Raw genomic sequence first — 144,179 nt, 5'->3', positions numbered from 1 at the left:
TCAGCAGTGGATTGCGGGTGCGCGATATATAGTTAGTGCAACTAACTATATATGGAATTTCAATGGTTTTGTGTGAGTAAAATAAGGTTTTCTAAATGCTAATTCCTAACTATATATGGTCTATAACCTATGGTTTTTTCAGTGAATATATATATATATACTTTTTAATTATTATTGTTGTGGTATAGGTTTTAGATTTAGAGTATGATGGTGTATTGCATAAATGAATGGAAACTGTTTAATTTTGGAAATGTTGTCTTTTATGATGAAAAATCGCAATAAAGACTTAATGAATGAATGTCATACAAAAGCTATTTAAAGTGCAAAATGCAGAATAGCAGCAGTTCCTAAATAAGGTGGATGATATTTGAGCTCTATTGTAATTGCCTTGCTCCTCTACTACCTCAAGCGTAATACTAACATAGACAATCTGTCTGACCTTATTTGATTAAGGGAAAGTTGGAGAGTCTGAAATACCTTGCCTTTATGACCTTTCTCCTTCCCTCTCAGCCTGCTCGCAGTACTCATGCCAAATAGCTCTAAATCTTTTGGTTGCTCCTACCCGTCTTGGTTAGGCCTCCTCAAACTTAAAAGTTCTGTTCATTTTATTAAGCCAGTGGTCAATCTTGGGTTGCTTATCTGTTTTCCAATTTTGTAGGACTAGTGATCTTGCCACAGCTATGGCAATTAATATAAAGTACTGCAGATGTTTAGTTAACCCTTTCACCTCCCCCGAAGTACCAAACAAGACCAGCATAACCAAAGATGAATTCTCAAAGACAGAGATGAGGAGATCTTAACAAAAACCTGATCCCAAAAGAGTCATAGCTTATTGCATTCATAGAAAATATGTACCCATCCACCATCATCATGGGTATTACATCTAAACCAACGATTTGGGTTTGTTGGAAACATCTAATGCAATTTCTGGGTGGTATAGTAGGCAAGCCATCTAAATAAAAAATGCATCCTCTTGTAATTAGCCCTTCTAAGTGCTTTTTTTGTTAACTCAATGAGTTGTTGCTATTCACTGATATTAAACTTACAACCGGTCTCTGAATAGATTTTTTGAAGTTCTATTGTCAGAATCTCTTCTGAATGGGCCTTTTGATGCAATAGCCGGTACCAGCCTCCTACCCCCAGCATTTTATTCACCATTTGCCTGGCGATTTGCTTGGTTGTCTTATTCAATGTTACATAATTGGTTTTAAGAAAGTTAACTAACTGATAAAAGCTCAAAGGGAGGGCAGTTGTTAAAGAATTAGCTTGTAATTGGACCGTTTCCCAAGTTATTAAAGTTTCATGGTTAAACAAATGTCCAAGTCGACTAAAGCCTAATTCATGCCACTGTTGATAAAGGCATCCAAATAATCTAAGACCACCTACTGCACAGTCCTCCCTGAAATACTGGAATGTCTCATCATTTTTTAAAAAGCTGCATTGTTTCTACTAATGTTAAGATCACTTTGTATCTGGTCTTTTTGGGCAGTTTTGCCAACTGTAAAACATTCGGGAGCTTAATTGCACTCTCTTTCAGCATCTGCACCAAAATTATCAAATACTGAGTTTTCCCCACCTAATTGTGAAAACAAATTTACTAATGATGCCTGGTAATATGTTGGAAAATGTGGAAAAGCTAAGGCTCCTGAAGCTACATCCAATTGTAGTGTGGCAAATTTCACTCAGGGAGGTTTGTTATTCCAGGCAATTTTCCGAATTATTTAATCTAATTCCTTTAAATAGGAATGTGGAATTTTCAGAGGAAGATTGCTAAAAAGAAACAGAAACAGTGGGAGTATCAACATCTTAATCATCAAGATCCATCCTATTAATGATAGATTAAGCAGAGTCCATTTATCCAATACATTTTTCACTTTTGTGAGCATTCTGTTATAGTTCAAGGGGAGCAAATGACTACAATCCTGTGTAACGTATATCCCCAAATATCTAATTGGATGTGGTGTGGTGGTCTTATGGCGATGGATGCAGGAATATCCGCTGGAGTGGAGTTAAATAAAAGGATTTCGTTTTTTGCTTGATTTACTTTATACCCCCAACCTACATACATTTCTGAAAAGCAGACCGTTCTTAAGTGAAAGGCAAAAACAGAGTCTTGCAAAAATAAAGCCATGTAGTAAAGTGCACAAAAGCAGCATAGTGACAGCAAAGCTCATGCTAACTGAGCAATGTCGACAATGTCCCTAAGGGCCATATCACATTCCCTATGGAAACAGTCCAGCTCAAACTGCCAAGCCAGGTCCTCCCTGGACCGGAAACAAGCATCCTGAGACTGGTTTCAGGGCATCACCCTTCATCATCCAGACTAACTTGAATTCAGTGGTGTAGTAAGCACGGCACCCACTTCTGGGCATACTCTTCCCACTTAGCGCGACATATGCAAAAGAAACATCTAATGGACAGAATGCTGGACAATGCAAACATTCACCCCCAGTCACAAGTATCCAGGTTTAATCAATCATTCTTTTGCTCATCACATGGCCCCAGTTTGAATCCAGCCATATGCAAATCAGTCTTTTCCCTGTTGCCTGTGGGAACAGTCCAGGCCGAACTGCCAAGCCAGGTCCTCCCTGGAACGTAAAAATTAATTATGGGACCGGTATCAGGGCATCGCCCTTCATCAGCCAGGCTAGCTTGAATCCAGTGGTGTAGTGAGCACAGGACCCACATCTGGCCATGCCCTTCCCATTTAGGGTGACATATGCAAAAGAAACAATTGATGGACGGAATGCTGAACAATGCAAACATTCACCCCAGTCACAAGGATCTGGGTTTAACCCATCAATCTTTTGCTCACTACACCACCCCAGTTTGGACCCATTCATATGCAAATCAGTCTTGGCAATATTCCCTAAGGGAACAGTCCAGCTGGAACTGCCAAGGCAGGTCCTCCCTGGACCAGAAACAAGGATCCTGGGACCAGTTTCAGGGCATCACCCTTCATCAGCCATGCTAGCTTGAATCCAGTGGTGTAGTGAGCACAGGACCCACATCTGGGCATTTCCCTCCCACTTAGGGCGACACATGAAAAAGAAACAATTGATGGACAGAATGCTGGACAATTCAAACATTCACCCCCAGTCAAAAGGATGTGGGTTGAATCCATCATTCTTTTGCTCACCACACCACCCCAGTTTCGACTCAGCCATATCTAAATCGGTCTTGACCCTGTTCTCTATGGGAACAGTCAGCCCGAACTGCCAAGCCAGGTCCTCCATGAGCCAAAAAAATCAATCATGGGACTGGTTTCAGGGCATCACCCTTCATCAGTTAGGCTAGCTTGCATCCAGTGGTGCAGTGAGCATGGGACCCACATCTGGCCATACTTTCCCACATAGGGTGACATATGCAACATAACCAATCGATGGATGGAATGCTGGACAATGCAAACGTTCACCTCCAGTCAAAAGGATCTGGGTTTAACCAATCTTTCTTTTGCTCACCACACCACTCCAGTTTGGACCCATCGATATGCAAATCAGTCTTGACCCTATTCCCTATGGGAACAGTTCAGCCGGAACTGCCAAACCAGGTCCTCCCTGGACCAGAAAAAAGCCTCCTGGGATCAGTTTCAAAGCATCACCCTTCATCAGCCAGGCTAGCTCAAATCCAGTGGTCTAGTGAGCACGGGACCCACGTCTAGGCATGCAATTGCCACCAAGGGTGACATATGCAAAAGAAACAATTGATGGACGTAATGCTGGCCAATGCAAATATTCACCCCCAGTCACAAGGATCTGAGTTTAAACCATCATTCTTTTGCTCAGCACACCACCCCAGTTTGGACCTAGCCATATGCAAATCAGTCTTGACCCTGTTACCCACTGGAACAGTCCAGCCTGAACTAACGAGCCATTGCACTCACAGTAAAGACTGATTTGTATATGGCTGGGTTCAAACTGGAATGGCATGGTGAGCGATGGATTGATGCCCAGTTCTCCGTAGTGGTGTGAATGTATGACATTGTTCTGCAAAAACAACAGTTGATAACCAGAATGCAGAAAAATGTCATACATTCACCCCGGTACAGAGATTTGGGTCTAAATCCATAGTTTATTTGCTCGCCATGCCATTTCAGTTTGAACCCAGTCATACGCAAATCAGTCTTGAACCTGTACCCCATGGGAACAGTCCAGCCGGAACTGCCAAGACAGGTCTTCCCTGGACTGGAAAGAAGCATCCTAGGACCGGTTTCGGGCTTTCAGCCCTCATTAGCCAGGATAGCTTGACTCCAGTGGCATGGAGAGCACGGGACTCAAGTCTGAGCATACCCGTCCCACTCGGGGTGACAAATGCAAAAACAACAGTTGATGGACAGAATGCATAAAAATGTCATACATTCACCCCAGTCCAGGGATCTGGGCCTGAATCCATCGTTTTTTTGCTCCCCATGCCATTCCGATTCAGAATAGGGGGTGGCGATGAACAGAGTGTCTGAATTAAGCAGACCACTCTTACCCAGTCCAAAGATCAGGGCTTGATCCATCACCGTTATTTAGCTCACTGCCCCATCCCAGCTCAGAACCTGGCTATATGCAAATTAGTCTGTCCCTGGCCCAGTGCATCATGGGAACAGGGCAGACCAAACTACCAAGCCAATTCTTCACCAGAAAGGATACAAGCTACCGGGGACCGGTTTCTGCCATTCCAGTTTGAACCCAGCCATATGCAAATCAGTCTTAAACCTGTGCCCCACGGGAACAGTCCAGCCTGAACGGCCAAGCCAGGTCCTACCTGGACTGGAAACAAGCATCGTAGGACCGGTTTCGGGCTTTCAGCCCTCATCAGCCAGGAAAGCTTGACTCCAGTGGCATGGAGAGCACGGGACTCAAGTCTGAGCATACCCGTCCCACTTGGGGTGACAAATGCAAAAGCAACAGTTGATGGACAGAATGAAGAACAATGTCATACATTAACCCCAGTACAGTTCTGTGTTCTGTCCATCAATTGTTCTTTTTGCAGTACTGTGCTGGAAACACACTTAGAATACAGTGAAAACACCTACATGCACTAGGGTACAATATGGGTTGGGGTAGCCTTAAGATTTGCATGACCTCCCCCAGGATGCCCTAGTACATAGTAGGGCAGGAGCATTTCAACCTCATTTATGTCTATAGCATGTAAAAGGGCATAGCAGTTTAGAGGCCAGCACCCTTTACTGTGCTTGCATCTGTGCACTGCTGAGGTCGAAGTTCAGTTTATAAGCAGCCTTGTGTTGTGGGACTGCTTTTAACATGTGACTTTGGTGTTTAGGTTACTTAAAACATTAATAAACTAAAATGTTTCTGCATATTAGGCACCCCAGGACACTCTACTAGGAGTCCCAGTGGTGGCGGGGACAGTTATTTGGAAGGAGGACCCACATAAAATAGGTTTTATATGCCTAGTGATATTGTACATTTCACGCCCCACGTTGCAGCAACGTGCTTCTCAAAGTCAGCTTTTGTGCTAGGAGCACTGTGGGGTGAGGATCTGCAATATTTGTGCATATTCAGAACCCCTAAAGTCTCCCCTGGGTGTTCCGTGGGGTGCGGGGTCCTGTACCTATAGACAGGGTACTTTTTTTATTATCGGCCCATATGTTCACATCCAAAGAAGTTACTAATTAATCATTCTCTCCAGGAGATTCAGAAAATATCATTCAATGACTTACTAGAATGGTATTATTAATTCCAGCAATATATACTGATTGTCTGACATAATATCGACAGACAGAATATCTACATACAAAAATATCGACACAAAAATATCGAAATCAAAAATATCGAAGTTATATCTACATAATGGTAAGTACAAAATTATCGAAAAAATAATATCGTAGTACAAAAGTATCGAAATTAAAAATATCGTTTTTTTAAATGTAATAATAATGTAAAAATAATTTTAAAATACATATAATTTAACAAATATTAAATAAAAACATTAAAACATAATTAAAAAATTAAAAGTAATACATATACATTTAAAATAAATTAAAAACTTAATAATTTAATGTAATTTTATTTTTTTTAATTTCATTTAATTGATTTAAAATAAATTTAAATTTATTTTATTTTTACGCCTGTACCCCAAAAACCCAAAACTGACCCTGAACCCTAAAAATACCCCTGTACCCCAAAAACCCAAAACTGACCCTGAACCCTAAAAATACCCCTGTACCCCAAAAACCCAAAACTGACCCTGAACCCTAAAAATACCCCTTTACCCAAAAACTGAAAACTGACCCTGAACCCTAAAAATACCCCTTTACCCAAGAACTGAAAACTGACCCTGAACCCTAAAAATACCCCTTTACCCAAAAACTGAAAACTGACCCTGAACCCTAAAAATACCCCTTTACCCAAAAACTGAAAACTGACCCTGTACCCTAAAAATACCCCTTTACCCAAAAACGGAAAACTGACCCTGAACCCAAAAAATACCCCTTTACCCAAGAACTGAAAACTGACCCTGAACCCTAAAAATACTCCTTTACCCAAAATTAATTAACATTATTTAATTTCCAATTAATTATTAATTAACAATAACAATAAAGTAAATATATTAGCACATTAGCTATAATTAATTTAATTTACTAATTAATATTAATTTTCCCCAAATAATTAATTAACAATAAAAAAAATTATATATATTAAAAAATTACTCTAATTAATGTAATTAACTAATTAATATTAATTAATTACCAATTAAATATTAATTAAAAATATGCACACAATTATATTAATTAATTAACTAATTAATATTAATTAATTACCAATTAATTATTAATTAAAAATATGTACAAAATTATATTAATTAATTAACTAATTAATATGAATTACCAATTAATTATTATTTAAAATATTTACAAACATATATTAATTAATTAACTAATTAATATTAATTAATTACCAATTAATTATTAATTTAAAATATTTACAAACATATATTAATTAATTATTATTAAATTACTTCCCACCCTATTCCCCTATAAACCCACAACCCGCTCTAATACTAAAACGCAAAATGTTAACAAAATTACTAATTTTCAAACATACATTTCTAAACATATTTAGCAAACATATAAACAACAAAATAAAATACATAACACTAAACAACAAAATTTCGATATTACTAACATACATACCTTAATCTCGATATTCTGTCTGTCGATATTATGGCACATCGATATACTATACCATCGATATTAAAACATCGATATTATTGTATATCGATATTTTAATTTCGATATTTTGTCTGCCTACCATATATACTATTTCTAAATTCATCCTAAAATGTACAGACAAGAAGTTATAAGACGTTCTTGTCTGTAAGACAACATTCTGCCTTCCAGTGCTCTGTCCTGATTGGTCAGAGTTAAATGGATTAGCCAGGCTGCTTTGGTGAGGTGATAAGGAGGGTGAAAGAGGCATTCTGGGAGGAGAGGGTCTGTTACATGGTTCAGCAACTAAATATGGATGGACATAATATAGAATGCCCAAAATATTGACTCCAAAATATCGAAGTACAGAATATAGAATCCCTGTCTACAAACAGGGAAGTACTAAAATATTGAATCCAAAATATAGATTGTTAAAATAAAGTTAACTAAAATATCGAATGTTTTAAATGTATTAAAAATAATATAAAAGTAATCAAATATTGAAAACAATTAGTTAAAACATACTTAAAATAATGTAAAAAAAGCTTAAAGGTAAAAATAATGAATGTAATGTAAAAAAAAGTAGATATTTTGTTGGATAGTGAGAGGGTAAAAATGACTATTCCCACTCCAGAGAGTGCAACAGTAGGAAAAGAGTTGGATAGCGTAGGGGTAAAAATTACTATTCCCACTCTAGTGAGTGCAACAGTAGGGAAAACGCTGGATAGAGTAGGGGTAAAAATTACTATTCCCACTCCAGAGGGTGCAACAGTAGGGAAAGGGTTGGATAGTGGGAGGGTAAACCATACTATTCCCACTCCAGAGAGTGCAACAGTTGGGAAAGTGTAGGATAGCATAGGGGTAAAAATTACTATTCCCACTCCTGAGAGTGCAACAGTTGTAGTGTAGTTCCTATATTCCCAAAAGGCTCTGGGCATTGGAATAGTATATCATATAGATTAGACGTAGGACTGAGGTCGACTAGGTCTCTATCGAATATACTAGACATAATTGTGTGTGCCAGCTAGCTCAGAGGTCACTACAAACTTTCTCGAATTCACAAGAAGGGATTAGTCTCTGACAACCGCATAAACATGACAACTTTGTTTCCCCAAGATAAAACATATCTTCAGAGTCGTGGAAACAATAGATAGATATCTCACTCAGTCAATCATGCATGCTTCCACCCATATTCCACACCAGTTTAGAAAAATAAAGCTTCATTTAATAAATTTAAGACCAAAATGACAAAAATCCACTTAGTAGACCAAGAGATATTGAATTTCATTTTTGTTACTTAAAATATTGCTAAAAAGTGTAAAATGGCAACTGTGGAAATGTGTTTGCATCAGACTGGGACAAACCCAAAACTTCTGGCCAACTGCAATAGAGTGCAGCCCAGCTAGAAGGGTTTCAGTTATGTTGACTGAAGCAAAGTACTTTAAGTCTCAGGGTGTGGAGTGTTGTGTGGATCAGTGTAGAAGATATGTCGTGCAGCTGAGGTGATGTGTCGGTTCTGAGATGCGATGAAGCTGCGATGAGAGGTCCTGTTCCATTGGCATCGAATATCCTGTCAACGGAGCTTGCAATGTGAAATCCAGTGCACAAGATGCTATTAGCAATGCATCTATTCTGATGAGAGGTAAAGCTGCAATTTGGAGGTTCGGTGTCATTGTTCAGGCTGCCTTTGATGAAGGATGCGTGGGTCAGCACAGCAAAGGATCAAAAAGTAATGATTCAGTTGTGTGATGAGGCATTGCAAGGAAACAACTCAAGACCTGGCTGTTCGAGCAGTAGCGACTCCCCCTCCCCCCAGCACCTTGAGACCCTAGCGGGTGAGTAGCGCGCTCTACAAATGTGCTGATTGATTGATTGATGCGCAACAGAAGATGTATCAATTTTGATAGATCCACAGAAGGCAATGGCCTGCTTCCAAGGGTTCAAGACGAGGGTGGCACCATTTGTCAGGGAAGACTCACAGATGACAGAGTCTATGTGTAGAAGCAGGGTTATTGGAAGTCTGTATTGTACCTGGGACATCAGATCAGTGGGCCAGCCTAAAAGCCTTTGAAGTAATTAATGCCTGATAATCCATCTGTGGGCGTGGGAGTAGGGACGACCGTGACACCAGGTAGTGAGGATAAAGAGGGTTTTATTTTTATAGTTCTTTTGTACATAAACGTCTTTCGCCTCCGCTGGGTCAATCTATCTCGGGAGAATGCGGCTGGGTCCGTGGCGGTGGTCTTCTCCGTCTGTTGGTGGGGCTTCGGTGTGTCGCCTCTTTGGATAACGCCGGCTCCGTGACATGCAAGAGACCAACAAAGAGCGAGGCCGTTAGTTCAAGTCCTCTAGAGGAGGTGCACCTAGAGGGACCGGGTAATGTGAGGGCAGACCCAGTGAAACGTGCTCAATCCTTGTACAGTGCACGGTGAACGAGGGGGGGTTTGGAGGTGAGGTACGGGGGAGGAAAAGGGAAATGGAAGGGAAGGGAAAAACTACAGAGGTGAGGGACGAACCGGGACTTTATACACTATTTACACTCGAGCACTCCGGCTCCCCACCCAGGCTGCCCAACGCCGCCGTACCTGTGACAGCCACACTCCTCCCTCGGGAGTGTGGCACGGCGGTTCACGGGGTCGTTGGCCTCCTGGCTTTCCTCCTTTCTCCGCCTCTCCGTCTTCTCCGCGATGTTCCTTCAGGATATCTCTGTCTTCGTCTCCTCCGATTCCTCTGCTCTGCTCCGTGGTTGCTTCCGCCTTCCACTCCTCCGGGGTGATCACACACCCCACATACATCACTTCCCGACTTTTGACCAATCTGGTCTCGCTGACGTCCTTCGGGGGCGGTTCCTCCTCCTCCGATACGAACGCCCAGTTAAAGGAGCCGCTATGTTCTTCCTCGTCGTCATGGCCGATCAGACCGTCCTTCCACTGGTCAGTCTGTAAAGAGGGAGGCGATGTATGGTCAGCAGGGCAAGGACTCCACCATTCCCGTGGGGTACTTCTTCCTACCTTGTTACACTCCTCCCCCCCTGTATTCGCCCGATCGGGGAGAATAGGCATCCTGGAAAGGAAATCAGCATTCCCGTTGTCGCTTCCTTTCCTGTGTATCACCGTGAAGGCAAAAGGTTGTAGGAACAGAAACCATCGTAGGATTCTAGCATTCTGGGATCGGTTTCTATGCATCCATTGAAGAAGTGCATGATCAGAGAAGAAGACGAAGGCCTTTCCCTCCAAGTAGTACCGCAATTTATCGACAGCCCAGCGGATTGCCAGGCACTCTTTCTCCACCGTGGAATACTTACGTTCCCTTGGGTGGAGTTTCCTACTCACATAGAGTATAGGGTGTTCGGCTCCGTCATCCCCTTCCTGGGATAGTACTGCCCCGATGCCAGTGTTAGAGGCATCCGTAGCTAGGGAAAAGGGTTTCTCAAAGTCTGGAGGAATCAGGACTGGGCTTGTAGTGATAGCACTCTTTAGGTCTTGGAAGGCTGTACAGGCCTCCTCGGAGGGTGGTCTCGGAAGGGTGTTTCTGATGTTTTTCCGTAGTAGGTCTCTCAGGGGATTAGAGAGGTCAGCAAAATTCCTAATAAAGCGTCTATAATAACCAATGAGGCCCAGTAATGCCCTCAGTTCCCTCTTGGTCAAAGGGAATGGAGTCTCGGTTATGGCTCTGATCTTCTCCTCCTGAGGGGCTATAACACCTTCCCCTAGCATAAACCCCAGGTACTTTACTTTGGGAAAAGCCGCTCTTGATTTCCTCGCATTGACATGCAGTCCTGCTGCCTGTAGGGCGGTTAGGACTCTGGTTATGTGTCCCAACTGTTCTTCCCATGATGTACTAAAGACGACTATATCATCCAGATACACTGAGCTGTATTGGGAGTGGGGAGCTAACACCGAGTTCATTAATCGCTGAAATGTAGCCGGGGCTCCATGTAGCCCGAAAGGGAGAACGTTAAACTCAAAGAGCCCATCCTCCGTTGCGAAGGCTGTTTTGTGTCGGTCCACCTCCCTTAGGGGCACCTGCCAATACCCTTTGGTCAGGTCCAATGTAGTGATATATCGAGCTTCCCCTATCCGTTCTATTAACTCATCCACCCGTGGTATGGGAAATGCGTCAAAGGACGAGATAGCATTCAGGGCCCGGAAGTCCATACAAAAACGGGTCGACCCGTCGGGTTTTGGAACCATGACTATGGGTGATGCCCAGTTACTCTTCTACGGTCTTATTACTCCTAGCCTGAGCATGTCCTGTACCTCCTTCCTCCCATCTGCCCTTTTGGCTGCTGGAATGCGATAGGCCCTCTGTTTAACTACCTGTCCTTCTTTTGTATTTATTTGGTGCTCCGCCATATGTGTACACCCCGGGGTGTCCGAAAATAACGGGGAGAAAGGGTGTAGTGTCTGCAACAGTTCCTGTCTTTCTGTCTCAGTCAGCTCTGTGTTCACAGGAAGGTGTTCCAAGGTCGACCGGGTGTTACAGGATGGAAGCGCTAGATTGGCTGGTCTAGGGGGTTGTCCTATCCACTGTTTGAGGAGATTAATCTGGAAGGTTTGTCTCCTGGTAGGGGACATTTGTATCTGATAAGTCGTCCGCCCAAAGGTTTCTATGACCTTGTAGGGCCCCTTCCACTCACTCCTGAACTTTTGGGCGGAAGATGGTATGAGCACCAGTGCCCAATCCCCTTTCTCTAGTGACCTCCACTTCTTGCCTTTATCGTACTGCCGTCTTTGGTTATTTTGGGTTTTTTCTAAGTTCGAGTATGCCAAGTCACGTAGTTTACCCAGTCGGGATCTTAACTGCTGGGTATATTCCAGTAGGGTTCTCTGTTCGACTGCCTCCTCTCTCTCCCAGGCTTCCTTGGTAATCTCTAGAAGAGACCTTGGTTGGCGGACGTACAGGAGCTCAAACGGTGAAAACCCCAAACTGCTCTGTACTTGACTTGGGCTCTTACCACATACAGGGCCAGGGGTAGCATCCTGTCCCAGTCCTTAGTTTCAGCATTCAACAGTTTCTTTAGGGTTGTCTTTAACGTCCTGTTGTACCTCTCTACGAGGCCATCCGTTTGGGGATGATAGGCGGACGTTCGGATGTGGCGGAGGTCCAGCAACTTACATACCTCTACCATAATCCGGGAAACAAAGGGAGTCCCCTGATCCGTTAGGATCTCCCGCGGAAACCCCACCCGTGAGAACAGCTCCACCGGTTTGTCAGCTACGTTCTTTGTAGTCGGGGCGCTGAGGGCGAAGGCTTCCGGGAACCTTGTGTTATAATCAACCACTACCAAGGGGTAGGTATGTCCTCGTGAGGTGCGGGGTAGGGGACCGATTAGATCCATCCCTACCCTTTGCCATGGGTTGCCTATTATGGGTAGCGGTTGCAAGGGTACGGCTGGAGGTCTGGTTAGGTTTTTCTTTTGGCACACCTCGCATTGTCTGCAGTATGCCTCTGCCTCCTTGTAGATGCCTGGCCAATAAAAGAGGCGCAATATATTCTGAGTCGTTTTCTCGGTCCCACTATGCCCAGCCGTTAGGTGGGTGTGGGCGTGGAATAGTATCTGCTCCCTGCATTCTTTTGGCACCACTAGTTGGATAGGATCCCCTGCTTTCCCTTCCCTGTACAGTAGGTCTTTTTCTATTCTGAATCTGGGGTACCCCTGGGCCGGGGTGGTCTGTGCAATGTGAGCCGCCTCCCACGCATTCATAAGGGAAGAGTCATTGGCCTGAGCGAATTTGAAACCCCTATCCAAAGCCCAGGGTTCTATGGACAGGTAAGCCCCGGCAGGGAGGTCTTTTAGTTCCCTTTTAAACAAGGATAAGAAATCGGGGTTATCTACTCCTATTATTAACTCCTCAGGTAAGGATCCCACCACTCCCACTTTCACTGAGCAAGGCTCCCTACCTATCGGGTGAAGGGTTATGCGAGCCATGGGGTAGGGTTTTACGTCACCGTGCACACACCTAATGTGTACGGTGCCATCGTGTCCTATCTGGGAGGGGTGCAACAGTCTTTCCTGGATGACGGATTGCCGACAACCGGAATCTAACAGGGCTTTCACATGTTCACGATTTACCAGGACCCTTACGTAGAACGATGGGCCCATTTCTGCGGTGTACATCACTGCTTTGGGTATGTAGCCAACCTCCATTGGTTCTTCGGTGGGTCTTCGGTGGGGGCACATCCTGGCTATGTGACCCCAGTCCCCACACTCAAAGCATTGGGGCCCCTTCATTGTGGGTGCTTCCGTTCTGTAGGGTCGTGGTTTGAGTGGCTCGGGGACCGTCTTCTTTCTTTCCGTTTTGAAACGTGTTGCGTTGGTCTTGCCACTCCTGTCGGTATCCCAAGGAAAAGTTCGGGGAGCTCCCCTGGTATAGTTAGCCGCCATCTCGATGGCCTGAGATGCTGTCAGTCCGGGATGCTGTCTTAACCACCTCTGGGTGCCATATGGCAAGGCTTCCATAAACTGTTCTAGAATGATACTGGTCATTACTTCTTCTTTACTTCTGCTTCCAGGTCTCAGCCATTTTTCTGCGGCCATCTTGACTCTTAGGTACAATGTTTTGGGATTCTCTCCCGCGATTCCCTTCTCCTTCCTGAAGTGGAGCCTGTAGGCCTCCGCATCCATCCCTAGGTGGTCCAGAATCACCTCTTTAACTTCGTAGTAGGAGGAAGTCCCGGAATGGTTGGCAACCTGATATGCCGTCTGGGCCTCTCCTGTCAGTAACGGGGCCAAGAAGAAGGGCCATTTATCCTCGGGCCATCCACATGCCCTTGCTGCTCGTTCATAGTTAATAAGAAATGCGTCTGGGTCTTCCCCGGCCACGTATTTCTGCAGAGACACTCCTGAGGGGTGTGGTCCCAATTGTCTCCTGTTCAGCTGGGTTGCGGTGCTTGGGGCCTGTACCACCTTTTGTAGATTGTCCATCTGCTGTGTCATGGTGGTTCGGAACAGTTCCCGGTCGGCATACGCGGTGTTGATCTGTTGGCCGATTGCCCATTCCAGCTTTTGTTGCCCATCTATGAGAGTCTGAATCACCTGGTCCATCGCCATGGTCGGTTCTGAAGGGGTAGATCCCACTTCTGACACCAGTGTGGGCGTGGGAGTAGGGACGACCGTGACACCAGGTAGTGAGGATAAAGAGGGTTTTATTTTTATAGTTCTTTTGTACATAAACGTCTTTCGCCTCCGCTGGGTCAATCTATCTCGGGAGAATGCGGCTGGGTCCGTGGCAGTGGTCTTCTCCGTCTGTTGGTGGGGCTTCGGTGTGTCGCCTCTTTGGATAACGCCGGCTCCGTGACATGCAAGAGACCAACAAAGAGGGAGGCCGTTAGTGTGAGAAGTTGGCCTGATATGCAGTGCTCACTATTCTAGTGATCACTATGTATCAGTCCAAACAACCCTTATTGATGATTGGTTGTAAGTCAACCTTATAGACCAGCTATCCTAGTAGCATGGATACGAGCAGTCTAAGGCTAAGACTCTAGAGGGCGTGTTGAGCCAGCTGTTTTACCATCACATTACCCCTTGAACACCAAGTGAAAGGACACCACACACGTTGTTATAAAAAATAAACGTGTATTTATTTCTAACAAGACTACCCTGGCTCTTTATGAGACAGGGAGCTAAGCACACAACAAAACTCTTATAAAAATACTTAAAGTCGCACAATTTACACAAATGCCCGAGGGGCACGAAAAACCATATACTATACAAGTGGAATGCGAAATTACTAGCAGGTAAGTAACACTTTTCTAGACTGTAGAAACGCTAGGCCTACAATGCTGAACCCTTGGATTAGAAGCAGGAGGCCTAGGGAAGCCGTGTGCAGAGTGGGAACTCTCACGCGTAATGCGGGAACAAGTCTATGGGTACTAGAAATTGCAAAGTTACTGTTCTTGGGCGAACCCGACTAGGTGGGTCGAAAACAAGGGTGGATCCAAACACTTAGAGTGTTGGACTATGCTGGAGCACCGGAGTACTCAGTTTACCTAGCCCAGGGGCTGCGGCTGCATAGGGTTCAAGTTGCGTCAGAAACCCTCGTTGAAGAACCAGGAGCCTGAAGAAAGAAGTTGCTGGCAGGCGGCCAGTGAAGAAGTTCGTGGTGATCCAAGCCTGGATCAGGGAAGAAGAAGACCTGAAAGCAGAGGGGACCAAGTTCTGAATCACTAGCCAGTGATTTAGGTGGGCACCAGGATGGCACCGGACGAAGTCACCTCGACCAGGTGAGTGGGCGCTGCTGGGCTCTGCAGTCTCTCGGACCAGGAGGCGTTGTCGGCGACCAGGATGGAGGTGCGAGCTGTCCCACGAAGGTACTTGCTGTCGACGTTGCTGGACCCAGGATTGGGGCAACAAGTCTTGGCAAATTCAAGCCCACGCGGTGGACCTAAAATGGAGTCTGGAGTGGACCAGGAGGGTCCGGGGTGCTCCTCTGTTGGAGGGGAGCAAGGGCCAGTCTGGAGCAACCAGACCAGCAGTGTTTGTCGTCGTGAAGCGTCGTAAAAGGGCCACTAGCCAACGGGCAAGTGACCTGGACAACGCGGTGAGCAGCAAAGAGCAGAAGGGCCCCACGCAGATCTCGTGGATGCAAGGGGGCTGTACTTCGGTGCTGGAGCTGCTCAGGGTAGGGGCTTCTCTTACCCCAAAGCACACGGTCGAGGGTCACTCGGTGGTCGTGCTGGACAAGCGTCGTGCAGTTCTGAAGATGGCCGGTCCCTCGAGGTCTCGTCGCACCCACGGATCACAGCTGGGCTGATGATGTAGGTTGAGGTCAGAGGTGCCAGGGAAGCCGGTTCTCGTCGTGCTGGAGCAGTCTTGATCCGAAGGAGAGACTGGCAACAAACAGCGATGCTTGGTTGGTGCCTGCTGCTGCAGGGTGACTACTCCTTAGTCACAAGGGAGAAAATCTTGAGAAGAGTCTTGAGTTCTTCATGTAGAAGGTCAGTTCAGGATTCAAAGATTGATCTAATTTGGAAGGGGGCCTGCTCCTACCTTTATCCTGAAAAAGGGGGCTGGCACGCGACTAAGTCCTGCCCTATGGGTGGGACTAGGAGGGGGGTGGTTACACCCCTCTCCTTTGGCGGGCTTTCCCCAGCTCAGGGTCTGGTGTGCCCCTGGAACTGGTTCAAGCCGGCCTATGCACAGTGAGCACCGGGGTGCCACTTGCAGTCACCTTCCTCTAAAGCCCTGCCTACCTAGGATACACAAAATCCTGTCTGGGACGGTGCTGGCACCGCCCCTGACAGGAAACCCTTTGTCCTTGCCTCCTGCGCTGGGAGGACTCCCAGCAACAGGAGGGCAAACTTGTGTCTCGGTGGCAGCATCCATTTTGTGGAGCTAAGGCTCTGTCTGACTTTAACCGGGGTTACAGGTTACCAACATGTTGTGTCCCTCTAGAAGGGTGGAATGCTAACCCCGTCGCCAGAATTGGCGAGGGGTTAGTATTCCAATTCTTATGACACCTTACTCGACATGTTTTGATAAAGCGATACCAGAGTTGGCATATAACCGCAAGGATTATAATGCACTTAAGAGTATATGGTATGCGATATCATGGAAACGGCTAAGGGATAGATCCCGAAAGCCGCAGATAGGCTCAGCTCCTGCCAGAGCACCATCTCACACGATTCCAAGCACTCTGCCTTCAGGATTGTCAAGGCCTGCCATAGGAGTGACTGGTAGGAGATCTGTGTGCCCATTTAGGTTTAGATATAGGTATACTATATCTAAAGCAAAGGGTGAGTACACCACTTTGCCCCAGCTGTCAAGCAGCCAGTTGTGTCTGTTTAGTTAGTCAGCCCAGGGGTGGCATAATACATGCTGCAGCCCCTGGGAGACTTCTGGGTGCACCTCAGCCCTGGGTACAGGGACTTAGAGAGGGCCCAGTGCCAATTCAGTACCTGGGTACAATTTGGAATAGAGAGAACAGCTAGGCTGTGGGTCTGATTAGCAGGCCCACAGCCAGGGAAAGTCGTAAACCAGTGAAACAAAAAGCAAAAATCTGGGTGATCATAGGATTGCAGACCCTACTCTCCTACATGACCCCCCCCCCCAAACTTTGGGACAATAAACTAACCTTGACCAGGTGAGTCTTCTTGCTCTAAGTGGAAATACCTGGAGAGCCCATCTGCATTGCCATGATCGGTGCCAGGTCTATGCTCCACTGTAAAATCCATCCCCTGTAGGGAAATGGACCACCTAAGCAGTTTGGGGTTTTCACCCTTCATCTGATTTAGCCACAAGAGGGGCTTATGGTCGGTCTGAATTTTGAAGTGAGTGCCAAACAACTATGGCCTCAGCTTCTCCAGGGCCCAAACCACAGCAAAGGCCTTCCTCTCAATAGCTGACCAATTTTTCTCTCTGGGGCTCAGCCTTCTGCTAATAAAAGCAATGGGCTGGTCATTACCATCAAAATTCAGTTGAGATAGAACAGCTCCCACACCCAACTCAGAAGCATCTGTTTGGACAATGAATGGCTTGGAGTAGTCTGGACTCTTTAGGATAGGTGCTGTGCACATGGCCTGCTTTAGGTCATTGAATGCCTTTTGACAGCCTGCTGTCCACTGAACTTTCTTTGGCATCTTTTTACTTGTCAGGTCATTAAGGGGGGTCACAATGGACCCATAATTTCTGACAAATTTCCTATAGTAACCAGTCAGGCCCAAGAAAGCTCGAATCTGAGTCTGGGTGGTTGGAGGAGCCCAGTCCTTGATGGCCTGTATCTTGCTCTCCAATGGCTGAACCTGGCCTCCACCTACAAGGTGGCCCAGGTATACAACCTGTGTCTGCCCTATCTGGCACTTAGTGGCCTTGATAGTGAGGCCTGCCTTTTGCAGTGCCTCTAACACTTTCCTCAGGTGGACCAGGTGATCCTCCCAGGTGGAGCTAAAGACAGCAATATCGTCAAGATAAGCTGCACAGAAGTCATCCAGCCCAGTGAGGACTTGATTCACCAACCTTTGGAAGGTGGCAGGTGCATTCTTCAAACCAAAGGGCATTACCACAAACTGATAATGCCCACCAGGGGTAGAAAATGCTGTCTTGGGTTTGGCCTCCTCAGCTAACCTGATGTGCCAATACCCAGCTGTCAGGTCAAATGTACTTAAGTAGTTGGCAGAAGCCAATCTATCAATAAGTTCATCTGCTCTTGGTATTGGGTGGGCATCAGTCTTAGTGACTGCATTGAGACCTCTGTAGTCTACGCAAAACCTCATCTCTTTCTTACCACCCTGGGTGTGAAGCTTTGGCACTAGAACTACTGGGCTAGCCCAAGGGCTATCTGAGGGCTCAATGACTCCCAGCTCCAACATTTTCTGCACTTCAGTTTTGATGCAGTCTCTGACATGATCCGGCTGTCTGTAGATTTTACTCTTGACAGGCAGACTGTCTCCAGTGTCAACTTCATGGGTACACCAATCAGTTTGGCTGGGTGTCAGAGAGAACATATGTCTAAAGGATTGCAGAACTTGTCTAAAATCCTGTTGCTGATGTTCAGAGAGGCCGGACATTGAGGGCTTTGTTTTTGGTGGGTATAAACCCAGATTGGTCACTATGTATTTGGGTTGCCATGTGTCTAAGCAGACAAGTTGCCAATACTCGACTCAGGATTCTGTAGTCTAGGTTAAGCATAGAGAGCAGGCGATATGCTGCTCTATCCCAGGGTGGCTTCCCCGGTTTAAGCAGTAGTATTATGATTGCCTCTCTGATCGAGACAGGGAGGTGCATGGGCCTACTAATGATGGCCCGGAGTCTGTCAAGATTCACGTCAGACGTTTTAACATTGGATAATGTACTTCTGATTATTGGTGGTGATTTTGATCTTATATCTGATCCCTTACTGGATAGAATATCTCAAGCCAAATTTCGCTCTCTGAAAGCATTTTTGTCTCTCAAATCATTTTTTAATACTACTAAACTGGTAGCCATTTGACTTTTGCATAATCCTACCGATAAACAGTTTACTTTATTTTTTAATCCTCATGACTCTTATTCTAGGCTGGATTTTTTTTATATCTAGTAATCTAATTTCCTCAATTACTAATCCAGATATTCATAATATCGATAGTTCTGACCATGCCTTAATCTAGTGCATTTTATCTTGTGATTTGTGTCAGAATAATCATAATCGCTGGTGTATGAATACCAAATATTGTTCCCAATGACGAAAATAAACCTAGACTTTTATCTGGTATTCAGGAATTTCTTTCATTCAACACTGAAAACTCTACTCTACATCTATTATTAACAAATGGGACTCATTTAAACATATATTAGAGGTGTAGCTATATCCATTATGGAACATGAAAATAATTAATTTCATGTTAAAATTGATGAATTGGAGAAACAGATAGCCAAATTTGAACGTCTAGTTATCACCTCTAACAACCTCCAATATAGGAAAAAGTTACAGAAAATTGGTTATGAACGGAATTCTATTTTAAGCAATCGAGCTGGATTGCAAATCTCTTATAATATAGCTAGATTTTGTTTTAGTGCAAATAGGTCTGGTACGCTTTTAGCTAATTATATCTGCATTAAAAATGACAAAAATCAAATTAATGCTATTTATTTGCCAAATGGATCAATTGCTTTGTCCCATGATGATATAATTAAGGAATTTGTGAATTATTATTGTTATGTTATGTTATGTTATGTTATGTTATAAAAAGTTTTGTATAGCGTGCGGCTACTCAGAAGAGTGTCCCGACGCTTTGAATTGCACACTAACACAACAGGGAGATAACAAAAGAAGAAACCAGAGAGGAAGAAAAAACCTAACTAGGGGCCAGAACTAAGAGATAAAAAGCCAGGTTTTGAGTCCTTTCCTAAAGGCCAACAGATTGGGAATGCTACGCAGGGGCAAAGGCAGTTTATTCCAAAGCTGAGGCGCTAATAGTTTAAAAGAGCGGCCACCGATGCGGGCTCTCTTCACGCGAGGAACCACCGCAAGGGACAGGGCTTCAGACCTAAGCGACCTGGCAGGACGGTAAAAGGTCAGCCTTTTCTGAAGATATTTTGCTCCGGAGGCGTGCAAGGCTTTGTGTGCCAGAGTGAGAGTCTTAAAAATTATCCGCTTCCGGACAGGGAGCCAGTGCAGGGCCTCCAAGAGGCCTGAGGCTCTAGCACGGCGAGATAGTCCAAAGATGGCACGTGCTGCCGAATTCTGGACAACCTGTAACCGTTGGAGCAGGTATTCTGGCAGGCCGAGATAAAGGACGTTGGAATAGTCAATTCTCGAACCTATAATCGCCTGCACCGTGATCTTCCTATGTTCCTCCGATAGCAGGGGAAGGAACTTGCGTAGCATCCGGAGTAACCCGAAGCAGGTCCCAGTGAGACCGATTACCTGTGAGCGTAGTGTGAGGCCATTGTCGATCTTGATCCCAAGGTTTTTAGCTACCAGGGACGAACATGCTGGTGGAAACATGTTCTCAGGCCACCACACTTTCCAGTCCGGATCCGTACTGCACCCGAAAAAGAGGACCTCGGATTTATCCGAGTTGCACTTGAGGCTGTTGTGATGGAACCATTGAAATACAGCCTCAAGGCAACCCTGGATCCTACCTCCATCGAAGTCCGCACCCCTCTCGCAGGTGAAGAGGAGCTGGGTGTCATCGGCGTAAGAAACGATCTGGGCCCCGAAAGACTCCGCCAGTGCTGCCAGAGGGGTCATGAAGATGTTAAATAAAGTTGGGCTCAGGACAGAGCCCTGAGGAACTCCGACACCCAATGGCAACATCTCGGCGGAGCAAGCCGAAGCCCAGACCGTTTGTCGACGGCCTGCCAGGAAAGATCGAAACCACTGGAGCACCGTCCCTTGGAGACCAATCTCAGAGAGTCTTGCAAGAAGACCCTCATGAGGGACGGTGTCGAAGGCCGCCGACAGATCTAACATCACCAGCATCGCTCTCCCGCCCGAATCCAGCACCTCCTTTATCGCCTCCGAGACTTCCAGGAGAGCCGTCTCGGTGCTAAGATTGGTGCGGAAACCCGACTGGGTGGGGTGCAGTAGGTCGTGGGACTCCAGGTAATCGGCAAGCACCTTATGGACATGCTTTTCAGTGACCTTCGCAAAAGCCGGCAGAAGCGATATAGGTCGATAATTCGCCAACACCTCCGCATCCAAGCCAGGCTTTTTCAGCAGGGGAATAATCATAGCCTGCTTCCAGGACTGGGGAACCACACCCTGTGCAAGAGAACAGTTCAGCAGGGGGTTCACGAGTGGATTAATGACAGCTGCCATTCTAGCCAAAAATTTTGCGGGGCAGGCGTCCCGAGGGGAGCCTGATTTAAGCCCGGCCAACAGGTCAAATGAAGCGGTCAACGAGATAGGAGGGAAAGCTGCCAGGGCCACACCTGCGTTAGGTCGAGTAACAGTGGCATTCTCCACCCGACCTGGCATCTCAGGCTCCAGCACCTGGAAGGAGTCCTGGATCCGCTGGATCTTGGAGGTGAAAAAGTCCGCAATCGCCCTGACCCAAGGCTCAGGGGGGGGGGTCTGGGTTGGTGCAGCGCGAGATGTTGTAAACTCCCGCACAATGGCAAAAAGCTCCTTACAGGAATTGGAAGCCGCTTCAATTTTTCTCGCGAAATAGGCCTTCTTCTCCGCGAGGATGTTCCGATGGTAAGCTTTCGCCATAGACCTGTAGGCGAGTTTCGCCCTCGCGTCGTAATTCACGCGCCATGCTCTTTCCGCCACCTTGCATTGCCGCCGTGAAGCAGCTAATGCTTCCGTAAACCAAGGGGCAGATGCGCCTTTTCCAGGTTTGCGGAGGGGTCTCAGGGGAGCAAGATCATTAAGTCTCTCTGAGAGCCAAACCTGCAATCGCTCCACATCCTCCTCCAAGTTCCCAGTTAACACACAGGGATGGTCTGCACAAGCCTGCGCCAGCAGTTCCGGAGTAATCCGGTGGAGTGCCCTAAATCCTACGGAAGTCTGCCGGGGGGCAGCGGGAGGCTTCCTAACTTCTGGGAAATAAAATTTCACCAACCTGTGGTCAGACCAGAGCACCTGGATAGGAGCCAGCATCTCTATAGGGGATGAAGAGAAGGTCAAGTCAAGGGTATGTCCCTTCTCATGGGTCGGTCCAACATGATAGGGAACCAGTCCCAGCGGGGCTGTGACCTCCAGCAGTTTAATTGCATCGGCATCCGTGTCCAATCAGTTTTATATAATAATCCACCTTCTTCGGATACAGCTCCTATTGATAATTTTGGAAGGCTGTGGGTTACTTAAAATTTCACAAACCATTAGAACTAAATTGGAATTCCTTGTTACGGTTGACGACATACATTCTGCTATTAAATCACTAAAATGAAAGAAATCTCTGAGTCCGGATGGTATTCCAGCAGAATTTTAAAAAGAAATTTCACCTAACCACTCATCATACCTGCCTGTTTTGTTTTCACAGTTTAGCAATACAGAGTCTATTTCTGGATCATTCACTGAACTCTGAATATTGTCCTCCTGAAACCAGACCAAGAGCCAGATGTAGGTGTCCCAATACCGGTCGGAAACGGCCGAAATTACCAAATTTCGGCCGTTACCGACTGGTATTGGGCTTTTGGGATGTAGGGGACCCAAAAACATCCGAATAGGTAAATTTATCGATTCGGTAAAGTTTCCGAATCGGAAACTTTACCGAATTGGAAAATGTACCGAATCGGTAATATTTCAGATTCGGTAAAGTTTCCGATTCGGAAACTTTACTGAATCGGTAAATTTACCGAATCGGTAAATTTTCCGAATCGGAAACGTTACCGATACGGTAAATTTACAGATTCGGAAATTAAGAAATGGAAAAAATGAATTTCGAGATGTAGGTACCCTTTCAAATACTGATTTTGCATGAAGTTCGGTATTTAAGAGTCGGTATTTACCATGGATTGAAATCAGGTGGTAACCAGGAGCAGGCTATAAAAAAAGTCCCCAAAATACACCAGTTTCACCAGAATGGCGGCATTCTATTTCATTGCGAGGCGGCTACGGCTACAGGCAGAAGGAGAGGGGGCCTGGAGGAGGGAGGAGCAGGTGTACAGGCAGAGGATCACTCTATTCCAGCTAACTGAGCCTGAGATCCTACAAAGGTCCAGGCTGGTCCCCCAAACTATCCTGGACCTTATCAGGGACCTCCACCCACTGTTGGACCATCTAACCCCAAGGGCGTACGCCATCCCACCCCATGTGCAGGTGCTGTGCAGCCTACACCTCCTTGCATCTGGGAGTTACCAGAGTGTGGTTGCTGTGGTAGGTGGGGTGTCCCAGAGCTGTCTGTCGCGTTTCTTCAAAAAATTCCTTGACGCCATGTTGCAGAGAATGCATAACTACATTAGCTTCCCTGCAACGCATGCAGAACTGCTCAGGACAAAGACAGACTTTTATCAGATGGCGCGTTTCCCAAACATCATTGGTTGTATTGATGGTACCCACATACCAATATGCCCACCTGCTGCCACAGAGTACATTTATCGGAACAGGAAGTCCACCCACACCATAAATGTACAGGTGATCTGAGATTCCAAGTACATGATCACTGACATAGTAGCCAAATTTCCCGGGAGTACCCACGACTCTTACATCTTCCAAAACAGTGGGATCTACGCACGTATGACAGCGGGGAAATTTGGCGAAGGATACTTGCTAGGTAACACACTGTGTGATACTCCCGTGATACGTATAGCAGATGTATGTGTGTGTGGATGTGAGTAATGTTTTTTCATCTTGCAATTAGGGGACAGTGCATATGCCCTCCGGTCCTTCATCCTCACACCCTACCTCAACCTTACAACACCAAGCCAGAGGAGATACAACAGGGAACACAAAACAACCCGAAACATTGTGGAGCGCACCTTTGGTATGTGGAAGAGCAGGTTTCGCTGCTTACATAAGAGTGGAGGGGCCCGCCAGTACACACCGATCACCTGCTGCAAGATGATTGCAGCCTGTGCAATGCTGCACAACCTTGCGGTTAAGAAGGGCACCGAAGTGATATCTCTGATTATGAAGACCATGATGACGAGCAAGCACTGCCTGAACCACATACATCTGGAGTTGCAACACCAACTGATGGCAGACAAAGACGGCAAGAGATCACACGCAACTTCTTTTAAGTAAGTAAAGAGACACAGACAGGTGGAGTATGCACCCAATGTAGTTTTTTTGTGTCATGACGTAGGTTTCTAAAGCACAAATGTGCAACACACATTTTTTTACTTAAAATATGTAATTCCTGGTTCACTTCACCCTGAACTGTCATACTCATTTTCGTCCTCGCTTCCCAGGGCCACTTGTAAGGTGCTCACTGTACTCACTTTCTTGCTGGCCTGTGGCCTCAGCGTGACACCTGCTGCTCCTCCTTGTCTCTGGGACAAGGGAGCTTGCCATGCTGCTCCTGCTTGTGCTCTCCTCACTCACAGGCACATCCAGAGCAGCTGTTTGTGCAGTTTGGGCATTTAACAGTGCCTCAAGAGCACTGGTAATCCTGCTCATGCCTCTAGTGACCTCATTGCGGTTTTGGGTCATAGCCTCCTGCATGTTACTGCTTCTCCTGCATAGCAGGGATGTGGCAGTGGCCAGGCGGTTGATTGCTTTATTTTGGCCATGAGCACGCTGCCTTTCCTTGCGCCTTGACACAAAATCAGTGTCGTTTGGTGCATAGCAACTGCACCGATTGGCTCATTTCGCACACCCTAATCAATCACTCCCTTTCAACTGGCACTGTCCCCCATGCTCACAAATCGGCAGTCATCATTCCGATTTTGAAAAAGGCTGGCTCCGATCCCTCCCTGCCTGCCAACTACCGTCCCATTTCCCTCCTCCCTTACCTGGCGAAGGTCTCAGAGGCTTATGTCACCAGGACTCTGAGCTCCTTCGTGGAATCGACGTGCCGCCTTTCTTCCCGCCAGGCGGGCTTTCGCCCGTTGCACTCTACCGAGAAGGTAGTTGTGTCGGTGATGGACAGACTGAGGGAAGGCATTGACACCGGCCTCCCCCAGGCCCTGGTCCTGCTAGATCTGTCTGCCGCATTCGACACGGTGGACCATGACATCCTGTTGACCCGTGTTGAGGCGGCGGGCATTGGGGGCATGGCCCTGACCTGGCTCCGATCCTTCTTAATGGACAGGGAGCAGGCCGTCCATCTGGCCGACTTTGCTGCTCCAGTGACCTGTGGCGTCCCCCAGGGTTCTTCCCTGTCTCCCTTGTTGTTTAATTTATACATTTCACCCCTCATTTTTTCTTTACAGCAGATGGAGGTCTCGGTGTTCAACTACGCCGACGACCTCCAACTTATCTTCAACCTTTCCTGCCCCCTCACTTCTGCCCTGAATTTCCAGAGGGTTATGCTCTTCATCCAAGGGTGGATGAACTGCAACCACCTCAAACTAAACCCCGACAAAACCGAGCTGGTTTTGACGGGTGGTGGTTGCAGCCCCTGGTCCCCCGCCTTTTGGCCCCACTCCCTTGGCCCCCCTCCCCTCCCAGTCCCCAAGGTTAAAACCCTGGGCACCTTCATCAATCCCCTGCTCACTCTTCATACACAGATTAACTCAGTGGTGTCGGCTTGTTTTTTTTCCCTCCGCACCATCCGCAAGGTCTCCCGGTTCTTCTCTGTCGCGGCACTCAAGCTCATCCTCATGGCCATGGTGCTATCGCGCCTTGACTATGGGAATGTGATTTACAATGGCGCCCCAGCCTACCTGATCCGCCGGCTCCAACTGATACAAAATCAGGCGGCTCGCCTGATTTATGGTCTCTCTAAATCCAACTATGCGACCCCTTTGTTGCAGTCTCTGCACTGGTTACCGGTAAGGGAGAGGGCCCTCTTTAAACTGGGCTGCATCACGTATCAGGCTAGAGCCGGGACTGCCCCCACTTTCCTTTGTGAAGCCATCTTGCCCTATCTTCCGACTAGAGAGCTCCGATCCACTCCCCAGGCTCTCTTATCAGTCCCCCGTTTTAGGAAGCAGAAGTCCGGGGGGGCCAGATTCGCGGTGCAAGCTCCATTGTTCTGGAACTCGCTCCCTCTTGCACTTAGGACCTCAACCTCCTACCCGGAATTCCGCAAACTACTTAAGACTGTCCTGTTTTCCAGATCCGTAGCAACCTAGCTTCCTTCCTGGCCTCCACTGATACACTGCTGTCCAGTGCCATGAAACCGTTCCGGTATAAGCGCGCTTAAGAAATATTTTAAAATTCAAATTCAAATTCATCCCTGCTGCCATCTCTTTGTTCACTTCTACAAGCTCCCTGATGCCCTTTCCTATGACTCCTATATTATTGTTCAGGGACCTCATTTGGCGTTGGCATGCCTGGATGGCTCTTCCCTGCATCCTCTGGATTCTCACCATGGACCCCTCCAGGCCACGGAACACACTTTGCCCCTCAACAGGTACATCTGGACGCCTTTCTAGGACTCTGCGGCGTCTTCCACCAGTATGGCCCACCTCTGCACTGGAGTGGAGTGTGCCAGGGCTATCATCCACAGGCAAGTTGTGCGTTACTTCCCCCGCCATGTCAGCTGCTGCTGACTCCATTTCTCGAAGTGGGGCCACAACATGCCTCCTGCTTGGTTGTGATGCAGGTGTTGTGTCATGCTGTGATGCTGGCATTTCTGGGGATGACAGCAACAGAGGGGATTGAGATCTTAGAGGGGACGCCTGCAACTCTGGAGCCATTTCTGAGTCTTGTGCAGGAGGATGGCTACTTGGTGCACCTGTGTCCTGTGATACGTTCTGGGTAGTTGGACCTGGCTCCTGACTCTCCTCCGTCTCTGGTGGTGTGCCTTCAGTCTCCTGCGAACGCCTATGAGACGTTTCACCTGTGGACATATGAGGGTACATTAGCTAAGCGCTACTGTCTCACAGTCACTACAATTAAATATTTCACACTTTAGCTTTATTCTCTGTGCAATCATTTCCCTAACTTGGTGGTTGCTGTGCTGTATGACATGTTCTTACATTTCCTGACTACATGTACCATGATGCATTGCTCCTGTATAGTGCTAGCAGTACTGGACTGGGGTTCACTTGGCCACAAAGGGTACAGGTAAGGATGATGGTAGGGGGGGAATGCTGTGCATGTGTCTGACCTTTTCTGCTTGCAGCTCTGGCAGAGCTGTCTACTTCTCCCAGTCCGCAGACGCTGTCTGGTTCAATGGTTGAGGCCACCATCTCCTCCAGGTCAGTAAGTGGGGGTGCTGGGTTCTTGCCTTTGCCAGTTTTTGTTGCCTGCTTGTGGTGTTCAGCCAATTTTTTCTTAGTTTGGCTCCTGAGGTCGTAGAATCGCTTTTTCAGGTCCTCTGCGTCTCTGGTAGTCACCCCAACTGCATTAACTTTGTCCAGTATGTCCAGCCAGAGTTTCCTTTTGGCAGATTCAGCCATAGTGAGGGACTGCCTGCCAAACAGTTTTTGGTGCACCTTCACCACCTCCTCAACAAGGACCTGCAGCTCCATGCTGCTGAATTGGAGTTTCCTCCTCCTCTGTCTGCTCTTTTTCTTTGCTGCTTACCATTTTGCAGTTTTAAAAGTGCTCAAAACTTTTTCTGCTGCTCAGGGACTCAGCTCAGCTCCAACTGCCTTTCCAGAAGCTTCTAATTAGTTGCAGCTGCCTGTGTAGCCACTTCCTGGTAGGGAGGGGGAGGGTGGTAGCACCTGATTGGCTGCCTACTTATGTTTCACTTTTGTTTGTTTTCCGATTCGGAAATTACTGAATCGGTACTTACCGATTCGGTATTTACCGAATCGGTATTCCCCATTCATTCCTATGGGCCAAAAGTCCCATAGGAATGAATGGGGAATACCGATTCGGTACATACCGATTCGGTAAATACCGATTCGGTAATTACCGAATGTCTGATTCCGAATTTTACCGATTCGGTATTTTTTACCGATTTTTTTTCTACGTACCATATACCGATTCTAAAATACCAATTCGGTAACATTTGGTATTTTAGAATCGGTAAAATCGGATTACCTACATCTGGCCCCAAGACCCTTCATGAATCACCAATTACTTTCCTATTTCTTTAATAAATCTAGACTGTAAACTGAACACTAAAATTCTTGCAACTAGGTTAGCTGCATACTTTATGATATTATTCATGTGGATCAGTCAGGATTTATGAAAAAAAGACATTCGGCAAACAATATTAGAATATAGTTCACGCAATTGATACTGGAGCATTACTGCCTATTTCCTGCTGGAATTTTAGCATTAGATGCTGAAAAGGCGTTTGATAAAGTTAATTGGCAATACTCTTTTCGCACCCTGTCTGCTTTCAATTTTGGTCCCCTGTTTATTCACATTATTTCAGCACTCTACTCAAATCCCGCATCTAAACTTTTTATTAAAGGTAGACTCTCACAAAAGTTTTGCCTTTTTAGAGGGACCAAGAAAGGCTGCTCATTATCTCTAGTACTCTTTCTTATTGTAATTGAACCCCTATTAATTGCTATCAGAAAGTGCACAGAAATTAAACGCCTTCAAATTAATAATGCTCCTATTAAAACTCCAGCTTATGCTTATGATATTCTTTTATATATTTCTAACCTGAATCTTCCATTCCTTCACTGTTGAATTTAATTGCTGTCTACTCTACTATTTCAGTTTATAAACTTAACAATAAAAAGACAGATTTCTTTCAGTTAAAAACTAATAAGGAGATTGTTTGGCAAAAAGATAAACTTAAATACTTGGGTATTCTCTTTGCCAATAACATAAAACAACTTTGACTTAGAATTTGGAATCTACATTGTCATATTTTAAGGTTAAAATTTGAAGCTGGTCCTCCTTGTGTTTATCTTGGTGGGGAAGAGTGGATACAGTTGAAATGATTTTCATTCCTAAAATGTTTTATATTTTTTTAATGATACCAATTCAATTCCCTCTTGAATGTTATAAAACTAGAGACAAATCTTTATCTAAATTTATTTGGAATAATCAATCGCCACAGATAAGTTACAAAAAATTTAAATTGCCTAAACTTAACTGGAGGATTTGGCCTACAGATTTTCTAAAATATCATAAAGCATTTATTTTAAGACAACGTATTCTATGGTTTCAGCTTTCAGATCTTAATAATTCACCTGCATTGCTATGCATTGAACAGAATTTAGTATCACCTTTTCCTCTAACCGCTTTACTTACAATGTCCAGTTCTTCTGTTTTTTCAAAGAAATCAGTAATGTTGAAATCTACTAGATTGATTTTACCGGATTTAGATTCTATTTTTCAATGTTCAATTTCTAATACCTGGAGTTTAACACTATGGTATAACCCATTAGTAAAATGTATTTGTCATACACATTTTTGGAATTCATGGATAAAAGTGGGCATTTTGTATTTAAAAAAAAAATATTATATTAATACTTTTTTAAGTTTTCAGTATTTAAACATAGAGTTAATTTGCTACTATCAGATACTGTTAAATATGTATTGCTTTGTAACTCTATTCTTGACTCCTTCCCTAAAGGCTTTCTTTTCATTGCTTCTTCTGATTTAGAAGTGTATCTCCAAACAATTGTGCCTTCTTCTCATACAGTGTCATTATTGTACAGCAAGTTAAATATTTCTGAGGCAGAATTAGAGTGAGTTGTCCTTACCTTTGAACACATGGAGGATGATTTGGGTGAATTCTGTATCCAGTTGGTTGCCTGTAGCATGATACCAAACTAATTCCTATATACTTTTTAATTATTTTGGACCCCTTTAAAATTATATAAAGCCAAACGTTCAACTTCTTCCATTCGTTGGAATTTTACTTCAGGAGTAGGATCATCAAAACATATATTATATGATTGCCATATTTTTAAGAAGTTTTGGGATCAAGTTTGGCAAAGAATTAGACGCATATTAAATGTATAAGATATTTTATCATATGAATTAGTAATTTGCAAACGCCTCTTCTCTCACCACTAAGTTGCCCCTGTTGAATAACAAGCTTTTTGAGTTTTTAATGTCAGCAGCTGTAAGGACAATCACTGCTAATAGGAAAGATTCACCTTCTTTATCTATTTATGCGTGGTGAGCTTGGATTATGTTCACAAGAAAACGTGCTAATTTGACTATATCTGGTAATATTCATAATAATTCAAACTATTTAACATTTTGGAAACCAAATGATTATTTAATGTTAAATCCCTAGTTGATAGAAGGTTAAGTATATCAATTTATGAATTAACTGTTAGCTTAGTAGCTATGTAATCTATTATTATGATTGTATACCTTTTTATTTTGAATGCGGAGATATCATTTAGTTTTGCAGGTACTTTATAATATTTTATTTAAATTTCTTTTTTATAAATTAAAATGTTCATCTTTTTTTTTTTTTTTTTTTTTTTTTTTAGACCTTTATCAATCAATCAATCAATCAAGACATTTATAGAGCGCACTACTCACCCGTGGGGTCTCAAGGCGCTAGGGGGGGGGGGGTGCCGTTACTGCTCGAACAGCCAGGTCTTGAGCTTCTTCCTGAAGGAGAGGTGGTCTTGGGTCAGGCGCAGGTCGGTCGGGAGGGAGTTCCAGGTCTTGGCGGCCAGGTAGGAGAAGGACCTTCCTCCTGTTGTCGCTCTTCGGATGCGGGGGACGGCGGCGAGGGCGTGGTTGGTCGATCTGAGGTGGCGTTTGGGAGCGTAGAAGTTGATTCGGTTGTTGAGGTAGCTCGGGCCTTGATCGTGTAGGGCTTTGTGTGCGTGGGTGAGGAGACGGAAGGTGATTCTTTTGTTGACGGGGAGCCAGTGCAGATTTCTCAGGTGTCCGGAGATGTGGCTGTTTCGTGGGATGTCGAGGATGAGTCTGGCTGAGGCGTTCTGGATCCGCTGGAGTCTCTTCTGGAGCTTGGCGGTGGTTCCGGCGTAGAGGGCGTTGCCGTAGTCCAGTCGGCTGGTGATGAGGGCCTGAGTGACAGTCTTCCTGGTCTCGGTGGGGATCCACCAGAAGATCTTCCGTAGCATGCGTAGGATGTAGAAGCACGACGAGGAGACGGCGTTGACTTGTCTGGTCATGGAGAGGGAGGAGTCCAGGATGAAGCCCAGGTTGCGTGCGTGGTCCGTCGGTTTGGGTGCGGTGCCCAGGGCGGGGGGCCACCAGGAGTCGTCCCAGGCGGAGAGCGAGGAGCCCAGGATGAGGACCTCCGTCTTGTCTGAGTTCAGTTTCAGGCGGCTGGTCGTCATCCACTCGGCTACATCTCTCATCCCTTCGTGCAGGTTGGCTCTGGCGGCGGCAGGGTCGTTGGTCAGGGAGAGGATCAGCTGGGTGTCGTCGGCGTAGGAGATTATGTTGAGGTTGTGTTGGCGTGCGATGGCCGCGAGGGGGCTCATGTAGACGTTGAAGAGGGTGGGGCTCAGCGAGGATCCTTGAGGGACGCCGCAGATGACTTCGGTGGCCTCTGACTTGTACGGTGGTAGGCGGACTCTCTGTGTTCTTCCGTCGAGGAAGGATGTGATCCATTCCAGTGCCTTCTCCTGGATTCCGATGTTGCCGAGGCGCTGCACTAGGGTGCGGTGGCAGACGGTGTCGAATGCCGCGGAGAGGTCCAGGAGGATGAGGGCCGCTGTGTCTCCGTTGTCCATCAGGGCTCGGATTTTTTTTTTTTTTTTTTTTTAGACCTTTATCAATCAATCAATCAATCAAGACATTTATAGAGCGCACTACTCACCCGTGGGGTCTCAAGGCGCTAGGGGGGGGGGTGCCGTTACTGCTCGAACAGCCAGGTCTTGAGCTTCTTCCTGAAGGAGAGGTGGTCTTGGGTCAGGCGCAGGTTGGTCGGGAGGGAGTTCCAGGTCTTGGCGGCCAGGTAGGAGAAGGACCTTCCTCCTGTTGTCGCTCTTCGGATGCGGGGGACGGCGGCGAGGGCGTGGTTGGTCGATCTGAGGTGGCGTTTGGGAGCGTAGAAGTTGATTCGGTTGTTGAGGTAGCTCGGGCCTTGATCGTGTAGGGCTTTGTGTGCATGGGTGAGGAGACGGAAGGTGATTCTTTTGTTGACGGGGAGCCAGTGCAGATTTCTCAGGTGTCCGGAGATGTGGCTGTTTCGTGGGATGTCGAGGATGAGTCTGGCTGAGGCGTTCTGGATCCGCTGGAGTCTCTTCTGGAGCTTGGCGGTGGTTCCGGCGTAGAGGGCGTTGCCGTAGTCCAGTCGGCTGGTGATGAGGGCCTGAGTGACAGTCTTCCTGGTCTCGGTGGGGATCCACCAGAAGATCTTCCGTAGCATGCGTAGGATGTAGAAGCACGACGAGGAGACGGCGTTGACTTGTCTGGTCATGGAGAGGGAGGAGTCCAGGATGAAGCCCAGGTTGCGTGCGTGGTCCGTCGGTTTGGGTGCGGTGCCCAGGGCGGGGGGCCACCAAGAGTCGTCCCAGGCGGAGGGCGAGGAGCCCAGGATGAGGACCTCCGTCTTGTCTGAGTTCAGTTTCAGGCGGCTGGTCGTCATCCACTCGGCTACATCTCTCATCCCTTCGTGCAGGTTGGCTCTGGCGGCGGCAGGGTCGTTGGTCAGGGAGAGGATCAGCTGGGTGTCGTCGGCGTAGGAGATTATGTTGAGGTTGTGTTGGCGTGCGATGGCCGCGAGGGGGCTCATGTAGACGTTGAAGAGGGTGGGGCTCAGCGAGGATCCTTGAGGGACGCCGCAGATGACTTCGGTGGCCTCTGACTTGTACGGTGGTAGGCGGACTCTCTGTGTTCTTCCGTCGAGGAAGGATGTGATCCATTCCAGTGCCTTCTCCTGGATTCCGATGTTGCCGAGGCGCTGCACTAGGGTGCGGTGGCAGACGGTGTCGAATGCCGCGGAGAGGTCCAGGAGGATGAGGGCCGCTGTGTCTCCGTTGTCCATCAGGGCTCGGATGTCATCGGTGGCAGCGATGAGGGCGGTCTCGGTGCTGTGGTTAGCTCGGAAGCCAGACTGTGAGGGGTCGAGGGATCCATTCGTCTCGAGGAAGGCGGCCAGCTGTTTGTTGACGGTCTTTTCGATGACTTGGAACGGGAGGAGCGAGATGGGACGGTAGTTCTTGAGTTCGGTGGGGTCCGCTGTAGGTTTCTTGAGTAGAGCGCTGAGTTCGGCGTGCTTCCAGCTCTCAGGGAAGGTGGTGGTGTCGAAGGAGGTGTTGATAATGTCCCGTAGGTGGGGTGCGATGATTTATTTGCATCATTAGGATAAACATGTGTGGGCCTACAACCAATCCGGCCGGCCACAAGTCAAAGACGATCAAGAATCAAAATAAGCGACACAAGGCCAGTTGGCAGGCAAGCAAACATAATTAAACAATGCTAGAAATGGGACAAGCGGCAATAACGGCCCAATCTCAGGATCAATAAGGGTCCATTTTATGATAAGGGGACAAGGCTCATGACTGACTCACAAATACGGGATAACTCAGAAACAGGAATACACCCGTACTGAAACGAGAGGAGGGGGGGGGTGGGGGGGGGAAGGAGGATGTAAGGGCACGAGTCGATCGCAGCACAGAATAAACGTAAAATATAGCGGAGAAGCATCCAAGTGCTACCAAGATCTTATGCCCCCCACCCAATAACAGTTAACAGAGGCAAGGGGAACGGATAAAATGTACAAACCGAACCCACTCCTAACAACACGAGCCTGGGAAAAAGGGGGAGGGGGGGAGAAAAAAAAAGGGGGGGGGGAAAGGGATAGGGAAGGGGAAGGGGGAAAAATAGGAGGGGAAACAAAGGGGAGGAAACCAAAAAGGGGGGATAGGAAGGGGGGGAAAGGAGGAAAAAGAGCAAAATAAGAAATATAAAAGGAGAAACACAGTCGTGCAAGATGGGCGCCACCCCGGGCCAGGCAACCCGCGGCTAATAGTACAGAAGAAGTGGAGAGCTGGCGAAAAGAAGGGTATGGCAGTCGCGACGAAACATCGAAACCGATAAAAGTGGCATAGCAACAGACCCCAACCCACTCATGCCTGAGAAGCGAGGACAGAAGCGGCACCGCTATAAAGGGATAGAAAAGGGCCATAGAACCAAAAGAAACATTTGAAAGACCCCGCCCACCCGTCCCACCCCGCACCCCTGCAGAAGGCTACGGCCTACCCTCCAAACAGCGTGCCTGTCGCCCTAATCCGAAACCCGAAATATAGTGAAAAAGAAAGTAGAGGAAGAAGACAAAAAGAGGAGGAGAGAAATACAAAACAAAAATAAATGTGAGGGAGGAGCCAGAGGATATGAACAAACACAATCGGCCGCGACCCTCCCCTGACCACCGAATGAATAAGCATCAGGTCAATACTACATCTTCACATATAGCAAAAATCACAGGGAGGGGGAGGAGGAAGAGATCGTAACGATTCACCGTGTCAGGGAGTACATACATCAGTGCAACGGGCAGGCAAACCAACAAACTATCATGTCTTACAACTCACCCCCAACCCCTCCTGACCACGGATCCAACCCAATAAAGGAGAATGTGGAGCAGACCACCCAGCTCAAAATAATCGTAATGTTGTCCAGAGTCACGGCAGTGATATAAATCAGGGAGAGTCTTCGTACGGAGGGAACACAAAAAGTCAATAAAGCAATTCAAGTGTAGTAGCAACGACAGGGCAAGCAAAGGCAAGCCGGAGTCCAGATGCACAATTCGACAATACAAAGGTACCCCTCCAGGACAAAAGTTCGAATCCAACGAAGCGGGATCAAACAGCGGCCCACCATAAGACCCAGGTACCCGGGAAGGAGCAGATCTCCACAGCGTGTGGAAGTCCTCGAAATCCAGGCGGTGAGGAGGCAGAGGGTCAAAAGTCACCGGCCCATCAATCGGCCGAAGACCAACAACAGCAACTCCTGACGCAGCCGAAGGGGGCGAAGCAATGGCGGCATCAGGACGATAGGGGTGCATGGAAGAGCGGCGACCCAAAATGGCGGCGAGCCGCATGGGGTCTGCAGAGGCACCGGGGGCCAAGACAGCATACAATGACATCAAGGCGTCCAGGACATCTCCGGGCGTGGGCGCTCGAGTACACACCCAGGCCTCTGCACAGTCCGGTCGGTAAGGAGCGCCGATACAGAGCGGAGCATCCCCCGCGTTGTCGGTAGCCATCTTGTGAGTTTCGCCACCCCACACTCCACCGTGGGCCCCCAAACAGTTCCCAAATGGAGGACTTTACAGACCTCCGGAGGCTCCCAACAACGGCCTCACCGGCACAGGATGGGAGAGCGCCCGATGGGGGGGGGGGAGTCCCCCTCCGAACAGTGGCAGGCCCCACAGGCGAGAGCCAGGCACGGGGTTCAGGGCCGCCGGACAGGACAAAGGCGAAGGGACCCCTTCACACGGTCATCCCCCAACACATCTCGTCCCCCTCCAGCCGGACGGCCCAGTCGTCGGGGCCGGTTCAGGATCTCCGGGGCACACGCATACCGGTTCCCACCAGTGGCTCACTTTCGCGGCCGGGGGCCGGCAATCTCTTCTCCGCCGGTCGGGTCCCGCAGGCGAGGTCCCGGTCTCGGGTGCCCGGAGGCCCCAATCTCACCGAGGGCACAGCTGCGGATCCACAGCACACAGGAACCTCCGGACCAGACGGTGAGTAAGAGTGGATCTTTAAATTTCAGATTCTGTATTGAAGTATCGTTGCAGTGCAGGATATATTGCAGGATAGTCGAGGTTAGCCGGAGGGCCGACGGAGCCGAGCTAAAAGGCGGCCATTCCGTCCTCGAGCTAGGCTCCTCCCCGAATGTTCATCTTTTAATCATTTTCAATTTTTAGATTCATATGTGTACCTGTTCGGAGTTCTTTTTTGTATGTTATCTATTATCAAAAAATTCTAACAAAATATTTTGAACACAGAATTGTATTCTGAGAATCCCCATGCTGCACCTATGTAACGCCTACCTAATACAAGGTAATGCCAGGCTGGGCTATGCACTGTGTTGCATTAATTTGTATTTACTAAACCATGCAAAGCCACTCACAAAGTAGCTTTGCATGGTTTAATAAATGCCGAACATGATGTTGCATTGGGGCCATGCCACAGAAGTGATGCAACCCCAAGTCAAATTCAGAGTACATCTGAGTCATGGTGTTCAGTAGTACAAGCAAGCCATAGTTGCAAAAATATTTTTTTGTTTCCAAAGTTGAATGCTTGTTAGCTATCTGCATCTCCAATGGAGCAAACTCAGTGGGTACAACACAGGCAGGCCACAGGACAGACTGCCACACCTACTCCTCTGCTTTGGTTTCAAACGTCCCTACTGAGATCTGCCAACAATTAACAGCCCAGTCCCAAGCCTCAAGCCTCAACCAGATCCTTGAAAACATATGATTTGCTCTCAGAGACCACTCAAACGCGGCAGGAAACAGGTATGAGTATGTGAGGCCTAGCTTACACTTGTGACAGAGTTGCACTGGTGCTGTACCAAAAGGGTGCACTCCGGAAACAGCAGTTGCAGATATTGTTGGTTTCTAGTGAACCAGGCTGATTCATGTAGCACTTCATCCGGGCCCTATAGGGGAGCACTTGGGTGACCAGTGGGCATGGCACAAACCCCAGGGGGCAGATTTACTTGAACCCTATGGACTCTGCATAGAATGGGGACAGCTTATGGGACAGCATTCAGCTCTTGATCCAATTTCCATGGTAGGCCTCAGTGTATTGGTCCTCTTTTCCTACTGTCAGGTTTAAAATATGTCTATTACGCCTTTGGAAATTGCCCTCAGCATTTTCAGATTTCTCCTTTAAAAAGCATTTACCAGTCTGTAAGTTCCAGGATTTCTTCTGCGCATCAAGGGCCTATAGCCGAAGATCCTTGAGGGTGTTATTGCTTTGGTATTCCCTGCCGCAGCTTTTCCTATTGTCACCCTAGAGTAAGATCAGGTCAAAAGCCACATGGTCAAGTGCTCTATGGCATCAGGAATTGTGTCCAGGTTGTTTGATGTGTCCACTAACGTCAGTGAGGTGCATGGCTTCACCCAAATTTGTGAATTGTTGAACCAGATCTAGGCTTGCCAGGATTAGTAAAAGACTCCACATCAAATGTTACAGAAGGAACCAGAAGACTTGACTGGTCCCAACAAGTGCAGGCCTGGTTGCAAGCATTTAGATATCTTAATGGAGTCATGCCTCCTGCATGAGCAGCATGGCTGGCATGGTGGGGAGCCCAGAAAGTTACCACTGGAGACAACTGGAGCAAAACAAATAAAGACAAAGTTGGCAATGCCTCCATCCTGCTCTGACACAGAGGAGGGAGGTTGACTATCGGTGGTCAATGATTGTATTCAAGACATAGGGATCGTGACAGGCCCGGTGCTCACTGCAACTCAGGGGGACACCAACTACTCTATCGCCACTGTGTCCTCCTACTTCCAACAAGGCAGCTATCTCCAGCCCAGGTAACTGCAAGCCTGTTGATGAGGGCAGTTCAGCCACAGTAGACGCCCCCAAGATGCAATGGTTGCAGAGCTGCAAGTGGGCTATCCTTTCAGGGTGTTGCACAGAAGGAAAACATGCTCTAGTTGCATGGCAGGGTACATCCCTTCTATGCCACCAAACCTTCAGCCCACACCTCTTATGCAAGTGATGTATAGGTGGTGCTCAGGGCAGTGTGCACGGCAACTAATCCTCATGATGCATCACAAGGAGTCTCCTTCTAGGCCCAGGATGGTGCCTTTAATGAGCATCAGCTGCAGTTTGGGGCGGGAGTGGGGGGACTCTGGACCATCTGGTCTCCCCAGCAGTTTGAAGAACATCAGACTGGACCCCACAGGATGCCAGAGATCACCCTTGGCTGGCCCCCACAGCTGCACTCACTGGGCCAGATTAAGAAGAAGCTCCAAAAGAGGGCTGTTAACTGGGTCACCAGGTTAGGTCTCTGATGCAGGGTGGTAAGAAATGGGAGGCCAGGGGGGAGGACCAAATCTAGAAACCACTCAGGACCCTCTCCAGGGAACCAAAAGGCAATATAAAGGCAGATTGTGGAGATGAAAAAGTGGAGCTTCAAGACTAAATGGCTGTGTCTTGTTTACTGTAGCCATACCCCAATGTTTCCTCATTCTGACAAAATTCCTTGCCGGCTCACCCCCATGTTGGAAACTAGCACATCATTTACTATACAAATCATGATGATAAGTTCACAAGTTCTAGTGGTTTTCGGCACACTTGCAGACAGGCAAGCTGTGTAAAAGAGAAACCCCTAGGATGGAGGCCTTTACCACCTTGATACACAAGATCTGGAACAAAAAAACGGTATCCATCTGGACTGTCCAGATGTGATATCACAATGCCAATAAAGCCAATAAAACAGCTACTCTTCCTATCACCCTTTGACCTTATACTACTCTTTGAACTTGTGCAATTCTTTGTTGGCTTTTGGCTAAGTGTGGGCTATAGTAAAAATATATACATACATAAACTCTGGAAAGGCTTTCCTGGACCTTTGCCTGCATTACCACTGGATCTATGCATTGACTTTGCATAGACTGCTAAATTGGGGTCGGGTAGCATCCAAATCCCTCCTAATGCTTTCCTCTCATGCACCTCCTCTTTCCTTCTTGATAGGAGTCGAAGAGTGCCTTGACAGGCAATCAGACTGTTGCTTCATGTAAATATTGAAATCTGAACAGGTAGTCCTTGAGCTGCAGTATTCAATAATTGGGGTATTTATAGCTTGAGTCCCATTACTACCCCTTTACAAATGCAATAGGTTATAAAAATGGTCCTACTCTACACCTGCTTCCAACCACAATGATTTTGATTTCTCTGTGAATAAAAGTAGGCCATTGTTGTTCCTCCTTGATTGGTAATATTTAGTCTTTCATAAGGCCTCTTTCTTACAGATCTGTATGCTACCAGTTTGTTTGACTTTTAAGCTCTGTTTGTAGGATTGCGAGAGCAGCCTGGTTGGAAACTCAGTGACCTAAGTGAATGGCCATACCCAGGGTTAACTGCTGAGTTTGAAATAGAGCAGGTCATTTAAATGCCTTATTAGATGCTCTTATGTCCAAGCAGATGCAAACTTGATAAGATTATGTTGCCTTTTATGTTATCATCATGATTGCTAGGAAGGTGCAGACTATTGAGTTGTCTCAATGACCCAGACATTTTTTTTGGCTGACATGCTGCTTATTGCGAGGGTGGATTAAAACATTGAATCTCCTGGTCTGTCTTGCTTATTTACAAAAAGCTTTTTTACATCTGGCTTAATAGTGCAGTTTCATCCAATACCATGTGGTATCACAGCTGTAAAAAGAATACATAGGGTGAGGTTTGGCTCCCTCCAGTGAAGTACCCTCCCCCCCCCCAAACGTTTTGTGTAGGATTTCACCTCCAATGGATTGCTTCCATTGCAATTTATGAGGGGCTATTTACCATCCCAAAAGTACACCAAACAAGGGAGGGAAAGGTGTGGCACTCAACAGCAGCCATTTACAGCTGTCTCTAGTGCAGTAAATAGCATTTGCAGAATAAACTGTAGGACATAAGTACAAAGAATTGACAGAGTGAGGCATTAGCCGTCATGGCTTCACACCTCACTCCGCCACTTCAGAAACGCAAGAATATGGTGCAGCCTTGCGTTTGCCCAGTGCAAGGGAGTCTGGTTGCAGGGGAAGATTGTTTATGTTCAGGAAGGTACCCCTTCCTACACATAAACCATCTTTAAATGCTGCTTTATCACTTTTATGTGTGCTGCTTAATGGAGCACTCATGAAGTTATAAACTGTCATTTTTTTAAAGATTGTTTACGTGCAGGAATGGTCACCTTCCTGAACATAAACAAACCAAGGTGTTTTGCTTTTTCCATGTGTGCTGCAAAATATAGCACAGATGGAAGAAGCAAAAATTTGGATAAATAAAGCATTTCTCCTCGTTTGGCCAAGTGAAGACCAGGTTTTTTCTGGTCTAAATTGTGCCACTGCCTCCTATTTATGCTGCACTTGTAAATAAGGGGGAGCGTCAAAATCATTAAGTGTTGCGGTGGAACACCCACCGCAACACCCACTGCCCAACCCTTTCATGCTAAGCATATTGTGAAAGGAGGACTTATTTAAAAGGCAGCGTTAAGCCATGTTAAGTGGCTTAATGCTGCCTTCTAAATAAGGTGAGGCCCATATCGCCACTACAACGTCACTGTAAGTGATGTTGTTATGGCAATAGGGGCTTGTACATATGGCCCTGTGTGCCAAGATGAGTGACCACAAAAGAGGAGTACACCACATGCCAGAGAAGTGATTTTCAGTGGTGATTCTTCCATATGCTTTTCAACACTGCCATTGTGTTAAATTGTAGTAATATGAATTGAGTTCCAAAGCAGCAATGAGATACAGCCCTGAATTGATCATTGGACAATCAGCCTGGATTAATATAAGCATACACCTATGTCCTTATGTGATGATCCTGGAGTAATATAGTTAAATTATCAAGACATCATGGATTCAACCTGGAGTAATATAGCCAAACCTTGAAGTCATCACTGAAAGATGCTTGAATAATACAACCCTAATCTGAAACCATCACAGAAACATTGTGGAGTACTAGAGCCCCATTCTGGGATCATTCTGCTGTAATAAATGATCATCAAATATTTTCCATCGAAGTAAATGCAAAATAATACTGAGACATTTCCTATGATTACTCTAGGTCTTCTTGTTTAAATCGTTCCCCCATACATGGGTTTGCAGGACTGCCGGAAATCATTGAAGGATAAGCACAGTCTGGAGTGATCCGATGACTGCAGAATTATTCAAGGGTGATATATATATATTTTTTTACGTAGGTTAGGCATTATTTGGGTATTGCCGCTTAGACACACAATTAAAAAACACATTTTATTGAGTAGATATAAGTAAAGGCCTCTTTTTATATGCAATCTTGTGTTGCTGGCTGGGTAAGAACTACAGCCCCCAAAGTAACTTTCCCGCAGAAGATAATGGCAGCCTATAAGGTGGGTGCTTTAAAAGGCTTCACATTTCCTGTAAGGGATGCATCCAGGATGGACCTCGGTCCTTCTGCGCCCATCAGAGTATGGAGGAGGCTGAGCAGACCAGCTGTCTTGGTCCTGAGAACAAAGAAAAACCAAAGGTGGTGATGGACGGAGCGTTGACAATACAAACACTCACCCCCAGTCAACTGATCTGGGTTTAATCCATCCCCGTTCTTTAGCTCACTCCGCCACCCCAGTTCAGACATGGCCATATGCAAATCAGTCTGACCCTATGCCTCATGGGAATAGTCCAGCCCGAACTGCTAAGCCATGTCTTCTCTGGCCCGGAATCAAGCTTCCCAGGACCGGTTTCTGGCATTACAGCCGTCTTCAGCCGGGCTTGCTTGACTCCAGTGGCAAAGTGAGCAAGGGACTCACGTCTGGGTGAGTGTTTGTATTGTCAATGCTCCGTCCATCATCACTTTTGGTTTTTCTTTGTTCGCCCTAAGTTGGCAGGGTATGCTCAGACGTGAGTCCCTTGCTCACTTTGCCACTGGAGTCAAGCAAGCCCGGCTGAAGACGGCTGTAATGCCAGAAACCGGTCCTGGGAAGCTTAATTCCGGTCCAGGGAAGACATGGCTTGGCAGTTCGGGCTGGACTGTTCCCAGAAGGCACAGGGTCAGACTGATTTGCATATAGCCATGTCTGAACTGGGGTGGCGGAGTGAGCTAAAGAACGGTGATGGATTAAACCCAGATCAGTTGACTCGGGGTGAGTGTTTGTATTGTCAACGCTCCGTCCATCATCACTTTTGGTTTTTCTTTGTTCGCCCTAAGTTGGCAGGGTATGCTCAGACGTGAGTCCCTTGCTCACTTTGCCACTGGAGTCAAGCAAGCCCGGCTGAAGACGGCTGTAATGCCAGAAACCGGTCCTGGGAAGCTTGATTCCGGTCCAGGGAAGACATGGCTTGGCAGTTCGGGCTGGACTGTTCCCAGAAGGCACAGGGTCAGACTGATTTGCATATAGCCATGTCTGAACTGGGGTGGCGGAGTGAGCTAAAGAACGGTGATGGATTATACCCAGATCAGTTGACTGGGAGTGAGTGTTTGTATTGTCAATGCTCCGTCCATCATCACCTTTGGTTTTTCTTTGTTCGCCCTAAGTTGGCAGGGTATGCTCAGACGTGAGTCCCTTGCTCACTTTGCCACTGGAGTCAAGCAAGCCCGGCTGAAGACGGCTGTAATGCCAGAAACCGGTCCTGGGAAGCTTGATTCCGGTCCAGGGAAGACATGGCTTGGCAGTTCGGGCTGGACTGTTCCCAGAAGGCACAGGGTCAGACTGATTTGCATATAGCCATGTCTGAACTGGGGTGGCGGAGTGAGCTAAAGAACGGTGATGGATTAAACCCAGATCAGTTGACTGGGGGTGAGTGCTTGTATTGTCAACGCTCCGTCCATCATCACTTTTGGTTTTTCTTTGTTCGCCCTAAGTTGGCAGGGTATGCTCAGACGTGAGTCCCTTGCTCACTTTGCCACTGGAGTCAAGCAAGCCCGGCTGAAGACGGCTGTAATGCCAGAAACCGGTCCTGGGAAGCTTGATTCCGGTCCAGGGAAGACATGGCTTGGCAGTTCGGGCTGGACTGTTCCCAGAAGGCACAGGGTCAGACTGATTTGCATATAGCCATGTCTGAACTGGGGTGGCGGATTGAGCTAAAGAACGGTGATGGATTAAACCCAGATCAGTTGACTGGGGGTGAGTGTTTGTATTGTCAATGCTCCGTCCATCATCACCTTTGGTTTTTCTTTGTTCGCCCTAAGTTGGCAGGGTATGCTCAGACGTGAGTCCCTTGCTCACTTTGCCACTGGAGTCAAGCAAGCCCGGCTGAAGACGGCTGTAATGCCAGAAACCGGTCCTGGGAAGCTTGATTCCGGTCCAGGGAAGACATGGCTTGGCAGTTCGGGCTGGACTGTTCCCAGAAGGCACAGGGTCAGACTGATTTGCATATAGCCATGTCTGAACTGGGGTGGCGGAGTGAGCTAAAGAACGGTGATGGATTAAACCCAGATCAGTTGACTGGGGGTGAGTGTTTGTATTGTCAATGCTCCGTCCATCATCACCTTTGGTTTTTCTTTGTTCGCCCTAAGTTGGCAGGGTATGCTCAGACGTGAGTCCCTTGCTCACTTTGCCACTGGAGTCAAGCAAGCCCGGCTGAAGACGGCTGTAATGCCAGAAACTGGTCCTGGGAAGCTTGATTCCGGTCCAGGGAAGACATTGCTTGGCAGTTCGGGCTGGCCTGTTCCCAGAAGGCACAGGGTCAGACTGATTTGCATATAGCCATGTCTGAACTGGGGTGGCGGAGTGAGCTAAAGAACGGTGATGGATTAAACCCAGATCAGTTGACTGGGGGTGAGTGTTTGTATTGTCAATGCTCCGTCCATCATCACCTTTGGTTTTTCTTTGTTCGCCCTAAGTTGGCAGGGTATGCTCAGACGTGAGTCCCTTGCTCACTTTGCCACTGGAGTCAAGCAAGCCCGGCTGAAGACGGCTGTAATGCCAGAAACCGGTCCTGGGAAGCTTGATTCCGGTCCAGGGAAGACATGGCTTGGCAGTTCGGGCTGGACTGTTCCCAGAAGGCACAGGGTCAGACTGATTTGCATATAGCCATGTCTGAACTGGGGTGGCGGAGTGAGCTAAAGAACGGTGATGGATTAAACCCAGATCAGTTGACTGGGGGTGAGTGTTTTTATTGTCAATGCTCCGTCAATCATCACCTTTGTTTTTTCTTTGTTCGCCCTAAGTTGGCAGGGTATGCTCAGACGTGAGTCCCTTGCTCACTTTGCCACTGGAGTCAAGCAAGCCCGGCTGAAGACGGCTGTAATGCCAGAAACCGGTCCTGGGAAGCTTGATTCCGGTCCAGGGAAGACATGGCTTGGCAGTTCGGGCTGGACTGTTCCCAGAAGGCACAGGGTCAGACTGATTTGCATATAGCCATGTCTGAACTGGGGTGGCGGAGTGAGCTAAAGAACGGTGATGGATTAAACCCAGATCAGTTGACTGGGGGTGAGTGTTTGTATTGTCAATGCTCCGTCCATCATCACCTTTGGTTTTTCTTTGTTCGCCCTAAGTTGGCAGGGTATGCTCAGACGTGAGTCCCTTGCTCACTTTGCCACTGGAGTCAAGCAAGCCCGGCTGAAGACGGCTGTAATGCTAGAAACCGGTCCTGGGAAGCTTGATTCCGGTCCAGGGAAGACATGGCTTGGCAGTTCGGGTTGGACTGTTCCCAGAAGGCACAGGGTCAGACTGATTTGCATATAGCCATGTCTGAACTGGGGTGGCGGAGTGAGCTAAAGAACGGTGATGGATTAAACCCAGATCAGTTGACTGGGGGTGAGTGTTTGTATTGTCAATGCTCCGTCCATCATCACCTTTGGTTTTTCTTTGTTCGCCCTAAGTTGGCAGGGTATGCTCAGACGTGAGTCCCTTGCTCACTTTGCCACTGGAGTCAAGCAAGCCCGGCTGAAGACGGCTGTAATGCCAGAAACCAGTCCTGGGAAGCTTGATTCCGGTCCAGGGAAGACATGGCTTGGCAGTTCGGGCTGGACTGTTCCCAGAAGGCACAGGGTCAGACTGATTTGCATATAGCCATGTCTGAACTGGGGTGGCGGAGTGAGCTAAAGAACGGTGATGGATTAAACTTAGATCAGTTGACTGGGGGTGAGTGTTTGTATTGTCAATGCTCCGTCCATCATCACCTTTGGTTTTTCTTTGGTCCTGAGAACTTCATCATTAATAACATATATTATTTTACTTCTTGCCAATTTAATATGGGTAAGAGGGAGTCTCACAGTACTAAAACAAAAATCAGTAGAGTGGAAGGACCTACAAAATTAGCTACTAATATTAACTATTTAAATTCTGTGATGGGTGTTATAAATTTAGAAAGTGAGTAGGTAGAAGAGAGAATTGATGCAGTCAATCACACCCTCCGCCTTTAGAAACAAGAGTCATAATTGATAATGCATAGGCTTATAACCATGTTGTTGAGTGCAACTCGGGTTAGGGCATTATTTTAGTGGATAACTCCCTTCCACAAGTAATTGCTTTAAAAAAACCAAAATGCTACTAATGACATAGAAATCGATGTAAGGTAGATCTCAGCTAGTTTATTTACCCCACGCCCAAGAAATAAAAAGAGGAAAGGAGACATAAGTAAGCATCTTAGGAAACAATAATTGACTCATGATCATTCAGTCCAAATCTCCTTAGAGAACTTATCAAGGAATCATAACATGGGAGTAGGGATAGAGTTTAAAGACTTTTCTGGAAATAAAAACATTGGTCCAGAGGCTTTAGGAGTGATCTAAGTACAAGTCATGGACTAATGTTCTGATTTGCAGCAAAAAGTTTAGCAAATGTTGAGATATTTTGCTGGCCAAGTGACATGCATCAGCACCTAACCATAAGGGGGTTCTAGTGGACTCTGTCACATGAAGACACCATCATGTTCATCAACATCCTTTATTCAAGTTGTGAATAGAGTCAAGGTGATCAGTCACCTCGTGCAAATGACCATGTCACCATAAATCCTATTGGCCTGAACACCCAGAAACATCAAAATGGAACGGTCCCTGGGACAATACATTACACTTACCACCTGATTACACACCCTATGTTATCACCTTAGGAGATGTATCAGGGATCATGCTGGAAATATGGCGGATGGTTTATCCCTAAGATGTAAGGTGATGCATTGATAAAGTTCAAACCAGGTCACCAAGTTCATTTTCATAAAGAGATTCTCCTGGGTAGAAGGGTGGAATGGACTAGCCCTCATAAAAAGGAACAAGATTGTAACTATAAACGATCCCTAACTCGTGGAGAATTTGTTACATAATTGTAGTAATCTGCTTATTATGTAATGCATCTCCCTTGCCCTGGTTCTCTGCCTGATGCTCTAGCTATATGATGTCATTGGAATGTTTCGTGTGTTTTTACTTGAAGGGGGAGCAGTTGAGAAGATGGGCTGAGCAGCGAGGAGGCTGCTCCTGATGGGGCTTATATTAAGACTTACGTTGGAACTTACTAAGATGTAGTTTAAAGAATAAACTACCAACTACAAGAGCTGTCTACGAGCCTTCATCGATTTCTACATTGGCGATGATTAAGAAGCGAGAACCTGCGTGTGTTACTTAAAGAAAGCTGAAATTACCAATGAGAATTCATTCAACATTAAAGGAAATTCAAAGGTAAAAGTATTTTTACATAAATAAAAAGCATGCGTTTAAAGTTATCTGGCACTCCGCCCCACCAGTGACCCCAATAATAGTCGCCCTTAATCAAAGAGTGCCAGAGCGAGCCTTGAATCAACAGCTGAGGTGTGTGACATTGTGAATGAAGCGTAAGCAGAAGAGGTCAGGGGCAGACATGGAGACCTGGTTTCGGACAGACAACCCGATGTTGTAGGCTATGACCCTTAAGATGTAACAGAGACTAACATCGAGTGGGGGCACGAAAGTAAATTTGTCACGACCTTCAGAGAATGTGTCAACAAAAATTTATAGAGAATTGATGGAGTTGTGTTTTCCTACGTTGAATATGTGACACAGCTGTTGGAGATTTACACTTAAGGCAACGATCGAGCCATGCTGTTAACACGTTATTTGTGATGAATGGAGACAAACTCCTGAGGTGAAGTGCTTGTGCATAACACTCGGGGCGCGAGGATGAGACCTGAAGTGTTTTTGAGAAGTGTAAAATTATACAAGTTGCCGTTTTTCCTGTTTGCTCACCTGGCTGACCTTCCTGATTGTGAGGAGGGTGTTTGAGAGACCTTTCACGGCCCCCGCTTCGCGGGCGCCGTTCACCGGACATCGGGGCTGATTTCTTTGACTCCGCTGAATCTGTGGGACTGCGAGGCCCAGCAGGCAACTTGCTACACACCTGCTGCCTCTTCCCACATTTGACACACCCCGCCTGCCTCCTTATCTTTCCTGCACGGCCCCCGCTCCTCGGGTGCCGTTTTTCCTGTTTGCTCACCTGGCTGACCTTTCTGATTGTGAGGAGGGTGTTTGAGAGACCTTCCACGGCCCCCGCTTCGCAGGCGCCGTTCACCGGACATCGGGGCTGATTTCTTTGACTCCGCTGAATCTGTGGGACTGCGAGGCCCAGCAGGCCACTTGCTACACACCTGCTGCCTCTTCCCACATTTGACACACCCCCGCCTGCCTCCTTATAATTTCATCATCATCATCTTCCCGCGATGCAGGATCGCGCGCCGGCTAAGCCCAGGCAAAGGGCGGGCCCTCTGTGGCCCTCCGAGGCCTGTATAGTCTGGCTCACCTGGCTGACCTTCCTGATTGTGAGGAGGGTGTTTGAGAGACCTTTCACGGCCCCCGCTTCACGGGCGCCGTTCACCGGACATCGGGGCTGATTTCCTTGACTCCGCTGAATCTGTGGGACTGCGAGGCCCAGCAGGCCACTTGCTACACACCTGCTGCCTCTTCCTACATTTGACACGCCCCCGCCTGCCTCCTTATAATTTCATCATCATCATCATCATCATCTTCGCGCGATGCGGGATCGCGCGCGGGCTAAGCCCGGGCAAAGGGCGGGCCCTCTGTGGCCCTCCGAGGCCTTTAGAGTCTGGTCTGGGCCACAGCTCTTGGTTCTGCATATTGTTCTGAAACCTGCTTTTAGTTTAGCTGTTTTGGGTCCATTTAGTGTGAGTAATTTTGCTTACTTTTAGATATTACTGATGGTTGCTTTGATGTGGTAATTGCTGTTGTATTCTGTATCAGCTAGTCTTTGACCCTCGGGTATAGGGATGTGTACACGGGAAACTCGAAGCAAGGCTGCGGCTGGTGCTTCTAAGCTGACGGGCACATTGGACAACTTTATTGTACGCACAAACACTCTAATTGAGGAGGGGATTGCCATCATGGAAAGAAGAGTGTCTCAAGATCTTGCATTCGCGAGAAGATCATCTTTAGGCCTTATAGCCTCTGCGCGCACACCAAGCAAAACTCAATGCACTCCCCAACCAGATCTTTTCCAAGCTACACCCGTGACCCACCCTATCACTACCAGCCAATCTGTACTCCCGGTTTCTGCTCCTTTGATGCCCCCCCAAGTAGCCCCTCTTACCCCTTCAATGGCTCTCTCGATAGCTATCAACGATCATGAAACAACACTCGCACAAAGAGGTTTGAGGGAGGGCGCTATTCCTAAAAGCTTCCAAACATCAAGCAAGGATAGTGCTGATCCAATAGTAATAGTTGATGGGGCAGGAATTCCCAGTGATTCAACTAGTACTTTTTGTGGGCCAGAGGTGGGGCGGGATAGTATGGTTACAATAGAAAATAGTGAAGGTAGTGCTGAGGGGTATCGTGTTTCACAACCCCTATCATTGGGTATCCCTGACGATACAGCCTCAAGCTTAGCAAATCTTCTTGAAGAGAGTAGCCTGGTTGAATCCTTTGATGGGGCTGAAGACAGGAACGGTATTTTTTTGAGCTCTATAGCTGAGCTCATTAAATCCTTACTGTCTCCCTTGGAGTCTAGACTACAAGGCATCGAAGATCAACTGCAGGCCTTAAATCTGGAGTTAAAAGCCAGACCAAAAGTTCCTGCCAAAAAGGCAACCGGTGGACCAGCATTGGTTGGCGCTAAACCACCATTGTCTAATACACAAGCAGCAGGGAAAAACCTTACCCCTCAAGTGTGTTCGTCTAAAATACCTCCAACCAAGGTTAATATAAATAGTAGTAACAAACTGCCCTCTACTGTGTCTAGTAAACCCCAGATAGTAAACAGCCCTATTACTCCTGCCCCCAAACCTCCCATTACCCTTGATCCTAAACCTCCTTCATCCCATCCAGCGAAGCTTAAAATACGCCGGAATATTAATTTGCCCCCTGATGCCCATTCCTATGTAATTGTCCTAACAGGTGTCCCCGAGCTTCCCCCCTCATCAACAGAATCGTACTGGGCTCTTAAAAACTAAGTCTGCCACTGGTTAGATAGAAATTACCCACTTCCACCTAACATTCGTAGTAATCTACTTATGGTGGAGAGAGCACCATGGGTGGGTGAGAATCAAAAAAATCTCCAGGGTGACTGTGTTGTTGTTACATTTGAGGACCCGCGTACGGCGGAGTATATCCGTAATAGACCCCCATGTAACAACAACTCTCCCATTCTAGTTAAATCCCTCTCCTATTTCTATATGCTTGCAGACGATCGCAGCAATAGGTGGAGCTGGTTAAGGGCTCCAAACTGTATAAGAAGGGGGATGAGAGAAGAGCCTTCTCAGGATTATAACAGTGGGATGGGGCGAAGAAGGAGGGTGGAGCACAGTACAAAGGAGAGCAGGTAGGCCCCCTTTTGGGTTTAATCAGTTTCAGGGGAATGGTATGGCCACCAGACCAATCCCCCTCCATTACCCTGTTTTAATCGTTTTAGTACCCTGGAAGCAGTCGATTGACATTCGATTCATGTCTCCGGCCAAGAGGTTTTGAGGGAGGAGGCAGGGTCATCACTCTCTATTAGTAGACCGGTCGCCCCTGCCTTGGTAGTCTATGAAGAGAAGGCTTTAACCTCGGCAGTTTATGGCTCCGAATTATGGGGTGCTGAAAATACTAAGGCACTGGTAACTGCAGAAAATAAGTTCTTCAGAGATTTAGTCTCACTTCCAGTTTCTACCCCTTTGTTACCATTATTTTTTGATATGGGTAAAAAATCGATCTCGGACAAAGTTCAACTAAGGCCGCTGCTATTCTGGGTGCGCCTTAGAAGAACCCAGGAACTAGCCGGGTATGCCCGAGCGTTGGATGAGCTAATAACCCTAAATGTTTCTCGCCAAATAAAGTGGCTTAACAACCTTAAGGAATTAATAATATCAATAGGCCTGGGGGAGACCTGGGTGTCACAAGTCCCTCCTGCAAAGCAAATTGTAAAGAAATTATATTGGGAATGGGTTGAGGCCAAGATTAATAACAACTCAAACCTGGGGAGTTTAACGATGAACTTTCTTGACCACAAACCCTCTAAGAAGTTGGAACCATTTTTGGATTTTATCAAAGTAGCTAGAGATAGAACGTTGTTCTTGAAACTAAGATATGGCACCCTCCCCCTTAAAAATTTTTGGGAAAGGTGGAAGACCAAGGGGGGATTGAACTAAAATGCAGAGGTTGCCAATGCCCAGAAGAATCCCTTGGCCATTTTTTATTTGCCTGTTCAGCCTACAAATCCGTTAGGGCTAAATGGTTGAAACCTGTATGCAGGGAGTTGGGTGTAAAAGACCATAGGTCAGCACTACGTATTATTTTAACCAACACTGTTTCCATGTACATTGTCTGTGGGGTTGCAAAATATTTGGGGGTGCTTGGATAATATGTTCTAGACTGTTGGGTAACGCCTAAAATCTTTTTAATAAGCAAGCATTGTTTTAAAACATTGTTTTACTCTGTGTTTTTTATCTTGCTATTTGCCGCTCTGGATGTAATTGTAGTACTTTGGATGGATTGTTTTATTTATGTATTTGTATGTTTGCACTTTTATGATAATTATCTATCGAATAAAGTATTACAAACTAAACAAGTTATTGCCTTTGAGTATCCATAAGTGTCAGCCCTGCCGAGGAAGTGTGTTGTGACTTCCCTGCTTGCACTTCGTGGTCTGTGCTCGGGAAGGTACTTTGAACGGAACCAGTGACAAGAACCTGAATTGGTGTGTTGGTTCTTCTCTGCGAGCACTTTGTGGGCCTGTACTCAAGAAGGTACTTTAAGCGGAGCCTGTGACAAGACTCTGTTATCTCAACATCCACGGTAAAGCAAATCTTGTCCGTGACCTATGTTTGATGTTGAGATTTCTCGTGTGTGGAGGCCGTTGCAAGCGTGAGCACTTTTTCAAATTGACCAGCATGAGCGCGCTCAGGCTTACCTTTCATCGGTTTCACGTGCCTTCACTGTGATGATTGATCCCACGCCGAGAGGCACTGGAATATGATGCTGCTGGGAGACACTCTGCTGCCTAGACGTGCCTATAGCCACCCGGGATGGCTTGAACTACGTGGCGCCATCTTCTTTGTCTTTTATGTTGGCATTTGGAATGCGTTGGGGAAACTCAGCACCAGCCACGTTTTCCGATGCTCACTTTCTATGGAGAATTTAAATGTAGGTTTTTGGCTCGTAGTCTATAAATTGATATGATATTGCCAACTAGTAGTTATTTTACGCCACTGCACCGTACAAGGAAAGAAAGGATCACGCGATAGTGACTTGAGGAACTGTCAGTTTCATCTCTTCACCACACCACGTACAAATGGCCAATTGCTGCTTAAATAGTTGGAGGACTGGTTGGTGACATCTTCACTGAACTTCTTAACAAGGACTTCACACTGGGCTGAAGATCTCGGGTGAGAGACCGCTCACCGGAGCTCAAGACTTTTTAAATTTTTTTGCTGGCCATTATATCTCGTTTTAGTGTCTGTGCCCTTAAAGTTGTAGTTTGTGTATAGCGTCCATATCAGTTGTAGGGCAGCCATTCCAGTTTATAGGGTGGTGTACCATGTCATGTGGAAGTTTGGTGTGTGTGGTTTATAGGGAGGTGGATTCCCCCTTGGGTGGTTAGTGCTTGTGTGTGGTTTATAGGGAGGTAGATTCCCCCTTAGGAGGTTAGTGTGTATGTGCGTGTGGTTTATAGGGAGGTGGATTGTCCCTTGGGAGGTTACTGTGTGTGCTGGTTTATGGGGAGGTGGATTCCCCCTTTATGAGGAGGTATGTGTTCTTTTATTGGGAGGTTACTGTGTATTATTGCGTGTGTGGTCCTGCAATAGTATGCAGACGGAACATTATAGTATGTGTATTAGAGGATATGTAAATTTCCCTGGTCCTGCAATATTATGCAGTAGAAGGTATTCATGGTAGGTAGACTGTATATTATAGTGTGTGTAGTAGAGGGCCTATAGTATTCCCTGGTCCTGCCATTTGTATAAGTTTATGAATTATATATTACTACTTTATTGCTTACATTATTATTACTACATTTACTATGTCATTATTATATTATTATTATTATTATTATTATTATTACATAGAGAAGGCTGACTTACTGTTTATTACTTACATCATTACTATTTTCTCATTATTGCTTTACTTTTACATTATTTTTATTATTACATAAGGAGAGTTTGGCTCATGTTCTTATGGTGTTCTTTTACGTTTACTTCTGGAATGTTCGTATTCTCTTCCTATGTTTTTATATGTGTATACTATTTCATTTTGGTAAATATTATAAAGGTTCTTATGTAATGCATCTCGCTGGCCCTGGTTCTCTGCCTGATGCTCTAGCTATATGATGTCATTTGGAATGTTACGGATGTTTGTACTTGAAGGGGGGGCAGTTGGAGAAGATGGGCTGAGCAGCCAGGAGGCTGCTCCTGGTGGGGCTTATATTAAAGCTTATATTGAAACTTACTAAAATGTAACTTGAAGAATAATCTACCAACTACAAGAGCTGTCTAGAAGCCTTCATTGATTTCTACAATAATCTATATGGTTTAACTTCAAACCTGGCTGGCATTCAGGTGCACCCTTTGGGTTTTTTCTTATAAACCAATTAGGATGACTTGCAATCCACCCTGATTGCTGAGCCTGGGGAGAGAAGTACAAGGTTTGGTGAAGTGTTATAATGTTCCTCTAGCAAAAAGCGTTATGACACTTACAGGGGTTAACTTAATAGCTGTCAACCATTCCCAAATAATACTGTCACAAATACCCCAGAGTTAATTATTGACTTGTTTCCTGTATTCAATTCATAAATACAAGCAAGCTGTAATACTGTTGAAAGAATAACCCAGATGCATCTGTTAACAAAGGAAGTGCTACACCTGGTCACTGCTATTAATGAGGGTCTTCTGAGATTTTTTACTGGTGTAGAGAAAGCCTTAGCCTTGTTTCTTGGAAAATTGCTGGAGCCCACACTGTAATACTTAATAATGATCGGTTATACTTTGTGAACAAGTTGGATATTATCTGCAGTCAAATATTTTGGGTTAGAGATGACATTTATATTGATGATTTTTTGCCTTTTTTCAACATGCCACTCCCTCACCAGGAGGTAGTGCAAGGGATGATTGGTTATGTTTACCTCTGTTAAAGCCATCATGATCCGAATAAGTAAAGTGTGGACTTTACCATTTTTTTCATTTATTCTCCTTTCCCTCCAGACTTCTTTTGACATTCTAATAATACACTTCAATTTACATTTTATTTATGTGCAAAGAAGCTCTCACACCATCTTCTTGATTTGGGTGGGGGATTTAATATTTCAGTTTGTGAGTTTGGCAGTCAACACATTTTATATGTTTTCTATGATACATGAAATAATTAATTGTAGCATTTCCATCCCTCAGTGTAAAGTGAATATTTAAACAGGTTAAAATGAAATATGACCTAGTGAAAATTCCAACTTTTAATGGAAGACTGAATAGGAGCACAATTGATTTTATATTGGTTTCATCAGACCCTTGTTCCTTTTTTAAAGGATTTGAAAAGTAATAGTAATTGTTGTAGTAACCACAATCCCCTTACGACATGTTGGAATATAACTGTGAAAAAGGTAGATTCAAATGGAAAGTTTATAAATTGTGACTATTCAAAATCAAAGGTTGTAAGAATAAAATTAAACAAATGGCTCCAGATGCATTTGTCACCAAACTTATTAGTGGATATAAGGAGGTTTTTACAATAGTATTCTGCAATTTTTTTAATAGATATGTGTCTATCTCGGAAATGTAATGGCAAAACCAGTTTATGCTGAGGTAAAACCTTTAGATGGTTTAATGCTACCTGCTCAGCAGCACATAAAAAAGCGAAACCCAGCCCTCCACTTGTACCCCAGATTCCTCCATAACAAAGCAAACCCGTTGTACATATAAATGAGCACTGGAAGAATGAGATAAGGAATAAGGCCTGGGAAGATGTGACCGAACTTATAAATTGGAGACTCTTCTAATACCTGCTAAAAAGCCTAACGGCTAAGGCGCTCGACCTCCGACCTGGGGATCTGGGTTCGAGTCTCGGTAACAACACCAAAACCTCCTGTGACTCAGGGCAAATCACTTAATCTCCCCGTGCCTAAAAATTAAAGTGTGTGTCCTCATGTTAAAACGTAACTTGTGCTATGTAAAGCGCTCTGATACCTGATTCGGTTCGGGTCTAGTTCGCGCTATATAAAACTCTACAAAAAAAAACAGAACATGGTTACCATTATTCAAAGGATGAAAGGCTGCTATCTGAGACAGAACTTTAAGGATTTAGAAAGACAGTAATGGTAGTTGCGCAACAGCACAAATTAAAATAGCAGCCACGGAGTGCACTCAGCGATATCAGCCGTAATCGATGACAATTCGAGCACTAATTAAGGGTGCATTTACTGCTAAATGGTATCTTGTGATTTCTGAGAGCGGCGACCTCTGTGGTGGGGCTTTTTTTCTGTCTTTCTAGCGAGGTGGGACAGAGATTTTGGAGGAGCACCTTTCAGCAGTGCTCCCATTCAGGCACTGCTGATTTTCTCTGCCAGGAGGGCGGAAGCACAAACCGGAAAGGGCACAGCTGGGGCTTGGTGCACAGTAGTAAATTGTACTGTTCCTGCTCGAAGTGATAGGAAATTAAAACCTGAATTGATAAAATATTTAATTCACAATTATAGAAGGTAAAAATACACCTTTGATACAGAGAAAGCATTACAAAAAAAGGACCACTTTACCTCCACAAGTCAAGTCTAAATTGGTAGACTCTTGTGAACCTTCCTTAGCTGAATTGTTTGATGAAATGCAGGCTATTTGTTCTTTTGCAGACCCTATTGCATCAGAAATAAAAGAAATACTTAAAGATAGGGCTAGTATTTCAATGAAAGTTTCTGACATGCAATTAAAATTCAAGACAACAAAATCAAATTAGATGCTCTTATTTCTGTCACAGTGAAAATAGATCCAACAAACACATTTTTTATGGATTTAGAAAAACATAATCATCAATACATTTTAATTTGCCAGAAGATGTGGAAGGTAATGACTGCAGGATATACTTAGAAAACTTTTTGCCTGGACTTCTAGAATTCCTTCGCACAGAAGCCCAAATTGAACTAATCCTTGTCAAATTATATTCAATGTGTCGTGTTGCGTTATCATTTTGTGTTAATACGGAAGTCGTCAAGAGAAATTCCATCTTTAATAGTTAATGGAAATAAAAATGTTATTCATCAAGACTTTGAAAAGGAGACTGTAAAAATGTGCAAAGAATGTGTTGATCATCGTCAAGAGGTTGTGGCCTCAAATATGGCCTGTTTGATTCATCTACTATCTGAATATAGAAAGATGGGTTTCCAAAGTCTTTACAACGTCTGGACGATTTCTTTCTATACTTAGATGAGCACTCGCAGCCCTCCATGGAAACCAATGAGAATGTCCTAAATTAGTGTAATTCTTTAATGGCATGTTTCGTTTGGTTATTCTTGTTATGCGTAAGTGCAATTCAAGAATTCTATTTATGTCTATATGTTGTCCTTGTTATGTGTTGATCCTTTTCCTTCTTTTTCGTTATCTTTCTTTTTTCTAACAGAGCTACACAAATTCTGTCATTTATTTAGATTCTCACTTCTCAATTTTTCACAATGATGTCTAATATTCATAGTATTAAACTTGTTTTTTTCAATGTCAGAGGTTTACAGCATCATGTTAAACAGACTATACTTTTGAATTATTTGACTAGGCATAAGATTGATATTTGTTTATTGCAGGAGACTCATGTTGAAGACACTATTCTATTGTACATGAACAAAAAATCGGTTGGTAATATTATCTCTTCATCTGCTCTCTATAAGAAAAATGGAGTTGCTATTTTATGTGCAAAAAACAACATCTTCAAATTTTACACAAATAGTCCAACTCTATGGTCGTTTTTTATAACTAAAATTTAAATTGATGACATGGTCCTAGACTTGATTAATATAAATGGGCCCATGAAGGATGACCCTGATATTTGGTCTCTTTTTACATCAAAATTGGGTAATATCCCGCTTTTTACTGGAGGTTATTTTAATCTTATAAGTGATCCTATAATGGATAGATGTGTCAAATCAAATATTGTCCTCCAAATGTATATTTTGCTCTCAAATTTATTACATTAGTGGGTATCTGGCATTTTCATCATCCAACAGATAAAGAATGTACCTTTTTTTTCTAATCCTCACAATTCATATTCTCAATTTGATTTGTTATTAATATCCCATCATTTAATTCCCTCTATTTCTGATCCCACTATCCTAAATATTTATATTTTGGAGCATGCGCTATTCTCATGCATTTTACATCCTACAGTTTCTCAACAGTCTCAAGGAAGATGGTGCATGAACACAAACCTTGTTCTTAATGACGACAAACCGAAAATGTTATTGTCAATTCATGAGTATTTTTCTTTTAATCCGGAGGGTTCTACATCAATTGTAAACCAAAAGGATGCTTTTAGGGATTATATCAGGGGTCACAATTTTGATTATGGTTCATGATAATATGACATTTAATGCACAAATTCAAGAATTAGAAATTGCCATGGATGAGCGTCTTTTCATTGCATCTAATCACATTAAATACAAATACACCTACAAAAACTTTGTTATGAATTAAATTCTATATTAACCACTAGAGCAGGCATGCAAATCTCTAATTCTAAAGCAAAATTTTTGTTTTAATGGTAATGGATCTGGAAGATTTTTTTAGCCAACTATCTTCGTATTAAGAAAGATAACACTCAAATTATTGCTATTTGCAAATCTGATGGGCAAACAACTATATCTCATACAAAAATAGTGAATTAATTTATGAATTAATATTTAGTTATATAATAAGCCTCCTTCCAATGATTTATGACCCATTAAACAGAAGTGTTTTTTCCTTGAATTTCACAGTCAGCTACATATCAATATGATATGCCAGTTTCTATAGGTGAAGTTCATTCAGCTATTAAATCACTTAAGTTGCATAAATCTCCAGGTTCAGATGGTATTCCAGCAGATTTTTATAAAGAATGTGCTCCTCTCTTGTCACCACAGTTATTACACAGACCCTCCAGCTTATCGCGATTTCGCGATTTGCAAAAAAATCACGAAATCGGCCGATCCGTGCAAATGCCGCGATATTTACAAAAACGGCCGCGAAATCCGCCGTTTTTGTAGTCAGTCAGCAGCAACGTCTCCTTTCCATCCGGTTTGGCGGTTGCCCAGAGTGCAGTTATCTTTAGAATGTGTAGCCTTTCCTTGGGCACTCCATACAAACAGGATGCATGAAATCGGCGTTTGATGTGTTGGATTCGGCGAGGTTTTTTTTTTCCAGTTTAGGCCCCGCGCACTCTACAGCTATCATCAGGGTGAGGTCACAGGAGGAGAGGCCCTCGCTAATCCCCTCATTACGGCTGACATGTTGATGGCCCTTCTCCGAGAGGGGCTACGGGGCTCTCTCGGCAGGAGGCGCGCCTCACCCTGGCAGGAATCTGTCCTCGCGGATTAGAGACTGCTCCAGCCCGGTGACTGCTGGAAGATGGAGGAAGGAGCGTCTGAAGGGGGGGACAGAGAGAGAAGAGAAAGAAAGACAGCAGGGAGGGAGGAAGAGACAGGGAGAGGGAGAGAGAGAGAGAGGGAGGAGAGGAGAAGAGAGAGACTAGAAACTAGAGGAAGGAACATCTGAATGGGGAACGGAGAGAGAGAGCAGAGAAAGAAAGAGAGACAGGGAGGGAGGAAGAGAGACAGGGAGAGGGAGAGAGAGAGAGAGAGAGAGAGAGAGAGAGAGAGAGAGAGAGGGAGGAGGGAGGAAGAGAGAGGGAGAGGGAGAGAGAGAGGGGAGTCGGGAGGTCTGCAGGAGGACAGACAGGGAGAGGGGAGAGGAGCTGGAGGAGTAACAGAGACAATAGAAACTAGAGGAAGGAACATCTGAAGGGGGGAATGGAGAGAGAGAAGAGAAAGAAAGAGAGACAGTGAGAGGGCGAGTTATCTTTAGAACGTGTAGCCTTTGATTGTTTAACGCCAGATCAAGTTAATCGATATTAGAAACCATTAAGATATCGTTTTCTCTGCAAACAGCTCTACAAATTCTTCTTCAGCTTTCATTTTCGAACGCTAAGCTGCCAGCTGTCTCTTCTGCCCTGTGAGTTGTCACTTTAGACCTACTTCACTCTACAGCAGCACTCGGTCACTTGCCACACCTTACACCTGAGAGATTGGGCAGCTTCATGCTGGTATTTCTTAAGTCCACTAACCATTGCTTTTTCTGCACGTTACAGCTTTGATACCCAGGCTTTGAGAAGTCTACTCCTACACAGGAACCTAGACTTGTGACCACTGATACTGTAAGATAGTGTCAGTTTTTTTTGTCGGTTACCCATGCCGTTTTCTCCAACGGCAGTGTAAAGTGTTATAGAAATCGAATCTTTCTTTAACGTTATCAGTATCTTTCCCAAGCTATGCCAGGGAGGAGCACTGTCCTTGCTTGCTACCAAAAATGGACCTGCGGCACGAGACTATTTATGATCCCTTGTCTGCAGTTCCGGGGGGGGGCTGCTCACAGCCGCGAGTACGTTGGTTAGCCAGACACTCCAGCTTATCGCGATTTCGGGATTTGCAAAAAATCGCGAAATCGGCCAATCCGTGCAAACGCCTGCAAGGAACATGGCACAACTCACAGCAAGAAGGGAGAGAATGCTTTTCGAGGGAAACAAAGTGTCTACATTGTAATTACACCAAATATACATAGCTTCATGTTGTTAAATAACTAAAAAAGCTAAGATATCTGTGTTTGTTGTAGGAAAAATGGCCAAATAAAATGCCGCAAAATTGCCGCTAAATTTCCACATTTGTGCCGCTAAATTTCCATTTTTGTGCCGCTAAATTTGCGAATCCATGCCGCTATATCCTGGGGGGTCTGATTACATATTTATTCCAACAATTTACTCATTTTAGAATTACAGGAGCTGTGTCAGGGTCCTTTGCGGAAGCTTTGATTATAGTCCTTCCAAAACTGGCTAAAGACCCCTCTATTGTATCAAATTATCACCTTATTTCTTTGATTAACCAGGATTTGGAAATTGTTTACAAAGATGTTCGCAACATTTGATTGACTTCAGTACTTCATACCATTGTACATATTGATCAATCTGGTGTAATAAAAAACTGACTTTCAGTAAATAATGTTAGCTTATTATTTCATGCACTTGAAAGTGGTGCATCATTAATGCAACCTGCTGGTCTGCTAACTTTGGATGCAGAAAGGCTTTTGATAAAGTGCATTGGCAGTATCTTTTCCGTACCTTGACTGCATTTAATCTGGGTTCCTCAATCATTCATATGATTCCAGCTTTATATTCGGATCCCAACCATAAACTATAGCTACACGGAGGAGGGAAACTTCTCTGGAGCCGTTAGGGCAGATAGGGAATCCCTGGTGGGGATATGTCCTACTCTCCTAAATCTTATACCACAATAATTATCCCTTGGGCTTATAAACACAGTCTATAAGCTCAAAGAATGGAATGGGAAAAAACGACGGAAACCTTTCAGTTGCTACCCACAAAATTGTGGGGAAGGAAGTAATTCCTTTTGTTAATATAACCTTCACACACTCTAGTTTTGTCATGCTTCATCATCGGGTTCACCCTGACTCCTAAGGGTAATGGTGGGCTCAACCATGTTTCAGGGAGCACTTAGAAAGAGATGGCCAGGGGGTATAAAGATTCAAAAATCCTCCAGTAGATTCTGGTATCCCTTTATCAGTAAAACTGCAGGGGATATTAAAATATAAAAGGAAAGTATGCGGGTCACATGGAGTTTTATGGTCCCGGACTTTCATCAGGGCAAAAATTATCCTCCCTGGTTGTTATGTTACCAGGATATTAAGGGGGTCATTAGGAAGGCAGGCAGACTTTTTTCCGCCTGCCATCTTATCGGGAAATGGGACCTCCCCCCATTAGGATGCGCCCACCACAGAGGCGGGCGCATCCTGCATGCCTGTCATTGTGGTGGGCGGTGCACTCAGCACCGCCCGCCACAATGCCAGGAACGCATGTTGTGCACTCCATGCAGAACATGGCAGGCACCGCGCGGTGCCTGCCATGTTGTGCATGCCCCATGTGCTCTCCCCAGCCCACAGAGTCCCTGGGGGCCCGCAACACGCCCCACAAGCAATTACTGCATGCCTCTCTGAAAGGCATGTTTCCGCACCCATGATAATATGTCTGACGGTGTCTGACAGAGAACGCCACCATATTAAACTATTTTCCGCCCTGTCAACTTGTTGACCGGGCGGAAAAGCGGCGGACGGTCTTTCTGTCCACTGCGGTCCCCCTGCCATAGTAATATGGCAGGGGGGAAATGGGTGGCGGGCGGGGACGGATCTCGGGCGGATCGCCATGCAGGCGGTGGCGATCTGCCCCAGATACTTATGGGCCCCTAAGTATCTACACATATATGCATACAAGGGCAGGTAGCTGCTCCTTTGTAAAAAATAAAAATAAACCCAACCAGACAACGTATCTTGTTCTCTTGTAGGTTTTTGTTACTCCATCCCAATCTGGGAGAGTGCGAAATTCACAAGGGATTGCAGCATTGCAGGGAGTAGCTCTTTAGTCACACTTACACCAAGGGTCCCACCCCGTATGTCCACCAACTTGGTATGCATCCCCGGAGCCGTCTGCTCAACTTTTATTAATGATTCGATATCTAAACAATGTTTACTTTACAGAGGTACTAGACAAGGGTCCATTTTTGCCTTTACTTTTTTTACTTGCAATAGAACCTTTGTTACTTGCAACTAGAAATTCTATGGAAATAGGTCTTACTATTAATAATGTTCCTGTTAAAACTTCAGCCTATGCTCACGTTCTTCTCTATATTGATGATTCTGTCTCATCCATTTCTCCATTATTAAGTTTAATTAACAATTATGCTCAGTTTTCAGGCTATTTATTAAATACTAATAAAGTGACTTTTTATCCTTTAAATGTTCGCTGTCGACCTGTTATGGTTCCAATCAAAGAAATTATTTGGGCTGAAGATAAAATCATATACCTTGGTATAATATTTTCACATAACTTAAAACAATTATTTTCCTAAAATTTTGACTGCATTTTAGATTATATCAAAGAATATTTCAAAAATAGTCGGCACTTCATTTAAGTTGGTTAGATAGATAGATGATGTTAAAATGGTTATTGCCCTAACATGTTTCTACCTTCTCTCTATGATGCCTACACAGCTTTCTCTGAAATTCCATGAAAATATGGATAAAATTATTACCAGATTTATTTGGAAAAACAAACCTCCTCGTATAAGCTATAAGAAACTGAAGTTGGTTAAGAACAATGGTGGATTAGGTTTACCTGATTTTTTTAAATAATCATAAAGCATTCATTTTGAAGCAAAGTATGTTATTGTTTTAATCTACAACACCAAACAAAACTCCTGCTTTGCTCCGTTTTGAACATACATTGTTTGCCCTGCTTCCACTGCCTGCAATAGTCACTATGTCTAATTCAATAAGTGTGCTTCAGAAATCGATAATTTTGAAATCTACACCATTTTTATTCAATTGTTCAGTCTCCTATGTCACTTAAATTACATTCATCATTATGGTATAATCCTAGGCTTCAATTAAATTGAACCCCAAAATTTTGGAATTCCTCGATTAAAGCTGGTATTTTTTATTTGAAAGATAGCTATCATAACCATGCTTTTGTATCCTTTGATGAATTGCTTCAATTGTTTAAACTAAAATCTGCAGATAGCTAAAAATATGAACTTTTGTGTAATTCAATACTTGACTCTTTTCCTCATAAATTTCCTCAGCAGCAGCCTCCTTTTTCTCATGCTGTATCATTATTTTATTTAAAAAAAATGAATGGATGTGCAGATGATAATATTAGTTTTCAAACTTTTATTTGGAGTAAAGAGTTGGATATATAATTTTTCCTGGATATTTGGAGGAAAATGTGGTGGAAAAACATCTCAGGATGGTTACCCATTTCACAATATCAAACAAATGCATTTATTTTATTCAATTGCTTATGGACTCCTTTTAGGTTATATATGGAATAATTATCAAATTCATGTGTATGTAGGAATTGTTCTCAACAAGAAGGATCGTTGAGACAGATGCTGTTTGTTCTATTATTGGTACGTTTTAGATAGATGTTTAGAATATTATAACAAAAATATTGAATATCACAGATAATCTGGTTTATGCTAAACTGATTTGTAAATCGGTCTCTATTACAGCAAAATTGACTGATCTTGATGGGAAACTTTTAGATTTTTTTAATTTCACCTGCATTGAAATCCATTACTGCTAATTGGAAAAATGTTTTAATATTTTCAGTACATACATGGCGGAGGAGCCAATTTTCTCTTACAGGTGTTACCTATAACGCTTCAAATTATCATTTATTTTGGAAAATAATTGATAATTATACAGCTTTAACTATTCTTAGTCTGTTCATTATTTAGTGTTCCTAAAGCTATTTTAGATATAGATGCGTAGCTCTAGATTTAATATGGGTCCAACGATTTGTTCTATTTTTCTCTTTTAAATGGTTCTTTATTTTGTTTTGCATTATTTAATTGCATTTATTGGTATAAGTGTTAGATAAATCATTGGTTATCAAGCTATGAATTAGTTGTACCTCTTGCTGGTGTTCTTTTGTGTATGGTCTTGTCTATTCATGATCAAAAATCAATAAAATATTTGTACTCAAGAAATACAGTGAGAATTGAGGATGTGTCAAGTGCAATATATAGGAGTATGAGGGGAAAGGTTGTTTACTAACATAAGTAACTAGAGCCCATTTCCGGATTCATAGAGTGAAGCCATCATTGTACCAGGCTCTAAGAAGGGTGACAGAAGTCTATCTAGCTTCTATTACCCAGTCTCCCTAGTAGATTCAAGCACTGATTAGAAGGGAATAAGAACTTATCAGAAAACCAGTTTGGTTTATGGCCAGGGTTTGGCACTGTTGAACAATGTTTAAATTTGTATCTTTTGGTGGGGGAATATGTTCTACAAAGAAGGGGGCACTCCCTTTAGCCTTCAATTGATCTCTGCAGCATTTTCAATTTAGTGAGCCGCCCAAAACATAATGGATAGATTGAAACTAGAAAACAAACTGTTAATGATAAAACATGTTTAAACTTCATTGTCAATATAATTTCGATATGATAACATTTGAGAATTAACTTTCTAAATTATAACACATAGAGGTGTTCAAAAAGGATGTATCAAGGCACCCTTTCTCTTTTTACTCTATATAAATAACATAAACACATTTTACTGGAGAAGAGTAACGATATGTCTAGGATGGGAAATAGCTGAATTTGAATCCTATCATATGCCAATGAAAGGTCCTTATTTCAAGAACAGCACATGGTCTTCACATTTTACTTAATTTGTTATTAACCTTTATAAAAACCCTGACCTAAAGGTGAATTTTACTAAATCATTTGACCTGAGTTGTGGCTCAGTTAGGACAAAAATTAAGTCTCACTAGCTGGACGAACCTGGATAGGTACAAATAAGAACTTTAATTAGATGTGGATTTTAGTTAATTCTTCTCCCACATGGACCCCTTTTATAACACTGAGAAATCAACAGTTTAATAAAACCAGTGAACAAGTGTTTCGATTTGCACATAAATGAAGCCAGAGACTAGTTAAATATTTTGTAACTATTTACAAGAGCAAATGCATACCTGTTGCTGGCACTTAGGGATACAGCAATGAACATACCCTGCAACATACAGGAAATAGATGTATCCGCATATTACTGTCTGTCCCAAGAAGCACCACTAAAGGACTTCCTTACAAATTGCTTGCTACTTGACAATTTGCACCGCATAACATGGTTTGCATACGTTTGGAAAATGTGTTGCCAACCCAGCGCACCAGAAAGGTTTGATAATCACTGGGAGATATATTTGAGATGTAAAGCTTGAATCAAACTGTATTATTCAGGAATACTTTATGTAGCAGAGAAGAGAAAGTGCTGCATCTATGTCAAGCATAATTGAGTACTCTTATCTATACAGCCACAGAGATGGAACCTTACCTATCTCTTATAACACACACTAACCAACAGTTGCCTACAGTTGAGCATTCTGCAGTTTATGGTAGCATTACTCACCCAGGACACTTTTTTTAGGACCCTGTCACCATGCCCACTCTGCTTTTTTAAACATTATATTCAATACCACACTAGTTATTCCTGATCTACATGTTTTGCCATGCAAATATAAGAACATATAAGTTAGCCCTGGCATTTCTATAGAAGCTACATGCATCAGATGTCTGTCACACAGTTTCAAAACATTATAAAGAGTGCCATTACAAAATGGATAAGGCGTTAAAAAGGTTTGTCAATTTTGTAAGGTTGTACTATTAGAGCACTTCAAATTAGGATAGAACCTATTTAATGGTAATGAATGAGATGCATTACATTCTACACTGTTTTATTACAAATGTTTTAATTGACCTAATGATATTGATTTTAACAGGTACACAGGATAATAATTTGTAATGCACATTGTTTTTATTATAATTGTCTGTTGACATATTGTGGATATTGTAAGTAATGTTGATGCTTTCCATTGTTGTCACTATGTTCTTTTATGGGTGTTTTAGCCGAATAAAGATTGACTTGACTGATGCTGCCGGTTTTTTGACTCTGAGAGTACACCGAGTCCAGATAATCAGACCCTAAAGTGTATGTCGAAGTTACTTATCCAATTTGAAATGGCTAACTTACCTGTAAGTCCCTAGTATATGGTACCCAGATACCAAGGGCATGTACATTAGAGGTGTACCCGAGGGATTGCAGCACTGGTTGTGCCAGCCTGGAGTCCCCGCATGTAAAGCAAGTCCCCAGTACACCAAAGCAGACTGGTAGAGTAGTCCGACTTTGCCTTTGAAAGCAATGGCAAAGTGACCACTTCCCCTGTACATCTGTGTAAGTCACCCCTCTGGCAGTCCTACTGAGTTCTAAAGCAAGTTGCAACACATGACACAGGCAGGACAATTATTTTCTTCTTACCGGGAAACCGCAAAACTGCTGTTTTTGCTGTGGGAAGACTTGGTGGCCCAATTGGGGAGTGCTGAAGCCGCAGATATGCTCACTCCTGAACAGGGCGACCAAAGGGGACACTTCAAGGTATCAAACAACTTGTTAAATGTTGCCCAACTTCTATCTCAAGTCAAAATTATTGTAAATTTTACAGTGTACCGCTTTCATAAAGCTGCCAGTGTGTTTCCTTTAAAACTCTTGTGCCTTCCGGGGCACACATGATGTTTTCGCTCTCCTGCAGGAAGCCATATGGGTGATAGCCCCAATAGGCAGGCTTCAATGGAGAAACCAACTTTGAAAGGCAGATGAGTAACACTAGTGGGTTTAGGCAGACAGGGTAGCACAGGAGACGTGTAGCCCTGAGATAGCCATACACAATGAGAGAGGGGTCTCGCCATCTTCAGATTGGGCAGAAAGGCGCATTCTGGGATAGCCAGAACCCACACTCCACAGAATGTGTTCACCAGGTTGTAGGGAACATGGCAGCCCATTGGCAACCAACTGCATCCTATCCTGGGAGTGTTTTCAAAGAATAAAGAGGACACCAAGGGTACACTGACCTCAGAGCTGAATTGACATGGAAGGACCAAAGAATGACTGCCCATTGCACCGATGGACCAACAAAGAGAGAATGCACAGTCGAGGAATGCACTTGGTACATCTGGTGGATAACAAAGAGAGGGACTTGGCCTGCTATATCCTGTTCAAGGTGAACTCTTCTCCAGAGTCCAACAGAACCAAGAAACTCCACAGGCCAGCTGACTGGCTTCCTTATTTGTAGCAAAGGGATATAACAGCTGAAGATGCCTGCTGGGACATGTTGGTAACCCAAGTCTTCAAGGTGGTACCACCGCCACCGTGCAGCACTAGTACAAAGACCCAATGCATAGAGTATTATTAGAGTTCGCTGAGACAAGGAGAGCTATTGTAAAGCTGTTGTACCTGTCAGAGAATAAGTTATTGATGCAGAAAGGATTTGTCCATGACAGCAGCACCAGGCGACTGGTAGACCAGTGGTGACAAAAATTAATTCCAACCAGAAAGGACACCTGCACTATTTTCTTGGAATGAAGAGTACCTGCTGGAAGGTTGGTGTAGCATCCATAGCATCCTTGAGCATTTTCAGCATGATTCATCCCTTACATCTGGAACACTTCTAGTGGAAAAGCCTGTAATGGATAAAAGTGCCTGGAACGTACTGAGGATTGCTTGTTTGGCTCAGGTAACTGTTCTTGAGGACCTGGTTGGACTTGGTTGCTTACAGGGACTACAAGTAACTGCATTTTACCTAGAACAATGTTTTACTGAAAACGTTTCTAAGTTCCAAATGTGTTGAATTGGATGAGGCTTGTGTGTGGTTAAGTGAATTGTCTTGATATACTAAATCTTCTATATCTCTGGAACACTCTGGTAGATATTTATCACTGTGATGGTTCCATGTTTGAATATCAATTACAAAAATGTAGATGTAAAAAATATCGATGTAAAAATATTGATTACAAAAATATAGAATCCCTATACTTGAACAGGTAAGTACAGTAATATTGACTCAAAAATATAGATGTAAAAAAAATCGACTTTAAAAAATAACACAACTTAAAATAAATGAATTAACTACTAATAATATCATTAACAAAAAAAATTACATTTAATATAAGTAATTTAAATATTTATAACAAATAAACTTAATTTAATAAATATAAACACATGAAAATGTGTACATAAACATGTTTACTTAAATACATTTTAACCACTTGGCTGCTAAGGCACATGATGCACTTCCATTGACTTTCCATTGAAATCAATGGAAACTCCATGACGAGTTACCCTTGTCATTAGCACTGAAGGGGTTAATAACTATTATCTTTATTTAATTTTTAATTTATAAAAAAATGTAATCATACAAAAATAAAATAAACACATATATAAATATGTTTAAATAAAATATTCTTTATGTAATTAACACATTAAACTAATTAAGAAATAATACATACATTTAATAAAAAAATAAAAACATTAGTAGTTGAAGCATTGGATAGCGAAGGGGTAAAAATTACTACACTCACTCCAGTGAGTGCAACAGGAGGGAAGGCGCTGGATAGCAGAGGTGTAACATTTACTATTCCCACTCCAGTGAGTGCAACAGTAGGGAAAGCGCTGGATAGCGGAGGGGTAAAAATTACTATTCCCACTCCAATGAGTGCAACAGTAGGGAAAGCGCTGGATAGCGGAGGGGTAAAAATTAATATTGTCACTGCAATAAGTGCAACAGTAGGGAAAGCTCTGGTTAGCGGAGGGGTAAAATTAACTATTCCCACTCCAGTGATTGCAACAGTACTGAAATCGCTGGATCCCAAAACAATAAAAAACAAAACTATCAACATTTCTATTAAATCTAATTTCCAATATTAACATAATAAATATATAGAGTTAAATATATTATTAACAAAGTTAATAAAATATAAAATATTTATACATTGTTTAACACTATAAAATCCACAACACACCTACAATTAATTACACAATTAAATGTAATAATTACTAATTATTGAAGGCAAATTAATTTATTATTGTTTATGGATTAATCAATACAAAATTAAATACTTACCATCTTTCACACGATTTACACATATAAACACCAGAACACACACCTAAAATGAATTACACAATTACAAATAATAATTACTAATTAATTAACGGTAATTAATTGTAAAGTATTTAATGATTAATACATTTAAAAAATGAATTGACTAATTGAAATTAATTAACAACGTAATATTAAACTATTATTAATTAATCAATTAAAACATTAATTATTCAATAAGTTTTATAAAATCAAATTACATCCCACCCTATTCACCTATAAACCGCAGCCCGCTACAGAACTAAAAACGCAGAATTAAACTTGACATAATTTTTTGTAGACTATATTTTTGTAAACAATATTTATTACAAAGATTTTTATGTAATCAATATTACTTACCTGTCAGTTGATATTCTTGTCAACTATATTTTTGTTGTCGACATTTCTCCCCCACAAATATTTTTGTGGCAATATTTCTCTCCCACAATATTTTTGCGGCGATATTTTTACTCTGCACCCACTGTGATGTCTACATGTACTTAAAAATACAGTCTAATTTATAAATGTTGTCAGTTTTCTGAGTGCCGTGTTGATTTATTCTTCAGTTGTTTGGTGCTCTTTAAATGTTTTACACTAGTTCCTCTGCATACGCCTTGCTGCTCAGTGCCACAGCTATCCTGGATTGAGCTGAGGTTTTGACAGACAAAACCTACTGCCCCTAAATGGATTGGTATATGTATTACACAGTGAGATTGCTCAACCACACCATATAATACAACCCATTTCCTTATAGTCGAAAATTATCCCTCAAAAGCAACAGTGAGGATGGGGTATTTTATCAGTCTTTCATTAATAAGAAAGTGACACATATATCACTTGCAATGGCTTTGAAACTTTAATGATAAAAAGTGGTGAATGATTTATTGTTCTCTATAAATTAATGACCAGTTGGCACATGGCCTTGCATTGCTGTATTACCTAATGCCTTTTTCCTCTGCTGGTTTAGTGTTGGTTCTCTTCAGGTCTATTTGCTATACAGCCACTCCCCTGCTGATTTAGAATATGGCCCTTTCAGTGAACAGTGCTCCCCTGGTTTAGTGCCAGTCCCCCTGTTGTTTAGGGCTGGTACTTTGATGGTTTTGGATCAGTCGACTGCTCTTAAACGGCTTTTATCCTGATTTTTTATGACTAGTTTATTGCTGGAACACGCCAAGATTTTGGATTTTTTCTTGTTGGGTTAACTTTAGGGCTGAGTCTTTGCTGATTTAGAGGGTGGCCTCCTTTTTATTTAAGAAGGGTCCCCAAATGGATGCTGATGTACCAAAATACCAGGAGTGGAGGGGGTGATATTGCACATCCTTTGACTTTACAGACATCATAAAAATGGCATTACATGACCTCTGATGATGAATCTTCCCAGTAAATTCCACTTTAACTGAACCTTGACAACATCACAATAATTGACATTGTTGAAGTTTTCTAATTAATACATATAAAACTAAATAGACAAATGCCTAGGAGAGTAAAATGTAAATGTATCCATTCAAAAAACACTCATAAGCTGCAAAACAAACTAAGCAGCAACCTTTTCCTTATAATCTTAAAGATGATGTCCATAACCAATATAGCTTCTCTAAAATCAGGCAAACAGATCGACATTTTATGGTCCATGGATTGTTATTTTGCCCAATCCTATATAATGTCTACATGACACTGCTGAACAACATCATCTAATCCCAGGGCATCAACATCATCTCCTACACTGATGACACACAACTCATTCTCTCCCTGACAGACAAGAGAACCAACACAGGAAAAACTCCACCAACTGCATGACCGTGGTTACAGAGTAAATGAGTAGCAAGTGTTTGAAGCCCAACTCCAACAAGACAGAATTTGGAGACAAGACCTCCCCATGGGATGCTGAATGGTGGCTGATGGTGTTTGAACCAACACCTACCGGCAACACTAGGAATCTGGGGTTCTTCCTTCAATTCCAAGCTGAACAAGACAGCACTTGCCAGTACAGAGAGCACCAACTACTTCCACATCCTACATATGCTAAGGAAAATCTTCAAGTGGCTGCCCGAGAACACCTGGCGTATCATCACGTAAGCACTCATTCCTAGCAGGCTCTATTAAGGCAACGTACTTTACACCAGAATCTCCAGATAGATCCTAGGCAGAAACAAGACCATCTAGAACACCACTGCAAGACCCATACTCATTGATTTCATATCTCATCCTTCCTCAGAGAGCTCACAAACACAGATAATTCAAATTCCACACTCAGTCTAACAAAGCCTTACACAAAGTAGACCACTATACCTCAACAACCACATACACTTTCACCAGACTGAAAGACACCTATACTCAGCCTCAATTTTTCTCACATACACCACTCTGTATTCAAAGGAGCAGAAAAGGGGGTCTTTCGGCCTCACACAAAACATTCAACGGCTTCCCGCAACATATCAGAGCCTCCACCTCACTTCTCGAGTTCCACAAAAAGCCGGTTAAAGACCTGGCTTTTTGAATTACTCTGCCCAAACAGCCCCAGTTGAATATTTTGAAGACCTGTAGGACCTTGGGGAAATGCAAATGGAGACTCTCAGGGTGTCAAGCAAAGGCCAACAGGTTGGCCCAGCCAAGGTATTGATGATACCTGTCAGCTGGGCACTTTGGGGGAATGTTTATTTGCAATTGTGTAAGTCCCTCTGGCCCTTGAAGCACATTTCTTTGCTTTGGTACACGTGGGCACAAGCCAGGTCTCCTGACAGATCCCAATATTCAGAGGCAGTTCTTCTCTTCTCTTACAGGTCTACAGAGTATTCTGATGAAGATGCCTTGACAGGCCACATTTACAACTTGCAACAGGTAGTGGGTAGGGTGACTCCTGGCTCTTCCTTAACTAATTGGGCAAATGTTTCAAGGGGAAACTCTGCCCAAATTGACAGATATTCCTGTTTATCCTACTGCAAAAAATCCCAGAGAGCACCTTATTCCAAAAATTCAAGATGGGTATAATCTTCTCCACATGTGAAGATCCTAGAGGTGTGGCCAGGGTAATGAGCAGTCCCCTTCTCTGCAGTCTCTCAAAAGTGGTGCTCCTCGTAGCTTCCCTTCTACTGGGTTTGAGCACTGATCCTGCCCAGGTGTTCCATGACTTTTACTTGTAACAGAGCAGGACTCTTTGAAGTTTATTTGGTGCCTGGACCCACCCCAACTGGTACACCCCTCTACATGCAGGTCATTGTTCATGTCCTGGGAGCAGGTTTCGCAACTCATAAAGGTCAAGCAATTGATGGACAGTTGCTGGAGAGCTTATATAAATTAGCTTTCACAAGCATCAGGAATGAAAAGGTAACATTCCGAATGCTACTTTCACTAAATGTGTATTATCAATCTCACTGAATCATTCAACTGGGCTTTTAAGAAGCAATAAAAAGTATTTGTTGAAATATGCTTCTAGCTGATCCCAAACTTGAGATAAATATTTAGTATTTGAAGTGGACATTACATTTCCACATGTCTTATTTTTAAATACTACGCACTCTACCTTGTGGGCTACAAAGCCAATCTCGAGGTGAGGTGTTATTTAAAAGAAGGATTTTTCCTTGTGAAAAAGGTTATATTGATAAGTTAGGCAGCAGGGTTAAACTGCAGCATCAGGCGGCAGTAGCCTCATAAGAACGTTAAATAAGTCAATCAGGGAGTGGTCAATGTATATATGTTTAAAACGTCAGAGCACATACATTGATCACAGGGTCCCCATGTACAGAGTCTCAAAAACCAGTATTCAAATCAGCAAACAAATGGGGGTTCCCACACACAATGGTAACTTTTCTCAGACCATCTTAGTGCATAACCAAGCTACTATGCTGCTGTCCCCTAAGTGTGAAGTATACAACAATGGTTGGACTGCTCTCATAAATCTCAAGTTACTGGCAATTACTCAAGGCTGCATCTGAATCCATCTTAGTTTGGACCCAGCCATATACAAAACAGTCTTGACCCTCCAAGACCTGCGAGGCCAGGTCCTCCCTGAACCAGAACACAAGACTGGTTTCATCCTAATTGGGGCTCTTCATTCTTGGTTCTAGTGACACAGAGAGCATGGAGCCCAAGGCTGGGCATGCCTCTCATACTTAGGGTGTTGCACTGAAGTATGCCGCAAAAGTGATGGGTGCAATGCTTGAATTAGTCTCAGTGGTGGTTACTACACAGGCTTGACCCAATTCCATCACTATTTTCAACCATGGCACCTCAGTTTGGGCAGAGCTATCTGTAAATCAGATTAAACCTGCTCCATTAGTAACGGTGCTGCCCCAATTGCCAGGCCAGTTAGTTCATTAATTCTTTATTGCTTGATTAACAGAAATCATTGCAGTTAAAACATTTGAACTTATAGAAAAGAAACACTATTTCAGTTTCATTGGACAATAGTAACAGTGCTGCCCCAATTGCCAGGCCAGGTCCTGCCTCAATCGGCACTCAACCAAATCACAGTTTCATCTTGTGTGGGGCTCTTCAATAAGGTGTAACTTGACCGAGAAGCACGATGAGTACAGGACCCATGTATAACCATACCCACCACACTTGTCATTCAACTGCAGAAAACCATGGAAGGTGGATTGCAATGCCAGGCCCTTTGCTCCAGCCCTACAGAAAGTGGTGGCCAAAGCAACGTCTCCAGGCAATAAATGCATCACATCACTGCTGCTGAAGGTTAAAGGCCTGTTAGATGTCCACATAGGTTATGGGCAGAAGAGTTGGGGATTGATGCCTACGAAGGTAGAAAACAGATTCAGGCAAAAAGCCAAACCCTCTTGCTCGTTGTTAATGCACACAGCTTTCATTAGAGCAGTGGGTGTCAGATACCTATAGAAGGTATGGTCAGAGCACAGAGACTGTGGGGCACGGGCTGTGACCTAATCTTACTCCTGCAGACAAAGACAAAGCCCATGCAAAGTGGGGAACTGACACTCACAGGTGGTAGAGACATACCCTGCACCCCAACCCAATGCACAGGGCTAAAGAATGTGCTCAGTTTTGGCGCAGAAACCTGCAGGTAATGGAACTGCTACAGAACATGTTCTGTTCCTAAGTTTTAGTGCTTATGGGTTAATGTCACACTAGTTTTTTAGAATAATTTGCAGGGACCATGGCTACTCAATGAAACCTTCATGTGAGCTACACAGTAAATCTTGCTGCAAAATGTGTTTTTTGATTTACAGACATGTCTAAATCTTTGTTTTGTTGATGTATTCCATACAATATCCAAGAGACTACCTTCACAGTGTGGTGCTCTTAAACAGGTCACCCACAGTACTGGAAAAAAAAATCTTTTTGGTAAAAACACCAGATTTATTTTTTTGCAAAATCAAAGACAGCATGCGAGGGAAATGCTTCCCATGAGTCCCGCATTTGAGCTCTTGTTCTGCTGTATTTCACAGAGCGCTGTGTGCAAACCACAATAATTTAATTTGTAGGATCTGCAAATGTCTTAGCACACAGTGTTACAAAAGTTCTACCAATAACAAAAGTACCATACTTGTGTGGCTAAGGTACCACCCATGAAAGGAAGAGCCCCCCAAGGCCTTCAAGACCTTGCACAAGGACTAGTTCTGGTGATGTGGGATGCTGTGGTATTTAGGCCAAGTTACAGTCAGCAGCAAGAAAAAACAACTAGACATTTCTAAAAACAAGGTACCCATTTTGGTGTGGTCCAGCTTAAATGGATACCAATACCTATTCTTACCGACAGTGCCTTGCAAACACCAAACTTTGGCTATATCACAGATTTTCCTCATATTCCGTTGAGGGAAAATTCTAGAACCCTTGAGGGGCCATAACATATCTAGCACTCAGCATCCCTAAACTGTTCCCAATAAAAACACTCATCAGATATCACTCATGAATGGCCTGATTCACAAAGATGTCATGCAACTTGCTGTGCTGCATGAAAGATGGAGTTGCCAGCTCAGCCAGTGTGTAGCAGTCCAGCCAGTGTAATTCTATTGAGGCCAGAAAACAAGGTAGGAATCCTAGTGACAGATAAAGAGGAGGAATACAGCATATCTACGATGACTGAGTGCAGCCTAGTGCCAATGAATATTTCTTTTCACATGGTGCAAGTGTACCTCTCAGTGCAAAAACACTCCTTGATGCATTTTCCTCTTTGTGTGTGTGCTGCAGGATGCAGCACAAGTAGAAAGAGTAAATAGCAAGGTGATAATAAAGATATTCCTCCTTGTTATGCCTCATTTTACTATCTGTGGTAAATCTGGGAATAAACCAAAATCCCTGACTGTATGCATGGGAATGCCCACACTCCAGCCATGAAATGTGTTCTCAATGCAGAGTAAAACAAGGCTGACTTGCTTTTGCCCACTAATGCATTCAGCCTGTACCGATGGGTAATCGCTCTTCAGGCAGTACGTCTCTTTATTGACAGTTTGCCTGCACACATGTACAAATCCACCTGAAGAATGGTTGACTTCAGATCCAGAGTGGTGGAAACTCCTTACCTTCAATTATGCTTTCATTTCATGCTTTTTCGGCAGGCAGCAATATCCTTACTTTTTGATGCTTTTATACCTTTAATACCTACTCAAATACGAGCATAACATTTCACAAAAACATTGCAGCCTTGTCAAAGCCAAACCTCCACTTTGCCAGTGATTATTATATTATTGATTTGTACTTAATTTATTTTAACCACCATTATGTCTGGAACTGCAACTACATTATTTCCTGTATTCTACTCTAAAACCAAGCTTTAATATACTTTAAAAAATCCTTTTACATTAATAATTTGTATTTCTTATTTATCTTTCAGCAAAAATGGTTCCACTAACCCACTAAAATATAACGCATTATTGGCAGTCTGAGGCGGGATCTGATAGTTACCTAATACAATTATCTCCAGTTAAGTTATGCAATAAGTGTGGATCATAAACTTTCCATTTCTCCTACTCAAGCTGGTAAGTAGGTACAGACCGGAGCTTCCATACGAGTCAAGGAGAATCTTTCGGGTCATGATTGCAGGAAGAAATGTAAAAATGTATATTTTGCAATCAATCCCTATCTGGTATCTACCAGTAACAATTAATAAGTGAGTTACGCAAATGCATTTTAAAGATATAATATTTTTGAAAATCTTTGTCTCTAGGGTAAAGCAAGTTTGTGTGGCCCCTCAGTGTATTTTTCCCCTTGAGGTTAAGTAGGGTATTGACCTATCTCACTTCGTTCAACAACCTTGACTTATGATACACTCACCCTCAGCGTATTCCCTCCATTATTATATTTACTGTGAGGTCCTCCTTCTATGCAATGCTTCCATTGTCCAGCCTGACAGCTTTTTAAAAAAAACTTGTCTTATGTAGTGTGTGCAGATTCAAGGGGAATCATTGTGGGGTGCAGAGTAGAAATATCGCCGCAAAAATATCGCGGGACAGAAATATTGCCGTAAAAATATCGCGGGACAGAAAAATCGCCGCAAATATTGACAACAAAAATATCGACTGACAGGTAAGTAATATCGATTACATAAATAGCTTTGTAATAAATATAGTTTACAAAAATATAGTTGACAAAAATATCGATTTAATAATAATTTTCTGTATTTTAGTGTTTTTTTGTTTGTCATTTTATTATATGTTTTAGAATTTTACTAGTTATTCATTTATTTAAAGTTTAATTTAGCGTTTTTAGTTCTGTAGCTGGTTGTGGGTTTATAGGGAAATATGGTGGGAACAAATTTAATTTTACAACATTTATTGAATAATTAATGTGTTAATTGAATAATTAATAATAGTTTAATGATTAGTTGTTAATTCATTTCAATTAGTCAATTAATACATTATTAGGTAATTTCTTAATTAATTTTAGGTGTGTGTTGTGGTGTTTTTTTGTGTAAATTGTGTGAAGGGTGGTAAGTAATTACATTTTTTTATTGATGAATTATTAAATACTTTTAAATTAATTACCATCGATTAATTCGTAATTATTAATTGTAATTGTGTAATTAATTTTAGGTGTGTGTTTAGGTGTTAATATGTGTAAATGGTGTGAAAGGTGGTAAGTAATTAATTTTTATTGATGAATAAATACATATAAATTAATTATTTTCATTAATTAGTAAATAATTATTACATGTAATTGTGTAATTAATTATAGATGTGTGTTGTGGATTTTATCGTGTTAAATAATGTGTAATTATTTTTTTATTATTATCTTTGTTAATAATATTATATTTAAATGTATATATTAATTATGTTAATATTGGAAATTGTATTTAATAAAAATGTTGATAGTTTATTTTTTATTGTTTTGGGATCCAGCACTTTCCCTACTGTTGCACTCATTGGAGTGGGAATAGTACATTTTTACCCCTGCGCTATCCAGCACTTTTTTACTGTTGCACTCTTTGGAGTGGGAATAGTAATTTTTACTCCTACGCTATCCAGCGCTTTCCCTACTGTTGCACTCACTGGAGTGAGAAAAGTAATTTTTACCCCTTTGCTATCCAACGTTTTAACTACTTATGTTTTAATTTTGTTATTAAATGTATGTATTATATTTTTTACATAGTTAAATGTGTTGTGTAAACATAGAATATTTTATTTCAAATTATTTATATATGTGTTTATTTTATTTTTATATAATTTAAAAAGTGTACAAATTTAATAAAGATAATAGTTAATAAAATGTATTTAAGTAAATATATGTATATGTAAATATTTGTTTGTGTTTATATTTAATACATTATATTTATTTGTTATAAGTAGTGTAAATATATATTATATTTAATTAATTTTGGTAATAGTATTAATATTTTATAATTCATTTATTTTAAATGATGTTCTTTTTTTAAAGTTGATATTTTTTACATCTATATGTTTTACATTAATATTTTTGAGTAGATATTATTGTACTTACCTATTTAGGTATAGGAATTAGATATTTTTGCAATCAATATTTTCACATCGATATTTTTTTTCATCTATATTTTTGTTATCGATATTTTAACATGGAACCCATTGTGGGGCTGGAAGGGCTAGAGATCACACTACATGTTGCTTGGTGATTATGAAGCCCCAATCTGTGAAAAAGTACTTATAAGCAAAGACCAAAAGGGCCTTCCCATTGCTCACTCATGTGGCTTTTGTTTTTTCATTGTTGTTTCCTGGCAAAAGGGGCAGCATTCTTCACTGATAGGTACACAACATTTTGAAAATTTCCCAAGGGTAAGTGCATTCATTAGACAAAGAATGTTACCTTAATTTAGGATCTTGAAGGTCCAGTTTGATTATTTTTGTGAAGTAAAAAATAAAACAGTCTCAGTGTCCATCTTCTTGTGTATAAAAATATATTAATGAGGGGAATTCTCATCACAAATAATCTTGTTAAGGACTATCAAACCTAGGGAAATATTAACTGCCCTAATGTTTTTTATACATCTCTTTTTGTCTTACATTGAGGACCTTTGTTATGGTCCCTTGTCATCTCAACTGGTACCATAGGAGGTAAGGATCAATAGACTTTTTATTGCAGAAAATAGGTAACCACCAGATTTACCGTTGTTCAAATACATTAGCCTTGGTTTTAAGGAAGGTATGCAGGGAGTCAATTATCCGCATTTACCTTCAGATGATCAATGCTTTGAATCTGTGAAGATGAATGTGTCAATTCCATTAGAATCAGGATTTTATGGGGTTCTATATTCTTTGAGAAAATATTTTCTTAATTTTACTAGGACAAAAAGAGTAGCAAAGGAGAATCATTATTATTCTCTACCATTTTGATTCACTGTAGTCTGTACTTCTACTTCCAAAGGAATGTCAGGGCCTGCTAATGCCAGCAATTTCAGGTAAGTAGTGGGTATCTCGGGCCTGACTGGTATCTGGTTTAGGTTTCCACGCTGCTATAGGACCCAGCTGTTTATGACGCTGATCTCAGGGAAATCTTAATAGCACCAAGAAATATCCAATGTATATTCCTGAGATCAATACATTCAAAGATGGTGTGACCTCTCACTAGTAATTGTAAATTATAAGTACACTGTCAAAATGCTACATTTTGAAAGCCTCCTAGTTTATTGTTTTTATGCTCATTGTTTGCAACATGCCTTCTTACCATTTTATTGAAATCCTGTGTAGTTATATTAGATGTGCAGCATGTTTGTGAGATATTGTGAATAATGAAGTAGATTTTGTTTCTGTTACCACGGTGCCCCAGATCATGGTGCAGGGATTGTTAATAACCCAAAAGCAATGACTCAACTTCAACTATGTGTGTTGTGTCGTTCTGAGGGTCTACAGTTAGCTGGTGCTTTCAACCTTGTTCACCGGTGTCACTTGTGGGTGGGAAAGCAAACCTTGCAATACTACACCATGATCAGAGATTTATGCAACTGAAGTTCATTCAAGTCCTCTTTTGGACAACTAAACCATAAGGACTTTCAGACCAGAATACTTACTGCTTTCTGCCATTATGATGATTGTAGTTCCAGCCGCTTCCTATGGAATGTAAAAAAGAAGATCAGTATCTGCCAAAATCCAAAGAAGTAAGAAGAGAGCACTACTTTCCTTCAAAGAGAAGGATGTAGATAAAGAAAAAATACAATTACTGAACAAGACACACGGACAGATATACTAAGTATAAAATCATTAAAGCCAAGAAAAAGAATAGATGCTTAAAGGTTAGCAGATCCTAACTCTCAAAACCTAAGGAAATAGTTAAAGAACCAGCCTAATAAAGAAACAGGATATAGAAAGCAATGGTGATGAGCAATGAAAATGTTCCCTATGAATAGAATGAAATGTTTCAAAATCCGTAAAAACAAAATACTTCATTTCAAATATCCTAATACAATATTTTTTTCAAAGAAGACTATTGTTACAAAAGAAGTTCTATACTTCAAGATGCTTCTGCAGCCTGTTGTCCCTCTCAATATACCCTGACATGGGATCTATAACATGATCTTCACACTCAGGCTCATATTTATGGTGGTTAATTACCACAAGGGAGACTTAAAACCTTAACACCTTATATGGCCTTGTGTTGATTAGTAAATATGGAGTAGCGCATACACATGGCAACACAAGATGCTTCCTTGCATTACTCTGCTCCATTGAGGCATCCAATGATGTCTTCAGTGAAGTCATTTGAGATGTCATGAGTGATGTCATGAGTGATGTTACTAACCATTTTATGAGTGATGTAATATATATGGACATAAGCAGTGTTTTTCAGGGGCATAAATTATAGTTAGCGCAAGTAACTATAACAGCTGAATTTCATAGTTTATTTTAGATTGAAATCCGAGCATAACTATTACGCCCCTGTAACCTTTCATTTTTGTTCTGTGAATTCCTAACATTTTTAATTCTATTTCCTAACTGTAATCTGTCTGTAACCTTTGTTTTTTTCAGTAATTTTCTACGTTTTTTAAAGTATAGTTACTAACTATAACGACCCTGTAACCTTTGTTTTTTTCAGTGAATTTCTATGATTTTTAATGTTATTTCCTACCTGTAGCCTTTGAGAGCGAGTGTGTGACTGACTGCATGAGTGTCTCAGTGTGTGAGTGAGTACATGAGTGTCTCAATGGGTGTGTGAATGTCTATATGGGTTTGGGAGTGGCTGCATAAATGTCTCACTGCAGATTTCAGTGAGTGTATGAGTGGGTGCATGTGTGTCTTAGTGGGTCTGTGAGTGGGTGTGTGAGAGTCTGGATGCGACTCTGAGTGGGTGCCTGAGTGTCTGACTGGATCTGAGTGGGTTAATGAGTATCTTATTGGATCTGTGAGTGTGTGCATGAGTGTCTGAGTGCATCTGTGAGTGGATGCAAGAGAGACTTAGAAGGCTTGTGAATGTGTATATTAGTGTATAAGTTGGGTTGTTAATCTTTATGTCTTTCATTTCTGAACTGCCCAGCTGTAGGAGACATACATGTTGTATACATAGGGTTTCTTTGCCCCCAACGAACCTGTGCAACCAATGGGACTTCATCCCCCAACCAGTACTATGCCAGGAGGCTCTTATGCAGAGTGACTGAAAAAGGGGCAGGGTGTACGATGATGTCTCAGGAATCAGGCTGTGGGGGATGTAGTTATGGCAATAATAGGGGTTCCTGGCCCCCATTGACACTCTGCAGCAACCAGTACCACACCAGGAGGCTCCAGCACAGAGTGGTTGAGAAAAGGGGTCTGGCCTCTGACAATGTGTCATCAATCTTGTTGTGGGGGCTTTAGTTATAGCAGCAATAGGGTTTCTTGGCCCCCCCAAATGACCCTCAGCGGCCAAAGGGACTTCATCTCACAACCAGTAGTATGATGGGAGGCCCCTGTGCAACTTGGTTGTGAAAGTAATCCAGCTGTGGTGGACTTAATTATCACAATAGGGGTTCTTGGCCTCCAATGACCCTCAGCAGCCATGGGGAGTTAATTCCCCTACCAGTAGTACACCAAGAGGCCTCTGTGCAGAGTGGTTTAGAAAGGGAGTAGGCCTCTGATGATGTCGCAGCAATCCAGCTACGGAGGAACTAGTTATCGCAACAATAGGGGTTCTTGGCCCACATGACACTCAACAGTTAAGGGGACTTCATCCACCAACCAGTAGTGAGCCAGGAGGCCCCTGTGCGGATTGTTTCAGAAAGGGGGCGGGCTTCCCATGCTGGCTCAGCAATCCAGCTGAGGAAGACTTACTTTTTTCAACAATAGGGGTTCTTGTCCACCAACGACCATCATTAGCCAAGGAGACTTCATCCAACAACCAGTAGTGCACCAGGACGGCCCTGTGCAGAGTGGCTCAGAAAGGGGGCAGGATCTTCCAACAATGGTTCAGCAATTTTGCTCTGGGGGATTTAGTTATCGCAACAATAGGGGTACTTGGTCCCCAACGACCCTCAGCAGCCAAGGGGAGTTCACCCACCAACAAGTATTACCAGGGTTGGATTAGGATTTAAAATCGGCGCGGGCACGCAAATAATAAAGTGGCCACATTTGCATATTTCCTTTCGCAAAACACTGCTTTGGCAAAGTTTTATTTAAAAAAAGGGGGGTGGGGATAAAAAAAATGCACAGATTAGTTTACACTGGTGAAATACACCTGAAAACAAGTGAGGCCACTTCTGCTCAGGCCCCCTGCCCCTGCTCAGTACTCACACATTATTTGGCCTGTCCAGCGAGCGAAAGGGAGTGACACCTCTGCCCTTTAATAAAAGGGAAGTAATGGACGCCCATCTGCATCCAGAAATTCCACTCAGGCACCCACTGGGCTGCTGGCGGCATCCGAACAATGCAGAAACCACCCAAATCGCCCACAAGACTGCTAAAAAAAAAAGCCCACAGCTGGAACTGCACGCCGGCCGCTCGGGCATTGCCCGAGTGCCCGTGTTACCAATCCGATCCTGAGTATTACCCCAGGAGGACCCTGTGCAGAGATGTTGGGAAAGGGCGCGCTAACAATGTCTCCGGAATTCTCAGCAAGCTCTTTGACCTCTATTTTGCCTTTCTGCTTGTTTCAGACCTTTTTTCTGCCCCCTTATATCTGACCTCTATTCTGACTTTTGCTCCTCATTTCTGAGCTTTATTCTGTCTCTTGCTGCTCATTTCTGAGCTTTATTCTGTCTCTTGCTGCTCATTTCTGATCTCTATTCTGACTCTTGCTGCTCATTTCTGAGCTTTATTCTGTCTCTTGCTGCTCATTTCTGATCTCTATTCTGACTCTTGCTGCTCATTTCTGAGCTTTATTCTGTCTCTTGCTGCTCATTTCTGATCTCTATTCTGACTCTTGCTGCTCATTTCTGAGCTTTATTCTGTCTCTTGCTGCTCATTTCTGATCTCTATTCTGACTCTTGCTGCTCATTTCTGAGCTTTATTCTGTCTCTTGCTGCTCATTTCTGATCTCTATTCTGACTCTTGCTGCTCATTTCTGAGCTTTATTCTGTCTCTTGCTGCTCATTTCTGATCTCTATTCTGACTCTTGCTGCTCATTTCTGAGCTTTATTCTGTCTCTTGCTGCTCATTTCTGATCTCTATTCTGACTCTTGCTGCTCATTTCTGAGCTTTATTCTGTCTCTTGCTGCTCATTTCTGATCTCTATTCTGTCTCTTGCTGCTCATTTCTGAGCTTTATTCTGTCTCTTGCTGCTCATTTCTGATCTCTATTCTGACTTTTGCTCCTCATTTCTGAGCTTTATTCTGTCTCTTGCTGCTCATTTCTGATCTCTATTCTGCATCTTTCTGCTCATTGCTACTCTTTATTCTGCCTCTATCTGCTCGATGCTGCCTTTTATTCAACCTCTTGCTGCTCATTTCTGACCTTTATTCTGCCTCTTTCAGCTTGTTTCTGACCTCTATTCTGTCTCTTGCTGCTCATTTCTGACCTTTATTCTGTCCTTTTCTGCTTCTATCTGACCTCTATTCTGCCTCTTTCTACTAGTTTCTAATCTCTATTTGCATCTTTTTGCTCATTGCTGCCTTTTATTCTGCCTCTTGTTTCTCACCTGCTGGACATAGCATTGGTTGAGAGGGATCAGCTACTAGCCAGGTGGAGGTAATGGTTCCCAGGACAAGTTAAAGGGCCAGGGAAGTGGAAGCCTCTGTGTGGGAGTGTTAGCACAGCCCCCACATTTTTTCATGTATAGCCCCAGGGATGTGTCGGTCCCCCCACTTAATATGTAAAGAAGGAGGTTGTGGCCCATGGGGTGCCGCGAATGCTGTGCTGGCTGGTACCCCTAGCATAGTTTAAAACAAAAACCCTGGGGAGGTGGTGGTCCCCAGAGTTTCAGCAAACCCTAGCAGGGGGCCCCATGTGCTCCACAATTGTTTTTCATATGCCTCTGGGATTTAGCCCACCTGGAGGATTCCCATGAAAGAAGGGTGTTCCGTTTTTTTGTGTTCTATTTTTCAACAAATCTGAAGATCCACCAGCAGATTTGTGGCAAAAATTGAAAAAGGAAATCGCTTTTAATGCCCGGCAGGGTCCCAGTAAGGACCCACCACCATAGCTGGAGGGTCAGGGTATTTCTACCCTGCCACCTTTTCTTTCATTTTTACTATTTTTGTAGGACTCAGCATCAAGTCATGTCCCAAGATGGCTGCCAACACTTCCTGGCTGAAGTGTTGGCAGACAATCAAATTTCAGTATGATCCACAAGTCCACTACAAAGATTTGCGTCCCCAAATATCTATATTATTTAGACCTAAATATCCAACACTACTGAAAGGATTTACACCAAATCCCATATAGCACATTTTCTGGACCAACATCTAACTTTCTGCCAAATTTGGTGTTATTCCATTCAGTGGTTCGGACTGTAGGAGAACATTTTTGAAAATGACTTGAAGATTCGTCAAGCAGTGCCAAAGTTATTAGCAAAATAAAAAATAAATTCCTATGGAAACATGGTCCTAACTATAAATAGCTACTGGCGACCACCATTTGGTAACTTATGTGTATTAAGCCTCAGATTTTACTCCTACAAAACCAGTGAAATTCAACAGTAATAGTAACCTGAGCTAACTATAACTTATGCCTTTGCAATGTGCTACTTATGACCTCACATATTGCATCACTACTGAAATGGTCAGTGAAATGGCAGATGACATCCCAAATTACATCACTGACGACATCATCCATTGAACCACTCACATACCCACACAAACACTCAAACACCCACCCACTCCCTGTGATATCACTAATTACATCACAAATTACATCACGGATTACATCAACCAGTGACTGAGCTTTTTAAAAAAAAAAATGTTTCTTTAAAAGTAAATACTTTTGTATCACAAAAATTAAATTAGTATAATGTGGGGGGATTGAGGCGGACGTTCCCATGATTACAGCTACCGAACCTACAGTGGGAGGAAGTGGGTTGGAACTGGGTCGGGTGGAGACTGAGGAAGAAACTGGGCTCAATGGGGGAATAGAGCAGGTCTGTGATGCATTGAGAATTATTTCCTGGAACATAGCAGGCTTGGCAGCCAAATTTAATAATAAAGAGTGGCACAATTATATTAGTAATTTCCATGTAATTAGCCTCCAGGAGACATGGGCCCTTGATAATAGCAACTTCCACATGCAGGGGTATAAATGCTTCTTTGTTCCGGCGCAAAAAAGGAGATCGGGGAGAGCCATGGGAGGACTTTCTATATATGTAGATTTAAACCTTCCGGGCAGTTGGTCCGTTACGGACTGGAAATCTCATGCCATACAAGCAGTACGGTTTAATGGGAAGGGGCTAAGACTTATTGTCTTCAATATTTACAACAATGGGGCAGGGGGAGACCATACCTCATTTGTAGGAGAATTGGATGACAGACTGGGTCAAGAAATTAGAGCTCGGAAAATGGGACAGGTACCTGCTCTGCTGGTCATGGGAGACTTTAACTGTCACCTATGCTCGGCACTGACCCCAATAGACGCAGAATGGTCTCATTGCCCTGTAGAGAAAGGGCCGCATTTCTCCCACACGTCGGATGGTCTAGCTTTTAGCAAACTCCTGCTTAATCATGATCTAGAGCACACTATCAATATGATGGGTGTGCAGAGGGATGGCAGCCTTCCACCTACATTCAAGGGTAGAGGATGTGCCTCTATCATTGACTATATCTTAGCTTCTAGATCTTTAATAAATAGAGTCTCCAGTGTAAGGATAGAATGGAGTAGTTTTAGTGATCACAACCCCCTTGAACTGGAGTTGCTGTATCCGGCGGGTCCAAAAAGTAGATACCAAGGTACAATTACTGAGAAGGTAACAAACCAGGGAAGGAGACTAAGGTGGTCCAAAATAGATGGGGAAACTTTTTATAAATCCTTGATGGACTCTCGTAAACCGGCCATGGATGACTGTTTAGACATGGATGTTCAAGGCCCGAGGTTGCTTGAAGCATTTGGCCAGATTGCAGACCTTTTAGATGGTCTACTAAAAACTAGTGCGCCCACAAGGAATCACTGTAACCCACGCTGGTTCGATAGAGACTGCTCAAAGGCTTTAAGGGAGCTCAAATGCAGTCTTAAAATTAAACCAAGGGACACCAAACAAATTGCGGCGTGTAGGAATAATTATAAGAGGGAGACCAAGAGGAGAAAATTAGCTTTACAGGGAGAAGCGTGGGCAGACCTAAGAGAAGCAGGGGAAAAAAGGGATATGTCCGGGTTCTGGAGAATCATCAACCAACCTACTTTCCAGGAAAATAACACCCCGGAGATAGGATCAAATATCCTACCAGAACAGTGGGTCTCCCATTACAAGGGGCTGTACAATTATGAGCCAGGAACAACTTAAGAGCAGGTAGAGACCTCATATCAGGGCACCACAGTAGTGTTCACCATTAAGGAGATCACTGCTGGAATAGAGGGACTGACAAAAAATAAAGCCCCTGGCCCTGATGGAATCCCCCCTGACTTGTTTCTCAGCTGTGTAGAACTCTGGGCTCCCATAATGACTAGGGTCATAAATACCGCCATCACTTGTGGCCTGCCTCCCTCCTGGTCAAAGGCCATAATCGTTCCTATTTTTAAGAAGGGCAATAGGGATGACCCCAAGTGTTATCGCCCGATTTCTCTGATTGATGTGTCTGCCAAACTCCTGGGAAGGGCGATCCTTAATAGACTGTCCGAGTGGACCGAAGAAAATAATATCTTCTTGGACACTCAATATGGATTTAGGACGGGGAGGTCCACTAGTGACCAATGCTTGAACCTCTATATACTGACTGCCAAATACACCATGGCCAGCAATGAAGCCATCTATATGGGGTTCATGGATTTGGCAGCGGCATTCGATCATGTTAATAGGGAGAAACTTTGGGCCATGATGTCTCTTATGGGAATAGAGGCTGGCCTAATTAATATCTTAAGGGAACTTCACAGTGATACCTCTGCTAAAGTCTGTTTTAATAGGGAGGGGGGGCTGACCTACTCATTCCCTTGCAAGAGTGGGGTACGGCAAGGCTGTATTCTTGCCCCTTTTTTATTTTCCCTTTATATAAATAATTTGGAGCAGTTTTTGTTAAATCTAAAGACAGATTGCCCAAGGGTGGGGACGAGTCATATCCCTGTTCTGCTTTACGCAGACAACGCGGTCTTGCTCGCACGTACGCCCAGGAGCTTACAGATTCTTATTGATGGATTTGTTAAATGTATGGGCTCCCTAGACCTTTTTGTTAATCTGGGCAAATCATATGTGCTGTTGGCTGGTAACAAACCTTGCACCAAATTTATGTATATGATAGGAAATCACAAAATAGAAGAGGTTAAAACGTTCCCCTATCTAGGTGTAATTTTTGACGGGGCTCTACAATTTAACTCCCTGGTAGAGGAGCGCTGTTGTAAAATGATTGCTACCAATGGTGCAATTGCAAGTTATGGTAGGAGGGTAGGCAGATGGAGCCCTGAACAGGTGATGAACCTGTATAGCTCCATATGCTGCTCCAAAGTGATTTACGGGGCAGAGGTATGGGGCTTTGTTAATACTGCAAAAATACAGCGGGAAGAAAATAAATACCTAAGAACTATCCTGAGGGTACCACCAAGTACCGCTGGTTTCATAGCACACAGGGAAATAGGGAGGCCTTACCTAGAAGATCTGGTAAAACTTAGGCCAATAGTGGCCTGGCTAAAAATGTGGGTCAACCCTGACGCGTCTCTAAGCAGAGAAATCTTAAATGATTGCTTAGAAAGGGATAATTGTATGAGAATACCATGGCTCAATTATGTAAAGAGTACCTTAGAGGCCCTTGGCCACAGGAACTTCTTCGCCAACCCTGAAGCAATTGTATCCCAGCACAAGGTGTTAGTAAAAAAAGCTTTTCTAAAGCAAAAAGCACAACAGAGAGCTGAGGTTGAAGGGCTCAAAAAGACAGTGAGAGCTCACAACCTGGTTAAGAGTGTCGAGGGAATGAAGCCATATCTGTACCTCATGCATAACGCTCAGGACAGATTTCTGATGTGTCGCTTCAGATTAAACTTACTTCCATACTTGTTGGCATAACCAGAAGGGTTTTTAACTACAATTGAGCAGAAGGGATCCTGCGGCTGCGACAATAGGTCTCCGCAGGATTCCCTTCACTTTGTGCTACTGTGCCCTTTTTATTCCAGGCCTAGGCGTAGATTTCTAGTGAAAATGTTAAAACAAGCCAACCTAGAACATGCTAAAGAGGCCCTAATCTACCTAGAGAAAGCATCTGACCCTTTAACACTGTGTTGCATAATGAATTTTATTAAAGTGGCGGTTCGTTTAAGGGTAACCAGAGGAGAGGAATGATGCTTACAAATTGTAATTAACCTTTTTTAAAGTGTCAAAATCCCCTTTCCCTTCTTTTTGAAATGTGTAAAAATTATTATAACATTTGGGATTCTGAAAATGATTTAATGGATTTTTTAGTCATGTATATATGTATGTGTTTTTATGGTGATGTATATTTGTATGTGCTTTTATGGTGATTTTTAATCATCGAATAAAGAATCCTTGAATTGAATTGAATTGAATAATGTGTGTACTACTAATGAGTGATTCCCTTTTTTAACATAGTTTGTGAGTTGCTGTGTGATTGCGTGCCATCAGTGAATTTCTTAGGATTTTTAATTGTATTTTGAAAACTGAAACTTCTAACCTTTGTAACTGAATGTGTGAGTGCATGAGTGACTCAATGGATGTGTGACTGGGTATGTGAGTGTCTGAGTGGGTGTGGGTGTACCTGCATATGTCTCACTGGGTCTTTGAGAGGATGTGTGAGTGCCTGACTAGGTTTGTGAGTGCATGAGTGTCTGAGCAGATGCATGAGTGTCTGGATGGATCTGTGAGCGGATGCATGAGTCTCTGAGTGAGTCTGTGTGTGGATGTGTGGGTGTCTTGGTGGGTCAGTGAGTCGATTTGTGAGTTTTCAAAGTGTGTCTGTGAGTGGGAGCATGAGCCTCCAAGTAGGTCTATGGGTGGGTACATTAGTGTACGAGTGGGTGTGTGAGTGGGGGGGTGTCTAAGTATTTGTTTGGGTCAATGAGAAGGTGTGTGATTGGGTGTGTGAGCAGGCAAGTCGATTTTTGGCTCAAGGGACCCCATACCATAGGGCACAGCCATAATTCAATAGGGAAGTGACCCCTCCCTGGGCTGTTTTGTACCCTGGTGGCCACATCACTCAGGGCCTGACCAAAAGAATTGAATGAAGGGGGGTGTGTGGTCCCCTCCATGGGTCTGTTGTTGCTTTGACGACCCCATCATCAGGGCCCAGCCACATAGAAATGAGAGAGGAGGGCAGCCACCCCCATCACCTGAGGTCTGGCTCTAACCCAATGGGGGAAGAGGAGCCCTGTGGCCGAATTTGGCCCTGGGTGTCGTAATTGGCCCGTTCGCATTAGCGATTAGCTGAACCTACACGTTGTCCTCCTTAACTTGGCTATATATGACAAACGCCATTTTGAATGTCACAGCGGCCATCTTAGATCATGAGCGGCCTCGTGGCCGACGTGCCCTTTAGTCCGTTCCACTGACCACGCTTATCTGCCCAGCAACAGGCTATTTTTAGTACTGGTCAAGCCGCACATGCGCAGTTCCCACTGACCCGTAAACCTTCAGGAATGTGCACCAAACTGACCAGCGGAGTTGTGCCCCCTCCAATGAGCTGGCAGTATTCCAAAACATGACCATATATGTCTCGAAAATGTGTCTTAACTTGTGCCGCCTATCTTTTATTGCCCCAAAACTGTATATAATATGAGGTTGCACTGATGTTCGGTGTGATACCTCTAGCATTACCGAAGGGTGCTGTTTGAGTGTACCACCACCCCATGGGGTTTTAATAAACTTGTTCTTTGCATTTTACAGTTTCCGTGCCAACAGTTCTTGAGTGTGAGTGGGTTATCTCCGGAGCGTGTAGGCCTTGGGAACCCCTAAATACTTCAATTGGCGACCACGAAGGGACTCATCGGCGACTCGGATGCCCGAAGGAGAGGTCGTGACGAAGGATTGGAAACCCGCCATGGGCGCGCGCTGCCACAAGTGACCCGAGTCTTGGCTGCCACGGTGTTTTTTCCTTTCCTTCCGATCTGACCTTCCAGGTGGCGCCGGTCTCCGACTGAGTCTTTGAAGTGTCTGCATCGCTGCGAAAGTGCCGTTTGGCTGATTTGGCTTACAAGACCTTGGCAGTTGGAACCTGGACAGTTGGGAATTTGGTAAGCTTTGTGTTCGGTAAGGTAGTCTTCGGACGCTTACTGAAGTTCTGCGATTTGTGTTCGGTAAGGTAGTCTTCGGACGCTTACTGAAGTTCTGCGATTTGTGTTTGGTAAGGTAGTCTTCGGACGCTTATTGAAAATCTGTGCTTTGTGATCGGTGAGGTAGTCTTCGGACGCTTGCCGAGTTCTAGGAACTTTGATTTGAGTTAGCTAACATTGTGAATTTGTGATCTTTGAACTTATATGTGTAGTGCACTTCACATAGGCAGGCATGTAGAGATGTTTCTCTAACTTTCTTTTTTTTTTCCCTTTGAGCGGCACGATCGTGTGGAGAATTGTAAGTGCCATTTTTCCGGCGTCACGCTTTCGTGATACTTTTGAACATGCCTGTTTTCAGTACCCTCCGAGGAATGTGTTGTTTAGGAGAAGGTGCCTCAATTAGGTTAGCGGAATCACAGCCGGCTCCCCCAGAGGGAACTCCAAATAGGGACATGTATGTAAAGTTCGGCCTTCCCCCTATTATGTACAGTAAATTATGGCATAAATACACCAAAGCCGATCCTGAATTGCAATGGCCCCTACACGGGTCGTACGATTTGAGTAAAATACAATTTGTAGAGCAATGTATGTTTCAACGCAGGTCTAGACAAAACATGTTTGATTGTCTGCGAATGTGGGAGAAAGCGGCGCGTGAGCGAATGAAGCGTGAGGTTGCCTTGGCGGACAAAGAGCAGCGCAAGGCTGCTCGGGATAAGGCTTTACAGCTTGAGGAAAAGGAGGCTCAGGAGAAGAAAGAAAGGGAGGAACGGGAACGTAATTTGCAAACGACTGGTCAATTTCCTATTCGCCGACCGCTTTATCCTGTCCTTAATAATGAAATTGATGATTTTTCTTTGTTAGATCGGTCACCGCCTCCGTACGTTACGCCGACGGCTCCAGCTGTGGATTCTGATGATGGCGGTCAGGATAAGTCGAGCAAGAAGGGTGTATCTGCTCTCAGGTTTTCTGCAGAGAGATCCTCTCATTTACGTAGTTGGGCTCGCAAAGTGAATAAGCGTACTGTTACTCAGGATCAATTGATATCAGAGAAAACAGGGTGGACGGATCTTGAATTGATGTATTTTCTGTCTTCCTTGGCTGATGAGGTTGTGAGCGCATATCGTGACCTTTCGGATACATTAGAGCCCAAAGTATTGTCAGTGTATCGTGAAAATTTGACTAAAGGTGATTTTGATCTTTCAGATGTTGATGACCTGTTTGCGCAATTGATCAAGCTGCGGGATGAGACAACTCGATTGCGGGAGGAGCGGAAAAGGAAACAAAAGGAGTCTGAATTGGAGCATGATGGGCAGGCCAGAGAGTGTTCTCTTTGTGGTTCAGATAAGAGTTCTGCGTTGCATGTTATGCCTATGCGTGAAGCTGCGCCTTTGTATGTTCCGCCGAGGGGGGAAGGTACGGATGAGGATAAATTGTCGAAGGATGCGAAAGGGTATTTTGTGTATAACTGGGTTTACACTCCATGGAATAGAGCAGATGTCATGGCATTAAAAAATTCTTTACCTGATCTTCGGAAGAATCCAGCTGCTTTTTATGAAGGGGTGGAGGGGGCTATATCGTCTTGTGTGATGACTCTTGTGGACATAGATTTGTTTTTTGGCTTAATTTTACCACCTGATATGTGGAGGCAAATTCGTAAAAATAATGATGAAACGATATTGGGGGGGGACATGGAAAGAAATAAATGCTGCAGATTTAGATAGGGAACCAGCATGTAAGCCTTGTCAGCTAATCCTAGATCTCCCGGCAGCTATCTTACATAAATTAAAAACGCTTGTTCCCTCCAAAAAGATTGATTGGACCATGTTAACGTCGTGCAAGCAGAAACCCGATGAAACGGTTTCAGATTTCTTTACGCGCTTCGAGGAGGCTTTTCATGATTACAGTGGTCAATCTTTAACAGACGATACGGGTCGGCATTTGTTTGTGGATAAGTATGTGGCTAATCTCCTACCAGAGATTGCAAAGCGATTGAAGTCGAGTGAAAGTTCCTGGGCCACGGCGACCCCTGCGTCCTTGTTAACTATGGCTCAGTATTATGAGCGGCAGGAAGTGGAGGCTAAAGAAAGTGTAGAGAAAAAGGCGAAGGAATTGAAAACGAAGGTGATGTTGGCGCAGGTTCGGGGAACACAGGGTAGAGGGAATGATAGAGGTAGACGAGGTGGAGGTAATGCATCGTATGGTCGTACGGACATTGCGGAGGATCAATGCGCTTATTGTAAGGAGTTTGGGCATTGGGCCGAGGATTGTCCGGTACTTCGTGAACAGCGTAGCCAGCGTGGTCGAGGCAGTGGAAGGTCAAGAGGAGGTTATACTGGAGCGAGAGGTGGTGGAGGTGATCGTAGGCAGGCCGAGGAGAGGGGCCGTGGCCAGGACGAACGAAATACGTTTGATAGACGGAATCAATATCAGATTTCGGAAGGAGAGAATGTGGAACATCAGGATTATGTGCATGCATAGGATTGCGTAGGATGGGGTAAGGAATCAGTTGAAGTGCCGGTAGATCAGCAAGGTCCATATGTAACAGCGGGTATTTTGGGTTCTACTGATCAATTTCTAGTCGACACAGGAGCTACTCGTAGTGCTCTGTCGAAAAACTTGGTTCCGAGGGCTCCCCTGTCTGGCGAAATGATTACGTGTGTAGGGTTTGATGGCACACCCTCCCCCAGCCCATTGTCCAAGCCCCTTGCACTATGCATTGACAAATACTTTAGTTTTGGCCAATTTTTGTTATCACCCCATACCCCAGACAATATCCTGGGCATTGATTTGCTTAAATATTTTCGAGCAACAATACGCTGCGCTCCAGAGGGAGTGCGGGTTATTCTGAACGACAACTACCCTGACCCTGATGATTGCCCTGACCCTGACAGATTTTATGCCATTCTAGACATCCCTGCTTTGGCCTCTTTGCCGCACACGTTGTGGGCGACCTCAGATACGGATGTGGGAGAGATGCGCATTCCACCAATACACATTACTGTAAAAGAGGGGGCCCCTCTACCACGAGTGCCACAGTATAAGATTTCGAAGGAAGGTGAAATTGCATTGACACATATTGTTCAGGATTTGATTTCTGCAGGGGTGGTGGAGGAGGTCCCTTATAATGTCTGTAACAGCCCTATTCTACCGATTCTTAAGAGAGACTCAGATGGCAAGATCTATCGGTTTATTATTGATTTGCGTGAAATAAATAAAATTGTCATTCCCCAATACACAGTGGTGTCTGATATCACGACTTTGCTTACTTTGGTTCCACCGACGGCCACCACCTTTAGCGTTATTGACTTAAAGAATGCGTTCTTTTCCATCCCTGTTCACCCAGATAGTAGATATCTGTTTGGTTTTACGCTCAATAATAAATCGTATAGATTTTGTCGTGTTCCCCAAGGATATACTGAAAGCCCTAGCATCTACAGCCAGGCTTTGAAGCGTCAACTAGATTCCTTTAAATTGCAGTCTGGCGTTGCGCTCATCCAGTACGTGGATGACCTTCTGCTCGCCGCCGACTCCTATGCACAATGTGAGCAGAGTACGCTTGCGTTGCTTTCCTTTTTGGCACAAAACAATCACAAGGTTTCCAAGAAAAAGCTTCAATACTGTAGACCCCAGGTGACCTACCTCGGTCATCTGTTGTCTAAGGAGGGGCGGGCATTAACATCTGACCGAATTCAAGCAATTTTAGATACACCAGTCCCCCGCACGCAGAGAGATGTGCGTGCCTTCATAGGGTTGACGTCCTTTTGTAGGCAATGGATCATGGGTTTTTCACATATTATAAAACCTTTGCTAGCATTACTGTCCAAAGCCACACCGATGCCTCTTGAGTGGACAGATGAATGTCAGAGAGCTTTTGAACAGTTGAGGCAGGCCCTTTGTTCCGCACCCGTGTTAGGGACACCAGACTACACGAAACTTTTCACATTGTACGTACACGAGAATGATGGGTGTGCGTTGTCAGTGTTAGTGCAGTTACACGGGGATAAGCAGAGACCATGTGCATACTTCTCTGCCATTTTGGATCCTGTAGCACGAGGGCTGCCTGGGTGTTTTCGAGCGGTAGCGGCAACAGCAGTAGCCATACGACAGAGTGAGGGCATAGTGTTATCACACAAATTGTTGGTGTTAGTTCCTCATGCAGTAGATGCCCTGCTAAACCAAACAAAGACCCAATACCTCACGAGTGCACGACTTACAGGATACGAGCTGACACTTTTAGCGCCACACATAACATTGAAAAGATGCGCTACTTTGAACCCTGCGACTTTATTGCCCTATCCGGCCGAGGAGGGTCAGGAAGAAAAACATCATGATTGTGTTTTCCTGACTGAGGAACAGACAAAGGGTCGTGTCGATTTACAGGATGTGCCACTTCCAGATGTGGATGGGGAACTGTGGGTTGATGGATCGTGTTTGAGGCTGCCAGATGGTACGACTTCCGCAGCATATGCGATCACGACTCTTAAGACGGTGGTCGAAACAGCTAGAATACCACAAAAATCGGCTCAGGCAGCAGAGCTGATAGCTTTAACAAGAGCCTGCGAATTGAGTGCTGGCCTATGTGTGAACATATACACGGACGGCCGGTATGCCTTTGGAGTGGCCCATGACTTCGGGCTTCTCTGGAGGGAACGCGGGTTCCTGACATCACACGGGGAGCACATTATGCACGGAGAGCTAGTGCGTGATCTCCTGAATGCGTTGCTCAGTCCTAAAAAAGTAGCGATAGTGAAGTGCAGTGCCCATAAGAAGATTACGGATAAAGTGGGTCAAGGAAATGCCTTTGCAGACAGCATAGCAAGGCAGACGGCTATGTCCCGAACTAGCTCCCCTATGTACGTGGTACAATCACAGGCTGAGAGATGGAGTGATGCTAGGGCAGAGATACGGGATATTCAAAAATCAGCCACAGAATCTGAATTTACGGCTTGGGCAGCAGATGGGGTACTAGATGACGAAGGTTGTTGGAGAAGCAAAGACATGGAGAAGTGGAAATTGCCTGCGGCTTACTTACAGGCGATGGTTCAGATGACTCATGGATTGGCCCATGTCGGAGCTCTTGCAAACACTCGTCTTTTAACACGAGTTTGGGAACATCCCGAGATTGCGAATACTGCAAAGAGAGTAGTGCAGACCTGCCTGGTATGCTTGCAACACAATCCTGGGAAGGGGACCCATACTCCGAAGGGAGGGTTCGTTCCACCTTCTGCACCGTTTGAAGTGCTTCAAATGGATTACATCCAACTCGAGCGCTGCAATAACCTGAAGTACGTCCTAGTGGTGGTGTGTGCTTTTAGCAAATGGGTTGAGGCCTACCCCACGAAAGACAATACGGCTTTGACAACAGCTAAGGTGTTGCTTAAGGAATTCTTTCCTCGCTTTGGAGTTTGCAGATTTTTGTGGAGCGATAATGGGCCCCATTTTGTTGGAAAGATTGTGGAATATGTACTGAAGGGGTTAGGGATTCAGCAAAAGTTCCACGCTGTATTCCACCCTCAGTCAGCAGGTTTGGTCGAGCGGTACAATGCCACTTTGAAGCTTAAGCTGGCCAAAATCGTGGCGTCTACATCATTGAAGTGGCCAGATGCATTGCCGCTAGCACTACTATCTCTCAGATCAGTACCCCACTCACGAACTGGCCTTACGCCCTATGAGGTGGTGTTTGGCCGCCCTATGAATATCTGGGGGGTGCCCAAGCCGCGATTAATACATGATGTGCCTTGTGTTATGATGAATGATTATTTGGCACGATTAACAAATGATTTGCTCTCTATTCATCAACAGGTTCGAGAAGCGCTCCCTGATAACTCCACTGGAGAAGGCCACGATCTTCGCCCTGGGGACCATGTAATGGTCCGTTCGTTTGAAAGAGCAAGCAGTTTGGAGCCCAGGTGGAAGGGCCCCGAGCAGGTCCTCCTGGCGACCCGCACCGCAGTACGAGTGACGAACAGGAAGCGGTGGGTGCATTCGACACATTGTCGCCGTGTCTCTCCGGATCTGGTGACTCCTGCTGTGTTGACTGATTATAAGGAGATCTTGGAGAAAGAAAAGAGCCCAGCTGTGACGTCGGCCGAAGTGGAGGGAGTCTTCCCGGACCAATCTGCTACCGGAAGAGAGCGCTACGATCTACGTCCACGATAAGAAGATTTTTGTTCCTTTTTATGACTGGTTGGTTACCGCTCCAGGTTTGTGAAACGGAAACCGGGAATTCCAAGGGGGGGGGATCAGTTCTGCCAGAGTAGCGACACCCGTCTTGGCCCGGAGAAGAAAACAACGGCTACCTCGGAGTTCAGCACCGTATTTTTCCTTTTTTTAAGGTATACACGCACGTGTATCTGAGACAATTTGTGAAAACATTGTGAACAATTTGTGCCACTTGAGACTTTGCACAAAACTTTCTTGAACTATGGCACCTACGGCATCTCGTGATAAGAAAATATTGGGTGCCTTTCTCTTTGTCTTGACCATTGTGGTGATTGCTGTTATAGCCTGGGTAGTCCAACTTGTGGTGCCTGTACGTGAATATTTGCTGCCGACTACCCCGGCACCGTCTGAACATTTCCATTTTACATTGCCTTTCCATGAAGAGCGCCATCGCCAAACGTATTTAAATAACAGCTTCATTCAGATTCTTCACCACACGCATAATATGACCAATACCTCTAATTGCTGGGTGTGCGGAATGTTGCCTGGGCACCAGAAGAGAGGGGGCACCCCACTTATCCCACTCCCGTTTTCGCATAATGGGTCATGCAACGCCTGGTACACTCTCCTCTTTACTCTGAGATGGCCAACTAAAGGGGGGGTGCTTTTCCGTTTGAATAAAATATGTTCCCATGACAAGGATGGGTTTCCCCGGGCTGAGGGTACACGTTTTGAATGGGAAGAATACAGGCCTGATAATGTATCTGCTCCACGTGTATATAGCAATCAGCGAAATGTGAACGTATCTAGTGCCCATGTCATAAACGTCATTGCTACAAAAGCCGATTTATGTATTAGAAACAAGGGCACGATTGCAGTGGGGAAAAGTGAATGTAACATTACTCTCATGTTTGATAGCCCGAATGGCATTTCATTTGTTACATCTCGAAACACCTATTTTATCTGTGGAACGAAGGGGTATCATCAGCTTCCAGTGGGGTGGTTGGGCACGTGCTATGTATCGTTTGTGCTACCTCCTGTATTCATTGCCCCTCCAATGTACCACAATGATTATACATTGTACCACGACTTCGTTTTGAACAGAGTTAAACGAACTGTTGCCCTAGAGGACATTGATCAAACGGACACTGCATTACAACAGTATGTGGATTTTAATCTGGGACTATTCTCCTTTGTGGGGGCTGCATTGAACAGCCGGAAAATCAGACGGCTGACACGCGTTGTTGAGGCTGTTGCGAATGACACTGCTGTTGCCCTGGGGAATATTACCGAGGAACTACAGATTTCCAGAATTGTCACCCTCCAGAACAGAATGGTGTTGGACGTTGTTTTGGCTGATCGTGGGGGGGCATGCAGAATTATCGGAAGCAGCTGTTGCGTATACGTCCCGGACAATTCTCCATCTGTGTATGATGCTATTTCCAAACTGCATAAGATAGCTGCTGAGATACACCCAGACAATGGGACTTGGACACTTTCAGGATGGTTCTGGTCCATGATTGCGACGTGGGGCTGGAAACTGTTGACAATTCTCTGCATACTTGTGGGAGCAATGTTCTTTATATGCTTGTGTATTCAATGTGGCCCTGCTTTATGTTCAATGTGTCTATCAGCTTGCTTACCATCAAGGCGAGCTCTTGCCCATGACAAAATGATGCTACACAAAGAGGTGACACAAATTATGTTAATAGACATCGAGGACGAACATCCTGACTATGTTCATTATGAGGTAGATTCAGCTAAACGCTAAAAGGGTCGTCTGTCGTAATTGGCCCGTTTGCATTAGCGATTAGCTGAACCTACACGTTGTCCTCCTTAACTTGGCTATATATGACAAACGCCATTTTGAATGTCACAGCGGCCATCTTAGATCATGAGCGGCCTCGTGGCCGACGTGCCCTTTAGTCCGTTGTCCGTTCCACTGACCACGCTTATCTGCCCAGCAACAGGCTATTTTTAGTACTGGTCAAGCCGCACATGCGCAGTTCCCACTGACCCGTAAACCTTCAGGAATGTGCACCAAACTGACCAGCGGAGTTGTGCCCCCTCCAATGAGCTGGCAGTATTCCAAAACATGACCATATATGTCTCGAAAATGTGTCTTAACTTGTGCCGCCTATCTTTTATTGCCCCAAAACTGTATATAATATGAGGTTGCACCGATGTTCGGTGTGATACCTCTAGCATTACCGAAGGGTGCTGTTTGAGTGTACCACCACCCCATGGGGTTTTAATAAACTTGTTCTTTGCATTTTACAGTTTCCGTGCCAACAGTTCTTGAGTGTGAGTGGGTTATCTCCGGAGCGTGTAGGCCTTGGGAACCCCTAAATACTTCATGGGGACCCCATCCCCTGAGGCTTGGCTTTTAAAATTACATATTTTTATTAGAAGGGGATCAGAAGCCCCCCACTCTGGGCCAATTTTGGCCCCGAGTTCTCCATCCCAAAGGGGTTGGCCTATTTCCAATGGGGTGCCATGTAACCCCCCACTCTGGGCCAATTTCAGCCCCGAGGACCCCATTCCCGGGGTCTAGCCATTTTCCAAGTGCACTAGAACCCTAGAGGAAGCCTCTAATCTCCTGTGGACACTGCCAGATCCATGCCACCTGTGGGAGCCAGAATTACTCTTACAGACAAGGAAAAGCTGAAAGGCAGCTCCCTCTCTATCAGGGGAATCTTTGTCTTTGCCCCTGCTCACTAGACAGTTGGAAGGGAAACTGACAAAAGCTCCACTTCCAGCAAGCGAGAACATTTTCACAGTTAAACCTCCCGCCAAGCCTCAGCAGACAGGTATGTCCCAGTAGTGGGCACCCCGGCAGATAGCAGGAGCTGGCCCTGGCAGTGCGACTCCCAAAGGCCATCCATTGCTCCACGAGGGGGCCGTGCAGCCTCCCTCCATTGAAGTAATAAGCCCCGGTGAGGTGCTGGTCCCCCGGGATTAGGGGGAACAGTCCCCTCATTTGAATGAACCACCCCAGTGAAATGGCTGTCCCCAGGACTGCAGAGTGCCCGATAGGCCCCTGCAGAAATTTGATATTTAGCCTCGGGATGTGGTGATCCTCGGGGCACCGGCAGGCCCAGTGGGGCAGCCTGCAAATATATTGCTAAATGCCCTAGAGAGGTGGTGGTCCTGGGGCACTGGGAGTGCCACGTTGGCATCCTGCATAAAAAAAGCTGTGCTCAGCAAAAGTCTGCCTTTTGATCTGGGTCCAGGGTGTGGCATGCCCTGCAACTGTCCTTTTCAATACATAAGCTATGAAGGGGAGTGGCCAGGTGGTGACACATGTGACTTCACTTTTGAACATGCTTCCCTCGCTCCTAGTATTTCATGCACTGGGAGGCTCCCGTGCTCTGTACCAGAGCTCATGACAAGCCTTCTTGAGATCACCAGCAGCCTCGTACAAGCATGGGAGACCTAGTACAAGCTTGGCTGACCTCCTCCTGCACTGAGCCCTTGCTTACAATGGTCGCACATGCGCACGTCCATTGTAAACACTCACGCAAGATGTCCTTTGAAGGGTGGAAGTTTTAGGAACTGGACGAGTAGGACTCTACCTGTGATGGCGACTTGGACCTGGTGAAAACCCTGATGGTGAAGCGGAAGACATGTTGACTCTCCTACCTGGAGTGGAAGGCCCTGGTGCAGTGCCAGCCGTGGAGGGCCACCAAGTGGACCCCGGCATTCAAGGCAATGGCCAGAGGGAGCGGCAAGGAGGCCTCAAGCCTGTCCCAGAGCGGTCCAAGGAAGGCGGCGGTGAATGAGGGAGGTGGTGTCCGTCTGACACCCAGAGGGCTCTAGAGGGCGCCAGTGCACGAGCTGGTGGAAAGAATGTCTGAGGGGGAGGAAGCAACCGCACTGCACACCCACCAAGCCCAAATACAGACTAAGGAGGTGGCACTGAGGAACACCCATGCCAAGCTCGAGAGCGGCTCCGGCAAGAGCAGGTGAGATCTGTACACCACCTTATATCCTATAGGGTCTGGAGCAAATATTACATGTGATAGACTTTTGTCTGCGTTGTGTGTCTAGATGCATACATTTGCAGAATATATATAGAAGCACCTAGTGTAAACACTGTTTACTCAACTTTATTAAAATTGTTCAGTGTGAGAGCAAAAGCCGGGAGTGGCTGCTATTGCCTCTTCTCTCACTCAACAATTGCAACAAAGCAACCTCCAGACTGACGAAACACAGCCAATGAACAGGAAAGTAGGACTGTGCTCCTAGAAGACAGACAGTGAGGAAGCAGCCAAGCCCAGGGAGGTTTGGAGGGTGGGACCGGTGGGTATGTGGAAATAACAAGATAAAGACACGCAAGCAGCGTGCTCAGCCATTACACACTCACATTTTTAAATGATACTGCAGCATGCTCACTGTCTGTGTTCACCATCAAAACATCACTTTCCCCAAGCATTATGACCACAATCCTTGTGAATGTTGCTTAGCCAGATCTATATATTAGAGTGCACTGATTTAGTGCCTAAAGAATTAAACACATAGCATTAGGTGCTTAACTTAAAAGTGAGAGATATAGGGTTAAGTATGTTTTGGCTGAATTGCACGAATTGAAACTAGAAAACAATCTATCCCGGTATGACCCTAGACAATGTTGCAATGTTTAGTTTTAAAATCTCTCGCTTGTAACAAATCCTACCCAAAGCAATGGTATCATTTAATACACAGTGGCGCATTTCGCTGTGTATGCACCTACTTTCGTTGTGGAGGGCAGTTGTTTTCCTGGCGCCTACATTCGTCAGACCGTAGTCATCTCCTCGGCTGCGTGATGAAGTGTTATAGGATCGTCAAGAAGGCGCAGTGGTGCGTCCGGTTGAAATATTGTCGAGCTGAACTCTACGCCTGCTGACGCTGAAAGCTCAGACAGCCCCCCATGGCCTGTGTATGGAATGTGTACGTCGCACCTCTATGTATTCCGGAGCACACGTTCCAATGGACCGATTCGCTTCATCGTGGGGTCTCCGCCTGAAATCGAGTCTTACTCAGTGGAAGTCATTGGAGGGGAAATACCTTCTCCGGATAATTGCATTAAATCTCCCACTTCCCTTTTCTAAACTCCGGCACGAATGAAGAAGATTCAAATGACCCCATAGCCCCCTCCATTCCCCATGTTGCACTCACCCGTCGCGCTCTGCGCCCTCTCTGCTCCTTGAGGCTTCTGCGGCGTGCGCTCCTCGAAGCCCGGCCTTAAGTACCAGGCGCTGGAGGAACGCCCTCAGTATCTGTCAGTGCAGGATCATGCAGTGCTCCCTGCGGCCGCACGAGGGCGCCACACACCGCGGCATCCACCCAGCTGCCCGGGCCTCGGAGCTGCAATCCAAGTTTGAAGTTCTTGGTATAAATCACGCTCTTCAGGAAGGAAGATTGAACCAGGAGTCAGCAGAGAAGGGGCCGACAGGCAGACTCGCGCCGGAGACTCACCCTCACCTTCCTGCCGAAATATAGGAGGTCTGCACGAATGCCACAACCCGCACAGATGACGCTGACACGAGTTGCTGTGGGTCGCGTCAGGCATTGCATTTAACACTGTTTTTATCTCTGCTCCTACTTTGTAGTCAAGTTTCTGAAGGAAATAGCCTGACCTTAGAAACGGCGCTATTTCTGTAACACTTTTTCTCCACATCCTGTTAGTTTTTGCAAGTGAGCATCGTATGTTCACATTCAGATCTTCCTCCTAGGCCTGGACTTTGCTAAGCAGTCAAGGCTTCCTCATAGGAGTTGGTGAGAACATTGGTACCAGATACAATCTAATGTTTAATAATTAATCACCACAATCAATAACGCTTGAAATGAATATCTTCTGTGAAAAAACAAGGGGCATATTAGCAAGGGCAATATCACCGCTTTAGAGGCACTTTTTGCCACTAAAGCAGCGATATTTTTATCCCCCTATCAGCTTTCAGGCGATAGCGAGCGGTTTGGGGCCCGCTTTGCATGTCAGCGATATTTATCACTAATGACTTGCAAACTGGGCGTACCCAACCTGTTAGCAAATCGAAGCAGTCGCTAACATCGCTATCGCCTATTACCTACACAGGTGAAGCGATAAAAAAACTAAAGTTGCGCTAAGCACGATTATCGCTATAATCTAACGCCTGATAAAAACATGACTTACCTGTGCAAGGTTAAGTCCCCAATGGCGTTAATGCGTGAATATCACTGGATTTCCAGCAATATTCAGGCATTTCACCGTTATCACTGGATATATTAGCACAATGGAGATAAACAATGCTAATAGCATGTTTTCTCCGCTAACATATCCAGCGATAGGCAGCGATAACAATAAACTCTCTAAGCGTCTTTTGTGCTAAATATCGTAATTCCTTGCTAATATGCCCCAAACATCGTTAGAACACGTGAGTCACAGTATTAACTCCAGACGTTTTTCCCTTGCATAAAGTTATGTAGCAAAAGTGGGAGCTACTGTGCACGCCCAATGCGGGCTTTGCAAAGTCTGAGAAACACTTTGTCCCACAATCTTTGATTACCATTTCATTTCTTCATCAACGTCGACTGGGCAGAGTTACAATCAGATACTACACTGTTTCTTAAATGTAGCACAACATGTTCCTAGACGTAAGCAGAAGGTTACACAACTCTGTGAACGTATCACTGGGCGAATTACAGTTTGTTTGAAATCTACAGTGATCTCTTGGGGTTGTGGATGGGGTTCGCATAGGTAGCTGTCTTTTCAAATAATTAATACTTGTGGGTCCAAAAGATTTTTTTTATCGTTAATAGTCTTATTTCTGTAGGTTGTATGTTTTTTCTGCTTTTTGATCCACCAAACTCTCCATTGAGCTGCCTTTATAGTAATTTTGGTTGTTATTTTGACACATTTTGATCACAGTTCTTTTCTGGTATGCAGCGGTGTCTTTCATCTCTGGTACCTCCTTGTCAGCAGCTCCAGATAGTCAAACAAGTACATATCCCGAAATCCACAAGTTCGGATTTGGCTTTAAAGGGCCACTGTGTGCCTTGGGGGTACTTTGAGTGTTTGGAACATTAGGACCCAGGACTGCTATATGGATTGGGATTTTGAGATTTTATTCCACAAGAGGGCTCCTCTTTCTCCTTTACCACTCCATTTTCTGTTAATAGCTAGAGGGGGATTTCACAGTTCATTTTCATGGCAGGTCTTTATCTGAATCCGTGAAGCTTTAGCACCAGCTACGACCATCAACAGTGAGGCTGCATGTACTTTGTACTGCGCAGGATCCTCGCCTTGTGACCGAAAGCGAAGCCTCCGAAGTATCTTTTAACTCTGAGTTTACTTTGTTGAGCAGTAGAGGCCTAGGTCGTGGGACAGAGTGTGATGTTTGTGATAAGTTATGCTGTAACATAACGATTTTCTTGTTATCCGTCTGGCACTCTGTATAACTTATATCCTCTTCTTTTATTATTTATTGATTTTGTGCTACTCACTCCTTTAAAGTGTTTTGTCCATGAACACTCAATTCAAAATGAAATTAATTGAGAAAGTGGAATTACCACTTGCAGGTGGAGGTGTGCACATCAATTTCTTGACCCAGGTGGTCTTATCACAATTGTTTCATCTTTTGCAAAATAAAATTCTTATTGCTTTTTCTTGATTTCAAAACATGATTTCTTTTTATTCTTTAGTTCTCCAACAAAACTTACATGTATCCATTCATATTGTAGAGGGTTTTTTTACTTTAACATTCGACATCTACCCAATGCATTTCGGGTCAGAGTCGACCCTTCATCGGGGGTCTGTGTGGGAAAACAAGGAGTGTAATGAGCCAAACAGCTACTATTTCAAAATAATAATGTGCATACAATCATTCCATCAAGTGTTGTTATGGATATTATCTACAGTCATTATCAAACATGGATACATCGAATGCTCAAGCCATAACTAATGTCTCATTCCATTACGATATTAAACAATGCCGATCAAAGTCTATGCCAAAAACAAAACCATGGACCCCTGTTCCTAAGTTGCTGAATGCAATTGATGTCCAAACTTCAAAATTATTCTACAATGTAAACAATATAAACATTCTAAACATGACTCGAGTTTAAGTTAAAGTAAGACGCTACTGTGCGCGAACTAAACAAACATACTTTCTGTAGTTACAGCCAAATGCCAAGTGTTTACGCGCCGTAATCTCTCTACCAATCCGGGTGACGATCTCTTTACTCTGATGCATAGAAGCTAGTTATAAACAGTTTGATTAGCTCTAACCGCGATCACGTGACCGCTATTCGGTCGAAATACGAACTGTAGCATTTTTACATACAAACTAAAACTTTGCTATGTGCAGAATTGTAAATCATGCTGGTAACGAAATTAATTATCACTCTAATTTATATTGACTCAGTGTTTATAAAAAACATGATTTTATGCGCCACAGGTAATAATTAATAAATTCAATCTGTTGGGGTCAAAATGCATTACTTGTCATCTATATCAATTTGATGAATAAAACATAAACAATTAACTATTGCAAAAACATATATACGAAACACAATGTTCAAAAAACGTCGGCCATTTTGGAATGGGACACTAATACGATGTTCATAGTATGTACAGCAGGAAACTGAGAAAGCTTTTCTATAATGTTCATAAAAAGCAGGATAATTCTATCCTGTCATTCAGTCCATATGGGTGTAGACTTCCCATTCTATGAATCCAAAAGTACTCTGACCCGAAATGCATTGGGTAGATGTCGAATGTTAAAGTAAAAAAACCCTCTACAATATGAATGGATACATTTAAGTTTTGTTGAAGAACTAAAGAATAAAAAGAAATCATGCTTTGAAATCAAGAAAAAGCGATAAGATTTTTATTTTGCAAAAGATGAAACAATTGTGATAAGACCACCTGGGTCAAGAAATTGATGTGCACACCTCCACCTGCAAGTGGTAATACCACTTTCTCAATTAGTAACATAACTACTGCCACAATAAACATAACATGTCTAGCATAGCCTATTACTTTGATAAAGGATGAAGGCTTCAGTAACATATCAAAATCAATAAAGTAAAAAAACAAAAGCATGAAAAATTAAAATCTCCAAGGGGACTTGTAGCATCCAAAGTGCCTGTTAACAATCACTGTACTGTGGTAAATTAATTTTACCGAATCATTTTTCCATATAATTATCAATAAAAGACAGCTCATTCAAATGAGAGGCAGAGTCCGTGGGATCTGAGTCATACGGGCTTTAATGGTAAAACGAGAAAATAAATCCTCGAGGATTGGATATCATGTTCCATCACCTCTAAGGTTCAGGAAGGGACATTCAACGTTTTATTGGCATTACACATTATATATAGTAAAATGGTACAATTGAAACCAATACAGTAGGCGTAACAGCTGAAAAGAATAAGATAAGAATACATGTGCGTAACAGGAGGCGTGTAAATAGGCGTACACATGGGCGTGCACTGTACATGTCAGAGAAACGTCACAAGAAACGTCACATGTGGGTGGATGTATAGAGAAAGTTGCAGGATCAGCAGAAACCTATGACCTGAATGCGCGCGCAACTAAACATGACGTGGAACTGGGGAGAACTGGGGGCTTTGACTTTAGCACTAGTGGAGGAGACTGGTGTCTGGGATGTCAGGGCAACCTGTTCCTATAACATATCTGGTATCTCATGTTTGGAGGATGTAGTATCTGAAGTAAAAGGTCTCTCGGGCAGAGGCCGTTCAATACTGAATGCTAGTGCGTGCAGACATGTCTTGGTGCAACGTGTGGAGCCATGGGCCTACCATGGTAACGGGTTCAGTAAATCACTTGCAAGGCGGACAGGAAGGCCGGGCCCTTTGCTCTGCAGCCGGGAAGATGTTTTCCTATTTCACTAGACTGGAATGTGTTTTCGAGGAGGCTGAGCAGATAACTGTAGGCAAAATACGATTTTGGCAGGCAGTCCAGGCCGAGCCGGGCACCGCTTCGCTGGCAGGAAGTAAGGCAGGGGTCAGGGATGCATAAAGTTTTCAGAGACAGGAGAGATGAAACTCGGGGCCTCGTTTAAGGGCCTAGCTCGACTGGGCCAGAAAACATGGAGAAAAACGTGGGCGAGATTCAAAAGTGTACCATGTAAAGACGTTGGCACCATAGGCCCAGAAGCCTAATTAACAGGATTTTCTTGCAGAACTGGATAGCTGACATGTTAAGGATGGACGCAAATGCATATGCGTCTCTCTAGCATGTACGGGACAGAAGTTACACGACATACAAGGAACATGGGTGCATGGATAGGGTGCGAGTGGGGGACACATTAGCTACCTGAAAATTTCTGTTACCTCAGTACTATTCACAAACTTCTGTCTCAAAAAATACTGATTGCAGACATCTCAGATGAAACCATGAGCTGGTGCAAAGCCAGGGAGTTGGAGCCCCATGGAGACCTCTGTAACTGTCTAGAGTGGAGAAGTAACTCCACGCAGGAGTTTATGAAGATGCAGCCGAAGGCCATTTCAGAGATACTGACTTTGGAAGTGCCACAAGGGTGTGACTACTAATCCTCTAGGTAAAACCTTTAACTCTTAATGATGATTTTAGTGAAACAAGCCTTTTTTAATTCTGTGAACTCACATAAATATAGCACTTAGATTGAACTTAACAAAAGGTCACTATGGTTCTCTTCTCTATGATCTCTGTAGAGTTTTGATGAATTCCCCAGCTCCTGTTAAGGCGTGCCCCCAGTGGGCCAAAGAAAGGATACATTGGATTTAGGACCAGGCTTGTTCTCAGGTAGCTAGGACGTTGAACCTCTGCACAACTGTTAACCAGTGACAAGAGTTTCAATGCCATTGAACTCTATTCCAATGCACTTTACACTACTGTACTACTGTACTCAAAACTACTGCCACTCTACTCTACTCCATTTTACTCTAGGCCACTGCGCTCTACCCTGCACCGCTCTACACTCTGAAGCAATCTCACACACATTTATCTCTTTGTTTCTCTCTCTGTCTCTCACACACAAGTACTCTCTTTGTAATCTTCATTCGGTACAAACTGCACTCTCAGGTTAATTCTCTCTTTTCTTTTCAGATACACACACATATTTCTCTCTCTCTCTGTACATCTCTCTCTCTCTAAAACGCAAGTACCCTGTCTCTATCAAAAGCCTATTGTTTATTTCCAATGCTCAGAACAGCGCTTTCAAACAAATTATATTCTTTTTACACAAACCACATGCCTCTTTCCTCTCTAAAGTACAAACTGCCTCAACCTATTATCTATTTAAAACACTGGCTCTCTCTCAAGTACTCAACACACAAGCATTTAATAACCACTTTCTTTTCCAAGGGTGTAGGAGAGTAGGATCTGCTTACTATGGCTACCCCCACTTTTTGCTGGTGTTTCACTGTTTTTCAACTTTAGTCTGGCTGTGGCCCTGATATCCAAGACCCCAGCCTAGCTGCTTCCTTTCTAAAATGGTTGCATGTACTTTAGGTACACTCCAGATTGGTTGCTGGGGTACCCTTATAAGTCCCTAGTATATGGTACACCATGCACCCAGGGCATAGGTACCCCAGAGGCCTACCTGGGGCTGCAGCGTGTATTATGCTACCCCTGGGAAGCCTTCCAAAGTGACACCACAGGACTGCTACTGCAGCCTGGGTAAGGTGGTGCATGCACCCCTTACTAAGATATAGGTTACCTATATCTACCTTTAATCACTGACACATATAAACCTATGAGTCACTCCTATGGCACTCCTTATCAATCCTGAAGGCAGAGTGCCTGGTTTTGTGTGACGGGATGCCCATGCATGAGCAGGGCCCCTCTGCAGCTTTCGGAATCTATTCTCTGAGGCTGTTCTGTGATGCAGCCCGACCATATACTCTTAAGTGCATTATAACCTTGCTGTAAATGCTAACTTTGGAATGGCTGCATATAATCATGTTGTGCTTGGAATCAAACACTTTGGAACTCTACCTCCCCCACCAATCCTGGCGAAGGGGGTAGAATTCCACCCTTATAGAGGGAGAAGACATGTACACTCTTACCTAAATGGTAATAGTTTAAACGAGCCCCAGTATCACAAACTGGATGCTGCAGCCAAAGACACGAGTCTGACCTCCTGCTGCTGGATGAAACCCCGGCAGGGGATGCCTGGGCAATAGGTATCCTGTCATAGGGAGGTGTAACCACCTCCTAGACAAGCTTTTGTGTATTGGGGCTGGGTGGGGGCACTCTGAGAGTGCCAGAAAGTCTGCACTGGGGGCACATTTGGTGTCCCTGTGCATAGTCCAGTTCAAACCAGTAGCAGGGACACTCAGCCCCTGCTCTGGCGCAATACTGAACAAAGGAAATGGGTGTAACTAGCCCTCATTTCAAACCCTCCCATAGGTGGGTCCCCAGAATATGTCCAACCCCTTTTCTTAGTATAAGTAAGGGACCCCTGGCAACAGGACTTTAGATTACACCTGGACAAAACTCTGAAATAGAATCCTGGAACTTCGATGCTCTACTAACGATTAGAGGACTGAAGAATCTCCCTTGGGGTCAAGGAGTGACTCACCTGTTCAAACACGCACCAACCAAGCATTTGCCGGTCGGCATCTTCGAAGCTCCCACTGGACTCCGAAGTACCTGCAGCCCAGGAAGAGGATTTCCAGACTTCTCAAAGGCCGACTCGAGTTTCCATCAAAGCTGAGACCCACAGCCCTCACGAGTGACGTGGAACCCGAACCCTGGACACCGTGCACATTTGCTAAGTGCATTGACTTCCTGAGCTTTCCTGAAGTTGTGCTTTGGGTTACTTGTAGCGCAAGCCACGAGCATCATCTTCACCAAAGATTGTGGGCCTACACTCCACTAGTGTTTCGTGAGCCCGCTTTTTGCATTTCCGCTCGAGGCTCCTTCATGATCCCTGTTCCGTTGACTGGTGGGTCCCCACGAAGGCCATTCAATAAAAGGTCAACAGAATAAATAAGATTTTATTTTCTGTGACAGTGAGAATGTAGAAATAGGAGCTGTTCTTTGTTTATTACATATAACATTCCACCAAGTTAAAATAGACAATTTAGAAGTGTCTATCCAACAAGAAAGTATCACCTTAAATGCAATAGCAATAAAGAGATCAAATAACATAGGTATAGTAGAAAGACAATCAAAATCTGGTGAAATATTCCTAAGAAAAACACTTTGAATTAATAATTGAATATTACAATGAAAAATATTTGATATTTTGACCAAAATGTTTCTCAAAATGTAAACACACTGGAACAATAGAATAATAAATGAATTAAAGTCCCTGTGGAGGAAAAGCAAGACCAACATAATGAAGAAGAGGTGGAAGAGAACTTAGAAATACATTCAGGGGTAATGAAAGCTATAAATAAAAAAATAAAGATTGGATAAGACAAGCAGCGTTAGATGTTTTAAATGTCTTAAGCCATCATTGACCCCAAGTATAAGTAGGGAGTGAGAGAGTTAAATTAGCTTCCTTTAATGGTTCAATAGACGTTTTGGGTCTAATAGGAATAGGCGATAATAGCATATTACATAAATAAGCAGCCTTAGGAATAGAATCATGAGAAATGGAATATAACAGTGTATGGGGAGTGAGTGATACAACATCTGGAGGAAAGTTATTATCAATTAAATAGGGTTGAAGAGAAAATGATATTAAAATATATTCCTGTAAAAAGACTTTGCAAATTGTATCTTGCTTGCAATTGGAAACAAGTATTCGCAATGCAACCGGTCTCGCCTTTGAGACCTTATAAGTATTTATTTCTGCAGCCATAGACTGAATACACCATTTCTAACGGACAGTGTCTACAATAATGCACCAATAAAAAGGAAGGGAACACTGCAATATCATTTCAAGTGGCCTGAAAGACAGATGACTACCTATGCCTCGACGGACCGTAGCAAATCCTATCGAATAGTCGGATGAATTGAACATAGACTCTTCATAGGAGCCTTTCCAAGTCGTCTAAGGCAGCGGTTCCCAAACTGTGCGCCGCGGCTCCCTGGTGCGCTGTGAAAACTTGCCAGGGACGCCACGAACAGATGAGCACACAGTTTGGGAATCAGGAATAAATAGTATGGCAGGTATGTGCATCTGAATTCAACACTGCTCCGTGTGGTCAGGCCTGCAGTGGTTGCCCTTGGCCTAAAGAGGGCAGTGGAACCTCACTTTTTTTATGAGGTCCGATGCCTCTGGGCCAAATCTACGCTCAGGAGAGGGTTATTTAGGCACACACTCTTCCATATTTTAAGCAGTATTTAAGTCACAGGCTGGGCAGGGCAGAAAAAGTAGCATCCTGGGACAAAAGTGCAAGGTTTTTTAGATACTTCGATGAAGTTGTATCTCTTTTGATAATTTAGTCATTGTGAGTATTATGTGTTGTGACACACCTTTGTGGTAGTCCCAGAACCGTGCACTGCAGTCATTATTAGGCAGCAGGAAGGCGCAGCGGCACATCAGGTTGTACAAAGGGCGAGATAATTACATGTCATTTCGAGGAAGGATGAAGGCAGCAACAATAGCCCTTACTGTTTGAAATGATGAGAGGGTTTGAAAAACTACAAACAGCAACTGAGTCTGGGAGAACAAGGCGCCTAAAGCTACTCCACTACCTTTATGTAACATGCATAGTTAAACTAGTGCGACGTGTGTACCATTCTTTCTACTTCGTGAGAGGCCTACATGACCTCTGACCTGTGGCTATAACCAGGGCCACTGGTATTCTGTGGCAGAGGACCACCAAATTATGCAACAGAATGTGGCACATTTTGTGATAATATTACTTTATTATTTTGACACCACATTCAACATGTTGGTGGCTAAAAGTGGTGCTAAGGATTAAAATAAAATATCCCTACAAGCATAACAATTCTCAATAAATCTTTATTTTATGGCACAGACTTTTATCAATTTGGCTAATGTGAAGTATGGTTAGCTAAAAGAGAACAGAGGCGGAGTTTACTCACATATCTATTCTGTACAGTATAGATATGTGAGTAAACTCAGCAACTTGTCTGGTAAGCAAGTGACCAACCACCAGACAAAAGTGGAGAAAAATGGAAGTAAAATGACTTAATGACATAATGGGGAACCGGGGACAACTGCCAATAGATAAAGGGAGCCACGGGTCGAAAAAGTTTGGGAAACACTGGTCTAAGGTATTGAAATTACCCTCCTCCCCCTCAAAGAAAGGACAGGGGTCCTTTGCATACAGATGTATCACAGCTGAAGTAAATCTGATCGTTGGACATTGGGACAAACAGCTCACAACCTTTATGGACATGACAACGAAGGAAAATAATTTTTCGCATGGAGAAACTGTCAGCAGGTGTTCCCTCAATTCAGATTTCTGATAATGGAGACTGCTTTTGTGAAGCATTTTACCTTGCCTCACATCGACTTCCAATTCTGAGCGGGGACAGGAAATACCAACTGCGGCTCTCTCGCAAACACTTGAATGATGCGGGTCAACCTAATACTGATCCATCTACCTGCCCTTCACATCCACCTTTACTGACTCTATATTGCAGTTTATCACCACTTGAGGAGTCTATCTCCAAATCAGAACACAAGCATATTTTATTTCCAAGTGCACAGGAATTGAAGGAGGTGTTCCATCAGAAAATTCTGTTAGCAATGAAATTCCATATTGTCCTTGCTAGAAAAAGCAGTGTTCAGCTCTGATAATGTATTAGAAATATTGTCAGTAATTCTATTGCAGGTACAGAATACAAATAAGCTTCACTAATGTGAATGCCCGCAACATTGGCCCTGTGACATGGGTCCCTTTCCCCAGCCGGTCTCCGTGGTCCGCAACCTAGGATTTCTCATAGATGACAAGCTCTCTATGAGGCAGCAGGCCACTAAGGTGGCCGCCATCTGTTTTACCACCTTGAGATGGCTCCAGAAAATTCTCTGGATGCTGCCCTATGCCACCAGTAGAACCGTCGTCCAGGCGTTAGTAACATCCCGCCTGGACTATGGCAATGTCCTCTACCTTGGTGCCGACGCTGCTACCATAAATGAACTGCAGGCCGTACAAAACTCATCGGCCCGACTTTTATGCAACATCCCAAGGAGATCTTCTGCCACGCAGGCTCTTCGTGATCTACATTGGCTCAAGGTTCCGAGCCGTATTAAATGCAAAACCCTGTGCTATCTTTTTAAGATTAAGCAGGGCTCGGCCCCAAAATATCTTCAGAGTCTTGTTCAACCTTACAGGCCTAGCCGTACATTAAGATCCTCGGCTAACTGTGATTTTGTTGTTCCAAGATTTAAACTTGTGAAGATGGGGGGTAGATCCTTCTCCCATTTAGGCCCAAAATCCGGGAACGCGCTTCCTATCGCCTTGAAATCAGAGACCAACTTATTCTGTTTTCGCAAAAAACTGAAAACTCCACTCTTTTAATGGATTCTTTGCCGCTCTAGCTGTCTATGGCATTGTTGTTGTGTCCTCACCTTCTGCTTTAGTCTGTCCCTTGCGCCGGGAAACCCACTGCGGGTAGCTGTTGCGCATTATAAGTTCAAATAAATAAATAAATAAATATTATTAACAATAATGTAAAGTTTTTGTGGAAGCCAGTAACAGTCACTACCTGGGTAAAGGACGGCTTTGTCCAATAAGATATGAGGTGCCCCCAAAATATAACTGTGCACATGTTAATGTGCATCTCTGCTGAAGCTTGTTGTTCTGGGACCGTAGTCAGAACTGGCCCACAGATAGAGTTACAGCTGAGATTTTTCCAATGTTTAAAAAGGGTCCAAAAAAGATGGTATGAAATCTGGGAAGACACTGAATTGTTGTCTCAGTCAGGAGCAGCGGTTGGTGTGGGGTCCAAGGTTCATATTATCTTTAAAGAAGCACAAAATTTAGACCCTGACAATCCTGTTCGAAGAGAGAGTCCAAGTCAGACCCCTCTTCAATGAAGTAGAAGGAGGCTATAAAGAAAGGTTACTCCTGCCCTGGAAAAAGGCTTGGCTGGAATATGATGAGTTAAAACTGAACTCTTGAAGTATTTTAGCCCATTATTGTTATGTTTACAAGAATCCTGCACATGTTCAGAGTTCACACTTGATGATTACTTTGTATTTTCTTGCAATGCAAGGCTTTCTGGACTGGCCATGCCAGTGGGTAGCAGTTAGAGGGTTAGGGGGTCTCCCTCAGGGGCATGGTAAACTGCAATCAATACATTTTCATTCCTCCTTCAAATTTATGTCTGTTTGAAATTGGCCTATCAGGGTGTGAGAGGATACCCTTCCTTTTTCCTATATGCATGCACATTTCTCCAGGGAACTTCTCTGACAACTTGCTGAGGTACATTTTTGCTTTTGTCTATGACATCAATATGGCGAAGAAGATCCCCTGGTAGTATTTGGTTATTTTAAGTGGAAGATCTCTGTCCGGCTAACCCACCTCCTATACCTTCTACTCAAATTCCGTGCAGAGTTTACTCAATTACGTAATGTATTAATTTGGAGCATGTAAAGAATGTATTGTGTTTGCAACTGATATAAGTAATCACAGCTCATTAAGTACAACTGTATCTTTTAATCTCCAGGAATTAGATTCTTGAAATATATATTTGTGCATGATCGTCTTTAATAGGTCAAAGGGTCTTACCTTTTGGACAGCTATGAATATTGCAATCTTATGTTCCAAAATCAATGAATTTGCATGAGTTCCAATGCGTTTGTAGGAAATGACCCTTTATCTATTCATGAATCCTTTATGGATGGGTTTTGTAAAATAGGTCCTATGGATCCAAAAATGTCAACCTCAAGTTGCAGGTGTTAAATCAGGAAACAAGTTACTTGATAAGGAGACAGAATTTGCTTATTTCCTGAGCAAGACAGCATGAAATTGATCATCTCAATTGTATAAGATGTAGATTCAAAGAGCAAGTGCGTAGGAGGCAAAGTGATGCTAAGTGGATCAATTTAAGGAAGGCTGCAAACTCTAGGAGTTCGAGGAAATACTGGTGCTTGGTTCCTGAATACTGTGATTCCAGGATGACTGTGGATGCAATTCCTATCCCTTAAAATGTCTGGTTGGGATATATTACTATGTTGTATTCTAGCAATGCTGAGCAAGTTGATCCAGTGGAGCTTTATATAGATGAAGCAATGCTTTTGAAGTTTATGGTGCTCGATCCCGAGGTGAGATTGTTGGTTTCATAAAAAAATGCCAGAACAACTGGAGCAATGGGCCCAAAGTGGTTCCTAATGTGCTTATTAAAAAGGAGGCAGTAGCATGGGCATCCTTTCTTGGTCCGCGTTTTATATATAGCCGGTGATTTGGAAACATTCCTTCATCTTGAAAGGGCAGTGTCAAAAAAACACTGAGGAAAAGCTCCTTTGTCTGGGGTCCCGCGCCATATAATAATGGTTATTATTTCATTCCATTCTGATGCCTGGTGTCAAATATGTATGGGGCGCTGGCTTTATCTTGAAAGGTCCCAACGTAAAATCGTCTAAAGCAGGACTCTTTGTTGTCTCCACTGTAGTTTTCCTTCTATAGTTATGATCTTCCCAGTATACTAGGTCAGGCACAGAGGAACCCTCTTAAAGCTGGTGCGATCTCTGTTAGCACCCTGCTGTATGCCGACGACGTGGCTAATGATGGATCTTACCCCTATAGGCACCCAACACTGCCTCCCTGCCTTGACAAAGTATGGAGAAGCCCACTTTTTAAAAATAAACATCTCTACAAGTAAAATCATGATTTTCTGTCAGATAGGTTCAAGAATGAGGGGGAAGTTCAATTGGTATCTAGGGGATGATAAACTAGAAAAGGTGACTTGCATCTTTATCTGGGTAAGATTTGTTCTAGTAGTAGGTGAACTGTTCATTATATGTCATGGTATTTTATGTTATCTGGTATTTATAAAGCATGCGGCTACTCCCAAGAGTGTCCAAGCACTGGAAGAGAAAAAGACCACATACCAGCAAACAGAACATCGCCCCACAGCAGAAATCAGTCAGATCCTAATGTTGGAAAAGCCATGTTTTTAGTTTCCTCTTAAAAGTATGGGGGTCCGGTACCTGTCTAAGAGAGAGAGGTAGGCTATTACATAGTTGAGAGGCCACCACTTGAAAGGATCTTCCCTCTACCAGGAAGAGCGGGACCTTCGGAGTAGAGGTCAGGAGCTGGGCAGAGGACCTCAAGGTACGTTGAGGTCTATAGGGAAATCTTTCCCCAAGGTAGGGAGCTCCAATCTTATGAAAAGCTTTTATGACCAAGACTAGCGCTTTGAAATAAATTATTTTCCGCACCGGAAGCCAATGTAGGAAAGACAGAACATGGGTCGTGTGTGTCCTTGGGTCCTGTCAGAAAGATGGCCCTGGCCGCACATTCTGGATCACCTGCAATCGGCCAAGGAAGTAATCAGGGAGGCCCAAGTACAGGGAGTTTACATAGTCCAGTCTCGAGACCACCAGGGCCTGGACCACTGTTTTCCTGTAAGAGACTGGGAGCAAGGGGAGAAAGTTCCTCAGCATTTTCATCACCCCAAAAGAGGCCCATGCTATTGATTGGACTTCAGCCTTCATAGAGAGAGCAGCATCCAATTTGACCCCCAGATTTTTCACGGTGGTAACTGAAGAAAAGGAGGGACACATGCCCAGTGGCCACCAAGTGTGCCATGCTTTACACGGACGAGAGCTGAAGAAAATAATCTCAGACTTTTCAGAGTTACACTTCAGTTGGTTTTGTCTAAGCCAAGAAAATATCTCTGAGAGGCAGGTGTTGATCACATTGCCTTTGAACTCAGCACCCTTCTTGCACGTGAACAACAATTGAGTGTTTTCTGCATACAACACTATTTTGGCACTGTATTTCTCTGCGAGGAGAGCAAGAGGGGCCATATACAAGAACAATGTTGATCTCAAAAAAATTGAGCCCTATGGAACACCAACGTTCATGGGAGGAATTTCAGTGGCGAAAGGCGGAGACCAGATCATTTGTAAACAGTTATTTAAAAAGGAGGTGAACCATCCCAATACTGTGCCTCTGATACCACCCTCCTTAAGTCTTTGCAATAATCTATTTTGGGGCATGGTATCTAAGGCCACGGAAAGGTCCAACAACACCAAAACCGCATTGCCTCCTCTATCCAGCGTGGCTTTTATAGTTTCAGCAACTACTAGCAGGGCTGGTTCCATGATGAAATTAGCTCTGAAGCCCAACTGGCAGAAGATGGTTGTCCTCCATGTAATTCGTGGTTACTGTATTGATATATTTCTCCAAGACCTTGGAGCAGAATGGCAGGAGGGCTATAAGCCTGTAGTTAACGGCGAACTCAGGGTCAGCAATGGGTTTCTTTAGTAGCGGGAGCATTTTGGCGTTTTTCCAGGTTTGCGGCACATGCCCCTCCTGCAGGGCGGTGTTCAAAATCATGTTTACTACAGGGTTATTCACTTCTGCAATAGAAGACAGTACTTTTGCTGGACAAGGATCTGATGGTGAGCCGGACTTAAGAGTTTTCATGAGTGCCAGAGATTGCTCCAAAGTAAAGGCAGAAACCTTTGTAAGAGAGAAATAAGTATTACAACAAGGGTCAGGTGTTAGAAATGGCGATTTCCGGTTGGCTGAGGCTTGCACCGAAGGCAGGCAGAAACCACCACTCTAGTCAGGGCAAGGGAGTTACACGCCAAAGATAACCCCTGCTCACCCTCTAGGAAACGTGACGCGAGCAGCAAGGCTAATCTCGGAGGCAATGTAGGTTAAGTGTTTGCGCACGCACCCAGCAGCAACACCCAAGGCCCACCACAAAGGAAACTCCACACAAGGTTATATATAACAATAGCCTTTGTATTGTAGCAAACACATTAGATAAAAACACACACTTTACAATGTGCCAACAGGCATGGGCAGAATTTACAGGGGATATATGTAAAGGACAGGGCCACATAGACCCCTGTCAGGAATAAGCACTTTTAGAACTAGAATACTTGTTAGAATTAGCACTTAGGACATAGAACAATAATAACTGTAGCACAAAATAGAAAATAGAGCACACAACCAATAATCACTGGTACCAGGTAAGTACCACCTACGCAACCCTAACCACCGTAGGAAAATATTACGCAGGGAACCATGAACTCACTAGTATAGCTATACTAGGAAAAACAACCTCCTAAGCATCACATACATTTAGAGGTATACAACATTACACATGATGCAGAAATCACATTAGGCAGGTAAATCACAATTGCGCAAAAATCACATAGGGCCAGAAACATGTACCCCACGCAAGGGCACAACACCAGAACTGTCCCAAGGCCAACTGACCTCTCCCGTGCTGAAACGCCCGGTGTACAGCAATGTCAGGGCAGGCTGCGCAGGCAGCCAAAGAAGATTCACCAGGGCCTACACGTAGCAGCTGCCCACTAAGTACTGGGCAGCTGGAGACCTCCTCTGGGCTCTAAAGGAACAATGGGGCCCAAAAACCTGTATGAGCCTGGCAGGCTCTAGAAAGAAAATGCCCACTGGAGCCTCGTCGGCTCTGTACAATGCTGTGCCTTCGTTGGAGTCCCGCTCGGGGGACTCAACATACACAAATGCCCCCTTGAGCCTCTTGGGCTCTAAAACAAATATGCCCCACATGTTGGAGCCTCTCATGGGCTCGGGAAAGGACTGCAGGACAACGTGGGAGCGGCCGGCTGCCAGCCGGGGCTGCTCTACCATCAACAATGCTCCACGCTCATTGGAGTCCCGCTCTGGGGACTCGAGAAGACAATGGCCCCTGGGAGCCTCGGGGCTCCAAATTACAAATGCCCCCTGAGCCTCTCAGGCTCGAAGAAAGAATCGTGCCCCTGGGAGCCTCTCGTGGGCTCGAGGAAATGCTGCGCACGTTGGAGTCCGCCTTCTGGGGACTCGAAAGAAGAATGCCCCCGAGGATGAGAGTAAAGGGGGGAGTGGCCCGCTGCTTCCCAGGGCCGCTCTTATGGGAAAGAAGTGCCCCGGTGGTGGAGCGAGCCCCCCTATCAGGCGGGGGCCGCTTGAGCAGAGGGGGGGTCTTGGGCCTTGCGGGGTACCCCGTTTGGAGCCCTTACTCACCGTGTTGGAGGCCTTCCCGGTCAGCTCTCTCCCTCCGGGCCTCTGCTCTCCGGGATGCGTCGCAGGGAGGTGAGGTAGGCTCCCGTCCTTCTTCCTGCCTTGCTTTCCGGGGCAGCCAATGGCAGCGCGGCCCTCAGGACGAGCCTCTGGGCTCCGGGGCGCGCTGGCCAATGGCAGCGCGGCGATTCTTCTTTGGGGCCGCCAATGGCAGCGCGGTCCTGTGGACGAGCCTCTAGGCTCTGGGGCGCAATGGAAAATGGCGGCGCGGTGATTCCTGGCAGAAGTACGGGGTAGGCTCCCGTTAGATAAATAAAGTTTATAAATCAGGCACAAGAGGGGTAGGCTCCCTCGGATTAACCCCTAAAGCGGGGTGACTCCCGTTAGAAGTGCAAAAGTCCCCGGCAAGGTCAGAAGCAGGACAAATGCGCTGGGTAGGCACCCGCTGGACAAGGCACAGAGGCAGGGGGGTCCCCACGCGGTGCAGCTTCGTGCTGCAGGTCCCCAACAACACTCCTGGGCACAATAAAGTGCTTCTTCAACCAGGGAAATAAGAAGCCCTCTCAGGGAGGAGAGCCAAAGTGCCCCAGGTGCTGGAGGCCCACAAGTCCGGGTAAAGTCTTCGAGAAGGTAGGGGGGGGCAAGGCTGGGCCCAGGGCCAGCTCACAGGTCCCTCCAGGCAGGGAGGCAGTGCCCAGTGGTGGTCCTCTTGGTGCCCAGCAGCAGCAGCCCCCCTCAAGAAAGGATCCAAGAAGAGAACATTTCTCAAGAGGTCACAGCCTCTTTTTATACACTAAATCCCTTTGTCTACAAGGGTGCAGGCAAGGGGCGAACCAGATACAACTGGTTCCTGAGCACTTTGTTTTGCTCAGCCCCTCTGCCTATTCAAAGGATGGGTAGGGTCATTAGTCGCACTGCAGGGGGCGGAGCCAGCATTGTGTGGGGAAAGCCCAGCCCTATTCAGTTCCCAGGTGCACTCCTCCCCAGCCATCAACATGCAGATCTCCCATTCACCACCGGGGCACACTCATCCTGACTCCTAGAGCCTGGCACACCAGCCAGCTCCAGCCAGTCACAAGCCAGCACATTCACTGCACAGACACACTAACTTCTAGAAGTGGCACTTCCACACTAGACACATTTACGCCGCACACAGCATCGCGCAGCATTTAATAACACGAGTCCACACATACCAAACTCGAGCTTGCACTCCCCACTCATCAGGAGCTAACGTGGACACATACATTCCCCATGCATTCCTATGGGAGGGCAGGCCAACCTCACTACACGCACGCACTATACCCTGGGACACAGTGGTAAAGTGCGCAGAAACCAAATATCACTACCACAAATTCACCTTAATAAGCAAAAAGTTCCGGGGGTGAACCTGCCAGAAGGGCCAAGTCCAACATCAGGGGGCAGACCAATTGCTGCCTCTAGCACTGACAACAGAACTTCAAAAGAATCCTGGATGTTTTTCATTTTATTGTAGAAGAAACAGGCCAGACGACTGGTCCAATCGCTTGTGGGATCCAAAGGGCAACAACTTGTCGTGGGAGAGGAGAAGCTTTTTACAATATTAAAAAGTTATCTGGTTTTATTGCCCACCTTATCGATTTTTGAGGAAAAGAAGAGTTTATTTCCCTGGTGGACTTTCCTATAATGGTCTTTAAATTCCTGTTTATCAATGGATTTGTCAGAAGGTCTGTAATTCCTCCGCCACACTCTTTCAAGGTGTTTACACATACTTTTTCTTAGGGCTTCCGTAAACCAAGGGGCAGAAACTGGGTTTAATTTAACTTTCCTCAAGGTGGGGGGGGGGAGCCAGTTCAAGGACACAGGGTTGTAACTAATGCTCTAGGGAGTGCACATCCCTCTCGAGATTGCCACTGAGGGGAAAAGGCAAGCGGCTCAGAGCGCACTGCATTGCATCTTGCGAGATGAAATGGAAGTGCCTCCAACTGCTCACGTGGGTTTTACTCTGTGGTTGGGGACTGTCTGGCTCCCTACATACTTAAAAACCTATCAAGCAGTGGTCTGACCAGGTTAAGATGAGGGAGACATCCATTTCAATCTGATTCAATGAGAAGATCCCGTCCAGCGTGTGCCCTTTTTCATGGGTGGGAAGACAGACATACAGGGTAAGATTAAGTATGTTGAAGGATTCATGCAACCTCATAGGTTCAGGTTCCAAGGGGTTATCCAAGTGGATATTGCAGTCACCAAGTACCAGGCAGTAACTATATTTGGCAGCTATGGGAGAGACAGCGAGACTGATAGACTCCCAAAATGTTCCCGCCGGCCCCGGATGGACTGATGATATAAATTTCTGCTCGAACCGGGCCCTTTCCCAGGCTAACACCCTTAATAAACTATATAAAACATGTGGGAGGCTCCACTTTGGTCACGTTTTTTGAGTCTATAGTGTCACAATTCACCCTTCATTATGTTAAGTGTGTGAGGTGTTGGATACAATACTTTCGAGCTCTTTTGTGGGAACTGAAGGGCACATTTTCTCTCAGAGTTGTAACTTGAATACACTTCCCCAACTCTTGCAGACCCTCATGTCCTTCACTTGGAGTTTGGTTTATTGTCCTCCTATACTTTCACTTTGGCTGCTGTTTTGAGATGGGGAACTTTCTAATAGATGGAGATGGGAAACAGTTTGCGCAGCTTTGAAATTTGAAATATTTTTTCTTAAAAAAGGAGTGCCTTTTGAGTTGGCTAAAGACACTTTTAGGTTCGATCTGAATGTAGGCTCTTTTAAGTCTAAGCCTCTTTTAAAGAGTTATGTAAAAAAAACTGTTTAAAATAAGTCTGGCCAGAGACACGTCAGAGACACGTCTTTGTGCCAGCTAAACCAGTGAAACCAGGTGGTGCAGGAGAGCAATGTGGGGAAAAACCTGGAATCTAACTCACTTAGTTAGAGGATCAATTATTTTAATGAGAATGAATTTGCTCCCAGTACAAGTTATCATTGGTGATTGGAATAAAGTCCCAAAAAAGGAGAGAATCTGTACTTTTTGCCAGCTACATATTCAAGATCTGAACCACATAATATTTGCATGTCCTGTGTTGCACAATACAATATGTTACTTTCTATGGCCACAGTTTTGTACATATAACATACATTCTGGTTTGGGGGATGGCAAATGATTGATGTTTCCACTAAATGGATTGGCTAGTAATAAGATATTTAAATTTTTTAAAATATTTTTTCAAATATGTAATAATGAATCTTGTTATATAATACTAGCTTGTCTATGTGTTACAATTCATGTTGTTACCTTCTGAGGCCATTGTTTTTAGACAGCTAGTGATCCATTTTGCATGTAATATTTGCATATTCTATGTTGTAAATTGTCACTCTCTATGGTCACTGCTCTTCTTTATCCATAAGGTACACTCTGCTTTTGAGGCTCACAAGTACTTAATGTTTACAACCTATGAAATTATCTGTAATAGGATCGTTCAATCACTTTTAACATTTTTAGATCTGTACTAATGAAGCAGGCTATATTCAATTGTTTTTTACTGTACATTGCACGTTATCGCTTTCTGAGGCCATTGTTTTTGAGATATTTATGGATATGTATCGGAGGCTTGTAAATGTTTAATGTTTCTCCTGATGAAATGATTTGTGAAAGTCTTTTTTTTTTTATCAATAAATGATTTTGGTTGTGCGAACATAATAACTTTGAAACATGTAATAGTTGCAAGGAGTCATATTAAGAGATGTTGGATTTTAAAATGTGAGATATATTTCTGTTTTTGGTATCTTTCGTATTGTGTTATGTGGACTTTTACTTGAAGTTCCTACTATAATAAAAATAAATAGTAGATATGCATTGCCTACAAGATTTAAGAGAGTTCATTACCTTGCACATGTAGAGTGATGAGAGAAGCCATAGCCTTGAACAGTTTTTATTTTTACCATAACCTAAAATACATAGTTCCATAATTCATTCATCCTCTTCCCATCAGAGCCCACAATAGATAATAATAAAATCAGCAATAATGAATTGATGCCTTCATAATTATTGTATAGCCCTATGCATCTCATCCTTAGAAAATTTGCCAATTGTGAGCATTACTCCATTATTATATTTTAGCAGTTCACTCTTGAAATGAAATTAAATCTTCAAAGACATACAATCGCGGGGGTGTGGCTTGAGCGCTGACGAAGATGACTGCAAGCTGATAGTGCGCCGGACTGACTTCAAGGGAGCCGATAAAAAGTGACCGATGGAGGGGCTTCACTTAGGGTTTTGATCGAAGATTTGGCCGACTGAACTTTCACTGAGGCCACAGTTATCTTCATTGTACTGTGGTAAGCTAGCATTCTTGCTGAACTTTATTCTAAATACGCGGTGCGCTTTGTGAGGCGCCCGAGACCGCCATCTTGTGCTCTCCGTAACATTCAGCTCACATAGCAATCACCACTTCAGAGAAATGCTGCGTCTTTTTGAAACGCTTCAGTTTTTACAAAAAGGGCACCTTTATTTCTTAGCCCTAAATATATATTCCTCCTATTTTCCACTTTCATATGCAGTGCACTCAAGGAATGGACTGTGACAGCTTTTCTTCAGTTTACTTCATGTAGCAGTTTCTCTTCATGTTGGTATTGAGAAAGGAATGTGTGCTACACGGAACAACGCCTTCTGTTTAACATTAAGTATTCATCTCAGCTTAAAAAGCTCCAAAATTTTGCTCTGGCATGTTAGTGAATTTTTACTGCAGCAATTTCTCTTCATATAAATTCCATTTTTTCTTGGAAACATTTATTTTTGATATCTTGGAAGAGAGTGTTTGACATCTTGTGAATCTTTCCAGAGTTTACCTACGGCTGCAATTTCTCTTCCCAGGAATGCAATTTTTAAAGGAAATGCCCTTTTTTTGAATAATTTGGAAGAGAATTTCTCTTTCTATTTACTGCTTATTTCTTAACAAATTCATCTCTGCATTATTTCTTTCACCCGGTGGCCTACAACAGCTGTTTTCACAATTGCTGGAAGATAGTTTATAATTTGGCCACACATTTTTATACAGTGTTCCTATTTTTGCTGTGGTCATTCTGGAATATCTGCGCTCTCTATTAGGAACTCCCCGTGGATCTTCAGCTCACCCAACCCCTTTTCTGTCCTACAAGACAATATGGACGACCCAACACAAACAAATATGCCTCATCTCTCTGAAGAATCATCTACCATGTCCTCTCCTATATCTGTTTCCTGACCTCCTTCCTCTCAAGTTCATATTAAGATTACACCTAAAGCAAATGCTTCATTGTCCCTATCCTCTATCAAAAGAGTAAAAAAGGATCCTCCCACACCTACTATTTCTCCTCCACCTCCGTTATTTGAACTGCTTCTGGATGAAATATGTGCTCTTAAGCTGTATATGGAAGAAACGAACACTCTTCTACAAAGTTTGGAGGATAATTGGTTCTCACTTAAAAATAAACTTACTTCTGTGGAAGGTAAAATCGAGACGTTGAAGGTCTCTTCACAACAAATCTCTCCCATGAAAGCTGAAATATTACAACTTCAGAAGCAGGTTGAAAACCTCGAAATTCGAAGTAGGCGTAATATTCTAAGTATTTATGGCTTATCCAAAGGGTTGTAGGGATCCAACCCTATAGCCTTCTTCTAACCTTTCATTCCACAATTGCTTGATATTCCTGTTTCTCCCCTTTTGAATATACAAAGAGCTCACAGATTAGGTTGTCCTCCTTCTGCTTCTTCATGTCAGCTTAAACCAAGAGGTGTCATACTTTATTTCCTAGAATATACTGACTTGTTGAAATTTTTGCAGGCAGTCAAAAGAAAGTGTTGCATCTCCTGGCAAGGTTCACAAGGTTTTGCTATGCAACCAGCAAAACGAGAGTTAAATGCCAGATTTGGTTTGACACATCCTTGCCTTTTCAAAGTAACATAAAAATAAAATGACGATCCAGCTTTACTTCAACATTTTCTTGAATACTGCAGAGAGGAATCTATTGATTTTGCAGGAACATATTCCCTTTTGAGAACTTTAATAAATTTTTTTTCAACATCAAGTTGTAGCCATGTATTGTTCTTATGTCTTCCTTGTCCACGATAATTTAGTTAATTTTCGCCTTTTTCCATGTTTTCCATTTCAGGAGTCGTTTTCCTTCCTGTTTTTATCCTCCGTTTGTTCTTTATTTCATGTTTTTCCGGTGCACATTTCTTTTCATTTTGATGTTATGCTTGTAGTTATGTAATTATTTTGTGTTTTCCTTGTTCATGACAAATAAGCAAATTTTCTCTATTTCCCATGTCCTTCCTTTTAGGTGTTATCTCCCTCCGGTTGTTTATCCTACATTGTTTAATATTGTGTAGAATATTTCCTTCCTCGTGGTCTCTCCCGGTAGTTTTAAGGTGGTTCACCTTCTCGTCCTGTTGCCTCAACACCCGCCACCCATGTTTGAGTCTCTGGTATGTTTTGATGTTCTTCTCTTTTTCCTATATTTTACCTTTCTATCCTTACTTTTCTTTCTTCCTTGTTCCCCTTTCCTTTTTTCTTTATCTGGTTCTATCTAAACACCACTCTTCCTTCTTCTCTTATGTCCTAATTCAATCTTTATCTCACTACCATTTTCTTTCCTTCCTTTATACTCCAATTAAAAAACGGTTTACTGTTCTTTTCTCTTTAAGTATCACGATTTGTTTATTGCATTTGTATTTATGCTGTAATATTATAATTGGTCTATTTTACGGTTGATTAATGACTTTACCTGTTGTCTCTTGAAACGTTAAAGGTTTGGATACACTTATTAAAATGCAAGCGGTACTATCCCACTTATCCCATATTAAATCAGATATTGTTTTCCTACAAGAATCCCATTTAATAGTTTCAGAAGTTCTTAGGCTTAAGAGACAATAGGTAGGACAAGTTTTTCTTCCCCTGGCGCTAGTAAACGAAATGGTACTGTAATTCTTATTCATAAGAAATGTAAAGTTTTTTTTCTTTCTCAAGACTTAGATGATGATGGTCAATGGTTACTTATTCACCTAAAAATTAATGATGTACCTATTACTTTATTTAACATATATGCACCTAGTAGGCCAGTGAACACTTTCAGGCCACACATTTACTCTCTTTTGATGTATATTGATACTCCATATATTATTTTCGTTGGTATTGTAATCAAATTGTTGACCCTTGCATTGATTGCACATCTAAAGCACCTTTTATTCCTTCACCAATGCACCAGCAATTCACCAATCTCATTGCTCATAGATCTCTCATTGACTCTTGGAGACTCTGCCACCAACAACTTTGTGAATATACTTTTTTCTCCCCATTCTCCTTTCACAATCACGAATAAATGATCTATATCAAAAGCACTAACTCAATCTATCTTGCATGCAGACATTGGATCCATTTTGATCTCTGATCATGCTCCGGTAATATTAGATCTAGAACTACTCCCCATGACGACTTCTAAGAAGAGATGGCTTTTAATACTTCATTATTAGCTGATCAATCTTTCACTTCCTCCTTTGAAGATTTCATTACTGAATTTTTTTTACAATATTTTATTTTCTGTTTCATTCTTTTCTATTGTTTGGGACTCTTTTAAACCTTCTGCCAGGTACCAGGGTTCAATTCCCGACGCGGTAGGGTCTTGGACCAGGGTCAGCGGACTCGATAATTCTCGCATCGGTGCCTACTCTAACCAGGGATCACACTCGGCAACCACAAAGGGAAAAAACATTTAAAATTACAGTATAATTAGCTATCTACAACAACACAGTGTCCGAAAAGAGAGAATGTAAAATTAAAAGACAATAAAAAATTGGATATCAAGTTCATGTCTAAAATTACAAACTTACACAGTTCATCTAGATAAGAGTAAATGTTCGTAGTTTAACAAACTATAAATGAGGATCACAGAAGTCTATCATCTCAAACTGGCAAAAAAACATTTCCTCAGTCTCATGGCTACATTTAAAAAAGTGGCAACATTAAAAATTTCCCACACATTAGACAGCAGTTGAAGGTATAGTAGGGCTGGTTTCACTTGTTTAAAACCCTTATCCTTTAGTAGTGGTACAATAAATTTTTTCCGTATCTCAATAAAATAGGCACAAAAGAACATGAAGTGGGCAGTATCCATTATGGAAAAACCTTCACAGGTACAAAATTTCAGGTCAGATACCTTGGTCCAACAGGGGCACCCAGAGAGGAGTAAATGCAATTTATTAAGTCTAAACTTGGTTAGTAAATATCTGTGGTTGGCATTGTTAACAACCTTCAGATATAATTCCAGGTCATTGTCTGTTGTTACGACTAACTGATGGGCTCTCACGGTGGGCTTAATAAACTCGAAGCCTTCTCTATCCATCTCTCTGTGGAGCTTAAAAGCAGTCTTGACCCATTTTATGTCAGCTTTAACAATTGTAGACGGCTCCAGAAATATTTCTGGGCGCCCTAATGAGACTGCAACCTTTTTAACATAATTTAGCCACGGGATAGATTCCCAGTGTTCTAAACTAAGACAGTCCCTCAAAATCTCGTGGTTCACATCCACTTTAGGGTTCAGCCAGACCATAATCCACTTTAAAAGGGGTGCGATGGCAAGCCGATCCTCTAAGTATTCCACCCCACATTCCTGGTGAACTATAAAACCTGGGGTTGATTGTAGAACTGATAAAATGGACTTTAAGAATTTGTCCTCAGCCACCTATAACGGCTTAACGTTCTTAAAACCCCACAAATCTGACCCATACATTGCTATGGAGACACATTTTGCATCGTACACCTGTAGTACTGCCTGTAGCGGTTTTACCCCAAGTTTACGGGAAAAACCAGGACAGCAGAGATGGACCGGACAAATGCATTTCTTTTCTCGGACAGTTGAGGAAGCCAGGTGGAACTTTCATCGAAAACCACTCCAAGGTACGGGAATTTGGCTACCCTTGATAACCTATTCCCATTACAGTGGAGTGTCATCAACTTCCTGTACCCGCCCTTTGTGCCCACGGCCATGACGTGAGATTTGGTATAGTTGACACTAAGATCCAAAGTGGACATGAACTCGTAAAAGGAATTTAATAAACTTTATAGGCCTACTGGGGTACGCGCTATAAGTGCGGCATCGTCTGCATATAATAATGCGGGGAGGGAAACTTGCCTGCTTTTGGGATGTCCTTACAGACTGCTCACAGGACACTGGCTGACTCATTAATATACAAGGTAAATAGTAAAGGAGCTAAAATGCAACCTTGCCTAACCCCGTTAACTATACCTATCTTATCCGTGCAATTCCCCTTACGATCGTATCTTACTGTGGCTGTGAGGTCTCTTTGGAGGTCAGCTAGAAAGTATACTATATTTTCATCAATGCCCATCTTAAGGAGTATGCCCCATGTGAGAAGTTGGCCTGATATATGATGCTCACTAGTTCTAGTGATCACCTTGTATCATGCCAAGCAACCCTTATGGTGCAGGTTGTAAAGTCAACCTTATAGACAAGCCATCCTAGTGGTAGCATGGACTAAGCAGTCTTAGGCTAAACTCTGTAAAGGCATGTGAAGCAAGCTGTTTTACCATACACAATCCCTTGAATACCAAATGAAAGGACACCACACAGATATATATTGAAAATATATATGGATTTATTACTACAAATATCCCCGATACTCTTTATGAGCACAGAAGCAAATACGTTAAAACAAAACACAGTTAAAATACACAAACGTTGCACAATATGGATGAGCCCTAGGGGCCACCTAAACCATATACTAAAATAGTGGTATAAGAACCACTATGGGGAAAGTGAAGAGGCCTAGGGCCTGGGGAATCGCTGGAGCTGTTCGGGACTAGCAGTGAAGAAGTGGGGAAATGCCCGCGGGACTCGGGAGCAGTGCGGAAAGTGCACGCTTTACCAATGCAATGTCAATGGTGCGTAAAAAGTACAAAGTTAGTTAGAAAGGAACCTTCCGAGTGACCTAGAAAGCTGAAACTTGAGACACAGACACTAGAGGTGTGTACCAGTGTGGGAACACCGGCGGAGCTGAGTTACCTCACCCACAGGAAGCGGGTGCATAGGGTCGAAGTAGTGTCGGGTTTCGTCACGCGGGTCGATGGTGCTTGGAGCTGAATATGCTGCAGGCGGCTCGATGTGAAGAGTTCCGGTGGATCCAAGGGTGGATCTGAAGAGGTGAAGACCTGAAAGCAGAGGGGACAATGTTCAAAGTCACTAGCCAGTGACTACCGTGGAACCAGAGTGGAACCAGGCGATGTCGGGTGCAAACAGGCGTCGAGGTGTAGCTTCTCTCTGCAGCCACGTGGACACGAGGGGTTGAAGACATCCAGGAGTCAGTCACGAGCTTTCCCACGCAGGCTTCTCGCTGTTGGCGTTGTCGGCGACTCGATAGAAGCAAACAGGCCTTGGCTAATGCAAGCCACGCAGGAATCAAAAAAGGCTTGTTACTCGGACCAGCAAGGTCAAAGCAGGTACTCCTTTTTACAGGAGCAAGGGCAAGTCTGGAGCAACCAGACCCGCAGTGAAAGTTGTAGGTTTCGTCGCCAAGATGGCCGCTAGCCACGTGGCAAGTGGCCGGGATGGCGCGTCGAGTGGCACGATGCAAAAGGGCCCCACGCAGATCGTGGAGATGCTGGGGGGCTGATCTTCGGTGCAAGGGCTGCTCGAGGTTAGGGCTTCTCAAACCCCAAAGCACAGCGTCGAGGGTGCCTCTGATGCTGCGCAGTCAGCGTTTCGGGGGTCTTCCAAGATGTCTGGTCCCACATCTCTCGGTGCCTCCATGGGTCCCTTCTTTGCAGGGACTGTTGATCGGGCTGTGAGAAGTCTGGGAGTCTGGGTCTTGTCAGGCTCTGGGCTCGGGCTCCGGCGGGAGGCGGTGGCAAAGCAGACGTCGAGTTGCTGGTTGGTGCCTGTGTTCACAGGGTGGTCACTCCTTGGCCACAAGGGAGATTCTCTTCCGTCTTCTGTGCAGCAGAATGTCGAAGTCCAGTCTTCTTCTGTATTTCAAGTTGATTCAGGATGATCTGAAGTCTCAGGACACAGCTCCCACTCTTATTCGAATCTGGGGAGCCGGATCACCTACTGGGTCCCTCCTCTGGGTGGAACCAGGAAGGGGGGTGGTTACACCCCCTTTCCTTTGTCCAGTTTCGCGCCAGGACTGGGGCTGGAAAGCCCCAGCACCGGTTTGAACTGGCCTATGCACAGGGACACCTTGTGTGCCCCAGGCATGTCTGTTTCTTTTCAGCCCTGTCCTACCCAATACACAAAATCCTGTCTGGGGTGGTGCTAGCACCTCCTCAGGCAGGAAACCCTTTGTCCAAGCTGCCCTCGCTGGAAGGACTCCCAGCAGCAGGAGGTCAGACTTGTGTCTGTGGTGGCAGCATCCATTTTGAGATGCTAAGGCTCTGTTTAACTTTAACCGGGGTTCAGGCTAGGTACATGTCGTGCCCCTCTAGAAGAGTGGAATGCTACCCCCGTCGCCAGAACTGGCGAGGGGGTAGTATTCCAATTCGTATGACACCTTACTCGACATGTTTTGATAAAGCCAAACCTAAGATAGCATTTAACCGCGAGGTTCATAATGCACTTAAGAGTAAATGGTATGGCAATATCATGAAACAGCTAAAGGACATGGTTCCGAAAGCTGCAGACAGGCTCAGCTCATGCCAGAGCACCATCTCACATATTTCCAAGCACTCTGCCTCCAGGATTGATGAGGCCTTCCATAGGAGTGACTTATAGGAACATATGTGTCCATTTTAGGTTAGGTATAGGCATACTACACCTAAGTAAGGGGTGGTTACACCGACTTACCCCAGCTGAGTGATCAGCCAGTTGTGTCAAATATGGAGGCCAGGCCAGGGGTGGCACAATACATGCTGCAGCCCCTGGTAGGCCTTGGAAGCACCTATGCCCTGGGTACCTGGGTACACTGTTACAGGGACCAATAAGGTGAACCAGTTCCAATTTCGTTATGCACCTAAAGTACATGGGTTACAATTTAGAGAGAGAACAGCAGGCTGTGGGTCTGATTAGCAGGCCCACAGCCACATTAAGTCATAAACCAGTGAAGCAAAAAGCAAACATTTGGGGTGACCATAGGATAGCAGACCCTACTCTCCTACACAACCCCCCCACCCCCAAACGCAGGGACATTAGACTAACCTTGACCAGTTGTGTCTTCATGTTCTAAGTGGAAGTACCTGGAGAGACCATCTGCATTACCATGGTCAGTCCCTGGGCGGTGCTCCACTGTAAAGTCCATCCCCTGTAGGGAAATGGACCACCTGAGCAGTTTGGGGTTTTCACCCTTCATCTGATTAAGCCATAAGAGGGGCTTATGGTCGGTCTGAATCTTGAAGTGAGTGCCAAACAAGTATGGTCTCAACTTCTTTAGGGCCCACACCACAGCAAAGGCCTCCCTCTCAATGGCTGACCAACGTTTCTCTCTGGGGGTCAGCCTTCTGCTAATGAAAGCAATGGGCTGGTCTTGACCATCTACATTAAGTTGTGAAAGCACAGCTCCCACTCCCAACTCAGAAGCATCTGTTTGGACAATAAACTCTCTTGAGTAGTCAGGACTCTTCAGGATAGGTGCAGAGCACATGGCCTTCTTCAGGTCATCAAATGCCTTTTGACAGTATTCTGTCCACTGAACCTTTTTGGGCATCTTCTTGGATGTCAGATCATTAAGAGGAGTCACTATGGACCCATAGTTCTTAACAAACTTCCTGTAGTACCCAGTCAGGCCCAAGAAAGCTCTGACCTGAGTCTGGGTAGTTGGAGGAGTCCAGTCCTTTATGGTCTGAATCTTACTCTCCAGTGGTTGAACTTGGCCTCCACCCACAAGGTGGCCCAAGTACACAACCTTACTCAGCCCTATCTGGCACTTGGTTGCCTTGATAGTGAGGCCTGCCTTTTGCAGAGCCTCTAGCACTTCCTTCAGGTGGACCAGGTGATCCTCCCAGGTGGAGCTAAAGACAGCAATATCGTCTAGATATGCTGCACAAAAGTCATCCAACCCAGTAAGGACCTGATTCACCAAGCTTTGGAAGGTGGTAGGGGCATTTTTCAAACCAAAAGGGCATCACCACAAACTGATAATGCCCACTGGGGGTAGAAAATGCTGTCTTGGCTTTAGACTCCTCAGCTAACCTGATTTGCCAGTAGCCAGCTGTCAAGTCAAATGTGCTCAAATACTTGGCAGAAGCCAATTTGTCTATGAGCTCATCTGCCCTTGGAATAGGGTGTGCATCTGTCCTAGTGACAGCATTGAGTCCTCTGTAATCCACACAGAACCTCATCTCTCTCTTCCCATCTTTGGTGTGAGGTTTGGGGACCAGAACCACTGGGCTAGCCCAGGGGCTCTCTGAAGGCTCAATGACACCTAATTCCAGCATCTTTTGTACCTCAGCCTTGATACAGTCTCTGACATGGTCAGGCTGCCTGTAAATTTTGTTCTTCACAGGAAGACTATCACCAGTGTCCACCACATGGGTACACCAGTTAGTCTGGCTGGGTGTCAGGGAGAACATATGTCGAAATGACTGCAAAACCTGTCTACAGTCATGTTGCTGATGTTCAGTGAGGCTGCCATCTAAGGCCACACCATCAACTGAGCCATCCTCAGGGTTCTGAGTCAGCAGGTCTGGGAGAGGGTCACTCTCTTCCTCCTGCCCCTCATCTGTAGCCATGAGCAAGCCCATGTCTGCCCTGTCAACATATGCTTTCAGCCTGTTAACATGGAGCACCCTGTGGGGGCTTCTGGGAGTTCCAAGGTCCACCAAGTAGGTAACCTCTCCCTTTTTCTCCATGATTGTATGGGGTCCAGACCACCTGTCTTGGAGTGCTGCTGGGGCCACTGGCTCCAGCACCCATACCTTCTGTCCAGGCTGGTACTCAGTCAGGACAGCCTTTTGGTCATGCCAGGCTCTCTGTAAGGCCTGGCTAGCCTCAAGGTTTTTGGAGGCCTTCTCCATATACTCAGCCATCCTGGAGCGGAGACCAAGTACATAGTCCACTATGTCTTGCTTGGGCTTTTTGAGAGGTAACTCCCATCCTTCCCTCACCAGACATAGGGGTCCTCTTACAGGATGTCCAAACAACAATTCAAAGGGGCTGAAGCCAACTCCTTTTTGTGGGACCTCTCTGTAAGCAAACAGAAGGCAGGGCAGAGGGATATCCCATCTTCGCCTGAGCTTCTCAGGTAATCCTTTGATCATGCCCTTTAGGGTCTTGTTGAATCTCTCAACAAGCCCATTGCATTGTGGATGATAGGGGGTGGTGAACTTATAGTTAACACCACACTCCTTCCACATAGCTGTCAAGTAACCTGACATGAAGTTTGCACCTCTATCAGATACTACCTCCTTAGGAAATCCCACTCTGGAGAAAACTCCAAGTAAGGCCCTGGCCACAACAGGAGCTGTTGTGGTCCTAAGTGGAATTGCCTCTGGGTACCTGGTGGCATGGTCCACCACCACCAGTATGAATCTGTGCCCAGATGCTGTAGGGGGATCCATTGGTCCAACAATGTCAATCCCTACCCTTTCAAAGGGCACCCCCACCACAGGTAGTGGTATCAGGGGGGCCTTTGTGGAACCACCTGCTTTGCCACTTGCTTGGCAGGTTACACAGGAGCGACAAAACTCCTTTGTATCTTCTGACATGTGAGGCCAGTGAAAGTGACAGACAAGTCTGTCCCATGTTTTGTTCTGGCCTAGGTGTCCTGCTAAGGGAATATCGTGTGCCAAGGTAAGAAGGAAGCCCCTAAATTGCAGAGGTATGACCAACCTCCTGGTTGTACCAGGCTTGGGGTCTCTACCCTCTGAATAAAGGAGCCCATCATCCCAATAAACCTTATGGGTACCTTGAGCATTCCCAGCAGCCTCAGCAGCAGCCTGCTGTCTGAGGGGTTCAAGAGAAGGACAGGATAACTGAGCCTGCCCCAAGTCTGCCCTAGAAGGTCCCCCTGTCCCCAGAAACTCAACCTGATCAGGTTCAGGTTCTATAGGGACAGTTCCTTCAGGGGTCTCAGAATCATCTTCCTGTGAAGGCTGATCCTCACTTGTAGGCATTTGGGAAGGCACAGCCTTTGCCCTCCTGTTCCTTGTCTGGTTCCTTGTCTTGGAAGGTACTTGGTCCATTGTTCCAGGATCCAAGACCTGAGGTTCAGAGAGGCACTTTTTGGCCTGTGACCTGGTCACAGCAAGGACATGTGATGATATCCCTAACATCTCTGCATGAGTCCTGTACTCAACTTCTGACCATAGAGAGCTCTCCAGGTCATTGCCCAAGAAACATTCTACTGGGAGATCAGCACTAACCACAACTCTTTTTAGGCCAGTTACCCCTCCCCAGGAAAAGTTAACAATTGCCACACTATGTGTAGTAGTGACATTGCTGGCATTGGTCACCAGGTAATTATCACCTGATATGTACTGTCCAGGGTCCACAAAGCTAGGCGTCACCATAGTGACACTGGCACATGTGTCCCTGTATGCTTGAGCCACTTTTTCATTAATTAGTGGTGTCTGTCTGTACTTGCCCAAATTATTGAGACTGACAGTAGGGGAGAAATCAATCTCCCCATCACAGATCAGAACAGCCTGTGTGGGGACTCTGACTAGGTCAGAATCTCCATCAGTTCCCAAGGTGATACCCACTACCCCCTTAGTCTGTGGTCCAACACTGCCAGCTGTACTAGTGGGTGCAGGTGCCTTAGTGGCTGCAGTGTTGGTGGCTCCACCCTTTTTACAATCACTTGTCCAGTGAGTGGTGTTTTTGCAAAAGCTACACCAGGGTTTTCTTTGACCTTCTTTCTTCTTCTTCTTGGAAGTTTGGGACCCACCCTCAGTATTAGTTTGGGGCCCTGTTGAAGACTTCTGGTCTTTAGCTTTCTGCTCCCCACCCTTCTAGTCTGTTTTCTTTTGGTCACCACCCTGGTTCTGGTTCTGGTTCTTTTGCTTAACTCTGGTTCTGACCCATTTGTCTGCCCTCTTTCCCAATTCTTGGGGAGAGGTTAGATCTGAGTCAACCAAATGTTGATGCAACTGTTGGTTCTGACAGTTATTTAAAATCTGTTCTCTCATAAGCAAATTGTACAATCCTTCATAGTCTGTAACCTTACTTCCCAGCAACAAGCCCTCCAGAGCCTTAGTGGCACATTCAACAAATTCAGACCAGTCCTGAGTCTGTGTCTTCTGGGTATCTCTGAACATTAACCTGTACTGTTCAGTGGTTAAGCCTAACCCATCAATCAGAGCACTCTTCAGGACTAGGTAGTTTCTAGAATCGAACAAAATACAAATAATAGTGGAGGGTCAAAAAAGCGAATTTCAAAGAAAACGACTATGTGAGAGAACCAGTGGCAATAGTCCACTAATCAGGGTACATCATTTGTGGTTGTTGAAAAATACCCATCAGTAGCTCTTCCTTGGCGCCCTTTTCATCATGTGGGTTCCTTCTAACCATGAAGGATGGTATTTTAGTATGGTCAATATTGACAGCATAAGGACCAGTGATGGTATGACTGGGTCACAGGGGTCTACTGAAAAGCAGTGCGAGGGGGTGTGATAAAGTGCAAAAAGTGCAGGGTAGTGATATATAAAATTAGATAACTTTGAGGAAAATTTATTTATTGCAGACCTCAGAGTTTCTAAGAGTTAAAAAGAGCGAAATTGGTAGTTTCACCTAATAGCTACCAACAGGTTGGTCGACATGTTTCAGCAGAATTTCGGATCACAGAGGTATCCACTGCATTCCTCAGGACCTGTATCGCTACTGCTAGTGTTGTGTTAGAAGAATAAAAAAGAAAAATTTCACCTGGGTACTAGTGAAGAATCATTCTCCCAGCTGAGAAGTCCGGTGGAGAACAAACATAGTCGAGAACAAAGGAAAAACATACAATTAGTATATCTACGGTATCCAAAACACTTTCATGGTATACCATATCTATAAAGAGAACCTATAATGCAATCCTCTTAGTAGTACTTTTATTCCTACATATAACCACAATACCTTGAAATGATATGTAGTGGGACTCTCACTTACCATATTGTGCAGGAGAGTACTGCCTCACCTCACCTGGCTCACAGCGCAGGTAATTGAAGCACCGCTCTAGTGTAAAAAGAAAGACATACAAAGACACGTCAGCGGCAGCTGACTTCACACTTAATCACAGCTTTTTCTGGTGTTTTTGGCGGGTCAAAATAGGCCAATATGCCCTGGCTTGGGCTTCGGCAACACTTAGTAATATGGCACTGGCAAGACCTTCATTTGCAGGGAAGTATTAACCCAGATCACCGCCTTGTAGTAACACATGATTTTGGGGTGTCTCCCTGAGTAATCTGAATGAGCCACTGCGAGAATCACAGAGAAAATCCCCGCTTTTAGAATTGTGTCTCAATCAATGTGTGGTCGCGTTTAGACTAACACGCGATTAATCAATAAGTAGTCTGGATGAGCCACAGAGAAAATCTCAGCGTTTAGTAACGTGTCTCAATTAATGTCTATTCGTTTTTAGACTAACACGCGATTAATCAGTGCCCCTGATCTTCAGCACAAGCGGTTATGACAATTTTATATCCCACCGTGGTTGATTGACCAAAATATTACCGCTTTGTAATGTCTGTTCGCGTTTAAACTAACACGCGATTAATCAGTGCCCCAGATCTTTAGTGCAAGCGGTTATGACAATTATGTATCCCGCCGTGGTAGATTGACAAAAATATTACCGCTTTGTAAGACTAAACTGCAAGCGGGGAGGCAGCATAGCCTGATAGAAACACTCGCGCTCAGCGATCCCTGTTCTGTAAACCTCCTGGGAGAGAGCGCGCATACAGTGGCAGCCTACTTCTATGATCGCTGACAGACAGGCATAGAGAGCGTATCTCTTACCTGTCCGTCGGTACTTCCAGCGTCCCTCTGGCTGTAAGGGGAGGTGACGCGCGTAGCTACCAGCACCAATTTCACTTCCTCAAGTGGGCGTGTCCCTTTGCACCACGTGCCCCTAGAGGATTGTGGGACATGTAGTCCAGGGAAGGAAATACCTGATTCTACACATTTTAAGTTGTGTGATCTCTGACGCTTATGTTATGGATACATAGTCAGATTCGCAGGCATTTATTCAAGAGGGTGCTTCAGTCTAATTAGACTTCAAGTAGATCATTTGATATAATAAAGCCAGCAAGCCTCGCCGGCAGGTAGATATACACAACTTCGGTGTAGTGGGATATATAATCAGATTCGCAGGCATTTATTCAAGAGGGTACTCTAGTCTAATTAGACTTCCAGTAGATCATTTGATATAATAAAGCCAGGAAGCCTCACCGGCAGGTTGATATACACAACTTGGGTGTAGTGGGATATGTGGTGCCATAATGAATAGCGTGTGGATCTACACTATTGGATGGGATCTATCCGTAATCAGTCTATGGGTGATATAAGAGTGATGTTAATATGTGTAGATACCATCACCTGGGGAGGGCAAACGTAGCCTTATAACTGGTCAGAACTAATGCCAAGACCCCTGATCGGGTTTGTGTATCTTGAGATTACCCTCACAATGTAATAGGGGAATATTTATCAGAGTGACATCCACGGGATGTCATCGTTCAACCCATCCTTGTCTGAGTTAAGGGTGTACACCCATTTTTGTTCTTTCTTGAACAAAAACTTGTTTATTTCTGTCACGTGGTTAGGTATCAGTGGTTGTTCTAGCACAGTCCAACGAAAATCATTTGGGCCATGTCCCACCTCCAGAAAATGGTTGGTCATTTTGGTGGACTGTTTCCGACACCTGATGGTACTCTTGTGTTCGGAAATGCGTGTCTTAACTTTTCTGGTCGTCATCCCCACATATTTATACTCACAGGGGCAGACTATCAGGTAAATGACATTCAGACTATTGCAATTGGTGAAGCGCCTTTGTTCCCACTGACGCCCACCCCCAATGTCAATAGTTCTTGATTTGGCAGTCTGCGGGCATGCAGCACAATTCCCACAGGGATGGTGACCTGTCACGGCTGGCATGTCCCAGAGTGTACCTACTGCTCTAGGGGTCACTGATCTAGGTCTAGTGTGGACCAATTGGTCCTTTAGATTTCTGCCCCTTTTGAAGGCAAACAACGGGGGAGGCAAGTTGTCATTACCCGTGTTGAGGATACCCCAATGTTTCTTAATGATCTTCTGAATCTGGTTGGAGCGAGTGCCAAACGTGTTGACACAGGTGATCCGTGGTTCTTGTGTTTTGGGAACTGTGGTATATAAATAAATAATACCGGATCTAGGTTTTACTGGACATAGCAATAACAGATAGCTCAATAAATAAGAGTTAAGATTCGAGGTAGTAGGAGTTTGCAGGTTTAATACAGCATAAAGGACAGGAACAGGACAACCTGCACGGACAAGATCTGGGATGGCTAGCTAGCACAAAAGGAATCGGCGCAACATTTAATAACAGTGCACAAGTATATATACTAAAACAGTTACATTACAGTGCATACAATAGGCGGAGCAGTGGGTGTGGTCAATAGCAGTCGCGAAAGATAAGGCATAAAAGTGGGTGTAACAGGGCGTATACATAGACATGTGATGTAAACGTAACAGAATATGTCATAAATGGGGCGGAAACATGGAGGGGGCTACCTAAGGAGCCGGGACCTCTAACCTAGTGGTGCGCGCAAACTGACAATGACGTGTTACTAGGAGAAGCTGGGGGCTATGAACTCTGTGCTAGGAGTAGAGACTGAAGTCTGGAGAGTCAGGGCGACATGTACTTAAACAGTATCTAGTATCTGATGTTTAGAGAACATGTTGACAGAATCCAAAAGTTATCGGGGTAAAGGCTAACAGACTCTAAGACTGGAGCATGCATTATTCTACATGTAGTGCGTGATGAAGAATATTAAATGACCATTAAATGCAGTATTTCTCTTACATGGAGACGTAAAGGCTAGACAATGACGGAAACTATTGATGCGATTCAGTAGCTTAGGAATGCAGAGAAGGAGGGCTGGACTGATAACTAGAATCATAACATACTCTTGGCAGACTCGTAGGCAGAGCCAGGCTGAGCCGGGCACTGTGAGGCAGGAAGTAAGAGAAGGGTCAGGAATACAGGTGGGGGCTGTATCGCTCCTCAGCGAGGGCTCAGGAGACAGAAGCTGAATCTGGTGTCCGGGCCCTTTTGAGGCCTAGAAACGGGGACTTTACAATGAAATAACGTGCACACTGAGAAACGTGGCAACGCAACTTTACATAGGCCTAATACTCGTAGCTTTCACGAGAACTGGAAACTAGCATACTAAAGGTGGACACAACTGTAATTGCGCCTTTAATCAAACATGGGGAATACATATGCATATTAATCATGTACACATAACATAAGATGGAGGACACGTAGGGACACAGAACATGGCAAAATTTACTTTTCCACATTCCCTCCTTGTCACTACGTTTCCATCAGGAAACATCAATATTCATGATACCATCTATCATTTCATACAGTATCATTTGCTCGTCTCGAATTATCTTGGAACGGGATTTAGGACGGGACTTGGGACTAGGAATACAAGATGTAGCACAAATGCCGCAAATCGCAGGGCCACATTGTAAACAGAGGCAGCAACTGAATATGATCGCTACTGCAATACCTAGAAATGACAATACTTTCCATCCCCAGGCGGAAATTGTATTCCAGAACCAACCGGACCATGTCCAGGTGCCTGGATCTTGGTGTAACATATGGGCAATATTATGGAGTCTGGTTATAGCTGAATAAACAGACGGCGCGTTATTAGGAATGAAAATGCAGCAACTAGATCCGATGACTCTACATGCCCCGCCCCTATCGGCCAGTATGACGTCAAGGACGAGACGATTCTGGAGCACGACAATTCTCATAAAGGATTGCTCTTCGGTTAAGTTACCCAGAGCAGAAGTAGTCTCAATCACTACTGCTTCGAGTGTTCTGGTTAATCTACGTATCAGTTTACTATTTACAACAGTACCTAAGTAGGGGAAGACACCTTTATTGATATCTATGTATTGTTCTAGAGCAGTTTCAGTATAATCGACAATCGGGAGATTTCTCTTGTGTCTAGTATGTACTAGATGGGAATTCCTATGATAGTCAGGTGGGGCTAGGAAAACTGGTGGCAGTAGGAAGGCAATGTAACAGGTTCCCTCCCAATCGAGGGGCAGACGAACATATGCGGTCTGACCACAAACAAAATAAGAATGACGTGAAGCTTTGAAAATAGATTTCCCACTGTCACTATACTTGACAATAGTAGTACAATCACTATGGCCTACATGTACGGAACCATTATTTCGGACACATAATTCACCTTTGACTGGTAATACTGACATAGCAGGTAAGTCTGGAGTAGAATCAGACTGAACATTCAGGACCATGAAATTCGAAGAATAATTACCTAGATTATAAACTTCATTTTCTAGATCTAACCCTGTTCTGTGGGGAAGACCTTGCTTGTCTGGGAGACATGTACTGTTAAGAAAAGACATATCTGTTGAGGATGACGTTAACGTGGACCATGCTCCACACGAACCGTTATGTGAAAATGGATAAGGAAAGAGTGGCAGAACTCCCTTCGGTGTCTGGAAAGGGGGGAGTCGACCACACACCCAACAATTAGTGGCATTGCTGGTCTGGTGTGAATAATGTAACATGCGGATAAAGGAATTATTACGCATAGCAAGACGATAAGAGAGTTCATGAGGAGGCAGATCACTAAATGTGTGCTCTACTGTAACATTAGCAGACTTATTTACATGAGAAACTGAAAAACACAAATAAAATGCATAACATGTGCAGGAAATCATAATGCTAAAATATAGCAGAAAACATAAAATAATAGTGCAACTTTTAGAGTTCTCACTAACTCTCTCTCTGTGGGGGTCTATTATATACATGTCAGAAACCGGTCTAACCGTTTCACCTAGGGGAGGACTTAGACAATCAAACTGGCTGACTTATTTTACTAGACCTTAGTTTAAGCTTATACTCCTGTTGAGGAGTTTTCTCTAACAGGGAAGGGTTCGTATCAGAGTCTTTTGCGGGACAGTCCTTAAGAATAGTACTTTGGCAATCTTTAAAATCCTCGGAAATGTTCTTTGAAACAGGTTTCAGTCCATAAAACTTTTTTAAATGCGACAGATGCACCCAGCCTTTTCTCCCCTCCAACTTCACGGCTGTACGGGTGGTTAGGAGGACCAGTCGGGGTTCCTTCCAGCGAGGCTCCAGCGGACTTGAACGATCAAAGTTCCTCACAAGAACCATGCATCCGGGAACGATTTCATGCGGTGCCACCTCGGTATTATCTGGAAAGGCGGCGGCAACCTGTGAACGACAAGAGTGTAGGGCAGACATCAAGGAAGCTAGGTAATCTGTCAGCATATTACTTGAAACATCGGTAATACTTCGGGGTCTAGGTGTACCCCACATGTTAGGGGGGCGGCCGAAAACGACCTCGTACGGGGACAGACCTGATCTGGAATGTGCGACCATGCGCATATAAAACAGAGCAACTGGCAGAGCTACTAGCCAGTCCACACCTTTCTCTTTACATACTTTTGCAATTCGGATTTTCAGGGTCTGATTATGTCTCTCTACGAGACCGGCTGCTTCTGGATGGCGTACACAATGAAACTTCCACTGGTACCCTAACAAAAGGGAAATGTGTTTCATGAGCTCAGATGAGAATGGCTGGCCGTTGTCAGAATATACGACTCTAGGGAGTCCGTAGCGGGGGAAGAATTCACGAACCAACTGCTTGGCAGTGGTCGCGGCTGTGTAATCTGGGACTGGATATGCTTCTGTCCACCTGGACAAAGCGCATACAACTACAAGGACATACTTGAAACCTCGACATCGCTCCATCTGAATATAATCCATCTGGAGGACTTCAAAAGGGTGGTCAGGAGGCTGGAATCCACCTTGTTCCACCGGGACACTTTTACCTGGATTGAACTGGCAACATATCATACAGGTACGGACTTTCTGCTTGGCTGCAGCTCGTAAATGCTTGTTGGACCAAATGTTCTGGATACTATCTAACATAGCTTTTTCTCCTAAATGTGCTGGACTATGTGCGGTATTGATAATGACTTGAACCATAGAGTCGGGGAGAAACCATGTGGCTTTACCCTTCGTTACCCATCCCTGATCTGTCTGGACCCCTCCTTGTTCAGACCATTTCTTGATTTCATCGGGAGTAGCATGTAACTGGATATCTATGACATCTTGAGTGGGGTCCTTAACTGTCATACATGTAGTCGGATCTGGAGTGTGTGTCGGTGTCTTATTAACTGGAATGTCTGGTGTCTGAGCTGTAAGCTTGGCTGTGCGATCTGCTAGATCATTACCTTGAGAAATAATGTCAGTAACTTTCGTATGTGCTTTGCATTTCATGATAGCAATAGATGTCGGTAAATGTATGGCATCTAACAGAGCTTGAATAAGGAGACCATGCTGAATCTTGGTTCCATGAGAAGTCATGAAACCTCTCTCCTGCCAGAGCACTCCAAAGTCGTGTACGACTCCAAATGCGTAACGTGAATCTGTGTAAACATTAACTTTCAGGTTCTTGGCGTGTATGCAGGCTTGTGTCAGAGCAACTAGCTCTGCTGCTTGAGCAGACAGGGTGTCAATACGGTGTGTTTCAATAACTTCAGTGTCAGTAGTCACTGCATACGCGGCTACTAGTTCTCCTGTACTTGTTCTCATACATGAACCATCCACATAAAGTGTCAGGTCGGGATCTGGTAATGGAATATCTGTCAGATCTTGTCTTGGCTTAGTCATAGTGTTAACTACTTCCACACAGTCATGTGTGGCAGGATTTGGAGTAACTGACGGTAACAGTGTAGCAGGATTTAAAACGTTGCAGCGTCTGATTTCTATGTGTGGCTGGAACAGTGTCAGTTCATAACCTGTTAAACGTGCAATTGTCAAGTGCTGAGTCTGTGTTCGGTTTAAAAGAACTTCCACGGAGTGTGGAACTTGTACTGTCAAGGAATGTCCTAATACTATGGAATCACTTTGTCTGATAGCTAGTGCTGTGGCTGCAACTGACTTGAGGCACACAGGCAGAGCCTGGGCCACAGGATCTAATGTGCTCGAAAAATAAGCACAGGGCTTGTATTGTCCTGCTTGATCTTGTGTGAGAACAGATAATGCTGTACCTTCACGTTCAGTGACGAAAAGTGTAAAAGGCTTACTGTAGTACGGTGTAGCTAGAACTGGAGCTTGGCATAGGGCTTTCTTTAACTCATTGAAACTAAGTGTATGTTCAGATGTCCAAGGGAGGACAGTCGATACGGCTGCCTCCTGTGTCGTTAACTGTATCAGTGGTTTAGCTAGAAATGCATACTGAGGAATCCATTGTCTGCAGTAAGAAGTGAGGCCAATAAAAGCACGTACCTCCTTCTGGGTCTTGGGCTGAGGAAGACTCGCTATTAACTGGATACGGTCAGGTGTCAACTGCCTACCCCTCTTGGACAGTAAGTGGCCTAAATAGATCACTTGCTGGACACAGAATTGAAGCTTCGAAGGGGACACCTTGTGCCCCATCTCGGCAAGGAAATACAAGACTGTAAGGGATGCTCGCTCGCAAGCACGTTCAGAACGGGCTGTGATCAGTAGATCATCGACATACTGGAGCAGGGCAGTGTCAGTTGGCATGTGAATATTGTCTAGTTGTCTCTTAAGTGCTTGACTGTAAATACTAGGACTTTCTGTGAAACCTTGAGGAGCTCGTGTGAACATATAGCTCCTTCCATTTAAACAAAATCCGAAAAGAAACTGGCTGTCTGGATGAATGGGAACACTGAAAAACGCGTTCTTGAGGTCTATGACTGAAAAAAATGAGGCTTCAGAATCAATAGCTGTCAGTAGGGAAGAGATATCTGGGACAACTGGGTACTGGGGAATAATACATTTATTGAGTTCTCGAAGGTCAATCACTAATCGATATACTGGGGGTGCATTTGGATCAGTACGTTTCATGACTGGAATGATCGGAGAATTACATACATTGGAGTCGGTTTCTACAACCACTCCTTGAGCCATGAGCTCGTCAATAATTTTGGATAAGGCTGTTACAGCCTCAGGTGGCAATCTGTACTGTCTGATTCGTGGTAACACTACACCTGGCTTGAGAATCACACGATGGGGTGTGATTTGCATATAACCAACATCAGTTGGACCTTGTGCCCATAAATGCTGCGGAACATTGGACAATCTTGGATCAAAATCTCGTAATACATAGTGACCCTTGAAGTCACGTAAGAACAGTCGTATTCCCTCTGGGGAGCAGCAAATAACTGCACCTAATTCTTTCAGTGTTTTAATACCTAACAGATTTTCTGGACATGATTTCGTAAGTAACAGATCAGTAGTGCGGGACAATGGACCTACTTCTAGAGTAACTGGCTTAGATATCTCGTTTACAATAGGCTTTCCTGAAAATCCAAGGGAAACATTTCTAGAGCCTGAGAGCGGAGCCCCTGGAACTTCGGCGTGACTGATGGTGGTCCTACTTGCCCCTGTATCAATCAGAAACTTTCTGTCTTTCCCTAATACTTGACTATGAACATAGGGACCCTCTTGATCTACAGGTATCTCGATGAGAGGCAAGCCTACCTCCCTCTCTAGGCTGTTTCATGAGTACGGCTGAAACTCTGGATACTCGGACTGTGCATACTGGTACATCTGCTGTGTAACATGCTGTGTTGCAGCAATAGGCTGCGGTGCTGGAACTGTCTGTTGTGCATTCTGTGGCTGAGAAGCCTGTGAAACTTGTTCTTGTCTAGGCGGACGTGGTCTTTCTTTAGTCTTACCAGTAGCTATATTATGTTTCAGAACTGCACACTCGTTTATATAATGACCTGGCTGTTTACAATAATTGCATGTCCCTTTAACGGGAACTGCAGGATGACTGGCTTGATTCGTACCCCTCTTCTGACTGTCTTGAGGAACAGATTGTGCAACTAGTACTTTCATTTTCGTGTCTTTCATACGTTTCCTTTCATGATCTTGCTCTTCTCTGATTCTATTCTGGTGATACTGAAGCATCTGTAACATCTGGGACGGGGTATTAGCTTGCCAGGTACTTTCGACTTTCAAAACTCGGTTCTTAACTTGTGGGCTTGAATTCTCGACTAATTTAGTAACAAAAAGATGAGGGTATGACTCGCTACTTGTCTTGAGGCCACTGTTAATACTAAAGCATTTCTCAAATCTAGAATAAAAATCACTAGTGTCTTCATCTTGTTTCTGTTTACAGGCTGAGATTGCATCCCAGTCTTCCTTTTTAGTGGCTAATAATCTGGGCAAAACTTGTATTAACAATTCTGGTAATTCTTTACACTTCTCTCCTAGACCGGTACCTGGTACTCGTATCTTATCTTCAGCTTCTAGAACTGCCCAATCGATCTTTTTCTCTCCCACCTCCCAATCTTTTTCCTTGAGTTTTTCATATACCCCTGCGGGCAACAGGACCTTTAACATTTTAATTATATCTGGATACGTGTATTCTCCCATACGGAGCATGTCCTTTAATTCTCGGTGGAACCCTGCTGGATCTTTGTCATGACAGGGAATTAATTTCTTCATCTCTAAGAGTTCCATCTTTGTAATCGGAGTGTAAACAAACACTCGTTGCATTTCACCATCTGTTGTCCTAACTGGGTGTACTTCTCGTAACGGATTCTGTCTGTCTATGTAAAAGGGTTTATTTTCTGGGGGTGAGACATGAACAAAATGCGGGTTCAAAAACGTTCTATATTTGTGGCGCTGTTCTAGAATGACACTAATTAAATCGGTACCTAGACCTTTCCATCTATACTGGAGTAACTCGTTCAGGACATCGTGTAACGGACCTGGATCAGAATGTTGACCCTCATACAGAGTAATGAGGTGTTGGATCATATACATACCCACCAGTC

The sequence above is a fragment of the Lissotriton helveticus genome, chromosome 4_1 (assembly GCF_964261635.1).
Source record: "Lissotriton helveticus chromosome 4_1, aLisHel1.1, whole genome shotgun sequence".
Taxonomy (NCBI): Eukaryota; Metazoa; Chordata; class Amphibia; order Caudata; family Salamandridae; genus Lissotriton; species Lissotriton helveticus.
The sequence above is the reverse complement of the archived record's forward strand: the minus strand, read 5'-3'. Positions refer to the sequence as shown.